Here is a 142,067-nt window from a genome sequence, read left to right as displayed (position 1 = left end):
TATACTTTGGTAATATTGTATGTAAAACAATCATTGCAATAAAAGTGCTAAAATATCAGATTTAAAATTTAACCAATTTAAATGGAAAATGCAGATGGAATCGGAAGCCAGTCATAAAATTGGAATTTCCAGTGAAATGCAGAATGTCACGGATGGATTTTGGATGGATAAATCAAAAAAAGGTGTGTAATATTGCTGTTTGAGCATGAAAATGATCTGCAAAGTTACAAAGCGCAAAGTCACTCCAGCGGGAGTTATTCTCTATATCAGTGTCAGTGTTTCTGAACTCCATGAAACGCCTCCATTGTAGTCTTGAGTTTCTTTAGGGAACAAACACGTCACAATATTCCTCATTTAAATAATTCCTGCACAAGGCATATGTAAAATCAATTTTGGTTGAGTTAGTTAGTAGTGTGTTGAAACTCACGGTTAAGGTATGACATTTCTGAAACACACTTGAAGCGGCTGACCAATCACAACACACTGATCCAGCCGACCAATCAGAGCACATTGTGCTTTTCAGAAGGAGGGGCTTCATAGAGACAGGAACTAAACAGAGCGTTACTGACAGACTGGGAAGAGAGGAGCTGAGACAGTGTAAAACGTTTGAAAAATAATGTTTTGCAACTTTCAAGCATGAAAACCTATGCTAGTCGATCCCAAAAACAAAATCAAGACTTTGTAAAATGGCATATGTCCTATTTAAACATTAAAGAAAGCTTTGATTTTTTTTTGTGTGTGTGGAAAAGCACGTAAATTACACGTGTATAAGATCATGGTACATTTTTGAATGGCTGAAAAACAACTTAAATCTGATCTGACTAAAATTAAAAAGCATAAAAAAAATGGATGGATGGATGGATGGATGGATGGATGGATGGATGGATGGATGGATGGATGGATGGATGGATGGATGGATGGATGGATGGATGGATGGATGGATGGATGGATGGATGGATGGATGGATGGATGGATGGATGGATGGATGGATGGATGGATGGATGGATGGATGGATGGATGGATGGATGGATGAAGAAACCTTTTCAGCTCTCGCTGAACCTCAGAACTCTTGGAGAACCTTTTTTAAATACATTTTGCTACCAAAACATCTACATCAAATCGCATAATTTTGCTGAAATAAAACATGGCTCTAGTTTAAAAGCATTTGATTCTACTGGTGACAGATCATGCTGGCAACATTTGCAAGATGGCATCTAGTGCATCAATGCAATTGGAAAATACATCGATGGTGAAAAGAGAGTTTAAATATTCCACGGAGAGGCGTTCCACAGGGCTCCGGCTCACTCCTGCATTTATATTAATGAGTTTGGAGTGTATTGGCTGCATCCTCTGGCCTCTCGGCAGGGCTCAGATTAAATCGCTGCTCTTAGCAGGTGACCCGCTGCTCCTGTGGCCGAGGTATTCTGGGTTTCATTACGTACAGGTGAAAAGCAGGAGGTTACAAAGACCTGCCGTACCCCAGATCATATTTCACAGCTACTGCTACATAACACTGGGATAAGAGGGTGAATTCAACCCAAAACCAAAAGAAAAAAGACAGAAAACTATTTCAAGACAATTCTTTTTTTTCTTTTTTTGTGATAAATAAATAAGTAAAGATTTTTTGCATTTAATAAGCAGGAAAATATAGTTTTGAAAATATTAAAAGTTATATTTTGCATTCAGATTTCCGGTTAAATATGACCATGACATGTTCTTGAACACGTTCTTGACCCGTTTTGTGAGATTCGTTCAAGGACTTTGATATTGTTTTATCAGCGTTGTAAAGATAATTGAATTTGCATTGCATTGTCTGTGACAGTACAGTTTTTTTAATGCTTTTTTTACATTTACCATATAACAAACACTATAAATGTGTTGCAGTATACCACTTTAAACAGCCAAATGCCATTGATTGTTGTGCTGGAAGGGAAGGTTGAGAGAGTGAGATCAAATAAATCAAGAGATGGTAAACAGGAAGACAACAGGACAGTTGATCTGACCACATTGATCTTCCTGGCCAGATACAAACACACAGAAAATGAGAAGAGATTAACAGAAGGCCTGAGGGGAAAGAAAGGGCTCTGAAAGGCCAGTGCGTGTGTTTGAATTGATCTCAGAAAACACATTGCTAAGTGGATGTCAAAGTAAAGCTCTCAAATGTATGCGCCTCACACACTGATTATGAGGAGGTCAGTATTGAAAAAGGGGCTCTAAAGCGTCCTATCAATCAACCCCATTACAGTAAATGCATAATTGGTCAGTCAGTGATTAGTGGAGATTAGTTTGAGGGAAACTGAGGTAAAAAAGAAGATGAATGACTCTGAAGAACTCAAAAGAACATGTAAAGAGTCTCTCAGTGTCGCCTGTCAATGCACTCAAAATGAAAACAGAAGATATAACAATTAACATGCATTCTCAGTCTCCGTCAAAGTCATGTTTCCAACATATAGGCCAAACAGAAAAGCTTATTGGATCATTTAAAAATTCCAAATATCGGCCAATATATCGGCATTGGCAATATATCGGTTGACCACTAATGCTTCGTTGTCAACTTTTATGGAAAATTGTTATTGTTTCCAAAAATGCCTAACGTGATAATGACAGCAGCATAGAAAAAGGTGATTAAGTAAGTAAGTAAATAAATAAATAAATAAATAAATAAAGTACACAAATTAAAAGTATATGACGTAGAATCAAGTAGAATTTTTATTTAAAAAAAATAAAATAAAATCTTTATATACAAGTATAGATGAAATTAACCTCCAAAAATGATTAAAAAGTTAATTAAACACAATTATAATAATAATAATAATATTATATATATATATATATATAAAATATAATATAATATATTTATATATATATATATATATATATATATATATATATATATATATATATATATATATATATATACAATTTTATTAAATTAAATGATACATTTAAAACAAAAATCTCTAAATTCATTCTAGGAAAAAAAGAAACTCTCCTAACTGAACCTTCGCCTTTATACACACTGACAGACAAATATTTTGTCTATATTACCGATATGTCACAGATGTGGTACATCCTGTAAACACCCATTTAAAAATAATATTCCTTTAAAAGAATCCTTGCATTCCACAATCTGTCTATGAATTTGATGGGAATAATGCTAAAATATGCTTGGCAAAATGGCTTTTGAGTCCTTGAGTGAAACAGGAGGCAGATCAAGCGGATCGAGATCAGACAAGGACGTACAGAAGCGATTAATATGGAGGTCTCGATGTTCTCATCGCTCTCTCTGCCTCCATCAGCGAGATTCATCATTTTTACACTCACAGCCTGTACAAACCTCGTCATCTCCAATCTCACCGAATCATCTGGATAAAACAATACACACAGAGAGTCATCTATCAAACACTTCCGGCTTCTGCATGGAAATGTATTTAATTTTGGACGCATTAAGCCACCAGCCACTTAATATTCTGAATATTTAATGAAGTAACAGCGCTTATGGTGAGTGCAAACCATCAGATTAAATCACAAATGACGTTGATGCACTTCAAAGGTCTGAGATCACTGAGATGTGTCTGCGTGACAAATGCAGAGAGAGGACAACAAGACAGGGGTTGAAGAGTGCATTTACACACAAGCATGGTATAATCCCTCCAAAACACTGTGATCCAACCAGGAGTGACGCAGGAAGGCAACAGGCAATATGTTAATCTGAAGACCTGTTCCAAATCCTAGTATGCTGCCTACCTAGGGAGCATTTTATAGTATTATAGGCACACTACCGAGGCCAAGACAGGTTTCAAAGTGATGCGATTTCATATTTGGACCATAATCTTAAATGCAAAAAAAAAAAAAAAAATCCAAGATGGGGATAAAGCAAGAGAAATGATGATTATACAAATATTTTCAATAAAAAAAAAAAAAACAATAGTTCAATGCAAAAGACTATCCAGTCTTCAGATTTCTGCTTAATATTTTTTGTGCAACCCATGACACTTTTTTTCAGGATTTTTTTGATGAACAGAAAGTTCAACAGAACATTATTTATTTGAAATGGTAATATTCTGTAACATTATGAATGTAACATCCTTGCTGAGTAAAAGTATTACTTTTTTTTTTTATGTAGCAGTAAAACATGCTCATGTGAATTTAATAATTCTTCTTAGCTGTGACCCAGATGTGCTGAAGGAAGAAAACTGGGCATTATGACATCACAGAGAGAAGAACTGCAAAAAGATGAAAACACGGGCATGCTGGAGAGGAGACCGGCCTTATGCAAGACAAGAGCTTCTTCAGGGCATCAAGCAATTAAATTGTGATAACATCCGCGCATCGAGAGATGGTTTTATGAAAGCATCTTAGCACCTACTGTGGAGGCATAAAAGCATTTTATGGTTTGTCTCATAGTTCAGCCTCTCACACACAGTCCCAACCACTTAAGGAGAATGAAGATTAAAGAATGAAATACAATACGAAGACAAAAGAGGTCGGGTGGAGGTGTGAAATATAGGGTAAACAAAACGTGAGACGTTCAGCATTCATTCTCTTGTTCCTCGCCACGAGAATGTGAATCCATTCAATTCTGCTCTTGATCCTTTCCCCTCTCTCGCATACATTAGCCAAAGCCACATCAGTCTCTGGGACACACACTCTTTCTGTGCTTGATAATAGATTGTCTCTGTCACAACGCCAGCAGGCTCAAACTTGCCACTGAATCTAAGGGGGGTCGTCTCAAGGGCATCGGCAGTGTGTGTGTGTGTGTGTGTGTGTGCTAGCGTGAGACTGAGAAGCTGTGAAACAAACATGATTTATAAGAGTTCTCAACGTTCACTGAACAACCTCTGATGGCTAATAATGGGAGTTACTGATCTAAAATAACAAATATGTGCAGACAAGATTTATCATAAAAAGATAAGCTTTTCTCATACGACTCGCAACCAGACAAATCTGTGTATACACATGCAGGAGCTTTCGCAAAACAATAAAATGCAATCTAATTGGCTGGCTTTACACAATTTCTGGGAGTCAGGCTGTTCAATTCTCCAGCGAGAAAGACATATTGTAAATTCTCAATATTTTTCTTAAATAAACAATTTTTTTTTAGCACATCAGTGTTCATAATCCCAATTTAACCTGTTTAACGCCTCTAAAATCAAATTTATAAAAAATAAAAATAAAAAATAAGTCTAATAAAACAACACCAAGAACATTTTTAATGATCAGTTATTGCAATAAATAAATAAATAAATAAATGGTTATATTACAAAAACCTAAAAAAAAAAAATTGTATTAGAATTATTACTACTACTTCTACTCATAATAATAATAATAATAATGATTAATGACAATAATTATTATTATTAGAAGTATTACTACTTATCATAATAATAATAATTAATGACAATAATTAAATCATTAATATTAATAATAATAATAATAATAATAATACAAGTTTGGTCACTTCACATGCGGTCAGAAAAAAACGATTTATACAAGATGACTGTCATCCCAACAAGCATATCTTGATAAAACATATCTTGAAATGCAAATCGCTTATCACTTATTTGAAGTGGAAAGTATCATACTCAATGCTGTCAATCATGATTAGACGGGATTTAGCTAAATTAAACTGTTTAACAAATATCATATAGTATCTGATTAAAATGCATGCTCACAGACTCTCCCCAGGGCGACTCCAAGAGCAGATCACAGGCATGGAAAGAGCCTGATTTTAAATGAACATTCCAGATTAAAAAATTAATAATGCAGTAAGTTCCATCTGAAGTCTTTCGTGTCTGCATTACAGGTTTTCATGTGGTGGCGACGCAGCACAAACAGACAGAGGATTATTCTTTAATCTCATTATTAAAAGATTACATTTATTTCTGTGATCTGCAGCAGAAACAGTTATGAAATAATAAAGCATTTAGAGAGGCGGCTTCAGGAGATTAGCTGTCAAACACATGACCAGGCTACGAGCAAATTTAATGGAAGCCTAATATGAATGCGTTATCTTCTTCTTTTTTTTTTTTTAAACCAGTCCGCCTTGCATCGCACACTTACTAGACTGATGGTGCTTTCAAAAATGCAACAGAATAAGCTGCATTGACCAGATATAATAAATTACAAATTTCTAGTTCTCTCATCAATCTACTTGTAACTGTTTTTACTCTGTGTACCTTGTGGTATTATTGTCTTATAGTCCATTTAGTCCATATTGACTGTTGTCTTTCTGGTCCTCATGACTGTCTGTAAAATGACAATAAAGTCAAAGACTTTAGAAGACGGTGCACTCATATTAGTTATGAATGGGAGAAAGCGCAATGCGCAATATGGCGGAATAAGCCCCACCTTCCAAATAAAAGCACCAATCACTGATTGGTAAGGGCATCGCATCACTCCAGCTGCCTTTAAAGCTCCGGTTGCTGTAACTAAAAACTGTCAGGCTGCATCCGAAATTGCACACTCACTTGAGTAGGTACTCATTATGAAGTAATTACTTCCCAACTGCAAAAAAGTACATTCTATATATAGTATGAATATGTGTAATATGGATAAAATAAAATCTGGATGTACTACATCTGCCATGTTGTCATTATGTGATCTAACAGCGTCAGTTACGTCGCGTCACTGCCATTCGTAAATCCTCTCCCGTGGCCTCATAGGATAGTAAAGTGTCCATCGTATGCACACTTCAGAATCACTTTTGCCTACTCTTTTATGAGTACTGTGATTTCATTCATACTTATTTGATCACATACAGTTATTCGCCTATTATATAGTAGGGAAGGATGCGATTTCGGAAACAGCTTCAGTGTTCTGAGACTCGCTTATGACTGCACATGAGCATTGGCTAGTCTAGCCTGAAAACTATTTGAACATAAGAAACAACATTTATTGCACAGTTCATGTCAGATTTTGTTGCTGATTTGAAACATGTTATTTAATTGTGAGTACAACAAGCAGCTTTTGAGATTTCAGGATTCCACCATTCAGATAGGGCTTGGTCTTGAGTGCCCGAAATAGCTGCCCGGATGCGTTGCAAATATGGCCGCAAAGTGAACAGACTTTCCTTGAAAGGGACTTTGATAAAGTCGCCTTTAACTTTTTGATCTAACAATAACTTAAAGGGGTCATGAACTGAGAAATAACATTTTCCTTGAGCTTTTGACATACAGGATATTCTTAGAGTATGATGACCTTATAAGTTTCAGAACTGAAAATGTCATTGTTAATCCAAATACAGCTTTTATTGTAACCGAGCCCAGCGAACGACTCGTTCAACGCCAACTTCATCATAGAAACTTTGACCCCTCCCACTGGCGTGTTAGTGAGATGACGAGGAGAAAAGAGCGATACAGGATCACTGGACAAAAAATAACATTACCTTCCAAAGGATCCTAATGCTAAGAATGTGGTTATTTATTTTCTCATTTGAGTATTGTTTATTTGCATTCGGTACATTTCACAGTGGATTCTTTGGTAAATCAGTCGCAATTTCGGGTGCAGGCTTTGCAAACAGACTTTTATGATATGGACTCGACAGTAATGCGACAATATGCAAGTAACTGTGTTAATTCTAACGGCTGATCTGTGACCAGTGATTTCTGATATGTAATGATACATGTACAGTCAGATGTTCTTTGTCTATGTGTCAGTAAATCAAACCAGTGACTAAACGGTCAACTTCACATTGTTTCTCTTAGTAAGATGAAAATAATCTGTTATTTAAACTGTGATTAAATTGTATATAGATAGCGATCAATGAGCGCTCCGTTTTAAAATCGCTGGAGCTGTCAATCAAACAGTGCAAGTTTATCAGGACTTTCTTTTATAGTTCTAGATTCTCGGCAAAACTCTTTTTATAACAAAATCCCTTTTATCTATAGTCTTTGGTTATAATCAATTTGCACTGTTAGTTATGATGAAAGCATTCGTTAGTGTGCAGAAATCGAGTTGCTAAGACGAGATCACTGCATTCATGCGCTCAACATGTCTGTGTTTGGCTACAATGCTCATCACTACACCTTTTATGCCACGATCTCAAAATAGTGCTCTAGATCTAAATATAATGCTATAATCAACACTTTCCACGATAAGTTACCCTTGAGAGCTGTAATAGTAAAATGTGCTAAACGTTTTTATGAGAGTTCCACATGTAATACTTAGCCATTTCATATTTAAAGATATCAGCCAATCACAGCAGTGGGCGTTTACACTGAAGTCTCTCAGCAGACACGCCCCTTCAAACAGAGCGATCAAATCAGAGGGCTAAAATCAGGCTAGGAAAATGCCTTTTATTTCTAAATGATGACCATTTTTTATGTAAAAATGATATTAACATTATAAGTGCACCCCAGGAAACATAAACAATCAAACAATGCAGTTCATGACCCCTTTAAGCAAGGAGGTCAGAACCTGAAAGTAGAAATTTCCTTCTTTTTTTTAATCTAAAAAGCCAAAAATGAAAAGAAAAGACAAATGAAACAAGCAACTAGAAATTCTAAACAAAACTCAAATACTCACTATTTTTAATGGTTGGAAAAAAAACAGGGCCATGTAGGAACAATCAACAAGGGAACAGGAAGTTACAGAAACAGGAAATACAATTCCCTAGCTCCAATTCAAAAGTCAACAACTGACAGCAAAAATAAAAGGCAGTTACCCCGAAAAGTCAACAGATTATGTTAAAATGTAAATGTTGCTCATGTAGTTTCTGTGGTTTTGGATTTGTTTGCACCCGTTCTGCACGGCATGAGACACTGTGAGCGGCTGTTTACACAGAAAACACTGTTGCACAGGGAATACACTTTCTTTCTGTGTTTCTACTGATTCACAAATGAGACAAAGACATTTGTCAAGGGCGAAGACTATAATGCAGAAGAGACAGTAGATATTCAAGACATGACAGCCTGAAAAAATGACTTTAAATGTCTGGTAAAGTTCTTGTGATGGGTCCTAAATGAACCAACATAAGAGCTGAAATATGTGTTTCAGACCTTACAATGCATAAATAAAAACTATTATTTTAAATGGATTGGATGTGTCTGAAGAAAAAGTAAGTAAATCTAATTTCTGAACGCTGAGTGAAGTAATTAGCCCTGATCTCTAAGCATCTGAGACCTATAATGAGATCTGATTCTGAGATGAACTCTTCTGCGCTTCATTCACCTGCTGTGAACTTCAGTCAATCTTTCTCTATTTTTAAACATCAAAAAATGCCTTACACTTCCTGGAGAAATATTTCCCTCTGAAATATGAAGCAAATTCATTTTGTTGCACTTCACAGGACGAATTGATGTTGACAAAAACATACTTCTCTGATGCGGAAAATTAAGAGTGATTCAAGATGATATAGCTACAGGTTTCTGGAACAAATTTCATCAGGCAGGATATCGATTTGTTTAAGGAAAACCTCCTCAGGGGGCCTTCAAACTTTAAAGGTTTATTAATGACTTGAAGGTGCTTCTGTAAACCATGACTGAGGTTATTATACTTGGACAAAAGTTATGACAAGAGATTTTGATTTTGCTGTATGTTGTTGGCAGTTGCTTTTACTGTATTTTGTACTGCAATTTGCAAAAGATAATAAATACTAGTCAGAAAGTGCCAACAAAAACATATTTTCACGTGAACGATGTGTTCAAGAGTAGAATGTTTATTAGCCTACTTTGCGACTGGCAAAATTCACCCGAAAATGAAAATTCTGTCAGTAATTACTCACCCTCATGTCGTTCCAAACCTGTAAGACCTTTGTCAATCTTCGGAACACAAGATATTAAGATTTTTGATGAAATCCGAGAGCTTTCTGACCCTACCATGGACAGCAATGTTATTATCACTTTCAAGGCCCAGAAAGGTAGTAAAGACATTGTTAAGATAATCCATGTGATTACAGTGGTTAAACCTTAATGTTATGAAGCAACGAGAATAACAACTTTATTCAACATTCTCTTCTCTTCCATGTCAGTCTCCTACGCTGTTCACTTAGTAAACACAGTGCAGCGCTTTCAGGTTCTACAAATAAGAACGCCGGCTCATTATTGGCTAGTGTTCACATGAACAGCATCGGCCAATAATAAGCTGGCGTTCTGATGTAAAACCTGGAAGCGCTGTTCCATTCAGGATACATTTTATATACAATCAACAACATTTAATATGAGGATGCGCAATGCTTGAGCATTTATGTAAACATATTGCGTGCAGAGTTCGTCCAATCAGTGACACTCACACCACAAATATGCAAATAAGGACGTAAACCGTTTAGGATGTACAGTGCGAAAGTCAGTTTATGAAAACCCAGGATTAATTGTTAACCCCGGGTAAATTACGAGCAGTCTGAAACGTGAAGCAAGATAACCCAGGATTCAGTTTACCCAGGGTTAACCATTTCAAGTGTGAAAAGCCCTATTATAGTTTACATTTTGCAATGATATGAACATAAACAATCAAACAGTTGAGATTAGGCCTGCACTGTAGCCTATATGCAGGGAAATTTGGAAATACTTCCAACTTTATATACAGAGTGCTATGATAATACAGTTCAGTTCCCATTTTGTGACAGACTAAACAATCCAGCAGTTGAAATTTACTAGTTTATATCACTTTACGTGATTAGTCCGATATGTATGTGAGTAAAGTTGTATATTCTTGCAGTGTATATCCATCTTTATAGTTGTGAGATAATATATAGTTTATATTTTGTGATAATATAAATCACAGAGCCGAGATATTCAAAGGAGGTCAAAATAAATGTAAAGAACACTATCTATAAAGCATTTTGTATTACTAATTATGCATAATATGCATGGAAATATGCATAGTACGTTTTGTTAATTTGCTTATGGTCTTAAGCAAAAATATAATCCTAACACATTTAGCTCACTATAAATGCATTTCAGTAGCAAACCTTTAATCAAGTTTGTTTCACTTCAAATATTGCACACAACACAACTGGGTTATCAGTATTATTCATGCTGGGTTGTTTCAACCCATGTTTGGATCACATTTGGACAAACCAAACCGTTGGTTTAACATTTTTAAACCCAATGGTTGGTTTAATTTTTTTACATTTTTAACCCAACGGTTGGGTTTGTCCGTATTTGACCCAAACATGGGTTGAAACAACCCAGCATTTTTTGTTTATTTTCAGCGTGCCATTATCTTTCCTCGCCGGGCTACTTTAAGAGACACCTCATTTGAAATCATACAGGCATGCTAGAATTTTTCACCAAACGCACTGACCCGTCCTGATTCATGCATCTAAAAACTGTTTCCACAGCTACCGTATACAAGCTCTAATAAGGAACCTCATCTTCTCGCTGCTGTTATTTTGTGCATCTATGATCTTAGGGAATCTCTGAGGGTAACTGTCATCAGTAGCCTGCATGCATAGTTAATGAAATCACTGAGCAAGTTTATCAGCATTCAAACCTACACCAGAGACAGAATAAGGATGAGCCACTCTTAAACAATTTTTGCAGAAGCTTTACAGCTTTAAAAAGAAAAATATCCAGCTGATATACATATTGTACTTGTGAAGAAATCACCTGGACTGTACAATACAATGCAATCTGGTACATATACACATACACAACTGGTGGGTTATGACTCAAAAAGGTTTGAGTTAGGAAAGCAAACAAAATAGGCTTACCAACCTAAAAAAGGAAGAGAAAACACTTCTCTTATCATTGATATCGAAGGCCATGCATTCAAGCAGCCTTTGTATTTTGGTGCAAATTCATCGGTCTCTTGACAGCTAGCCAAATGACAACAATGCCAGCATGCTTCATTAAAAACTAAAACTATACAAGGTAAAACAAAATATGACCCAGTCTATTTAGATACAGCTATTTGGTTTGTTACTTGAACTGAAAGTAAAATTGTGGTTCTGAAGCAAAACCAGTTGAAAGCCATTGCTTTACAATGTGATTGAACCATGTAAACACTTGCATTCAAGATTCTTGCTAGTAAACACCTGTCTGAGGCATTTCCAAGATGGCCGTCAGGTCAACTAACTTGCTTCACATAGAACTACAGTTCATTCTTATAAACATACACACACATAAAAACAAGCTGCTCACACTTTGTTTTCCAGACCTCAAGAAATGAACAAACACAGTTTTCCTACCTGTCTTCATGTATTTCCTATTGAAACAGGAATTTACAACACAGCTTAGCAGCTTGTCATGGCAATTCAGTGACAAGTGGATTTAGGAGGAGGGGACATTTGATTGGTTGGGGACTTGGGGTAAGTGTTCGATATGTTTATTCCATTTTCCTGCGAGATTCTTATTGTGTGTGTGTGTGTGTGTGTGTGTGTGTGTGTGTGTGTGTGTGTGTGTGTGTAATCTGGTCAACCCTACATTATGGGGACAAAATGTCCCCTCAAAGATGGCAATATCCGAAATCCTTGTAAACGAAAACAGCTTATAAATGTGTATATATAAATATATATTTTTTGAAAATGTAAAAATGCAGAAAGTTTTCTGTGATGGTATGGTTAGGGGTAAGGTTAGTGTAAGGGGACAGAATATACAGTTTGTACAGTATAAAAGTCACTGTCTAGGGAAAGTCCCAATAAAACATTAAAACACAGTGTGTGTGTGTGTGTGTGTGTGTGTGTGTGTGTGTGTGTGTGTGTGTGTGTGTGTGTGTGTGTGTGTGTGTGTGTGTGTGTGTGTGTGTGTGTGTGTGTGTGTGTGTGTGTGTGTGTGTGTGTGTGTGTGTGTGTGTGTGTGTGTGTGTGTGTGTGTGTGTGTGTGTGTGTGTGTGTGTGTTGTTATCTTTTAGGCATAAAAGGCTATCTTTTAAATATAACAAATATTAAAATAAAAACGGTAAACGTTTTTTTTTTTTTTTTACTTTTTGTTCATTCTGGCATTTACTGGAGCATCTGTTGTTAAGTTTAATAAAATCAGGTGACTGGGGTGATTTGAGAACACTGTAAAATCAGTGTGATTCTCTCGGGATAGTCTGGCCTGTGAATGAAGACTATGAAGACTTTTTTTTAGAACAAGTGTGTATGTGTGTGTAATTGTGTGATAGTTGATATTGGCGCATCGTCACTCTAAAAACTCACACCTGCCTCCCACTGTCTTCTTAAGGAGAAAGAAAACCCTCTGGAGTCCAACACTTCTGTGGGTGAGACCGAGGATAGTGAGAGAGTTTTCTGTCAGCTAACGTGTGTCCTCACTTCAGGTGACTCAGTGACAAAACACGCCATGTCTCTCTTACTCATCTTTTGTTCATTTGATGTCTGATTTACAAATCACTCTCATCTTTCACACATTTTTGGGGTTTGTTTTGTTGTTTACTTCACAGGCTGTTTCTCAAAAGAGTCTTTCCACATTGTAAACAGCGAGGATATTTTTAACCAAAAAAAAAAAGAATTAATTAGTTAACTACAGGATACCTTACCATATAGTAAAATATTACATTTTAAAAGACTGTGTATGTTATTTTACTGTAGAATATAGTAAAAATTGTAAAAAGTTATATATATTTTTAGACACAAGATTAGGAATGACCATACACATAGACCATTTTTATACAATTTTAAATGGCAATATATCATTTAAATATTGTTAAATAATAATTTTATAGGAATTTTATATTATCTTATGTTGAAAGAATTACACGTACAAACCATCAAGTTTCTTTAGATTTACTAAAAAGTTTCTAGTTTTTTGGAATGTTTTATGTAATTTATTTAATATAGAACAGATATTAACATTATATACAGAGTATATACATAGTAAAAAATATTACACTTAAATGTTACACTTACATAAATGTTATTTTTAATATTTTTAATAATATTTTATGGACAAAATTAAGAACTACCTCACAATCTGTAGATAAATATATTTTTATTTAGTTTCATTTTTAATTTCTTAAATTAAGTTTAAAAAATGTTTTATATAAAATTTCAGGCAACCACAGCTGCCAGTGGTTTACTGTAAAAAAGAAAAGAAATTTATTTATTTTATTTTTTTTTTAGCTGTTGTTGTTGCTGTTGTTGTCGTCGTCTACCACTTTGTTATTTCAGAATCGATTATAAAGCTTCCTGTATTTTTTGGTCCCTAATTTAATCTCCAAGGTTACATGTCGCAACACGAGCTGTGAGGCAGTTAGAGGTTAGAGGCAGTGCATGGGGAGTCACACACACACACACACACACACACACACACACACACACACACACACACACACGGCTATAAATCATCCTCTTTGTTGCCTTCACTCTGACATTTTCGTTTGTTTTATGAGGTGAGAAATGGGAAACCATCAAAACGCTTTCGCGCTCACACAGACGTCACACACACCCTGTTCTCAGCAGTAAACTTCCACTCTTCCACCTTCAAAAACGAAGGAGACAGAGAAATACATTTATGGCTGTCCTCGCCCTGGAGACAAGCAGTGTGTTAAATGTGGAAGTGGGTAGAGATGCTGGATGTGTGTGTGAGATGTGGTGTGTGTGTGCTTCAGTGTTCTTCAGAGAGGTTTTTTAAGTTGACCAGAAAGAATAAGGGTATACTTTTACTCAACAGTGATGTTGCGTTTTTCGCGTACAGACGACAACTTGTCAAAACAATCCCCGTTCACACGGATCCGTGAAAACGACTAAACACTGTATTATTCATGCCAGGCCAGTAGTTGGCGATGTCACTTTGTAAAGAAACACTACGCGCCTATAGACTGAACACGCATACGCATGCGCATGACGTCGCCATTTTCACAAATTCACGTTTTGTAGTTTACACAGAGATGATAATGGTATCGTTTTTAAAAACGAGCACTTTGAAACCCGTTTTCTAAAGTTTGCATTTTCAGGCCCCAAAAATGCCGTTGTCATGTAAACGAACAGCTAAAACGCATAAAAAGTTTTACTTTTTGTTGAAAAAGTGTCCTTTTAAGTGACCATAAAAAAAATTCAGTTTAACCTCAAGAAAAAATAAATGGTTTGATTCCCAAGAGACACCATGTGATCAAATAGACTCCATTTATACGTATTTATTTACAACACTTTTATTGTTTGTGAGAAAATGTGAATGGAAAAGTCACCATCACAATGCTAGAATGTTGTGTGGTTGCCAGGGCGTTGCTATGTGGCTGCTAAGGTGGCCTGAATGATTTTAGCATTTTGTTACGGGGTTGTTAAGTTGTTTAGAGTTGTTTGTAATGTATCATGTTGCTAGGTAGCTGCTAAGGTGTTCATAGTGGTAGCATGTTGCTATTCAGGGGGCTTTTTAATTATTACATTATTCCATAAATAATGGGCTATTCCATAAATACGATGTACGATATATACAATAGGCCTAGGATAACAAAAAGCTCCTATTCTACTGTGGCCTGTCTGTTTGACGCACATGCGCTCAGTCACTGAAGTCTGAAGACTTGCTTGTTGTCAGAATATGCACAATGGAAATACTTCGTGGGAATTTAAAGGTAACCGAAAAAGTTTTGCGCTGAGGAAAACACGTCTTAAAGGCATTAAACAGCACACGCATCTGTCAAAGCACGACAGTTCTACCCGCGGTAAACGCTTAGGCTTATAATAAACAGTACACTACTAAATGTAAAGCATTCTCATATTTCAGACAACTTGGATCATGTAGCTTTCCCGGAGCAGCTCACACTATGTCCTTCACTATTTTCTATATGTGTTTTATCCTCAAAAATGTGTTACTACTCACTAGTACTGTAAAGCGACGTGACTGACGGATGGTTTTCGTCCATAGCGCGCAGACACGACTAATCGATAATCAAATTCGCTTTTGATTATTTTTATTATCGATTATAATTAATACAATTTTGGTCGATTAGCTGTTGCAGCCCTAGTTTAAACTATATGGTTGCTAAGGTGTTCAGAATGGTTTTTAGCACGTTACTCTTGCTAAGGTGTTCAGAGTTGTTTTTGTGTGTTGCTACTGAATGTGGTTACTACAGTATTCAGAGTACTTTTTGCACTTGTTTTAACAATGCAACCCCAGGTTGTTTTTAGCATGTTGCTGCTGTTTGGTTGCCCATGTCTTCTTGCCTCTATAGATTTATCCCACCCATAGGTTATGGATTTGTTCAAATCCTTAAAACAAGAATGAGAGAGTAATATTGATGCTAAATAGCCAAACAGGCCTTCTCCTCATGATTTAGTCCAATCCCAAAGGATAAAGCCTTGGCCTACATGATTTCTTGCTGAATATTGTTAGAAAAGTTAAATGCATTGTGAATACCATTTCCTTTTGTCTCTGGAAATTTCTCATGGTCATGGAATCTCAAAGGGCTGTTTGGATGTGTGGGAGAATGCTGGGTAATCAGAACAAGATAGTTCAACAACATCTAGGTTTTGTCATGTTACATCACCATCAGAGCGATGAAAGACAGAAGGAGAGGATGGAGAGAGAGAATAGTGCAAACAGATCAAAGGGAAACACAAAAGTGCCAATTATCCAAGAGGGGTTGCCTGAAATTAATTATTCAAACATCAAACACATTTAAAAAGACGACATGCATTATTCAAAACAAACAAACTAAATGTCATGTGTAGGGATCTGACTTTTCTGAGGGCATGAATTATAGATGGTTTTGTCCATAAGTAACCTTTAGTTCATGTGAAATATTAATGCACATATTCACACGCGCAGCAGGAGATTTAGAGTCTCTCTCAGGGAAGCTTTTTCTCTCGTATTGACATGGACATAAAAACAAACTCGAGAAATGAACCGCAGAAAGAAACCACAGCACCTGTCGATGGTTTGACATCTTGAGACTAGAAGTCTGCAAAAGTGCATGACATAAAATCTGTTCGACGGGTAAAAATTGACACTTGACACACAACTTGAACTGCTTTTGCTCTGTCACTTCAAAGTTGACAGTGTCAATGCTGTGGTGAGTCTATGGTTCGAAACACTAGTGGGCTCATACTGTGCAATACATACTATATACTTCATACTATTTAAAAAAAACTGTTAAAAAGAAAATTAATGTTAATTCATTTTCTTATTATATATACAGTGTATATATATATATATATAATATATGACTGCAGGGCATTGTTGGATAGAGTATCCTTTTATATGCATACAGAGGATTTGCATACTGTGCATCATAAATATCAATGTAATAATTGAATTGAGAATGCCTTTTAAATTCCAATTTAAAAAGAATGGAAGTTAAATTAAAATTAATAAATATTTATTGTAACTAAATTTAACTAATGCAAAGTTTGTCAAGACTTCATTTCCCAGAATGCATTACCTGTGTTGAATTTCAATTCAGTAAATTCCAATTAATTGGAATTCAAATAAAATTCTAGCTCATGAACTGAAGGGGTATAGATTGGTGCAGGAATGATGTCAAAACCCTGAAAGCTAATTCACCACTAGTTCCTTCGAGATTTTCTGATGGAGTTTTAATGGAGTTTTTTAATTTATGAGTAAAATTAGGTCAGTGGCACACACTCACACCCCAAACGCTCTTATCTAGTTGCTTATTAGAAACATACAAAGTTCTGTCATGAGACTCTAGATTGCGCAGGCTGATGGGTCCACCCAAAAATGAAAATTAAGTAATCTTTTACTCACCTATTGTTGTTCCAATACCCTATATCCTTTATTCTTTTTTTGACCACAAAAGGAGAAGTTTTGAAAAATGTCCTGCACGTGCTCCTCCATATAATGGCAGTGAATGGCGACCAGGCTCAAACTGTAGAAAAAGGATACAAAACTATTATGTAATGATACAACGAGACACACACCATATATAGAAAGTGATCGGGAGGCATACTATAAGGTTTTGCGAGAAAGATATAATAATATTATAAATATATAAATAATATTACTCAAAATACTGAGCTCAGACATCACTCTGTGCGTGTTCCTGAAAGTGCTTGTGAGCCGTCAGTATTGTCAACTTATGTTTAATACAGATCTTATTTTATTCATAAATTGGAACCACTGGTGATTTATTCTTCCTGGTTTTGACGTCATGACTGCAGCACTCTATTTTGGTTAAGACTGCTATGCATACTACTGTATGTATAAACTGCATCAACTAGTATGGTAGTATGGCTTACCAATATATATAAATACGGCAGAAATAGTAAGAGTGGTTTGTAGTATGCTTTCACATACTGTATGTTAGAAAGGGGCAAGATGTTAGAGTAAAATATAATTTCTTGAGCACCATACACTTTTTTTAATTTCTAAATGGTTAGATCAGTTTGCGAATGTGTTTGAAAGGTCAAATGTTTGTCTGTGTTTTTACTGTTCTCCATAGCTCCAAAACCCTCTACCAAACTGCAAGAATGCATGATCTTTTTATCAAAACCTGCAAACAATTTTGACTCCTATCTACACATTAAATACAATCTATCTGTAAACACACAGATAATACTAAAGCATTCTGTCTCAGGTAACCGTAGAATTGTTTTGCTCTGTGTAAATCTGATCGCCAACACACATCCACGGGGGAATTGCGGTTAGTCTCTTGTGAGGTGTGGGTGGGCGTTTTGTTGTGCCTTGCAGTTTATGACATGAGTTATGAATGCACGCTGCCGTCTGCATGCATATATATACACATAAATGCTGTTGTGTGTTTGCATGTTTGGCTCATGCTGTTCAGCTTGAATATGAATCAATGACACATTTCTCATCATTTTCCCCCCATAAACAAATCCAACATGAAGTGACTCTTTAATATCAAAGGCTATGGCCGCCTGAGGCCCAAACCGCACTGTGCATTTTCACACACCTCCTTCGGCTGCTTCTCCTGGCTCTCCATCCTCATGAAAAATTCATCTCTCTTTCTTCCGCCCCGCTAGAGAGGCAAAAGGAGCGAGAGAGAGAGCGACTGAGGAGGTGGATAAATGAGCAAGTCACGAATCGCATATTATTCCAGCAACGATCCGAAAGTTTCACCCAGCCCCGCCCACATTTAAATATTTCATAATGGCTGCTCTAAAATACTGCTGGAGAAATAAACCTGTAATTTAGACATATTCAGGAGATGTCCATCAAAACTTAGAGCATTTGACATTTTGACATCACCTGCTGAAGACATACACTGAACAAAATTATAAACGCAACTTTTTTGTTTTTGCCCCCATTTTTCATGAGCTGAACTCAAAGATCTAAGACTTTTTCTATGTACACAAAAGGCCTATTTCTCTCAAATATTGTTCACAAATCTGTCCAAATCTGTGTTAGTGAGCACTTCTCCTTTGCCGAGATAATCCATCCACCTCACAGGTGTGGCATATCAAGATGCTGATTAGACAGCATGATTATTGCACAGGTGTGCCTTAGGCTGGCCACAATAAAAGGCCACTCTAAAATGTGCAGTTTTATCACACAGCACAATGCCACAGATGTCGCAAGTTTTGAGGGAGCGTGCAATTGGCATGCTGACTGCAGGAATGTCCACCAGAGCTGTTGCCCGTGAATTGAATGTTCATTTCTCTACCATAAGCCGTCTCCAAAGGCATTTCAGAGAATTTGGCAGCACATCAAACCGGCCTCAAAACCGCAGACCACATGTAACCACACCAGCCCAGGACCTACACATCCAGCATCTTCACCTCCAAGATCTTCTGAGACCAGCCCAGGGGCGGAGCTAGACTCTCAGTACAGTGGGGGCTGAGCTTAATCATGGGGCCCTCTGCTACCAAGTCATTTTAAAATTAAAACCATAAAAAAAAGGAAATTATCTGATGAATGCATATTTAATAAGGTGTCACTTGTTGAGCCAAGTAAGCTTATACGTTAAATAAAACACAAAGAAAAGCCACATTTTTTGACAAGTTTGTATTGACGAACAAATAAAAAACAGTTTGCCATTCAAGTAAAAATGTTTCAGCACCATGGACAGATTCTGCACATTCAGATGCTCCCAATATAGCCTACTGTAACGGAGCTGCCAACATTGTAAACTCCAAACCCGTGCATGAGATAGCCTATTCAAAGCAACGCAATTTCTTCATACGTTTGCGATATAACGACATTTTAATTTGAATTACAATGGTCATGTTTGTGCTTTTTGATTAGGCCTATTTATTATGTGCAACATTTAAATTAATATTCAGAAACGGGTAAAGTTACTTCAACCGTTTGTTTTTCTGATTAACTTTTATTATCCTGCAAACCAGAATAAAATGGGCCTAGGCTAGGCTACTTGATTATATTATTATTATTATTATTATTATTATTAAATTGGATGGGCTATCTCTGCTATTCTGAATTAACAGGATAGTTAATTTTTTTCTTCTGCAGAACAAATTGTATAAAAACGAATAGCATACGAATAATAATAAAATAAAAAAATCATATAAAGATCAAGAAATTAACAAAATTACTAAAATAAGGATAAATTATGTTTGACAGGGAACGCATCTCAAGGTTGGAGCAGTCATCACCGAACAACAGGCAAATCAAATATTAAGCTAATTAAAGTTAGAAAAGTTCAGTGAGTGATTTTCTTTTTCTTTTGTTCTTTAATCAACATTAATGGTAGCAGTGAGTAAATGCTGTCAGTGCACTGATTCAATAGACATAGGCTTACTGGTTTTTCTTTCTCAACCATTTAAGACAAAACCGACTGTTTACAGGGATATTTGAACTTGAAAAAAGGTTGAATTTCCGTGGTTGAAACAACAATTCTTCTAATGTTTATTCATGTTTATTTGATTCTATAAATTAACTAGAAGGATAATTGTGAGATATAATTGTGTATGTGTCCGTGCACTATATGAGAGGCGGCTCTTTTCGTGCTTTGTGAGTGCGCAGCACAGAAAACAGCGGGCATGCAGACGTGTTCTCTCGCGTCTTGCGCTTAAAGAATGCTATCAAGAAGAACACCGTTCCTGTCCAGTGACGCAAGATCGGCGGCATTTGAGGGGCCCCTAATTGGCACGGGGCCCTGGGGCGGCCGCACCCAAGCACCCACGCTATCTTCGCTACTGGACCAGCCACCCGGACAGCTGCTGCAACAATCGGTTTGCGCAACGCTATCTCACGACCAATTCGTACGAATTCGTACGAATGATAAAAAGTTGGCTAATTCGTACTAATTCGTACGACCTCACTCGTACGAATTTGTACGATTTGTCTAAACCCACGTGATGGGTAGGTTTAGGGGCGGGGTCAGGGGTAGGTCATTCGTATGAATTCATACGAATTGGCCAATTCGTAAAATATGTACGATTTTGCAAAAATCTTACTAATTCGTACGAGTCAGGTCGTATGAATTCGAAAGAATTTCTGCACAAACTGTCAGAAACCGTCTCAGGGAAGCTCATCTGCATGCTCGTCGTCCTCATCGGGGTCTCGACTGCAGTTCGTCGTCGTAACTGACTTGAGTGGGCAAATGCTCACCATGTTGCAAGGATCTCTACACAATTCCTGGAAGCTGAAAACATCCCAGTTCTTGCATGACCAGCATACTCACCGGACATGTCACCCATTGAGCATGTTTGAGATGCTCTGGATCGGCGTATACGACAGCGTGTTCCAGGTCCTGCCAATATCCAGCAACTTCACACAGCCATTGAAGAGGAGTGGATCAACATTCCACAGGCCACAATCAACAACCTGATCAACTCTATGCGAAAGAGGTGTGTTGCACTGCCACTGCGTGAGGCAAATGGTGGTCACACCAGATACTGACTGGTTTTAATTAAAATGTTTTAACTAAAACTAAAACCAGAACAGGGAAATTAATTTCCTGAAAATTACAACGTGTTATTTGTTTAACAATACATTTTAAATACTTTTTTTATATATTTGGCTAATATTTTCAGTTCATTTTGAACAACATTTATCAAATGTATAGCTCTATTTTAAAGAGAAAAAATATAATGGAGAGAATATATTTAATGTCATGTAATTACACTGTGTGTTAATGGTGTAAACAGCTTCTATTTATTTATTTTATTTATTCACTATTTTTTACCATTTATTTATTTTATTTTTGCAGTAGTCATGCCAGACTGTTGTAGTTCTGAAAACTTCTTCTACGGATGGTATAAAGCTGTGTTTACTGGCCCAGAACCGCCTTTTTTGCAGAGTGGTTTAAGATGTGTGGCTCTGACCAATCAATTTTTGAATTATTCAGTCACATGACTCATTGAGACAAAGTCACATGACTTTTTTGATACGCATGCATGTTTCTGTCATGCAGTCCTCGTCTTCTATCGAATAAATAATTACCAAATAAATAAAGTATATGCTTCTAATGTGCATTTTGGACATTTTTATTTACATCTTGATGTTTCCATCCAGCATTTTTTATGTTAAATCTCAAAATTTGCGTGAAAACATGGATGGGAACCAGGCTATTGATTTATGGCGATTAATTACATTCTATAAGTAAAAAAAAAAACTAAAACTAAATAAAGCTTGAATATTTAACAAATAAATATTATACAAGAAAAGGATTAAGGAAAAAAAAAACAGATATATATAATAAATAAATCAAATTAAACCAGAATATGGAGATCAAAATGACATCATGTATTATTTGTGTAACAATATATAAATCATTTATTAAGTAATATTTTCAGTTCATTTGGAATAATATTGCAAGGCATTTTTTTTTTTTTTTTTTTTTTTGGTGTACAGCTTCTTTGGTTAAAATAATATTCTTCTTTTTTGCATTAGTCTTGCTGTTTCCATACAGATTAATGTTAAATCTCAAATTTTGTATTAAAACACATGGATGGAAACCAAGTTGTTGATTTGTACAATGTTATGTAATTATTTGGATTATTATGAATAGATTGACAACCCTAATTCTAACCTAAATTCTTGTCGAAAACATTAATAGATATGTTATTCGTCAAATTTGCCAAAGAGAAGCAGAATTTGGAGTTGAAATGAGACATTTGTCTGCACAGAATGCAAAGCATCCTGAGAGAGAGAGAGAGAGAGAGAGAGAGAGAGAGAGAGAGAGAGAGAGAGATCCATTCCAATTACTGTTTAACACGAGGTCACACTCCAGGAGTGTGTAAATGACAACAGCAATGTAAAGCTATTTCAACACTTATTATCAGCTCTGGACAGCTGTGCGATTTAATTGCATCTCTGTGTGATAAACGTGCTATCAGGGGCTGTTTGATGTTTTTCTTACCTGATGTCTAGAACAATAGAAAGCTGTAATCGCACCTCCAGTGTTGTGAATCCACTGCGTCTGATTTAGACGTGTTACTGCAGCGAGACGGACCGTTAAAGTGAAACTGTCAGTGTTAATCAATCTTGTTGCACGACTTACAGAGGAATTATCGGACATATCTTGTGGTAGGATGTAATGAGAGGGATTTCTCTCTAATTGCTGATCTGACTACAGACGGCATAGATTCAGTATTCTTTTTGATTTGGTAAATGACAGTAAAATGCGCATTAGAGGCAGACAAGGTGTTTTGTATGCAGGCATCTGCTTTGATCATTCCTTTATTTTCACCTTAAGCGAGTGAGTAGAGATGTTGATGTTGGTGACACCACAAGTTGATTCAAAAGGTGCAGGAAAAATTGCTTGAAATGTGAAGTTAGTTCTGAGAAAAGTCTAGCAGCATTTGAGGACAGATCACACTTTGATCTTTGATCATATAATTTGGTGAATTAATGCTTTTAAAGAGTGCCTTAAGTGCCCATATCCTTTTTGCAATCATACACATACACACACACACACACACACACACACACACACACACACACACACACACACACACATATATATATATATATATAAAATAAAATAAAATAAAACGTATACACTACCGTTCAAAGGTTTGGGGTCCGTATTAAAGAAAAGTACTACATAAATTAATACTTTTATTCAGCAAGTATGTATTAAATTGAACAGCAAAGATATTAATGGGGTGGTTGATTATGATTTTACTTTTCTAACTTTAGTTAGTGTGTAATGTTGCTGATTGAGCATAAACAACATCTGCAAAGTTACAACGCTCAAAGTTCAAAGCAAAGGGAGATCTTTGCTTTTAAAGAAATAGTTTGTAAGGACTACAACAAACGGCTGGTAGGGACTACACAAGCTTCCTCCCGGGTTAGTGACATCACAAACCCTACAATTTACATAAACCCCGCCCCCGGGAACACGCAAGAAACAAAGGGGGTTAGACAGTGTTGAGAAGAGGAAGAGTTGTTGTAGTCGAGCACATTTGTGAGTCTGCTCAAGCTGTTGCATCAGTCTTTTCACATTTATTGCAACACAGTACGTAACACAAATGCAATAGCATGTCACTCTATGCATCTTATAACAGTTCCTACACTAGTGCTTTATAGATTATCATGACAGAATATGCTAATCATTGACGTGAAGATAGTTAACTCTACATCCGCTACATCAATTCATCAACTTACCATTCAGAAACGTCCTGTTGCATTCTACGTTGTCACTTATTCTTGAGTCTCTCCATCATTGTTCAACTTTCCGATTTGAACATAAAAGGCAGAACAGTTTCTGACATTTTAGTGCTTGTCTTGAGGTAATGGAGCTGCTAACACACACAAGCTGTTGAAGCTCCGCCCTCTGTACCAGGAGCAGCAGCTCATTTGCATTTAAAGGGACACACAGAACTATGCTTTTTTGCTAACCCTCAAAAAGGGACAAATTGAACATGCTAAAAAAAATTTCTGTGGGGTATTTTTGAGCTAAAACTTCACATACACACTCTGGGGACATCAGAGACTTATTTTACATCTTGTAAAAAGGGGCATTATACCACCCCTTTAATAACCTTTCAAATGCTGTTCCTTTGATCTGTATCACGGTTTCAACAAAAACATTAAGCAGCACAACTGTTTACAACATTGATAATAAGAAATCTTGTGTCTTAATAATAAGAAAAAATTTCTTGATCAGCAATGATTTCTGAAAGATCATTTCAGAATATTTTTCTTTTATTAAAAAAAAAAAAATGCTTTAAACATTTTGTATTTTATTTTACATATTCTTCTCTCATGTTCGAAATAAAGACTTCAATCAATCAATCAATCAAAAAAAAGATCAAGTGACACTGAAGACTGATCTAATGATGCTGAATGCTTTGCATCACAGGAATAAATTACATTTCAAAATATGTTAACATAGAAAAGAGTTATTTTAAATTGCAATAATATTTCACAATATTACTGTTTTTACTGTATTTTTGTTAGCATAAGATACTTCTTCTACCAATCCCAAACTTTTGAATGGCTATAATCAAGAAGAAAAGACAATATATGCAGCACCAACCCAAAACAAGAGTTCAGGTAGCATGAAAGAGCTTTCTGTTGCTAGTAGCCTATACGTTGAGTTTAGATGAATTTTTGTGACGTGCTCCACTAACTTCACAGAAAGGAAACTGGAACGGCAGAAGCTTGTATCCTGTAAGCTTGTATGAAACAGTGACCCCAAAACCAAGGTACGTACCAAACCGTGACTTATATATATATATATATATATTTTTTTTTTTTATTATTATTTTTACCAAAAATCTATTGTCTTTTGCCTTATTGAATAATATTAATAAATAGTTTCGTAATAATGAGTCACTGCAGTTCCATTGTGAAACTTGTCCTCAGTTCACTTCAAGTTATTCTGCCATCCAAAATCTCTGAATGGCTCAGGTCCTGAATGGCTCGCTGAAAGGTCCAAGAAGCAAGTGTGTGTTCATTGCCAAAAGTATCCGGCTGTTGTTTTGCAGGCTGCCCACTCACACTGCTATCTGGCTATTGGTTTGCATTATCCCAAACTACACTGCCTCAGTGACATCAGAGGAAAAGCTAAATCATCTCAGACGAATAGCAAGCTATTTTATTTTTGGCGAAAGATTAAAACATAGATAAAAACTATTTTTGTTTTGAAATAACATTCACAATAGACCATTTGGGAGCAGACAGTTACGTCACTTGCAAGCACGCACATTGCAGTTGTAGAAAAAAGTGGTAACAAGTGTGGGAAAACGGGCATAACCCATAAAATAAGAGAAAATAAATGTTTTGTTGTGCCTTTAGATGAATCAGATTGCAAAAAAAGATGATCTTAATTTTTACAGAATAGCATAGTCCAACAGTTTCAGCATGAAATAATATTTAAACCTATAACATTTTACATAGATAACTATTAAACCTATAACATTTTTGACATTTTTGCAGGTGGAATATTGAGTTTATATCTCGGAATTCAGATTTTTCTTCTCAGTTGTGAGATATAAACTCTTAATCACCACATAATCGTTGATTGCAAACACCCAAATGGTCTCTAAAGATCAAGGATATTCATTAAAAAAGTATAGGGTCATATTATATTATTAAAGTATAGGGTAATTTTGATATCGGCATTAATATAATGCATATAATGCATTTTGGGGATTTTGATGTCGACATTAATAAAAACACAAATATATATATATATATTTTTTTTTTTGTCTTCTCTCTCTCTTTCCCATGTTGCTGAATTCAATACTTGGACACTTTAACGGCACACATACACTCTCGGGTCCATCTGTTTTGTCCGACAGTGCCAGATCTCCCCTCCTCTCTCAATCTTTCTACTTTTATTTTTCTTGCTCTCTGTTCCTCTGTAGAGTACACAGATCATCCTCTGATCTCCCAATATTACTGTGCTCTTCATGCATCCATGACCTCTGACCTCTCTTTATTGTGGCTTGTGCAGGTTTGACCTGTGGAGAAGATCGAGGTCACAACTTCCACCATCATTTTGCCCTTCATTTAGTGTCTGGACGGACGCCCGGAGCCTCTCTCACACATACACATGGTTCACAGCCAGAAAGTGTTTCTGAATCTGTGTTTGTGTGTCTCTGAACACGTCGTGACTGTTTTTGAGCGCATCTGATATGTGATTTCTGGCATCTACAAAGTTAGTCCAGACGTCCCACTGAGATGAGGTAAGCGAGTGACTCATGCATGACATAACATATAAACACAGGTGGCGCTGTGTGTGTGTGTGTGTACACGCCAATGTATTAAAGGTGGTGATGTGTAATTTTGATGACACATCAAACATCAAACGGAATTGCAAAAATGTGTGTTTCCAAACAGGTTTCCGAAACTCTTCCTTCCCCACTCCCGTCTTTTATGCAGAGAACTAGTGTGTTTAAAAATGAAAATAATCTCATTTACTCATGTCGTTCCAAACCCGTAAGACTTTCGCTCCTCTTCGGAACACAAATGAAGATATTTTCAGTTAAATCTGATGCTTCAAAAAGTTCATAAAGAGATTGTAAAACTAATCCATATGAATTGAGCAGTTTAGTTAATTTTATCTGAAGAGAGTCGATCACTTTATATGATGAAAAGATTGAATTTAGGCTTTTATTCACATATAAACATTGATCAACTCACGCATCAGCTGTGGTAAAGGGAAGAAAGAACCAATGAGGTTCATTCTCGTGTTACGCAGCACGTTTGAGCTTCAGCAAGAACCAATGAGGTTCATTCTCGTGTTCTGCAGCACGTTTCAGCTTCAGCAAGAACCAATGAGGTTCATTCTCGTGTTCTGCAGCACGTTTCAGCTTCAGCAAGAACCAATGAGGATCATTCTCGTGTTACGCAGCACGTTTGAGCTTCAGCAAGAACCAATGAGGTTCATTCTCGTGTTACGCAACACGTTTGAGCTTCAGCAAGAACCAATGAGGTTCATTCTCGTGTTACGCAGCACGTTTGAGCTTCAGCAAGAACCAATGAGGTTCATTCTCGTGTTACGCAACACGTTTGAGATTCAGCAAGAACCAATGAGGTTCATTCTCGTGTTCCGCAGCACGTTTGAGCTTCAGCAAGAACCAATGAGGTTCATTCTCGTGTTCTGCAGCACGTTTGAGCTTCAGCAAGAACCAATGAGGTTCATTCTCGTGTTCCGCAGCACGTTTGAGCTTCAGCAAGAACCAATGAGGTTCATTCTCGTGTTCCGCAGCACGTTTCAGCTTCAGCAAGAACCAATGAGGTTCATTCTCGTGTTCCGCAGCACGTTTCAGCTTCAGCAAGAACCAATGAGGTTCATTCTCGTGTTCCGCAGCACGTTTGAGCTTCAGTAAGAGGTTTGTTCTCGAGTGTCAAGCAGGTTCGGTTGAGCTTCTGTTTATGTTCGTTGATCAATGTTTATATGTGAATAAAAAGCCTAAATTCAGTCTGTTCATTGTATAAAGGGATCAAGTCTCTTCAGAAAATATTGACTAAACCGCTCAATTCATATGTATTCGTTTTATGATCTCTTTATGAACATTTTGAAGAGTTAAAGTGGTAGTTGCATAGCTGTCAAAGGAGGGAAAGAAATGGCTCAGATTTCATTAAAATGATCTTCATTTGTGTTCCGAAGATTGAACGAAAGCCTTACGGGTTTGGAACAACATGAGGGACAGAATTCATTTTTTTTAGGTGTACTATCCCTTTAACCATTGGTCTTGCACATCCACTATGATTGTCGTTTTTTAAAACTTTGTATCTGTGTTTGTAGTTCTAATCGCAATGGGTTGTGGGCAATATTAGCCGTTAGTGTGTGCATGGATCTGCACTTCAAACTCTATACAGAATTTATATAATATAATATAATATAATATAATATAATATAATATAATATAATATAATATAATATATAAATATTGAATATTGAATATATTGAACCACAACTCTCCCACAGTATTTCTAATGCCACTAAAGAATCCTGTGGCCGCCGGGATGTGTCCGTCAGAGAGAGCGGCTCTGTCTCTCTATGTGTGTTCTGTAGTCATTAAGATCTCACGCAGAGTTTTGCTATTCAATTTACAGCCCTAGTCTCATAACCCATTGGAAAAAAATCACCTCTCACACTGACTAGCAAGAAGGGAAAGTTACACAAACATCTCCAGGGAACAAATTAGTAGCTTGAGTCAAAGTATATCAACTGTAAGAGTTAAAAAAACAGGAGAGACCTCACAAAACACATGTACAGATTGCGATCAATAACACCAGTACGGCTAAAGGAGGGGGAAAGAGAAAGGGGACATGACGGAAGAGAGAATGAGAGCGTTTTATTTCACGTTGTTCCCGTCGTGTAGCTCATGGGAGACGTTGACAACAGAAATTTTGCAGCAGCAGCAAGTGTTCTCTCATTCTTCGCTCAGTTTATTTTTAAACTCATTACCACTCTCTTGTTTGTCTCCCTCTTTTTTGCCTCTTTCTGCTGCTAATTTACCTACTTTCTCAGATTCAACGCTCCAGTTGTAATAAACAGCATATCCTACACAAGTGCGCGACTTTGTTAATATGGTCACATTGCTTCCTTGATGGCTTCTCTGATCATTATGAGATCTTAAAGTTTTTAATGTTGCGAGCTTGCAATATAGACACTTTCATTGTTATTAACATGGACATTCTAGTTTTGCAGTTATGCATGGCATACTTGCAGTGTAAGCAGATTTATTGATTATCACAAGAGTATTTATAGTTTTTGTTTAGTTTTCTTGCATCACGTTTCACTTACATTTCACTTACACACATTGTTTGTAAAGCAAGTGTTCTAATTTTGTTTGCTCACTTGCAAAGTGGACAGTTTTGTTCATTATAATGGGAAAATTAGTGTTGATGGATTGCATGCTTGTAGTGTAGACAGCTTTAACAATTATGAGAATATTTAAAGACCCCCTGTGGTGAAAATACATTTTTTTATATTGTTTTATGTCTATGTGGTGTTTTTAATATGCTTTAAAGGTAGGGTAGGTAATCATTTTTCAAAAAAAAAAAACATTCCAAATTTGTTTAAACTGTCTTTATATACCAATACATAATTAAAATGTAAGTACTCTGAAAAAGAAAATATAAAAATCGAGTGACTGTAGACCTTTTAATCTGCAATAAACACAGCTCATTATTTCCATTCACTCCACCCCCTCCCTTCTGAGCTCCTTCCAAAGCCACGCCCCCAAAACACATGAACGCGCGACGCCAAACGCTCAGGCTGGAACAAGACGCATTTATTACCTGAGACGAGTGGAGAGGAAGGAGCGCAGTACATACAGTGACATCATGTCAGAATCACATGTAATAAAATACCTAACTTTATCACTATGAATATAAACAAATAAGATTTCTTTTAGTACTCACTATCAAGCTAGCATATCGATAATGGTAAAGTTTCATTCGGTAACGAGCTATATTTATAAGGCAAAACTAAAAACAGGTTGCATTGATACACGTTTTTCCATTACCATCAGTTACACTGTGATGAAGATGAATTTCGTGTAAGATTCATAACATATACGGTGTTTTGCATGTAAGAGTTTCCATGATGAAAACATTGTTGACTCTAATGAAGACTAACGTACACTCCGAGTCCGGAGAAAAGTACCGCATCGTCGGCTCGAGGACAGGTCCGGGGTTGAGGGCGAAGCAGAGGAGGTCGTTCAAGAGTGCGGGCAGGGTCCGAGGAAGTAGTTTTTGCCTTGTTTGCCTTCGCTGACTGCATATGCAGGTGCTTTGAGCTGAATATTTCCGGGAACAGTGACATGTGATGAGTGCACGCAGGGCAGCGCGCGCAGTGGGGCTCGGGGCGGGCACGAGACATGAAGGCATCTGATTGGTTCTTTACATTCGCACCCGAATGGCAGTGATTGGTCAGAGTTTTTACTGTCCTGCAGCTGCTACAGAGGTCTGATTTTTTTCATTCCTTTTTCTAAACACATAATGTATTGACTACTATCAGGATGGAAGGACCATTTCACCCAGTATAAAAAAAAGTGTTTCTGAACAGGATTACCTACCCTACCTTTAAGACAAACCATGTGTAAAGTCATAAGTCAACACCATTGCTGAGAATTTTCTCCTTAAAGGGGACATATCATGCTAAATGCACTTTTTTAGCCCTTAAATGCATTTTGTTGTATATTTGGAGTGTTTAGAAGTACAGAAAAGATGAAATTATTCTCTTCAGGTGCTTCGTTGATATCTTTATATTCTGTTTTGGTCATATTTTTCAACCGGTTCAGATTTTTCTGTTATCTATGACGTTTTTTTAACTATCACGTCACAGTATTTGCAGCGGAACTGCCAAATAAGGACATTGACTTCCGGCCCAACACTTCGAGCAATCCGCCATTATTATTTCTCGCTGCAATTTTGTAGTCCAAGCTAAAGGATGCAGAAGTTACGAGAGGGTAAGTTAAAATGTTCGGTTGTTGGATGTAGTAACCCACACGCTTCATTACACCGTCTAATGTAGATGAACCGCCGCGCTTGTGACAGGAGCATGTTTAACTGAAAGAACGAGCAGAGAGAGAGACCCGGTCGCGCGCGCGCTCACTCTCTCTCTTCAGAGCCAGGCGAAAGTGTAAACAAGACATCACCGTCTCCAAACTAGACGCTGTCTTGCTCTCTCTCCCTCGGACATATTAATCAAAATAAATCGACACGGTGGTAAAAGGTCGGAAGACCTTTTTCATGTGTAAATACAGTACACACCATTGCGATACATCCATATGAAGACGTTGTTCTGCAGGTTCGTCGTCTTCATTTTCATCTCGCTCCGGCTCTGGCTCGAACATGTAAGGCTGGCTGGACAAGTCTTCCGTTGTTGACATTTTGTTAATAACGTGTGTATAAAAGTTTCTGTGCGCTAGATAATCCTATCTCTGCTACCAGACTACAAAAATGGCCGAACGGGGTGGAGTTGAATCGAGTGTCACCACTACAACCTGGAGAGGGGGCGGGGTATGAAGTGTCTCAATATTATTTAAAGAGACCGCACTAAAACGAGTTGCTTTCAGAAGCACATTAGAAAAGGGGTAGAAAAGGGGCCTGTGGAGCTATAATAATGAGGAATTCAGACCCAAGCATTGCAGTTCCGCTTTATATAGACTACAAATGTATGATTTATATGTAAAAAGGAACAATTTAAAAGCATGATATGTCTCCTTTAAACAGAGGTGTCAAAAGTATTCACATTCATTACTCAAGTAGAAGTATAGATACTAGGGTTTAAAAAGACTTCTGTAGAAGTTGAAGTATCAACTCAAGCTTTTTACTCAAGTAAAAGTATAAAAGTTCTGGTTTCAAAACTACTTAAAGTATAAAAGTAAAAGTAATGTAAGTAAAAAATGCCATTAAGGACAAAAGCTTAGGCCGCGCCACAGGGGCCTATAGTGCACTACCCCAGCTCCTCAAAAAAACATTATTTGACTATAATTATATTAAAATGTTGATGTTGAAAATTTTGGGATGATGCACTAGGCTACCTGTTTCAGCCGTATATAACCATAGAAAATTAATTTTCTAAATAAATAAGCTAAATAGGCAGAGGAATCAGGAAATTAATAGGATAATGTATTAAGGTTTTTAGTCTATATTGACCTTAACAATACGTAAATTAATTAATTCTGTAATGTTACAAATAACTAATAAAGACATGGTGGCAGTTTAACAGAGACTTAACTTTACTACGCTCATAGTGCAATGCAATAGTGCAATACTGTCTTGTTCCTTGCTTTTTGAAGAAGCCAAACACACTACATCTTTCATTAAAGGGATATAGTTCACCCAAAAATGAAAATCATTTACTCACCTTTAAACTGTTTCAATCCTGTATGAATTTCTTTCTTCTGATGAACACAAAAGAATATATTTTGAAGAATGTCGATAACCAGACAGTGGATGGACCCCATTGACTTCCATAGTAGGAAAAAAAAAATACTATGGAAGTCAATAGCTACCATCAACTGTCTGGTTATCGACATTCTTCAAAATATATTCTTTTGTGTTCAGCAGAAGAAAGAAACTGGTTTGAAACAACTCGAGAGTGAGTAAATGATGACAGAATTTTCATTTTTAACTAAGTGAACTAATCATTTAACAGAAATTAACTGTTAGCATATGTTTCACATCAATACTGTCCAGTTTGTCCTGTTGGACACGACACACAGCAATACTGTCGTGTCACTTGTGACCATTGCTCTGAGCCATGTTTTCAGTGTCCTAAGAGCACTGAAACTTCTTTCAGTCCAGCTGATGAGACTGGGAAGATTTGATCAACAGGCCTCTCATTTCAACAAGACCAGCCTTCAACAGACCAAGCAATGTTATTTTTTCATGTTTTATGGGGACTTTCCATAGACATAATGATTTTTATACTGTACAAACAAACTGTGTATTCTACCCCCCATAGACTAACCTTACCTATCACAGAAAACTGTCAGCATTTTTACAAAAAAAATCCCCAAAAGGACAAGGATTTCGGATATTGACATCTTTGTGGGGATATTTTGACCCTATAATGTAGAGTTGCACACACACACACACACACACACACACACACACACACACGCACACACACACACACACACTCTCACTCTCTCTCTCGCTCACGCTCACACACACACACACACACACACACACACACACACACACACACACTCACTCTCTCTCTCTCTCTCTCTCTCTCTCTCTCTCACGCTCACGCTCACACACACACACACACACACACACACACACACACACACACACACACACACACACACACACACACACACACACACACACACACACACACGCACACAAACGATTATGTTAGTGTTATGTTAATTACGATTGTCATTATATTGTAAAAACGTCTGTCCCCAAATCAATATTTGACGCGATATTTGATATTGATATTTCTCCCTCGCAGCGCTTACCGCATCTAGGTTTCCTTAGGACTCGGAGGAGTTTTGGCGCTTCGCACAACCAAATGTGACTACAGCCTCTCACAAGTTAGAAAGAAAACACAAAGCCAATCAGTTTAGCGATGTGTGTTCAGGAGGCGGGACTCAGATATTGACCGTTTGTGTAATTGGCCAATTTTTTTTTTTTACGACGACAAGCCGGAATGAAAACAAGCCGAAATGAACTAGGAGTAACGAGGCTATTTTTAAAATGTAAGGAGTAGAAAGTACAGATAATTGCGTGAAAATGTAAGGAGTAGAAGTAAAAAGTCGTCTGAAAAATAATTACTCCAGTAAAGTATAGATACCCAAAATTTCTACTTAAGTAATGTAACGAAGTATTTGTACTTCGTTACTTGACACCTCTGCCTTTAAAGGGGTCATGAACTGACCCCCATTATAAGATCTCATAATGATCAGAGAAGCCATCAAGGAAGCAATGTGACCATATTAACAAAGTCGCGCACTTGAGTTGGGTGGTGGTGGCGCAATGGATAAGACACATGCCTTTGGTGTGAGAGACCCGGGTTCGAATCCACTGTGAGACACCAATGTGTCCCTGAGCAAGACACTTAACCCTAGTTGCTCCAGAGGCGTGCGACCTCTGACATAATTAGCAATTGTAAGTCGCTTTGGATAAAAGCGTCAGCTAAATGTAAACTGCATTGTTTTATTGTTTCATAATGTTTCCTGGGGTGCACTTATAATGTTAGTATGATTTTTACTTCAAAGCTTGTCATAATTTAGAAATAAAAGGCATTTTTCCTAGCCTGATTTTAACCCTCTGATTTGAACGCTCTGTTTGAAGGGGCGTGTCTGCTGAGAGACTTCAATGTAAACGCCCACTGCTGTGATTGGCTAACAGCTTTGCATATGAAATAGCTAGTATTACATGTAGAACTCTCTTGAAAACTTTTAGCATGTTTTTGCTATTACAGTTCTCAATGTTAACTACTTGTGAAAATTGAGAATTATAGCAATGCAATTGGATCTGGCATTATATTAAGATCGTGCCATGAACGGTTGCAGTGATGAGCATGTAGCCAATCACAGACATGTAGGCTATGCACCGATCTCGTGATTTCTGCACACTAACAAATGCTTTCATCATAACTAATAGTGCAAACACAATGTTAATAAGAGATTCGTTGATAATTACAGGAGTTTTGGTGCGGGTCCAGAACTCAGTCAGTGATAGACACGCACTGTTTGATTGACATAAAATAAAAAAATATAGCGTGAACGGAGCGTTCTTTGATCGCTGCTTTCTATATATAATTCAATTCGTTTAAATAACAGATTATATACACCCTACTAAGAGAAACAATGTGTAGTTGACCGTTTAGTCACTGGTTTGATTTACTGACACAAAGACAAAGAAAATCTGACTGTAGCTATACATGCATCATTACATATCAGAAATCACTGGTCACAGATCAGGCATTAGAATGAACAGGGTTACTAACAAGTTGTGAGTCCATATCGTAAAAGCCTGAAAAGCCTGCACCGAGTTTGTGGACTGATTTACCAAAGAATCCAGTGAAATATACTGAATACAAATAAATAATGTTCAACTGAGACATTCACCTTGTTGAAAATAAATAACCACATTCCCAGCATTATGATTCTTTGGAAGGTAATATTATTTTTAGTCCAGTGAGTGACCCTGTGCTCTTCCTCATCTCACTAACGCCAGTGGGCGGGGCCAAAGTTGATTCTCTTCTGCAGAGGCGGAAGAATTTCACTACCTTATTACGTCATAAAGAGACATATTCCAGAATGAGTCGTTCTGATTTTGGACTAACAAGAACGTTTTCAGCTCTGAAACTTTCAGGATATTATTATAATATGATGAGCTAATAATATGATGTCAGTTCATGACCCCTTTAAAACTGCAGAAGAGGACCGAGACCCATCTTTTCAGCATCTCGGTCCGCTTGTTTGGTGCGCAACCAGGGTTCGGATGGCAGCGTTCACACTTTATTCAAATGAACCGCACTAACAGAGCAATCCAACGCATTCTCATCCCAAGTCGTCATATACTGACGCTTTTGACATTTCGTCTACATCGAACGCACATGGCAACCTTTAGCGTCAATATGCGACGCACAGAGCTTTGTTCGGTTATGAGTAGGTTTAGGTCTGGGGTAGGGTTAGGGTTAGACCGCTAGGAGGCGCCTTCTGGCCCATATCTATCTGCGTCTCATATTGACGCTAAAGGGTGCCATGTGCGTGCGATTTTTGACGAAATGTCAAAAGCGTCAGTATATGACGACTTGGGATGAGATCGGGCTGGAGCAATCGCACCAGGGTTCGAACCAAACCTGCCAAGTGTGAACACCCTAAGGGCCCTTTCACACCTACCTTGTTTGGTCCGGATTTTCTGACTTTTCAGTTTGATCCGAATCAAAATCACTGGTGTGAAACCTCCCTCGGACCACTGTCCGGACCAAACAGACGAAATTTGGTCAGACAAAAAGAGGTAGTCTCAGTCCGGATCAAACTGAACAAAGGATTGATTCGTTTCTAGTGTGAAAGCATTTTCTGTATGGTTCAGAATTTCAGACCATTTACAGGAAGTTCCGGTGGTTCCCGCGTAGCTTAAACAACTGCGAAGAAGACAGAAGATAGCAGGAAAAATCAGGATTGCTTGCAGTCTTCTCCTCCTTTCCTGCCGGCGTCGATAAAATGTTCGCACAACAAAGACGTTCATTTGGCGAATTTGAACTAGCCTCGAGTATAGTTGGTGCTGCAGGTAATAATGCCTTAATAATAACAGTATAGTGGCAACGATATGCGTCTGTTCATTAAAAAAAAAAAGGTACTAAAGCTGTCACTGGGACAGTACCCTTCAAAAAGGTTCTAATATGTACCATTTAGGTACTAATATGTACACTTTTGGTGCCAATATGTTCCTTTGAGGGACTAATATGCACTCTTTAGATACAAAGGTGTACCTTTTGAAAAGGTACCGCCACAGTGACAGCTTTTGTACCTTTTTTTCTGAGTGTTCTTGTCAAAGTTACCCTCCGAATTGACAACACGTTGATGTCAGACGCATGTCCGTTTGTCAAGATGCAGCCCACATAGATGATGATAGATGATGACGACAGGATGCAAGTATGTCATGTAACGTTATTTAGTGCGCTTGCATAATTGCAATTTGAAACCAAACCAAAACTAACCAAATGTATAAAATGTATCAAAACATGAACTTTGGTTTGGACTTTCAGGTGTGAAAAAGTCTTCTAATCTGCAAGGCATTCAAAACTTTGTTCATTTTAACAGGAGCCATTTTGTTTCCTTGCAGTACAGACACCATGCCAGACGTTTTTACGGTCTTTCTTTTTCTCAGAAGACATATCTATGGGTTTAGAGCTCATATGTGAAGAGATGTTGAAAGGGGTCGAGACTCAGAGATCCCCTGTGAATTTGAATAAAGGGCGAAACAGACAAATAAGGCTGAAGGAGAGATGTTTATATACACAGAAGACAAGGAATCTGCTGACTCAGTAGACTCGTTATTGACTTCAGTCTAAGCACAAAGTAAAGGGTGAGGGTTTAAACGCACCAAAAAATAAACATAAAACTTGAGTCGTCGGTTTTGTCATGCAGTTCCTCTCTGCGTGCTCCGCGTCCCAGCGTGTGCAGCTCTCTCTTATATCCTGTCCCTCCACCCAATTACTGAAACAAGAGACAGGTGTTATCACTTGAACTTGACCCACTTAAGTCCTCCCGCTCTCTCTCTCCCGTCACAGACTTCGCTAAACCACGCCCCCCCTTGCCACAACAGTATCTTTAGGGAATAGGGATCCATTGATGATTATCCAACAGTTAGTTCAACAGATAAATCCGATCTGATTGCCAAAGTTCCGTCGCAACATGTGTTATTGTGTAAAATACAACCATATTCCTCCCAAACTTTCGCTAGGAACGCTCATAAGATGGAGCATTAATAATAGTACAATTTGTCACTCTCATTGTTCATCATTTCCATTCCTTTATATTTTGTGCATTCGCCTTTAGAGCGAAATATTATGTCCTTTGTCCTCTAAGGATCTTTTATATCGGCTATTTAAAAGGGGACACACACACACACACAAAGAACGCATTTATATAAACCACCTGCAATTTGTCTTAGTCTCTTTCTCTTAGGTTTTATTTTCCCTGTATAAGGTGGCATGCGGTTCTCTTGTTCTCTTTTATTCTCTCTATTCTCTTTTTCCCCTGACAGGCTGGAGAAGCCAATTAAAGACTGCAGGGCACAGCAGAGCAGGCGTTTAGTTCTGCTCTCTCTCTCTCTCCCTCTCTCTCCCTCTCTCTCACACACACACACACACACACACACACTGCAGGATGGAGCGAGTGTGATGGTATGAGATTGTGTGTGTGTGGCAGAGAGAGGAAAGGTCTGTATAATTGCTCTGACATTCATTGCTAAGAAGGTGTTATCTCTCTCCACCTCTTTTGTTGACAATGACTTTTTCATCCTCATTTAATCATTAGGATGTTTATATATAGATGCAAAATGTTCTGAACATTTGCTGTAGAATGATAAATCGAATGGTATAATACACCTAAGGTGGTTTTAAGTGCATTTAAAGGTGAAGTGTATGATTGCAGTACGACTAGCCCCAGTAAAATGGTTTATTGATAACTTCAGACAGAGTATAACCTGTATTATAATGCTTTAAAGACCTCCTATGTGGTGTTTTTAATATGCTTTAAGACAAACCATGTGAAAATTCTTTAGTCAACACCATTGATGAGTATTTTCTTTTTAAACCGGCAGTGGTATTAAAGACGGTCTCAAAAACACAGTGTGAAGCAGCTGTTTCCTGCCGTCACAAACATGTAACCAAATTGACCAAAATTGGGTATGTATAGCAATATAGTGGGTGAATTATGTATATTACGATGTATTGATGAACTCTATGCAATTCTCTGATTTTTAGAAGGCAGCTGTCGGACTCTGAGATGGTGAACGGGAACATGGTTTGTGTAACATTACTAACACATTATTAGCTGTTTGATAACATAGTCAAGCAAAAGGCTAATCATTTGAATTATCATTATGTGTCTGACATTGTAAGAGCGATACATAAAACACATTACCATTCTAATACATCGACTTGTAGACGAGCCTGTATAATTCACTCTTCCTCTTCTTCTGAATCAGTTTCTGGTTCAAACGTACAGTATATGGCTGAATTAAACCAATTCTACTTGCCATAGTGTTTACTACAGTTGAGCGAGTGGATCAGGAAGTCTGAGCTGGTGTGAGTGAGTGGAGGCGGGGCTAATTTACATATGCATGAGTCCACGTATATTAAATGAAGCAAGGGTGTTGTAGAGTTACATTCAAGCTATTTTAAGGCATGAAGATATTTTCACAACATTGAAACTGTTTATAAGGAATAAACTATCATTTATTGTTGCTTTTATTTATAAATCGTTCTGTGTATTGTCTCAGATACATACATATTTTAAATATATAATATTAAAATATTAAATTATTAAAATCTATAATAAAAAATATGAATATTTTAAAAACCATATACCATCAATAATCAAAACATCTCAGTATTTATTGTGTGAAATATAATTTTTTTATATAAATTTGTATTCAAATTATGACTCTCCCACAGTTGTGATGTAGTTTCCACTGCAACATATTTGGCATTAATACAGTTTTCAAAAGTTAGTGTAGCTACAGAAAAAGTTAACAGAATTTGTTAACAGAATTTTTTGTACATCATTTTCAATTAAGCTGTAATTTTGTCAAAATTATGCAAAAAGTGTGACTATTATTTAACCTTTTTAGTATTATTTATATTCATAACATGCTAGCTATAAATGAGCGTTTGCAAGACAAAGGAGTCAGCAATTTTATTCTGAAAATGTTTAAATGTTTCATTTCCACCACATACATAATATGAAATGTGGTGATTTAAGAGAGTTTATATTCTGAAAGTCCGCAGGGACAAAAGTAGCCATGTTTTAAAAAATAAAACCTGTATATAATGCATGAAAATGCCACAAGCGCTGAGTTGTTCCAATATTTTATTCGTGTCTATCGTTCTGTTCACTGGTCTCATTCCAGCTCTCTGCTGGACGCTTCTGGAGACGCTCTGAGCCAGAAACCCTCCAGCCTGACATCCCAGAATACCCTGGGGGAGATTCTGGAACGCATGTTAAAACACTGGAACACACTGTGAAACGGCCATAAGATACACCACAAGAAATGCTGAATTCTTATCAAATAAAAATGATCATAACTAATTATAAATGTATAATGTTGTTTATGTATTGTTTGTTTTATTCGCTCTTTGTATGTTTTGTGATAACATGCAGTATTTTAAAAGTGCAATCTGTGTTAAACGCTTAATTTTTTAAATCAACAACTTTTAAATTCTGGAGTAGCTATGAAAAAAAATAATTAAATATTAACCATTAATATCAAAGCCTAACACATCCAAATATATTCCCACTGAATATTCTCTTGTTATATAACCTGTATAGTGCAAATAATGCTGCACAAAAATAAATTATATCAAGGAATTCCAGAAATAAAAACAGAATTCAGCATAAACCTCATTTATGTTAATTGGTCGAAATGGAGCTTTAGATATTTCGCTTCCCACAGCTCTCCAGGTATCACTCACACACACACACACACACACACACACACACACACACACACACACACACACACACACACACACACACACACACACTTTTAACTGGGTCAGCTTGTGATGTCTACTGGGAGAGTTAAACGAATCCACTGTTGTTTTCTTTTCACTTTAAAGTGAAAATGGGGCGAAATGACTGAGTGTGAGTGTGAGTGTGAGTGTGAGTGTGTGTGTGTGTGTGTGTGTGTGTGTGTGTGTGTGTGTGTGTGTGTGTGTGTGTGTGTGTGTGTGTTTGTGTGTTTCAGGTATTCCCTACATTATGGGGACCAGAAATCTTTAACATTTTTGGTCCCCATGAGGAAAAATCATACTGAATATTTTTTTTTTTTTAAACGTAAAGATGTTTTCTGTAATGGGTAGGTTTAGGGTTAGCGGATATAATATACGGTTTGTACTGTTTAAAATCATTGTCTATGGTAACTCCCCATAAAACATGGAAACCAGAAATGTGCTTGGCTTAACTGCTGTATTGCAGGACTTCAAGAGCAAGAGATGGAATGATATAACAATATATCTGATACATATTGTTATATGAATATATTATATATCAGTATCATATGCATATACATGATTTCATGCAGCACCCATTGGCATGCAAGAGATTGGCGGGTATGAGGCTGCTCGCTGCAGAGCCATGGGTAAAGCGTGAAGTCCAAGAATGTAATTTGGGCGTAATGGGTTGAGCTAGAAGGTCCAAGTACGACCACACCCTATAACTCTACACATAACTCTAACTCTCCACCCATTAAATCCACAGAGGTGGAGCTGGACTAGGTCAAGCTCAACCCATGACATGCAGAGAGGTGGAGCTGGACTAGGTCAAGCTCAACCCATGACGTCCAGAGAGGTGGAGCTGGACTAGGTCAAGCTCAACCCATGACGTGCATAGAGGTGGAGCTGGACTAGGTCAAGCTCAACCCATGACATGCAGAGAGGTGGAGCTGGACTAGGTCAAGCTCAACCCATGACGTCCAGAGAGGTGGAGCTGGACTTGGTCAAGCTCAACCCATGACATGCAGAGAGGTGGAGCTGGACTAGGTCAAGCTCAACCCATGACGTCCAGAGAGGTGGAGCTGGACGTCATTTGGCTAAACCCATGACATGCAGAGAGGTGGAGCTGGACTAGGTCAAGCTCAACCCATGACGTCCAGAGAGGTGGAGCTGGACTAGGTCAAGCTCAACCCATGACGTCCAGAGAGGTGGAGCTGGACTAGGTCAAGCTCAACCCATGACGTCCAGAGAGGTGGACGTCATTTGGCTAAACCCATGACATGCAGAGAGGTGGAGCTGGACTAGGTCAAGCTCAACCCATGACATGCAGAGAGGTGGAGCTGGACTAGGTCAAGCTCAACCCATGACATCCAGAGAGGTGGAGCTGGACGTCATTTGGCTCAGTCTGCAGCCAGTGAGCACCACTTGCTTTTGCATACCTGACTTCCATTTGCACTTATGCTTCCTCATCATTTCATGTGTTCCATTCAGTTATGAGCTGTATGGACACACTGATCTGCACAAACTGGTCAATTTAATAGTCATGCAATTATTTTAATTAAAATATTTAAAACACCTACTTATTTCTCTCTATTTCTCTTGTTCTCTCTCTCTCTCAATCTCTCTCTTTCTCTCTCTCTCTCTCTCTCTCTCTCTCTCTCTCTCTCAGTGTCTGAATGCTCATTAAGGTGAAGAGGCACTTCCTGGGGGACAGGAAGTCAGCAGCAGGTGGCATGAAATAACAGTGAGTTGTCAAGCCATAGTATGATGAGGACACACACACACACACACACACACACACACACACACACACACAGCTGCCACATCGAAGACAGCGTATGTGTCTGTCGGTCTCCCCTGCTCGCTATTTCTCTGTCTAGAAGAAGCCACAGATAAAGAGAGAGAGACTTATGTATAATTCATGCTCCTGGAGACTCATTTGCTATGGAGACAGAAAGGCACATGAACTTGTGAGTGAGTGTGTGGAGGGACGAGCACACGTGTGTGTGTGTGTGTGTGTGTGTGTGTGTGTGTGTGTGTGTGTGTGTGTGTGTGTGTGTGATGAACAGCCCTGCAGCGCTGGTGTCAGAGCTCACAGGAGCATTAGCACATTCTTTAGACACCAACATTTGCTAATGATTATCACTGAAGTTTTCTGAAAATAATACCTGCTTTGGTTATATAAATCAAACATTACAACTGCTTTGAGTCATTTCTCAGCCTCTAGTGGCATCAAACGGAATTCCCAAAACAATGAGTGTTTTCAAACGCGTGCTTCAAGGCTGCGATTAGATTTGTTTTGAATTTGAGATATTTTTTTTGTTTTATTGTAGCAGTTTGAGTTGATAATTTCAGCATACTGTATATTAAAGGGTTAGTTCACCCAAAAGTGAAAATTCTGTCAGTAATTACTCACCCTCATGTTGTTCCAACCCTGTAAGACTTTCGTTCATCTTCGGAACAAAAATTACGATATTTTTGATGAAATCTGAGAGCTGTCTCACTTCTCCATGTAGGCTTCAATGTAATCGATCTCTGCCGGCCCAGAAAAGGAAAGACATCGTTAAAATAGTCCAAGTTACTACAGTGGCTCAACCTTGAGTTTATCAAGCGACAAGAAAGCTCACTCAAAGGTCCACACAATGAATAGTTGAATAAAGTCGTTATTTTAGTTTTCTTTTTGCACACAGAAAGTATTCTCGTCGCTTGATAAACTTATGGTTGAGCCACTGTAGTCACTTGGACTATTTTAACGATGTCTTTACTAACTTTTCTGAGCTGGCAGATATCGATTACCTAGCAGCCTATGGAGGAGTGAGACAGCTCTCAGATTTCATCAAAAATATCTTAATTTGTGTTCTGAAGATGTACGAAAGTCTTACGGGATTGGAACAACATGAGGGTGAATAATTACTGACATAACTTTAATTTTTGGGTGAACTAACCCTTTGAAATTCAGAAAATATTATTATTAATAATGTAATATATATTGCAATATAAATATATATTATTTTGTTATCTTTTTATTTCTGTTTTATCCTTTTTTATCTGTAGAATGTCTGTTTGAATGGGCATTATGCCTCTGTCAGTCAGGCACAGGCAGCGGCTGAATTTATAAAGAGATGTGTGTTCACATTGTTTATGATAAACTGCGTGACTGTCAAAGCAGCTAAAGTTCAAAACACAACCTGACACTCAATGTCATTGTGTCCCCTCAGCATCAGAGGAAAGGAAAGACGTGAAAAGAAATTGGAAGAAAGAGACTTTTTGCTCTCAAAACATCACTTCAAAGCCATTCACATGATGCTGTATTCTGTTTTTTTTGCTCCAGTGTTTCCCTCTTGAGCTTTTTCAGTTTCGCCCCTTCTGTTGACACATAAATGCACACACACACAGAGACATTTTCAACAAATATGGTATGTCCTATGGGATTTCTACTGTTTTTATATAAAGCAAATTATAACAGACAGGGGCAATTCTAGGATTTCAAGATTAGGGGGGCTCAGCCTCCAATGAGGGTATGATTTAAAAAACTAAATTATATATTGCTTGTATACTAGGGTAGGCATGAACAATACTTAGGTTCTACACTCTCCAGTCAATCCCTGCATATTGATTTAATTTCTAATCATTTTAAATAATCAGCTAATATTCATTATAATTGACTCATTGACTTCCATAGTATTTTTTTTCCTACTATCCCTTTAACATAAAAATGACATGAAATTTCCACTATAACCAGTAGATGGCTGCAGAGGACCACACATTTGCCATTTCCACTCTCTTTTATAGTTCTTTTCACATGTTTTGCTTTAGGATTTATTATAAAATGAATATTATGACATATTTTAGCAATTTTATTGTATTGAAGTATGAAGTTAAGCAAGAGTAGTAAAAGCCACAGGGCCCTATTTTAACGATCTGAAACTCAAGTATCAAGCGCGAAACGCAAGTAACTTTGTGGGCGGGTCTTGGGCGCTGTTGCTATTATACCGGCGGGATAAATGACTCTTGCGCCCGACGCAAATCTAAAATGGGTTGGTCTGAAGTAGCTTCATTATTCATAGGTGTGGTTTGGGCGTAACGTGAAATAAACCAATCAAAGCGTCATCTCACATTCCCTTTAAGAGCAGGCGTGCTTGTTGTATAGCGGATTCCTATTATGACGGCGGATTTGCCAGGCGCGCGCCAGGAGCGGTTCACAACCGAGGAGACCGACGTTCTCGTCAGGGCCGTAAAACACAGAGAAGTGACATTGGGGATGGAGAAACCCACCCAAATTAACTTCGGTTAAACAGGCGTATGATAATTTGGGTAAATGTGTAAGCTAGATGTATGCTTTTATAATAAACTATCTATCTATCTATCTATCTATCTATCTATCTATCTATCTAGCCTATCTATCGTAATAATGTATCATTTGCAAAAATGAAAACTGCTACTTCTGTGTAGATGAGAGAATCAAAGTGCGCGTTGTGCACACGCTACATTGATTATGGCCAAGCATGTGCCCTTAAAATAGCATATGAATAACATGCGCAACGCGCCACTGACTTTAAACTAGATTTTTTCGGTCAGTGGCGGAATTGTTTTCTAAACCTGCAAAATAGCATGAAGGAACGTTAGCGCCGGAACACGCCTCCTCTTTGCGCTGAACCGCCCCCGGGAGCGCAAGTGTATTTCTTAGTTAAAGGTATAGTGGAGGATCTTTCCGAATTTTAGATAAGACCCGCCCTCTCCACTTTTTGAATAAGTTTGATTGATTCACCAGAATGATTGACAATTAGGAGGACCAATAGTATAGGTGATCCACCCGGAAGTAAAAAATCCTCCGCTATACCTTTAACCGACGTGCTTCTGTGGAGGGAAAAGTCCGCTGTGCGCGGGTGCAAAATAGAAATGATACATGCGTCAGTGTACAAAGTCAATTGCGCTGGGTGCAAGATAGGGCCCACAAAGTCTTATGCCATTTAAATGAAAGGAACATAAAAAAAAAAAAAAGTGAATGGGAAACCGTCTTGTATTACTCCCACATCATATTATGTAATCTGCATTTATGACCAAGAACTACACAGATGCAGATATAGCAATTTACCAATAAATGCACACAACTTGACCTCTGCTTCTGACGCTGTGCCGCTACGGATTGGAGAACGCGCTGAATAACACAGACTAATATACGGGGATGAGCCGAAGCCTGCCGCCGGTTTCATATTTTAAAGGGGACTGAGGCGATCAGGAATTAGTGTACAATACATATTTTGAAGTTAACAGCAAACTCTTAGGGGTGCTGCGTGGAATATTTAATAATAAGACTAATTTGAGCTCTTTTGTTCTCTAGTCTATCTGTACTCAGCATGCATTGCAGGTGGAGTGTTTACTCGAGACAGTTTTATTGTGACCTTCTGCTTTGTTTTCAACACCGGTTTGCAACGTTTCATTACAAAGATAAACAGAATCACATCCGAGCAGACTAATACACAGTGCAAACAGCTCCTCTGTGAAATTACTCCACACACACCTTTCTCTCTGTCTCTCCACAAAACGATTTATTTCTCACTTGCTGTTTCCAAATTACATGTGTTTTGTACCTCATAGTTTTCTACTCTGTTTTCTATTTCATATTGGAAATTGGAAAACCTTTTTTCCTCAGGTTACTGGTTACATGCAGTTCTACCACACATTGCAATTTGTCTCAGTAAAGACAGATCTGAATGTCACAATGTCTTCCTTCAGGTCCATTAAACTAAGTGTTATCCCAGCTGATTCTTTCTTCCTCTGTCTCTCTGCTGTCATAATTTGACTATTGTAAAATAACTATTCTGGGTTATTGTCTGAAGACTGTATCTGTATAGCTTTTCTTTAGATTCACACAGACAATAATAATAGGTATTCTGTTTACAAATACAGGACACAATAGACTGCAATACCCAGGTTCCGGAAGTAAATCATTTCATTGGGAAATAGATTTTTAACGATAATATAAACCTTTAAAGACAGCCCTACTGTGAGCTACAAGGCTGTAAGTCTATCGCTTTGCACTCTCAAAATACTTAAATATTTGATTATATATGCATATTTTGTAGGGGTGTAACAATATATCGTGTCACAATATATCGCAATACAAAAATGCAAGAATATGTATCGTGGATAATGACAATATGTATTGTGATAAATTCACCCCAAATAAAAATTACTGTGTGAGAAAAAATTCAAGTTTACAGAGTTTTAGTGTCAGTACTACATTAAACTACTATATATAATGTTGAATATAATGTATAATAATGCAATGGGGGAATATTTGTGTGTCCTGAGAATGCCAAATGTCTTCTGTTAACAGTAAAAAGTGGCCTACATTATTTTAAATATATTTAGTCAATGACAGAGTGCAAGCATATTCGTCTAAAAAAAATGAGCCTATTAATTTACACCCACAATGTAATATAAAATTTAGCATTTTAATCAACAGTACATTTTTTGTTTACCTTTTACCATATGTCCTGGAGTATCACAATAATATCGTATCATCAGTTCAGTATCGTGGTGTGTATTGATTCGTGACATGAGGGTATCGTTACACCGCTAATATTTTGCAATAAACTTAAAATATATTGTTTTTATACATATAATCAACATTTTTTATACGAGTAGTTTGACATTTCTTCATCATTTTTAATTCGATTATGCTGTTCGCAATGCTTCATGGGATTGTTCTTCTTTCTCTCACTAGCAGTTAAGTACACAGTCTTGTACCTTTGTATTTTTGTCTGATTTTCTAATTCTTTTTTGCTTCAAATTCAAAGTTTGTAATGCTATAATCATAGTACAATCATCTCACCTCAGCTGGTTGGTTTGATTCATGGCACATAAATGCTTTAACAAAGAAAAAATACTTCTGGAACCAATGCCGCTTAACCATTGCACCCAAAAACTGAAATTTAAGTTAATATAAAGCTATTTTGCTTTATTGTTTATTTTATTTTTTGGCTAGTTATTTTGATAATGTCTGTTCCGCTCTTTTACTTACTGTACAATGAAAGTGGATGGGGACTGACCAAAAAAAGCACCAAAAGTAGTCATATGACTATATTTCAAGTCTTATGAAGCCAGGTTTGACATCAATGACATCAAACGTAATTGGTTTCTTCTGTGTCTTGTAATCGTTCATCAATAATGTCTAACATGATGAACATATGCAAGTACAAAATCATTTTGAGAGCTAAGAGGAGGAGGAACATTATTAGTAAACAACGATGTACATTTTAATTTGTTCATCATTGTATGGCTTCAGAAGACTTAGAATTTATAAGTCATATGGAGTACATTTATGGTGCTTTAAAAAATAAATAAAAATAAAATAAAGCCCCAGTCCCCATCCACTTTCATTGGAATAAGAGCAGCAATGATATTCAGCAAAATAACTTTTTTGTGTTCAAGTCATATAAATCGACATTATGATGAGTAAACAATGACAAAATTATGCATTTTGGGAAAACTATTCCTAAAAAAAAAAAAAAAAAAAAGCCATTTAAAACCACATTTAAAATGCCAAACACACATCTGCAAGTCATCCATCCACAGTATAACATTTTGCCTGTGAAATGAAAGGAGTATTGGGCCACATGCACTCTCTCTGAACGCCCAGGTGGAGGGGTGAATGAATAGATGCTGAACTCAACGAGTGGTTTGGGGTTTCCTGTCTGACTCTTTCTCTTCCGCCCTCTATCTTTACCACAGTTTCAACCCACTCCATCAAGCGGCCCCAGAGCGCCACAGTCCGATGCCTTGAGAATCTCTCCGCCGGCCTGCAGACAGCTCACATGACATAAATGCCACAAGAAGCTAATTGGAGATAAACAAAACCGGGGGAAAGGGCAGAATGTTGTGTGTGAATTACCAAAGGTGTTAATATATTCAGAGCGAGACTTTGAAGAGTTCTGCGTTTGCTCGAGGCACATGAAAACATCAAACTTGTGACCTTTGCAACAGGAAGTGAGCATGTTGGCTGTTCACTGGGGTTTAGGGGCAGTAGAAATCAGAGATGGGAAGTAACAAAGTACAAATTCTTCTTTACTATACTCAAGTAGATTTTTCAGATATTTTTACCTTACTTTACTATTTATTTTTGTGCCGACTTTTTACTTTTACTCCTTACATTTTTAACACGAATATCGGTACTTTCTAATCCTTACATTTTACAAAATTGGCTGTTACTTTAGTTTAAAATAATTTCAGTGGAGTTACCGTTATTATTTTTCGCGTCATCAATACTGAATTCAATCTAATTGGATGGGAATATAGGTTGCACTTGACGCACCACTACAAGACGACTCGACAGATTCGGCGGCATTCATTCGCGGCAAATCATTGCGGCTTGATGGCGGTAACGGTAACGTTAGCGCATAGCAGTATGGACAGCGACATTATTGAAAATTAAGAAAACTGAGATCCCAGAGATTCGGCAGACAAGCAGCAAGACATTCCCAATCATCCTTGGCCATATCTGAGAGAGATGTTTGAGATAGTAGGCATCAAAAATTACTGCCTTAGTCCGCTAGCATTTAGTTAAGTAGCCCAAGTAATGTTAAGGTTAGCGAGCGTTCAGTTTATTGGAAAATAATCTTAATTAATGTCTGTTTAGTAATTCATATATATATATATATATTTTTTTTTTAGAAGCCATGTTTGAGCACACACACACATACAGTACATGTAGATTCCTTTAATTGTTAAGGGGAAGATTAAAAAAGAGAAACTGGATCTGTGAATTCTCACAGAATCACAATTGAATTCATATCTTGCTACTAAGTCAGAATCTTATTAACCTGGAGTCCCAGTCTCTGTCGCAATAATCATATATAGGCCTATTGGCAGACATCCATTTAAAATGTATAGTCAATGGCATATAAAGAACCTTTTTTCCATATGAAGCCTTTTTAGATGCAAAAGCCTCTAAGTGCCATCTGAAATTTTCTTCTAGAATGATCCTTTTTATCAAGCTTGTATGTTTATGTTCAGTTATTTCACTTTAATGGCAATGAAAATTACCTATTAATTGTCATTAAAGTGAAATTACTGAACTTAAATATACAAGCTTGATAAAAATGCAAATTTTAAAAGAAAATTCCAGATGGAACTTAGAGGCTTTTGCATCTGAAGTCTTCATATCCACTTAAGTTTCTCAGCTTGCACTCTAGTAACATTTGTGTGGTCCAGGTATAGCTTTGCATAAAAAATGGTGGTCATTCGCAAGGCTACTTTTACTTATATACTTTAAGTAAATTTTCAAGCCTGTACTTTGTTACTTTTACTTGAGTAAAGAAGTTAAATCAGTACTTCTACTTTTACCAGAGTATTTTTTAACACAAGTATCTGTACTTCTACTTGAGTATGGGAAGTGAGTACTTTTGCCATATCTGGTAGAAATGCATACACTGGGTAAACCCGGCCCGATCCGCCGGCAATTTGATTTCGCCCTGCAGCTCAGGCTGGAAACCTTTACGTTCTTCTATCCTGCTTCCCTTACAAATTTGCGGGGAACAATCACAAACTGGCTTATCCACCTGGCACGCTATTGGTGGGTCTAATCCAATCCAGTTCCTTTTAACCTCTCGATGATGCTCAATGGCTTGTTTAGTTTAGCAAACAAATCGCTCGAGTGGGTGTAATTACCACTCACTTTCATGTTTTTTTTGTTGCACAACCTTCAAAAATCACTCGATGCAATTGCTGCTTCTGCTAACCGCTGATCAATGCTCCAAACCAGCACGTTTGTTGACACGTTTCCTGTCTGGAGTTTTCACTGCGAAGTACGTCACCTGGATCGTCGGTCTGATTGGTTGAAGGACTATCCAATTGCGTACAGTGTCATTTGAACTGATTTGAACTGTCATTGATCACGCCTCTTGTGCAGTCGAAAAATACAGAGCAGACTCCCCAAACTAATCTTAAAAGATTGAGCTTGGTCTGGTGATATCCAGACTAGCATCAACCACATTTATAACAGGTTTTTGTTTATTACATAATCACTTGAAACTTACGTGCTCAGAAAAAGTCAATGATAAACAACAAGGGCCACAGCCACAGACCTAGTTTTAATTGTCTAACCCTTCTAAATGATAGTAATACCGCTTATTATTTAAATAAATGGGTCTTTAAAGGGGTATACACTACCGGTCAACAGTTTTAATAATGGTTCGTATTATTATCAATGCTGCAAACTTGGAAATCTTTTGAAACATTATAAATGTATTTACTGCAAAAGTGGCAGCAAATACATTTATAATGTTACAGAATATTTCTATTTCCTAGTCTTCAACACTGATAATAATAAGAACCATTATTAATAACTGAGCAACAATAATAATTGATAACAACTGAGCAGCAAATCAGCATATTAGAATGACTTCTGAAGGATCATGTGACTCTGAAGACTGATGCTGAAAATTCAGCTTTGATCACAGGAAAAAAATTACATTTTTAAATATAATCAAATAAAAGTCTAAATGACGCTTAAACCATGAGAACATGCAACATTGAGCTCAAAGAGGAAACCAGGCCGACATACAGCGTATGGAGCCGCATCAGAGGCAGAGAGAATAAAAGGTTGTAGCTGGTAGCAAGTGAGGTTGAAGATGAGATGAATGGAAAGAGAAATATACTCTGACATCCCATTTGTGAGAGCCTGTGTGCATGAGAGAGAGATCTCATTCTGTACTTAATGAGGACGGCGGTAATAAGGGAAGGAGAGATAGACCAATGCGGTGTAATTTCAGCCAATTCAGACGGAAAGTATCTCTTTAGCAGACTATCAGGACGCTGCGTTCCTGCCAGAACTCCCACAAACAGCAGTGGTGCAGGTGAACACAACCATCGTCTGTGAGCAATGTGATCACTTACATGCTCACCCATTTCCTTGTTTTACCACTACTGTTGATGATGCTGTACAAACGGTCACGTTAATATTATGACTGACAGCTGAGGTGCTGCTATACATTTAGAGGAGACCGGGGCTAGTTGTCACGTCATGGGAATGTTTCAGTAAAAAAAGAAAAAGAAAATGCAGTGATTTTTGCATGTTGGTTTCAAACATTTTGTTACATTTTTGCTGTTTACGGCCTGATGGTGCGCATATATATTGGCCTATATATATATACATATAAAATCTATGGATAATTTTTCCAATTAAGAGAGCATGTCTTCTGCATGTCCCCAAAGTATATATATATATTTTTTTGTCAAACTGAGTTTACTTCTGGGTACAAATTAATCTCTGAAGTATAGCTCGCCCACACACACACACACACACACACACACACACACACACACACACACACACTACCAGAGGTGTCTGAGTTTGCAGCTGCCACTATGACACACTGATATTAATTATCAGTGTTGATCTGACAGCCGAGAGCAGGGGTTTCCAGCCTTTAGCTGTACAAAAGAACGATACAAGCAAAACCACATTTGATATGACAGCTTGGGGGAAAAATGAAAAGGATGATCATAAGTTGAAGTCTTTCCTGTAACTCAAACAGTAGAGTGTTGGCGCTTTCAACGCCAAGGTCATGGGTTTGATTCCCAGGGAAAGCAAGAACTGCTAAGAATGTAATTTTATACCTTGAAATGCAATGTAAGTACCTTTGGATAAAAGCGTCTGCCAAATGCATAAATGTAAATGTAAATATAAAGAGAAAGAAAACAACACCAATTTGGACACATTTGACTGAATTTTTTTTGCATTCTAAAACCTTTTGATCTGAAGGTTTATTAAATGCTTGAAATTAATTCTGTAGAAATATATAAAGTGTGCCTATAAGAATGTATTTACATAACAAGCTATTTTAATTCAAATCTAAAATATAGGCCTAAGACAATTTTAAATTGATAGATTGATTTAATTAATTAATTAATAAGTTATTAAATAAATAGAACAAAAAAAAAAAACGTTTATGGTCACAACATATAATCCCCATAATTCCGTTTGTTATATTTTGTTGTAAAACGTATTCAGAGAGTGACTGTTATTGTTGTAAAACGTCCAGAAAAAAAAATTAGGCTGTGTTAAAACTTTTGACTGATATTTAATGTATTTTGATGTGTTTGTGTACAGAGAGACTTTGTAATAAAACTCAGGCAAATATAATTCAGCTCAATATTACAATACACAAACACATCTGTCATGTAGGCATAGAGATGTTTATTGAGTGAGCCTGTTATTGGACTTGAGTTTCTATTAGTCTGAATGACAAATGCAAGACCGAGGGAGACATTTATTATTAAATCCCGTGTATGACAGACAATCAATATGTAGGTGTTTGCCAGTGTCCCAGACGCAGGTGACGACTAAATTATTGACTTACATGCAGTTTTTGCTGTGTGATAATCCAGTTACAGCCTCCTGCAGTCTGTCAGGTGAAATGAAATGGCGGCGCTCAGAGGAAGTTTGTGCGTCGCGTGCGTTGAGAACAGGAGACGAGATTAGCAAACCTGCAGCTTTAAAGTTTGTGTTTTTTATCTAGTTAAAGGCTTGAAACAGAAGTTGCGATAGTCTTCTTCTTCTTCTTCTTCTTCTTCTGGAGTTCTATGGCAGATTGACAAAGTTGCGAATTTGCGATAGTCTCATCTTCCCTATTGTGACATAGGCCAATACCCGAGTGAAACGCTTGCCTTCTCGAACAAGAAAAAATGTATGGCGGGACTTGATTTTGTCCATCAGGAATTGATTCGTTGAGATATTGGTCGATATCTTGTGAGTGACAGGTTATTATGGAAGCTTGTTATGGAAGCCTCAGAATAAAACATTTTAAAGATAATTCCGACTTTTTATCTCACAATTGCGAGTTACAATTGCGTGTTATAAAAGTCAGAATTTCGAGATTTAAACTCACAATTGCGAGAAATAAACTCGCAACTCTGACTTTTTTTTTTTTTTTTTGCAATTCTGACTTTATATCTCCCAATTGCATATTATAAAGTCAGAATTGCGAGATATAAAAATGTAATTCTGAGAAAAATTTAAGTTTATATCTCACAATTCGGACTTACAATAGCTACAATATGTATTTTTTGCGCCGCTAGGGGTCGCTAACCTCTTACAATAACAAAGGCATTGGTTGATGACGCATAAGCGGAATTATGGAACTTGTCGTCATGCCGAAGGATCTAATAATGTTTATGGATGAGTGAAAACATTGATGTTTTTAACAATGTAAATTGTAAGCGCTGTTTCACACTATCACACTAAATTTAAGTGTGTTGCAAGTTATAATGTTATGCTATGTGTTAGTTTATCTGTATGAGACTAGCAGTGAGCTAGATCAACATTAGAATAAAATTCTGATCATATTCTAAGATTTCATCATGTTGAGCTATATAACATTGATTAGTTTTATGTACATTTGCTCACCTCAACATTTGCTCGTCTCTGTCAAGTCGAAGTTTGTCACGGACGTGGAGCTCTCGGCATCTCGAAAAGCCACGCTGATATTGATCCTCGTTTTAGTTCTCCTTTTGTCCTAAAGTCTGCTTGCCATAGCGGTGAGCGTACCGCTAGACGTAGACTAAAGCAGTTGTCCACGTCTGTCGCCATGGTTACTATGGCAGTACGAGCGGAAACCAGGGATAACACGGATATTATGTCATTGACAAGTGAACATGGACGAGCCATTATTTAAAATTGGAATTTCTCTGAAATTAAAAATCTTTGGGAACTTTTGGGATATTGTAAGTTCACAACTGCAGCAAATATATCACACCGTGCAAGTGATTTTTGGATATTTTATTACAAAATTCTTACGTATTGTATCTTTAACATGTAATTGCGACTTTATGACGCGATTCTGACTTTATAACACAATTGCAACTTTATATCACGCAATTCTGACTTTATAACACAATTGCGACTTTATATCATGCAATTCTGACTTTAGAACTCGCAATTGCGACTTTATATCATGCAATTCTGAGATAAAAAGTCAGAATTGTGAGATGCAAACTCGCAATTGTGAGAAAAAAAAGTCAGAATTGTGAGATAAAAAAATCGCAATTACCCTTTTTATTTTTTATTCTGTGGCAGAAACAAGTTTCCATAGGTTGTCCCTCCCTTGCGCCAGTAAACACGATTTAAAATAATGATGTACACGGATAAATCATTTATAATAAATACTGCAATATTCCATAAAAAACTGTCAATTTTGATTTCATGGTGACTAAGTTGACATACTGTGACATAGCTTATCGATCTTCACGAAATGTGAAACTTCTTCAGATGAGCTTAAATTCCCAGTCTCTCGCATTTGCATGCATATGAATGGAAAGAAAAGTGTATTTTGACTGTCCCTTCAGGCGTGTGCTAACCAAAACGCTGCGATTCATAGTGGTTTCCCTCCTCAATGTTCAACTATACAGACCACGACCTTTAATAAGCTAATGATGATGACGCACATAAACCTGCAGTCTTCGTGACAACTGTAAACAAACAGTTGCTGAGGTCAGAGGGTTCTGTAGGGACTGAAAGTTTAGCTTTAGCTTAACTGGCTATATGTGTTTTAATGAGCAACGCTAATGACACTGAACAAAGTGAAAAGTTAAAGTGTTCCCTTACTTGTGCTTGAATTTTGCTGCCTCAGTTGTTTTCTTCAAAGAACGTTGACCATTATGTGGCCTGAACTGTTATACACTGAATATAAATCATATATTTAATATGATATGTTATAAACGTATATAGCCTACTGTTATTTGGATTTAAATAGACAAATGCTTAAGAGTCTATGATTGAATCATTATTGCTGTGATTATTATGTTTCTAGCATGTTATATGTTTGACAACAGTTTCTAACCCTAATTGATGGAGTGTGTAGCTTTTCATTTCTTAAACATCCATGTAGGAAGATACATTATGACCATATTCCAGGATGACAATGTCAAGATTCGTCAGGCTCAAACTGTGAAAGAATGGCTGTGAGGAGCTTGAAGAATCATTTTCACACATGAATCGGCTCCTCTGAATTCAGATCTTAAACTCATTGAAAGTGTTTGGGATGTGCTGGAGGAGACTTTACAGAGTGCTGGACTCTTGCATTGACAATACAAGATCTAGACCAAAAATGTATGCACTTCTTGATGGAAATAACATCACAACATGTATTTCCATCAAGAGGCGCATACATTTTTGGTCAAGAATATTTTGGCTTTGTCATATGTAGCCATGATGTGTCTTCCAATCATAGACTCTTAAACAATTGCCTATTTAAAACAGCGACTTTTGTTTTTATTTTTGTTTTTTGGCCATGTTGGTATGTTTTTTGGTATGTCTATAAGAATAGGATTTTTTTTTTCTGATTCTCTTTCCTTTCATAAAAAAAAAAAAAAAAAAATAATTGGCTATTTGGTGTAGCAAATCTACTAAATCAGTCTAAAGACCCATTCACACCAAAATGGACCAGCACAAGAATGTTTGCAAACCTGAGTGGAAGAGAAACACATTCTGGTCATCAATGTGTTTTTTTTCAAAACAGATAATGTGTGAGAGAAAAACTAAATCTAGGTCATGTGGTTGTGCATGGTGAGGACCAGTTCACCTGATGGAGCATTTCTCTCTAAATGCAGCCAGAATCTGAACATATTTAGTGATATAGGCCTAATTTGTTTATTTTCTTATATAAGAAATAACCTGGTGTATTTATTCTGCTTGATTTCTTAACCTGTTTTATTTGTTTGGTCAACAGAATCTGCACGCAAGTGCATCTCGTTTAAAACAAGGTCGAAGGAAACCAGATGCACTGCACTTTCCATTTCCTGCCATTGACCCGTCAATACCACCAGAGTTTCCACCCTGAAACTCGACGTCTACCTCCCTCTCCTTTCTTTCTCGCACGTAATGACACCAGTATCACAGTCAATGGTTTTCACACACTTTTATTTTAAATGGCTAAAGAAACCACAGTATGAAGGTGTCAGAATCAAATCTTAGAAACATTACTAAGAAGGCTGAGAGGCGCTACGCTACATCTGTACAGCATAAAACTCAAACTTCTCACGGTTAGACACAGTGTGTACTAATATATACATGTTTGAATTGCATCAGTTTGGGCATGAACGTATCAAAGTAGTTTTCCATGTCAGTTTGCAACATCTTTTTCAGAGAACCAAAAAGACAAAGAACTAAAGCTAAGAACAAAACAATCTATCAGTGGAGCTGCTACAAACAGAGAGATTAACATCTGATACCGCGATCAAGAGCTCAAAGGGTTTCCACTGTATCTGAAGATTAAAACAGTTTCTGCTATTTACAAAGACATTCTCACGAAAGGAAGAAAAATGCAAAATACAGTCCAATGAACACCACGTTTGTCTTTCCTTTTTGGTGGTCACTTGACTTCTTCTGCACCCCTCTGTAGATCAAAGTAAGACCAGTAAACTGGTACTTGATACTGTAAAGAGAGAAAGAACATGAAACAAACATTATTGTCATTTGAAATATGGATGGAATGGTTTCATCAGAACCCTGTAGATTTTAAAGAGCTGATAAAACAGCAGATTTGGCTCAGATGCACACGAGTGAGATCTCGCCGCACGCTCTCAGAGAACTCAGTGGAATTGCAGATATTGCTCAGAGATTGTGCATTATGACATCATACAGTAATGTGAGAAGCAAAACAATCCTGAGTAAAAGCATCTTTTAATTTATTCTAATTCAAGAGATAAACGTTTTAAAATCTAGCTGGAGACCATCATCTGCACATCACAGATATTGAATTTACTGTGCTCTGTATTGCAATGTGTTATTGTTGATTTGGGTCAAGTGTCCTTTATAGGGGGAATGTTTGGAATTTGCACTATGCAATTGTCTGTGTGCATAATACCCCAATTAACTACTGCATTTGCCAAAATGATGCATTACACACAGAACATTTGTTGAATTTTGTTTCGATTTTGCCATTTGAATTAACACTAATATTGCGACATTGTTTCAATGTCTTTTAAACATAGGTGAATGAATTTCAGACATTATTTCAGACACTGTAAGGGCTGAAGGTCAGTCAAGTGCCGACTGGGACTGTGTGGGATCTGTATCCCACAATACATTGCACTTCAGTGCAGTGTGACAGATGAACTAAGCAACCCAAAAAGCAACACAATGTCGGCCAAGATCCGGCCCACATCCGGTACACATGGATTTCACACGGCCCAGATGCGGATCTGAGCCGACACTATGTTGCTGTCTGGGAAGATACATAACAAGACGTTGAAGAGTGAAGAGATTGGAATAAAATAAATTTGAAAAAAATGCATAATAACCCAATTTATTTGATGAGACGTTAATCATCTAAATAAAGACCTTACAAAATTGTAATTTTTTAATAAAAAAATTAAATAAAATAAATCTGCTTTGAAACAATGTCCATTGTGAATAAAATGAACTTTAGTGGACATCATGATGTCATGTGACACCAATGTACATGTAGCATGCTGAAGATTGCAGGAGCATTACTACACTGTGTTTTTACAAAATAATACACAGTACATACTTTGCAGTATGTAGTACGCTAGTAATCCATTCCGAACAGAGCCAAAGACCTACATATTCTCATGACAATTCACTACTTTTTTTCACCTTTTATAGTTTATTTTAATTTTTTATTTCAGTTATGTTTAGGCTTTATAGATATAACTTACAGTAGGTCATGGTTGTATGTTTTTACATGACTCAACATATACAATTTTGCCATCTTGCATGTATTATTACAACTTCTCATGAGGCCGGATCTCACTTACCCATTGGAGAGATCCTCGAGAGGAGCCTGTGCTGCCGTCCTCCTCTTCCATGTGCTCATGCTCCTCACCCTCACTGTGTGCCGTCTGGCGAATCACCACTCGCTCTGAGGGAAGATATCCTGAATTAGTTTTTCTATTTTGAAATTTACATTTTCAGTTTAAACTTAGATAAAGTTTTTGTAATTTTGTGGTGTGTTTTTGTCATTTCTTTTACAGTAGTTAGTGTTTTGTGTGTGTGTGTGTGTGTGTGTGTGTGTGTGTGTGTGTGTGTGTGTGTGTGTGGGGTTTTTTTTTTCAGGTTTAATTTAAAGGGATAGTTCACCCAATACCCAATAGGAATAGTTTTTTTTAGTACATCAAGTTAAACTAAATGAAAATGAGCAAATTTGCTGTAGAAACTAGCTGAAATAAAATGTAAAATAAAGTTTTTTTATATCTTTATTAACAATTTTTTGTGGTTTTAGTTTTAGTTATAACCATGTTTCACACTCAAATGAGCTTTTTATGATTATACATTTCATTTTTTGATCTATATTATTTATGTGTTTGTGCAGGTCTAACTTAGTTCCAGACAGATCTAATCTCCATTACTGATTTTTTTTTTTTTTTTTTTTTTTTTTTTAAATCAGAAGTAATAAGTAACAGATATACCATACAAACTTCCCGAAATAAGTAATGCTCTTTTTTCATTTTTTATTTATTTACTCACACATATGACTATAAACTTCTCCTTTCCAAATTGATCACATAAGTCTATGCAGAGGATATGACAACAGCAAGCAATGTTACCCACCAATAAATACACTCTTCCCATTATAAATCTGTCTATACTGCAAGTAGCATTGCATATATATAGGGTGTTAAAGTCGTTGCATGCAAACTTTGTCCATGATGACAAAAAACTGTCTACAAAAAAAACTGTCTGTATGCCAAACACAGCACAACTGAGAGAGAGAGAGAGCCGCAGCCAACTCATATACTAATGCAACTATTGAGTACTTGAGTTAAGTGGTTCTGCTTCAGGAACCGGGTTTTACATTGGATCTTGTAGAAAAGTAAACAGAAATGTTCTTACAATCAAATATGTTAATATTAATTAAATTAATAAGAACTGCACAGGCCCAATGATATAAAAATTAATAATATGACATTGGCTGACATGGCATTTTGTAAATGCATAAACATTCAACGTGTGTTCTATCAGCCAAACACATGAAACAAACACTGATGCTAAATATTGAAATAATATTATCCATACAAACAAATGATAGAATTGAGTATGATTATTATTATTATTTTGTTGCTTTCAACATTATTCTCCTTGCTGTTTGGGGGTTGCAACTCACTATTTGAGAACAATGTAACATTTATTTTTATATAAATAAAAAAAAAAATTTTTTTACAAAATAAAAATGTATATTTTTATAGTAGTATACTTATGTCATTTTAGAAGTAATGTTCATAGAAATGTAATTATTATTATTTTTTGTTTTTTTAAGTAATGTTAAGTGTGTGTTTGAATAAGCTCAACAGTTGCTCTTCCTGTGCGGAGGGGCCGCACCGTTACAAACTCTGATAAGCTTTGACACAAAAGATCTGCTCACACAGCAACTTTCTGACATAGGCCACATTACTTTTCATATTACATGCACTTGCATCATACACTGCTCAGTTAGTCAGTAAGAGTGTCTGGATTTTTGCATGACAGCATGCTGTTGTTTAGTCAGCTGAAGAAAATGTCCAATCCTTCCTTTAAATTAATAATATATGGACACTGGTTGTGAGTTCAGTAGTGGACTGAGTATAAGTAGTGTCAAAAAACTCTTAATGAACATTTAATATCTCAGCTTTGCAGGAAAAACAGAAGTACAGTCAATACAGCAGACGATAAAGGAAAAGCAGCGCACATGCCTTCAACATACATACAAACACACCAGTACACTCTTTAAAAAATCTTCAGTGGGTTCTATAAAGAACCCGATGGTTCATGACTCAATCCCTTTATGCCAAAAGGAGAAATGTCTTAAATGATTGCATTACACTTTATTGTTTATTTAAGGGTTATTTCCATTTCTTCTACTGAAGAAATTAAATGTAATCAAAGTAATTATAATTTTTAAAAAATTAAATTCACAAAATGATCCCTAAATATGAAGCACCTGAATGATTCCTTCAAGCTTCTACTGTATATAGAGCCTTTTCTTCCAAGAGTGTAATGAGTCTCAGTATTAAAATGAAGTGTACCTGATTCTTTACAGGAGTTCCTCATCTTGCACAGACTGAGGGTCAAGCAGAGGGTCACCAGGACGATGGCAGCGGCCAGGGACAGGGGCAGGATGTGATCTGATGATGGGGTTGTGTTTGTAGGCTCTGTAGTCTGGGTTATTTGAGGCGAGGGAGGATCTTCAACAGAAGAAATAGACTGAATTAGATCAAATATTGTATGAGTTTAATAATGGTGGTCTTATAGTCTTAACTGTATCAGAATGTGTTGAAAAAATTATATTGTGATGGAAAAATCTTACCAGTCGTTGTATTCTGTAGTTGTCTGACCCTGACAGATAGATCTGTTCCAGTTCCGTTCACCTCAATCAGGAATGGAATGTCTTGAGTCACTTGACAAACATAACGACCTGTATGATTTTTAAGTATGTTTGTGAGGTGGAGAGTTGAACAGTTCTGTGTTTGATGCTCTTGGTGTTCATCCTTTACTCCTGAAAGTTTGCTCTCATTGATGTACCAAGCAACTTTATGTCCGGGTATTTTCTTCCAGCAGCAGGTGATATTAGCAGAATCTCCCTCATTCACAGTGATGTAAGATGGGCTCTGATTCACAGTCAGCTCCTCACTTGAACCTGTGACTGAGAAACAACAGCAAACGAGAAATACATGAATGTTTATGGCTGTTGTTCTTGATGTTGTAGTTTGTATCTTTAGGGACTTCTCCATTACTCAGACTTGAATCTGTTAGCAATAAATCTTTTTAACCTTATAAAACAGGAACCATAAAAATGTGTAACTTCATATCTAAAAATGTAAAAAAAAAAATAATAATAATAAAAAAAAAAATAATATTAAAAAAAAAATGTAAATAGATTATTTTTACAGGATGCAATCCTGTCTGTCATGTAGAATTTTATTTTGCTAAATTGGATTTGAAGACCAGTGGAAACACGTCTTTAATTAGACAAAAAACATTTTTTAAAAGATGATAATGGTGTAAAGCCACTGATAAAAAAAAAGGTGGAAAAGAGAAAAGAACATATACAACATATACAATATTTTTTATTTTAATTAATGTCTTATGATAGTTATGAAACAACTAATTAAAAGTCTCTTACTCGTCCAATGCTTTTTGCGAACATTGACAAATCCTTAAAGACATTTCCAAGGAACTTGCTTATATTTCTTTTTCTGTTGTGTGTTGTAAAGTTATACATTTTGCAAAAGTTTTAGCATAAGTACCATTATGTGCTATATAGATGATAATATATGACACATAATATGTAGGTGATTCATCAATAAACATATAAAACAAACCCATACAACTCATTTCGGTCTAAATGTATCAGCTCATATCTGCCATATTTTCCATATATTGTAATCATTATGATCGCAACATGTAATAATTGCTCATTTTTTTCTGGTTAAATGAATACATGATGTTAGCTAACTTTATGATTTGTATTATCTTAGAACTGTACATTTCTATATGGACATTTCTTTGACACAGTCACATGATAACGGATTACTCTTAATTGTAACCAGGTGTAACTGATTATTTGTAATCTGGATTATGTAATCAGATTCTAAAAATGAAATACTTGTAATTAGATTATATTACATTTTAAAATACTCATAATCAGAATTCTGTTACTTTTTTTTTATCTTTAATTTTTTTTTTTGCAATTGCAATTGCACACACAGACCATTAGTCAAATGACTATAATTACATAGCACATTTTTCATTTCACGTTTTTATGATTTAATTAGCTTTTTTACTTTATGAACCCCCTTCTATTCCTTCCCAAACCCTGGCGTACTGTAATGTTTAATGCGCTTCATTTTGTTGTATTTTTTTATCAATATGGTACAAGATTATACCATTCAAATCAATGTTATAAACACGTGTCAAAAGTAATCTAAAAGTAATCAAAAACTAGTCCGATTATATTACCCAAAATGCGTAATGTAATGGATTATGTTACTAACTACAATTATAATGTAGTTTGTACTCAGTAATGGACTACAATTTAATCTACCCAAAGTAATAAACAAAGTAATCTACCCAGCACTGACTGTAACGTAGAAACATGCACTTTCTGTAAAGCTGCGTTGAAATGACGCTTTGTGAAAAGTTATACTTGATACAAATACATGTGAATTGAACTGTAAATATCCAAACATGGACTGCTTGTTGTTTATAACGCCTGCAAATGTTACTGAGCGACTAAGTAAGTTTTAAAAATGTCTTACTGCAATTTAAATGTATAAACATTCCTCCTTCCTCACGCCTATAAAGCTCTACCTCTTAAAAAGTACATTTTAAAATCAACATAAAAAATATGCAAGTTAATTTGTAAATATCAAAGGCATATAACAAATCAGATAAAAAGTTATTCAAAGGAATACAATTCAGATTATTCTATAGAGCTACAATGTGACATCAATAAATGATAAATAAGTGTTTATTAAATTGTAAGTGTTTATTAAAATAGTGCAATATGCCACAAAATAATGTCTCCAGCTGAATGCAGGAAGGCAGCATTATCTCACAGCTACATTTGATTAACTTTATTTTGCACTAATGTCGAATAGTATCCTTGGAAGTCTGTGCTGGTTTTCCAGTCAGGAAGGTGTTTTGAGCGGCACTTACCTCTGAAACAAAGGCATGACATGAGGAACCCACACAGGAGTCTGGAGGAACACTTCATTTCTGAGCATCTGCTGAGAATGTGAACTTTGCTTTACTCCCACATCACAACCGTTCATACGCATGAGATACTCAAGCTCTCAGATTTTCTCTGAACATCCCCCCCCCCCCCCCCCCAACGACCACGCATCTCATTTTTGACAAACCACAACACTGTTCTCACACTTGTTCTCCCCTGGACACACAACCATATACACAACCCCACAAAAAACACAGAAAGATTCATGCATGAAGTTGAACAAGATATTTTTTTTATATATATATATTTCACATCAGTTTCAATAAAATCTAATGTAAGAATCCAGTCACAGTCATTGCAAACCATTAGAAGTCAGCAAACAAGCTATGATACAGGAAGTGACATCATAGACCTGAACAACACACCCATATCTCCATTTCCTGTCTTTCTCACAGAGCTGAAACAATGCCATCTACCACAGAAACGGTCACATCTTCAACATCAGCCATTAGACTAGTCTTTTCTGAGGTGTCCAGAACAGAAACGGTCTTATTTTCATTGCCATGCATTGCAGATAAACCTTGTTCAACGTCCACAACTACAACAGTCTCTTTTTCTTCATTCTTTTCTTCTTCTGTTGCAGCAGCAGAAGTGACTTCAGGTTTCTCTGAGTTGTCCCTCCCTTTCTCCTGTTCAGAAAGTTCAGTTTGATTTATCTGTGTCTCTCCGGCCTTCAGGTCTTCATCCAGTCCTTCTTCTGATTCTACAGATTTGGAATGAAATATGAATATACATATGAAAATCAGTAAGAGCTCAGCAACATCTAAGGGTATAAACTTACTTTAACCTATTATTTAAATCTGCTTACCACACTAACAGTATGTCATAACAAAGAACAAAAGAAGTGCATTGGTGCTCAACACAAACGGTGTGAGATGTTGTTAGACACTGGCTATATTAAAATGAACCCAGTGACCACAAGTTCATACATTACTGCTGCGGTTTTAAAATCTGAATATTATGTCACGGGTTTAGTGGTCTTAACAAAAGTATATAACAAAATAACACTTGGCTGGCAATGTGGTAGAAAGGTGGGAAAAAAAATTATTGGTGCTACCTGACAAGAGAAAACAGAGAAAGGGCAGTTGTCTTTTCTCTTTTGCCAATAGGAAAACTTTAACACCCATAATGCACTGGGCATGTGGCCATCCAAGGCCACGCCAAAGACTATAGAAAAACCCAAGATGCGTCAGTTGTATTGTTTTAAATGGGAAAAAGTGTAAAGCTCAATATGGCAGAATAAGGCCTCGTTTACACTGCAGGTCTTGATGCCCAATTCTGATTTGTTACCTATATCCGATTTTTTTGACTGTCCGTTTACACGTTCTTTCAACTGTGACCCATATCCGATTGATGTGTTTACACTTGCCATACTATCTGAAACATCGCACATGCTTAAAGGGTTCAATTCTCTTGCACAGATGGGCGGACGCGAAATATGCTTGATGCTAGCTCTGCGATATATGCGAAGTTCGCCAAACATCACCATGACATGTGCCATCATTGCACATATGCTTCAGTTATTGTGTGTGAGAGAGATCTCAGGACTGGTGGGAGCATATTGTATTTAAATATTGGCTTTAATGAGGAGCAGTGGGTCCGAAATTCTGTTGTGTACAACAATATGTTGTGTCAACGTTTTTTCACATTCCTCTCCTACGACGACACAACGTTTCGTCGGGCCATCCGTCCCTTTGCAGATGCATGTCGGGGTTTCTCTCGTCATTAAACCACGGAGACGTTGCCTAATGCCTCAGAAAATCCGATCTGCCTGTTTACACCTGGAAGAGGTGTTAGTGAGGCCAGCAGGGGGTGCTCACCCTGTGGTCTGTGTGGGTCCTAATGCCCCAGTATAGTGACGGGGACACTATACTGTTAAAGAGCACCGTCCTTCGGATGAGACGTTAAACCGAGGCCCTGACTCTCTGTGGTCATTAAAAATCCCAGGATGTCTTTCGAAAGAGTAGGGGTGTAACCCCGGCATCCTGGCCAAATTTGCCCAGTGGCCTCTGTCCATCATGGCCTCCTAATCATCCCCATACTGATTGGCTTCATCACTGTCTCCTCTCCACCAGTAAGCTGGTGTGTGGTGGGCGTTCTGGCGCAATATGGCTGCCGTCGCATCATCCAGGTGGATGCTGCACATTGGTGGTGTTTGAGGAGATCCCCCTTCTATGTAAAGCGCTTTGAGTGCTGAGAAAAGCGCTATATAAATGTAATGAATTATTAATTATTATTACATGACAGTCGCATTGGCACATATCCGATTTATTTCCACATATGAATGAGGCCTGAAACCGATCTCGAAATATCCAAATGCATGCGTTTTTTTTCCTGTTTACACTGTCATAGAACACATCGGATCTGTGTCACATATGAGCAAAAAATCCGAATTGGGTCACATTTCACTGACAGTGTAAACGAGGCCTAAGTCCCACCTTCTAAATAAGAGCCAATCGCAGATTGATAAAGTCATCGTGTCTCTGCAGCTGCCGTTTTATGTCATGATTCGAGAGTTTAGAAACAAAATTTATGAGACAGTTGTTGTCAGATTTCATTGGTGATTTCAAATATGGAATTTAATCGTAAGCTTGGCGAACAGTTTTCGAGAATTTGATGTTTCCCCATTCAAAAAGATAGGAGCTGCATTTGCATGCCCGAGAGGTGTTTCAAAGATGGCCGCTGAGTGAAATGACTTGTCTTTAAAGGACACCTATTATGACCCTTTTCACAAGATGTAAAATAAGTCTCCGATGTCCCCAGAGTATGTACAGTATGTGAAGTTTTAGCTCAAAATACCAAACAGATATTTTTTTTACAGCATGTTTTAATTGTCATTTTTTGGGGCTCAGAAAAACGCGCTGTTTTAGTGTGTACCCCTTTAAATGCAAATTAACTGCTCCTGCCGGCCCAGGGGGCGGAGCCTCACGAGCTCGCGCTTCAGTCAGGACAATCCAGGGGGGTAATCGAGCGCTCGATTTCCGTACCACCCCCGGGAGCCGCCATTGGCTAACAAGCCTTCACCTGCTGTTAGCATTCCATTGACTCCTATTCATTTTGGCGTCACTTTGACAGCGAATAACTTTACATCTGAGGCGTTTAAAGACTCCATTTGTCCATTGTTTATTTCTAAAGAAACACGACAATGTATAAAAGGCTCCATTACCTTGTATCTTACGTTATGGCCCCGTAGAAGCAGTTTTTGTAAAAGTAGGCTAACGATTGCGTCATAACCACGCAACTCTCTGGAAATTACCATAGAGACAGGAGGAGAAGCTCGCAGTCAATCGGGGGACGTGGAGGCATAAAGTCCGATAAAGTCAAAGGAGAAGCCCATAGAGAGTCATGACGTTGCTCCTGCTCCTAGCTCATGGACAGCTCCTACTCACGCTCTCCGTCTCTGCGAGATTCGGAAGGGAATGATTCAGATTTCGCTTGGCACAGCTACTAGAAAACTTAAAACTGTCAGGCAGGCTGCTCACGTCACATCCACGTCGTCAAGCTCAGTTTGAGTCTGCGCAGTACGCTCAGCCATCAGGAAGTGAGGGCTTCTAATTTGCTTCACTTCTCTCCGTTGAAACCTATGGGGTCGCTGTGTCCAGTTTATATACTGTCTATGGGACAATCTCATCTGATAATATCAAAACAGAAACTCTCAGTAGCGTGTTCATTTTGACTCGGAGTCGGACAATAATGCCCACAGCGCCAGAGAATATATACTGTATGGAGATTAAACAGGTATAGTTTAGCTTAATTATGGTTATAACTTATTTTTCATCTGCTTTTATCCACTATTAATACAAGCCTGCTGTAGCAGACCTCGTCCGAATGATGACCAAAATATACTGATGAGTTCAATTAAGTTTATTGTACATCACACAAAAGCGTTAGTTTTACTCCAGAGAATCACTGTAAGAACAGCTAAATAAACACAGTATAAGATGTGAGCATTAAAGTCTTATCCATAAACTCTCTCTCTCCCCCTTTCATTAGCATGGAACATACACAGCGAAGTACACAAAACACTTGTTACAACTAACAGCAAACAAATATATACACACCTTTTCAGTCTGTGCTTAATAAACTGGTACACTGTAAATCCGTAAAACTATTCGATGAGCTGTCATAAAGTGCGTGCTCTCACTTTCATTTCTGCCGTGGTCAGTAAGGTTAGTCCTGTCGCTCCGGAGAGTGTAATCTGGATCACGAACAGTGGGTACAGATCCATCCTCGAGTAAGAACGAGAGTAAATGAAGACTGATATGTTCATTCTGACATTCTGATGTTCAACAACAAAACACCTCAATCGCTTAGGAGACATTCTTGTCTACAGCTGCTCAAGCGTCGAACAATGGTGGACTGTGTCCAGCTCACTCAGGGTGGGTCTATGCTCAAACTGAAGTGTCACTCAACAGTCGTGGGAGGGGCCTGCGCAATTCTACGTCACATTGCGCTGAATCTGAGAACAGCTCATTCTGAGACAGTGCTTATGATTTATTGAGATTGTAAAAAAACCACTGGGTGGATTTTTATCATTCTAGGGTGGTTTTGCTCACACACTGCCAACACACATTTATGTTCAAACACCATGTAAAAGTGAATTTTGCATAATAGGTGCCCTTTAAGGGACTTTGTGTCACGGTACGATTGATGAGGATGTAGGCGCAAGTGCAAAGTAAAAGAGAGTTTATTATAAACAGGTAAACACACAACACAGGAAGGAGGAATGATGTAATGTCCAGATAGCAACAATGATGATCAAAGGATAACGGTAGTAGAGAGTGCTGGATGATTGGTAGTGGCGTTGGTGGAAGATGATCAATGGTGAAAACCAGGAACAGACCGGAACATCCACATAGAGACGACACGGTAATCCAAATGAATATAGTAAATACATAAAACTACAACACCATTAACACAGAAACTGAAACTCAGACAATGAACCAGCAACTGACACAACACAAGACAGAGTATATATACACATGACCTAAATGAGTGGCAGCTGGCACAATGGAAGCAAGGAACAGGTGTAATCAGAGTTAATGAGTCCAGGTGAACACAATCAACACAGAACCAAACACAGAAAATACTGTGACAGTACCCCCCCTCTAAGGAGTGGCTTCCAGACACTCCCAAAGAAAGTTCAGGTGGGTGGAGGAACGGAGGTGGATCTGGGGGAGGGTAGGCGGGCCAGGTCCGTGAAGGGCAGGCAAAGCGGGCAGGGCAGGAAGCCAGGGCGGGGCCGGCAGTGCAGGAGGCCAAGGCGGATCCGCAGGCAGAACCTGAGACCAGGGTGGAGCTGCAACCCATGGTGGTGCCGGCGGCAACAGGAACCTGGGTAGAAGGAGAGAGCAGAAAGAGGCCCTCTGGCCCAGGTTAGACAAGGCAAGGAGTTCAAATTCGGCCATCTTGGGCCAGGCAGGAAATTCAGGGAGCTCGGGATCGGCCATCTTGGGCCAGGCAGAGAGTTCAGAGAGCTCAGGATCGGCCATCTTGGACCGCACACTAGGCAATTCACTGGGCAGCACACTAGGCAGTTCACTGGGCAAGACAGAGAGACTTTGAGAGTCGTGCACGACCATTTTGGCAAGGGAAGAGAGTCTATGGGGCTTGGAAGCGACCATGTCAGCTGACCCACAGGATACTGGAAACTCAGGAGTAACCATCTCGGCCTTCACAGGAAACTCAGGGAACTCAGAAACAGGCCTTATGGTCAGGACAGGAAGTTCAGGAGACTTGGGTTCAGCTAACCTGGTCGAGATCAGAGGCTCAGGGGACTCAAATTCAAACCTTTCTGCCATGATAGGAAGTGCAGGAGACTCAGGTTCGGACCTCTCAGGCGTGACAGGAAATGCAGGAGACTCAGGTTCGGACCTCTCAGGCGTGACAGGAAGTGCAGGAGACTCAGGTTCATGGGTTTGAGAGACCTCTTGTGAAACGAAAGAGCAGAAAGCAGACCACACACACCACAGAGCCATAGCCAACACAGGCAGCACAGAAGTCAAAGGACATACCTCAGGCACTGTAGAGACCACAGAACTGGAAACAAACGGACTTAGAATCCCAGCCGCCCGTACCGACATCATCTGGGTATCCACCAGACTAGACATTAACCTCTGGGTCCTAGTATGCACTGGAGAGGTGGGTGAGGCGGTCATCTTGTGAAATGGCTCGGGTGTAGCAGCCATCCTGTGAAGTGGCTCGGGTGTGACAGCCATCTTGTGAAGTGGCTCGGGTGTAGCAGCCATCCTGTGAAGTGGCTCGGGTGTGACAGCCCTCTTGTGAAGTGGCTCGGGTGTGACAGCCATCTTGTGAAGTGGCTTGGGTGTCGCAGCGGTGGTCCTCTTGTGAACAGACTCATATGTAGCCATCTTAAGGATAGGTACAGGTAAGACAACGGCCCTCTGGGGAATGGATGCAGGTATGGCGACAGCCCTCTGGGAAACAGATGCAGGTATGGCCACTGCTGTCTCAAACACCGGTGCAGGCATGATGACGGCCCTCTTGAGAACTGCCACCGGTTTAGCCGTGGCCATCTTTAAAACAGGAGTTGACGTGATAGGCCTTGTGGAGAAGGGTGTTCTTCTAATTGCCAGTCTAGAACCTCGCCCTGGTCTAGCTGGTGTAATCGGTTCTAGACTGGCCCTCCTAGGACTCGGAGTAGGACTGGCAGCCACCTTAAGAACAGGTGCAGCAGTGGTAGCCATCTTGTGAACCGGCTTGGATCTCCTTTCCACCTCTCTCTCTCGTGGTCGACGCTCGGGAAAGAGCGAAATGATCATGTCCATCGCACTCGCTACATCCATGATGGGCTGGTTCATTCTGTCATGGTACGATTGATGAGGATGTAGGCGCAAGTGCAAAGTAAAAGAGAGTTTATTATAAACAGGTAAACACACAACACAGGAAGGAGGAATGATGTAATGTCCAGATAGCAACAATGAAGATCAAAGGATAACGGTAGTAGAGAGTGCTGGATGATTGGTAGTGGCGTTGGTGGAAGATGATCAATGGTGAAAACCAGGAACAGACCGGAACAGCCACATGGAGACGACACGGTAATCCAAATGAATATAGTAAATACATAAAACTACAACACCATTAACACAGAAACTGAAACTCAGACAATGAACCAGCAACTGACACAACACAAGACAGAGTATATATACACATGACCTAAATGAGTGGCAGCTGGCACAATGGAAGCAAGGAACAGGTGTAATCAGAGTTAATGAGTCCAGGTGAACACAATCAACACAGAACCAAACACAGAAAACACAGAACACAGTATATACTGTGACACTTTGGCCACGCCCAGTCTAGTATGGATATGCTTGACCAGAGTCAAATATTGCCTAGCTTTAGTAGGAAATACTTCCTAACCAACTTTTAATTATAATGGTGTCAACTTGAATTGTTCATGGGTGCAAAAATAAAAGAGTAAGGGCCCTATCTTGCTCCCAGCGCAATTGACTTTGTACACCCACGCATGGCATGTATCATTCCTATTTTGCACCCGACGCACAGCGGACTTTTCCCTCAACAGACGCACGTCGGTAAATTAGGGAATGAACTTGTGCTCCAAGGGGCGGTTCAGCGAAAAGTGGAGGCGTGCTCCCTGGTGCTATTTTGCAGTTCCAGAAAACAATTCCGCCACAGACCAGGAAAAACCTAGTCTAAAGTCAGTGGCGCGTTCAGATGCTATTTTAAGGGCGCATGCTTGGCCATAATGTAGCGTGTGCACAACGGGCATACTAGGGCTGGGTATTGACACAAATTTCACAATTCGATTCGATTTCGATTCACAAGCTTGCGATTCGATTTCGATTACGATTCGATTTGATTCAATATTGATTATTTTGGATATCAGGTACAATACATTGCAAATTTTCTCAAGGAAAACAAATCTCTTAACTATTATTGTAAACTATCTACGTCAGTTGTAGCCTATAGGCTTCATTAGCCTACTGTAATATTGAAGGTAAAAATTTACTGATTTGTATACAAACACTTAAAATACACTTTTATTTATTTTTATAATAATAAAGTTATATGAAATTATATAAAAATTTAAATGGTGGCTGTCATAAAAAAACTTTTCTGATTTATTCAAACATGCATTAAATATTGAAGAACATTAAAAATTATAATGAATATGTAATATGGTGCATATATTTAACAAAATGCTCCTCTCTAGAGTTAATTTTTCTAGCTGACTAACGAGTTTATGGTCACTGGATATGTTTTTTCTGAGGTAAATGTGACGTTACATGACATTGTTTACTAACGTCTTTCCACGGTTGAAACACTGATTGAGCGATTCCATGTGACATGATACTCATGTATCTCTCTCTATCTTTTAACATGTACTCTATCTTTTAACACACTTTTAGATGCTCATTCATGTTTATTTCGCGCTGTAACTGATTATTAAGGCGGAAGAGAAGGTCATGTGCGCTCCGCGCTTCTGCTTCTCTAGAGTTGAGCTGCGCCAGAGCAATCTCACGCCACAGCGCCAAAACGGTAATTATGTTTTTGAATTTCGTAAGAAAATGGACGTAATTTGAAATCTGAGACTTTGTTTCATATAAATAATAACAAAGCACAAAGATTATTGCGATTTATTGGATGGGATGCGCGCATCAATGTTCCATTCATTCATCAACTGAAAACAGGATGACTAACCGATTCTTGGGATTTAAGAATCGATATCATTTCGTAAAAATCGATTAAAAGCGAGAAATCTATATTTTTTACCCAGCCCTAGCGCATACACTTTGCTTGTCTCATCTACACACAGACGCAGCAGTTGCCATTTTTGCAAACCATACATAATTACAAGGAAAAATATTCCACATGAGGGAAATCATTGTGGTGTCCATGAAGATGTGAAAAATAGGCATAAATCTAGCTTACACATTTACCAAAATTATTATACGCCTGTTTAACCGAAGCTAATTTGGGTGGGTTTCTCCCATCCCCATACAATGTCACTTCTCTGTCTTTTGCGGCCCTGACGGGAACGCCGGTCTTCTCGGCTGTGAACCGCTCCTGGCGTGCACCTGGCAAATCCGCCATTATAATAGCAATCCGCCATGGAACAAGCACGCCTGCTCTTAAAGGGAATGTGAGATGATGCTCTGATTGGTTTATTTCACGTTACGCCCAAACCACATGAGTAATGTAGCTACTTCAGAACAACCCATTTTAGATTTGCGTCGGGCGCAAGAGTCATTTATCCCGCCGGTATAATAGCAACAGCTGCTATCGAGATCCGCCCACAAAGTTACTTGCGTTTCGAGTTTGATACTTGCGTTTCAGATCGTTAAAATAGGGCCCTAAATGTTCAGCAGGAATGAGATACTGTATTTTTGGTTTCCAGTGAAGGATCCAGAGTGTTGTACGCAGGGGATAAAGGACACAGTGTTTAAGGTCAAACGGGGGGAAAAATGGAAAGAAACTGCCATTCCATCAGTTAATTTGGAAGAAGAGGAACAGGGAGCACCTTCTGCTCAACCTCCAGAAGTAAAACACCATAGTGTACGGGTAATAAGCTGTTTCCATAGTGTTCTATTTTTACCATAATTCTGTTTAAAGAGTAGAAAAAGTACAATACAATTTTCAGTGATAAACCTACTCTTACAATAACTGTTCTGTTAATAACCCTCTGCCGATCAGACTGTCCGTGGGTGGGGATACAAAAAGTACAATCTGAGGTTTTTACGAAAGCCCTGGAGCTCTCAAGACTCAGCAGAATGATGCATTTTGGAGGACTTTTGCTGATGAATAAACATGAATTTTATTTACATATTTACGTAAATTTTCTGAAACTGAGATGTATTCATCATATGAAAGCTGAATAAATAAGCTTTCCATTGATGATGAAAATCTGGAATCTGAGGGTGCATAAATTCGAAACATTGAGAAAATCTCCTTTAGAGTTGTCTATTTATGTTTGCGATTGTGCTGCATTCACTCACAAAAATAAATGTTTTATATATTTAAGGTAGGAAATTTACAAAATATTTTCATGAAACATGATTTTTACTTAAAGGACAAGTTCGGTATATTACACTTAAAGCCCTGTTTTCAGATCGTTTCTGATGAAATAGAACGGTTAAGATTGAAATTTGGACACATGCTGCTGGCCCGAGAATTTTCGGTTTCTATGGTAGCACCCCCCCACCTCCACAATGGCTGCATATGTGCACTGGAACAATCCTTCCTAAAACGCATTCAACTTTCGTTTACAAAGATGTGAAACTCACCGAGTGGTCAGGGGTGTTCACTGATATGCTCACACAAAAATCGCTGCAAAAGATGCTTTCCAACAGGTTTTATCGTAGTTTTTGTCAAACTCCATTGACTTGTATTGGATGTGCTGTGAGGTACGGTATTACTCCGCCGCCGGGCTGGATTGTCTATTATTCAAGCTCTCAACGGAAGAATGTACGGGTGTGAGGTGTTTGGAAAAATAGGTCCACAGTTTTACAACGAATGGTAAAACACCTGTTGGAAAGCATCTTTTGCAGCGATTTTTGTGTGAGCATATCAGTGAACACCCGTGACCACTCGGTGAGTTTCACGTCTTGGTAAACGAAAGTTTAATGCGTTTTAGGAAGGATTGTTCCAGTGCACCTATGCAGCCATTGTGGAGGTGGGGGGTGCTGCCACAGAAACCGAAAATTCTCGGGCCAGCAGCATGTGTCCAAATTTCAATCTTAACCGTTCTATTTCATCAGAAACTAACTGAAAACAGGGCTTTAAGTGTAAAATACCGAACTTGTCCTTTAATATCCAACCCGATCTCACGGGAAAACGTACAAATTCTACGAGGTGGCTAATTCGTACGAATTCATACGACCTCACTCGTACGAATTCGTACGATTTTTGCAAAATCGTACATATTTTACGAATTGCCCAATTTGTATGAATTCATACGAATGACCTATCCCTGACCCTGCCCCTAAACCTACCCATCACGTGGGTTTAGACAAATCGTACAAATTCGTACGAGTGAGGTCGTACGAGTGAGGTCGTACGAATTCGTACGATTTAGCCATCTTTTTATCATTCGTACGAATTCGTACGAATTGGTCGTGAGATAGTGTTGCAATATCCTAATGATTTTTGCCATAAAAGAAAAATCGATAACTTTGACCCATACAATGTATTGTTGGCTATTACCACAAACATACCCGTGCGACTTGTGACTGGTTTTGTGATCCAGGGTAACACATCGTTATTATAACAATACAAAACAGGTTGAAAATAGCAATTCTGTTTGCTTGCCATAAGCAGAGTCTTGAGTCTTGAGATTGATTTTGCTTATTTTTAATGTTAATTTTTAAGTGTAATCAAATCATTTATTTTTAATCTTTTGTGCATTATTCTTGCATCATCTGGGAATATTTTTATCCTTGAAACTGTAGATAATGCATATTACAATTCTGGGATTTTATCTTATTTTTTTTTATCTAAATCTAAATGTTAAGCATATAGTCTATTTCCAGTTTTCAAATACATATCTGCCTCAAATCAAATGTTTCAATGTTGTGATTCTTCATCTTGTTTGGTTAAAGGCTAAACAAACAACTAATCTACATTGTGAATTTTGTGCTGATATGTTGAACAGTTACCTGGTTTTGACACCGTTGCTTGTTTGACGTCCCTGTTCAGGTAAAAGAACGTCATCAGTAGACAGATGAAGGGCAGACTTCTCAATATGTATATTATCACAGCCTCACGTGAACTACCTGTGAGAAACAAGTGATCTTTTTAACAGAGGATCGTTTGAGGGAATTCTACAAAACTACAACTGCATAAGAAAAGTTAGTAAACCTAAAAAAAAAAAAATAATAAAAAATCTGGAATAAATCCATTTTTTTCCATATTCATATTTTTGTAAACATATACATAATAAAATAATTGTACATTTATAATTTATGTCTAACTTTTTTTTTTTTTTTTTTTTTTATTCGTATAACATCTTACCCTTTATTCTGATAGGATCTAAATGTATAGTTCTCATCTTTTAGATTTATTTCCAAAATCTTTCTTCAGTTATAAAATATTAATAATGATAATTAATTCTGACAATTGAATTTATTATAAATGTAATTTTATTTTTTAATTATTATTATTATTTATTTTCTTTATTAGACAGAGACAACACCGTTTACACCTGTATTTAGCATCGTCCATTTGTGATTCGAGAGACCAAAACGCATCTTAATACCAGGTGTACACAGGACCAGAGAGTGATAAGAGACCATTGAGACGACAGTCACACCCTGACTCGAAACCAGATCAGCCAGGTGATCCATGACTCAACACATCCAGACAACACTTGCTGTACCACAGAAAAAGAATCGTTTTTTTGCACGGTGTAAGTAGCTACTCACTGCCTGCTGGGAGTCTGGGAACCTTATATTGAACTGTATAAACATTTTCTGTAAAAGAGCAGAAGAATTAGATCATTTTTATTATGCAACAGTCCTTAAATCTGATATTGCTTAATTGACGCATCAGGAAGAAATGCATGTCTTCCAAAATGGTGGTCTTTAACTGCAATGGTATTGTAACTTGGTTGAAATTTGTGTGATACAATCTCAGTTGTTGAATGAATTTGAATCATGATTTATTCCAATTAATGGTAATGCATTTCCTGAATTACTTTTTATACATAATTACATTCATTATTTTTATTTGGGATTTTTTAGAATCGATCAGTTGTAAAAGGCAGCAGGTGATTTGAATGATAATGAATACTGTTGTGCTCAAAAGTTTACACCCCCTTGCAGAATCTGTGAAAATGTTAATAATTTTAACAAAATAATATAAATATTTTTAATTTAGTACTGCCCTCCAGAAGCTACAGAAGATACTTGCATGTTGCATGTATGTAAACTTTTTTTGAACAGGGGTAATTATTTTAATTCTATTATTTTGTCTTGTGGACTGTGTGTAAACATCTGTTATGTGAAATAGCTTATTCAGAACAGTACTAAAAAAAAACACAACATGCCATTTTTATGATCCCTCTTATTTTATTTAAATTATATATTTTTTTGCAGATTCTGCAAAGTGTGTGTAAACTTTTAAGCACAACTGTAACTGTGTTATATTGTCTTGTAATAGTATTGGAATTTGTAGGACAAATAATATTGTGACAGAAGAATCTTACCAATCGTTTGGGTTGATTGAGGCGAGGGAGGAACTTCAACAGAAGAAACAGACAGAATTAGATCAAATATTGTATGAGTTTAATAATGGTGGTCTTCTAGTCTTTGAGTTGTATTGGAATGTGTAGAAAAAATTATATTGTGATGGAAAATCTTACCAGTCGTTGTCTTTAGTTGTCTGAAAGATAGATCTGTTCCAGTTCCATTTACCTTATGCAGGATTGGAATGTCTTGAATCACTTGACAAACATAACGACCTGTATGATTTTTAAGTATTTTTGTGAGGTGGAGAGTTGAACAGTTCTGTGTTTGATGCTCTTGGTGTTCATCCTTTACTCCTGAAAGTTTAGTCTCATTGATGTACCAAGCAACTTTAACTCTATGTCCGGGTATTTTCCTCCAGCAGCAGATGATATTAGCAGAATCTCCCTCATTCACAGCGATGTAAGATGGGCTCTGATTCACAGTCAGCTCCTCACTTGAACCTGTGACTAAAACAAGCCATTAACATTTGCATTTTCTCATTTAGCAAACACCTTTATCCAAAGCAGCTGACAAATGAGGAAATATTTATGTGTTCGGACAATCTTTGTCAATATACTGTACATTTGATATGTAGAAAACATTTGCGCTGTAATGAGATGTGTCTGCATCTCCAAATGTCCTTAACCACAAGATAACGAAAATAAGACACAAGTATTTGAATAACTAGTATTTTGAGCAGGTGTTTAGGCTGGATGAGGCTCTTACCTGTGAAGCAAATGCAGAAAAACATGAGACCACAGATGAGAGGGCAGGAAAACTTCATTTCTAAGCATTTGATCACAAATGCAAACTAACAAAAGCGCTGACACACCCGCTCACATTAAAACACACCAACAGTCATAACTTCCTGGACTTGTATCTGTGTGCCAAGATGTGATCTCCCCCCCCCCCCTCTTTCTCTTCTATCTTCTGGATAATCTGCAGTATGTAGAAGATCATTGTTGTAACATTTACCAATGACACTTTTTAATTGTTCTCAATATTCTCAAAATTGACCTAACTTAACCTAAAAACCCAAATTCATTGCTGTGTAACTCAATCTGTGACTAGTTTGACAAAATTAAACAACTAAAAACTAAAATTTTAAACATCAGGATGAAATGCAAATAACATCAACATGTTATAATTTATAATTGTTATATATATATATATATATTTTTTTTTCATTCTGATATTGATGGAATCTCTTAAAACCCATCCTTTCTGAGAGCCTACTCTGCTCGGTCAGATGGTACAGTCTGTTGTGAATGGTCTATTCTGCTCTGATTGGTCAGATGGTACAGTCTGTTGTGATTGGTCTATTCTGCTCTGATTGGTCAGATTCTCCAGTCTGTTGTGATTGGTCTACTCTGCTCTGATTGGTCAGATGGCCCAGTCTGTTGTGATTGGTCTACTCTGCTTTGATTGGTCAGATTCTCCAGTCTGTTGTGATTGGTCTACTCTGCTCTGATTGGTCAGATTCTCCAGTCTGTTGTGATTGGTCCACTCTGCTCTGATTGGTCAGATGGTACAGTCTGTTGTGATTGGTCTATTCTGCTCTGATTGGTCAGATTCTCCAGTCTGTTGTGATTGGTCTACTCTGCTCTGATTGGTCAGATGGCCCAGTCTGTTGTGATTGGTCTACTCTGCTTTGATTGGTCAGATGGCCCAGTCTGTTGTGATTGGTCTACTCTGCTTTGATTGGTCAGATGGCCCAGTCTGTTGTGATTGGTCTACATCTGAGTCCTCATCCTTTGGAAGTGCATGCAAAGTGGATTCACTTCCACAGCACAGAAAACAGTGTCTTTTCGACATCATTCGTCCACAACACGAATCATTTTCATTCACAGACAGCTATATTAGTCACTATATGAAAGGCAAAAAGCAAGAAGCACCTTAATATTGACCTTTTCAATGACTTTCGAACATCTAAATGCATGCTGGGCATTTCATTAAAGACATTCTGTTCTCCTGTCTCTTTGCTAACATTCTCCTGCTGACTTTGCGTGTTAATTAAGTGAGCTGCTGTGGTTGGTTTGAGCCCTCAGTGCTGCTGTCTTCTCTGATGCACCTGTGATGCAGAATGATTGATTTCCGCTGGTTTGACCACTGCTGTACTTCTTAAAAGAAACAGCAGATGCAATGATGTCCTGAATGATACGAGCTAGTCATTAGCCACTGATATAAAGATACTGTGGACCATTAAAGCTGCAGTCAGCATTTAAACAACTTGTTCTACAAATCAAATCTGTACAACAGCTTTACACATTTGTCATGTATTGAATGCATTTCAATATTTTTTCCTCAAACTGACACACCTCTAAATCTTCAAGATCTGTGCTCATAATGAACTTGACAAAATATACGCAAATCATTTTAAAGATGGACTACACCTAAGCTTCATCTATTTGATCTCACAGGGCATCTTCTCACAGAGTATATTGGCAGGAAGTGGTTACAACAACGTCTTGATAAACAGGACATTCATAAACGAGAAAAGGGTCCACAGTGAGTGAACATCAGAGCTGGGTGGGCTTGTGGTTATCTGTTAGATGTCTTTTAAAATGTTTCAAACTAGCTTGTTAAAGCTTTGTGTCATTGTTTTCTCTTGGTTTCTGTTTTGTTTGCTTTTTCTGTTATTAGGTCAGATTAAGTATGTTGAAATTCTCCCATGAAGTTCTGTTGTTTTTACCCCATTTATAAATAAATATAATCTGGTAAAAAATTTAACTCTTGTTCTTGAAGTGCATTTAGGAACCATTTTTCCTCAACTGGTTGGATGGAGAGATAGAATTACATCCTCCCAAAGTACAGCGGGTGAGATGTATGATTTTACACACCTGTACCCTGAGCATTAACATGTGTGAAGGGTCACTTTATTTCCTTCATGTCAAATGTGTTCATGCAGATGGATCATATCACACAGTAAGTCAGGAACAGGAAGTCAAATCAGAGTGACTAAACACTAAAAACAATTTTGAGTGTTTTTTTTTGAGTGTTTTTTTAGTGTAACACTTTTTTTGTGTGTTTTTTTAGTGTTTAGTGTATATATATATACACTCACCTAAAGGATTATTAGGAACACCTGTTCAATTTCTCATTAATGCAATTATCTAATCAACCAATCACATGGCAGTTGCTTCAATGCATTTAGGGGTGTGGTCCTGGTCAAGACAATCTCCTGAACTCCAAACTGAATGTCAGAATGGGAAAGAAAGGTGATTTAAGCAATTTTGAGCGTGGCATGGTTGTTGGTGCCAGACGGGCCGGTCTGAGTATTTCACAATCTACTCAGTTACTGGGATTTTCACGCACAACCATTTCTAGGGTTTACAAAGAATGGTGTGAAAAGGGAAAAACATCCAGTATGCGGCAGTCCTGTGGGCGAAAATGCCTTGTTGATGCTAGAGGTCAGAGGAGAATGGGCCGACTGATTCAAGCTGATAGAAGAGCAACTTTGACTGAAATAACCACTCGTTACAACCGAGGTATGCAGCAAAGCATTTGTGAAGTCACAACACGCACAACCTTGAGGCAGATGGGCTACAACAGCAGAAGACCCCACCGGGTACCACTCATCTCCACTACAAATAGGAAAAAGAGGCTACAATTTGCACGAGCTCACCAAAATTGGACAGTTGAAGACTGGAAAAATGTTGCCTGGTCTGATGAGTCTCGATTTCTGTTGAGACATTCAGATGGTAGAATCAGAATTTGGCGTAAACAGAATGAGAACATGGATCCATCATGCCTTGTTACCACTGTGCAGGTTGGTGGTGGTGGTGTAATGGTGTGGGGGATGTTTTCTTGGCACACTTTCGGCTCCTTAGTGCCAATTGGGCATCGTTTAAATGCCACGGCCTACCTGAGCATTGTTTCTGACCATCTCCATCCCTTTATGACCACCATGTACCCATCCTCTGATGGCTACTTCCAGCAGGATAATGCACCATGTCACAAAGCTCGAATCATTTCAAATTGGTTTCTTGAACATGACAATGAGTTCACTGTACTAAAATGGCCCCCACAGTCACCAGATCTCAACCCAATAGAGCATCTTTGGGATGTGGTGGAACGGGAGCTTCGTGCCCTGGATGTGCATCCCACAAATCTCCATCAACTGCAAGATGCTATCCTATCAATATGGGCCAACATTTCTAAAGAATGCTTTCAGCACCTTGTTGAATCAATGCCACGTAGAATTAAGGCAGTTCTGAAGGCGAAAGGGGGTCAAACACAGTATTAGTATGGTGTTCCTATCCTTTAGGTGAGTGTATATATATATATAAATATAAATAAATGTTATACTATAAATTAATTAATAAATAAAAAACACACAATTCACCATTTCAAATGTGTCACAGTATTTCCTTTAAGTACATTGTAAACCATGTTATATGAATATGAAACAGCACTCTATGTGCAGTATATAAGCATTAAGCTTTTCCTCTCATACTATACGCCTCATTTCATAGTATGATTATTATACCTTTCTATGTTTTTTAAATCCTTGGGCAACAGCATCTTCACATGAAATCATCAATGCAGCACCACACAGCGGTTTAACTTTTGATTTCTGACAGCACCAGATCAGGAGACTCCGAGAAAAGGATGATGATCTCATCTTCAAGTCAAGAACCTTCATAAAGCCATATGCACCTGCTCTTCCACTGTCTCCTAGCAACCAGAGAGAGAGAGAGAGAGAGAGAGAGAGAGAGAGAGAGAGTGATTCTTGAGCCGCTTTACGGGCATTGGGTGTCTGATCATGGCAGTTAAATGGTGGCTAATTGAATTGTGTTTTTTAGCTGAGCACTTTCAAGGGCGACGCCACATTTGCGCTCGCGTCTCACAGCTTGAGCGTTCCCAAAAACATCCTCACAAGCACTTAAGCCAAAACCGTTTAATTCAATTCAGCTCCATTCTGAGAGGCCTTATCGACATGACAAATGATCATGTGTTACTATAATACTCACAGACTTTCATTCAACAGAATGATGTAGCTGAACAGAGTTACAAAGCATTCATAATATTTATGAATATAAAGTGACCAGGTTAAAGAAATAAAACACACATAAAAAAAACAGAACATTCCAGTAAACTGTTTTAGACATTCATGTCCTTAAAGGGGACATATTATGCCCCTTTTTAGAAGATGTAATAGAAGTCTCAGGTGTCCCCAGAATGTGTCTGTAAAGTTTCAGCTCAAAATACCACACAGATCGTTTATTATACCAAATGTAAGTGCATTTTAGAGTGGAAAGAAAAACATGATGTTTTTGTGCATGTGTCTTTAAATGCAAATGAGCTGCTACCACGTACAGCTCGTGACTCGATATTCTGACAAAAACTAAAACATCTTTTTGGTTTTGATTATCATCTTTACCATTGCTGTTCTTCATCATCATTAAAGTTTATTATTTGCATGCGTTTTAAAGCTATATCAGTCTAAACTGTTTTATGGTTTCTGAGCGCACACACCCGAAGCACACACACAGAAAGCTGGCTGTCAGACGGAGCGTCCCGTGAGTATTAAACTAAGTTCTCTTTCATGTCTTATTGCACTTAAACTGTCAAATTCACACAAGGTTAAGTCAAAAACACACAAAGTTCACACAGTCGGTTATGTCTGTGAATCTAAACAGCAAATAAAGAAATCGCATGCATATTAGATCTGTGTATTAAAGCAGCGCAATACAGTACCTACTGCTATATATGCTGTTAATATGAATCAAACAACAAAAGAAAAATAGAAAATCACTCACTGCTCTTGACTCTATGGGCCCTATTTTAACGTTCTAAGCGCATGGTCTAAAGCGCACAGCGCAAGTGCTTTTAGGGTGTGTCCGAATCCACTTTTGCTAGTTTAACCACAGGAAAAATGGTCGGTGTGCCAGCATGAGTAATGGGTGTGTTTTGGGCTTTACGTGCAATAAACCAATCCGAGTCTCATCTCCCATTCCCTTTTAAAAGCCAGCTGCGTTCGCGCCATGGCGGATTCGCTATTTACATGATGGAATTTGCAAGCAGAAAGAGTGAACGCGTCTCCAGAGAGGAAACGGATAGGCTCATATTACTAACCCGCTCTTTAGACCAGGTTTCAGTTGGTCAATGGCTCAGTCTATTTCAGTTGCCTCAAAATAGCAACGCGCCAACAATGCGCCCGAACCCACCTCGTTTTCAGATCATGGGCGCACAAATAGGCGCAAATGCATTTGCCATTTAAAGGTCCCATGACATGCTACTTTTTGTAGGCTTTAATATAGTCCTTAGTGGTCCTTAGTACTGTATCTGAAATCTCTTTCCAAAAATTCAGCCTCGGTGCAGAATTATAGCCACTACAAGCAAGTCCCAGAATGAGCTTCCTTCAGACAGGCCGTTTCGGTGTCTGTAGCTTTAAATACTAATGAGGAGGAGAAAGGCGGCGCAAGGTGGAGGGTGGGTGTGACCTTGACCATCTTGTGCAACGGTACCATGCATGTTTGTTTATGTTGGATATATTGCAATGGCACGAAGACACGCAGTCGTTCAAGCATTTCAGTTTGACCCAGAATCTGATCAAGATGGAGAAGCAACGGATGAAGAAGTTGCAACTCAGCGGCTCCAGCAGGACGTTTCCGAATGGTTAGTTTAAAATATTATGTCTGGATACGGTACTTTATTCGGATGGTTTACAGTTATCATCATGTAGCTAACGCGAACCTACTGTTGCCTTTTCATGAGAGATCTGTAACGTCTGTAATTTATCTTATTACAATTACATCAAGCTCTGCGATTTTGAAATGCGGATATCGCGCGCGCCATATAACCAACAGGAAAACGGTTATCCAAATAACAAAGAAATGTACAACACTCGCGTTACAGTGTGTGTAACTTGATGCTGTCTACCTTTACATTAGCGTAAGTAACTGCATAGCTGCATGGCTAATGTGACAGGGAGACACAGCCTAAGTGTAAGAAGCTAGGTAACCATAAACAGTAAAGCAACACACTTATATATAATTTGTTGACTTACTTGTCCGACGTTCAGCAAGCCCAGCTCTGTATTGACCATTCGATGTTCATTTGTACATCCAATTATTGAGCAATTATTATGCTTCGCTCGCTCAAAAGCCATGATATCTCTCATGGACAAACTAAAATCGCGCGCGCGCGTTCTACTTCCTAGCTCATTTTCTCAACGGGGGCGAGAAATATTCTCTGGGCGGGCAAAGCACTGAAAGCAGAGAAAGGGGAGGTAACATTTCTCCTTATGACGTCATAAGGAGGAGATTCAAGATCAGCCCGGTTGAGCCTCCATTTTCTCAAAGGCAGAGAAAAATAGCAAAAGCTCGATTTACACCGATTAAAATTTTTTGAAACTTGGGGACCATATACAGGCTAGGGGAACTCATATTAATGTTAAAAAACCTCAGAAAGTGGAAATTTCATGTCATGGGACCTTTAAACAATGTGGTGCAGGACGTGAAAATGATAACTGTGTCGGGCTGAAACTAGCAAAAAACACTTGCATATATTCACTCAAAATAAGCTGCATTGCACCGGGTGTATGCTCTAGCGCCGAGATAAACATTACGGACTGTACAGCTCACTGAGGGCGGGTCTATGCTAATAGGGCCTGAGTAATGTCCCATCCTACATTATTTCTCAATGAATATTCCGTTTCATTCAGAAATACCTCACAACACAGAAGATAAAAAGCATTTTGAATGATGTTTCATGTTTAAATTGTGTGAAAAGTTGCTGTAAGGTTGATTGTATGTGTCTCTTCACCCGGTATAATTGTTTCCATCTGCTTATAAATTATTCACAGAACTACAGGGGGAAACGTCTCCCTTGAAGGACATTGTGTGGAAAAATAAATCCAACATAGGAAAAGGAAATGCATTTGTCCTTAATCCCCAATGTAAAAGTCCACAGAGATGTTTGTGTCAACACAAAACTTCAATTTTTTGGACAACATAAGTCTCACTACACTTTTAGTGTACTCAACCCGTACACACTACACTCACTAGATAGGCTACACTACACTACACTGAAAACATGACTGTTTGCCTATGCATGTTGGTTGTTGCCTTGGTGTTGCAATGAGGTTCCTAAAGAGTGTGTACACAGGTCATTTCCGAGTTCCTTTACAGCAAAGGATTGATGTTACCCTCTGAATGAACTTCCTTCCTCTAGAATTTCCACCTGTGATTTGATGTACTCTCTGATATGAACACATTTACATTAATTTTCTCTCTCGCTCAGTGTCTGTGCTATGGGGCAGAAACACTAAAGTAAAATGCTATTAGATATTAAATATCATTAAGCGCGCGCACACACACACACAGATGTTCCCACATGAGGTGATTTAGATCTCACTAAGTACTGCTTTTAGTGTCACAACATTAATCGCTGTACAGCAAACACACACACATTATCCCATGGCGCTTCCTGTAGCCATACTAATACGGCATATTCAGCATCAACTAATATTCATTTCTGAAATCTGCACTCACAGATATTAAAAAATAAATAAATTACAGAAATGGAACAATATAATTAGCAGATTTTCACCTTTCACCTTGTAACCTCACACACACACAAACACAGCTGTTCAAGTCGGCATGAAGCGGAAAGTTGCGATAATCTTTTCTTCCCTATCCGAGTGCTTCTTGAACAAGAATAAAATGTAGGGCGGGACTTGATTTTGTCAGTTGGGAATTGATTGGATGGTTGTGGTTTGCTATTGGTGGATCTCATGTGATTGACAGGTTGCCCCGCCCTCACGCAAGTAAACATGTCATCAGAGAAGAGAAAAGAAGAAAAGAGAAGTGAAGAGAAGAGAAGTCGCTGCAAGAGGGAGGGGAATATTTTAATTCAAGATTACAAGGGAACATGAATTAGCTATAAAAAACAATAATGTGCACAGATAAATCATTTATAATAAATAGCCTACTGCAATATTCCACACACACATACACACACACACACGCGCGCGCGCACGCACGCACACACACACACACACACACACACACACGCACGCACGCACGTACACACACACTCACACACACACACGCACGCACGCACGCACACACACACACACACACACAAAGAATGGTCAATTTTGATCCATTGGGATTGTGCATACATACACACAGACCCACAGGTGCAACGTCTTTTGGGATTTAATCCTTCAGGAGTTTGATTGTATCCATCTCAGGAACTCCCACATTCACATTAACACTGCATTATTTTAACCTAGAGGAGGAGGAGCAAACTGCTCATTTTATTATTATTAGCATAAGAACATTACTATCATCACATGTGAGCGCCTGATAATGTCTTTATTGCTTTGAGATGCTCACTTGTCTTTCCTGCTTTTGTCACTGATTAAATTTCCCTCCCTCCTTCCCGCCAGGGGGTCTGCCTGTGGATAAGACCATAAAACCATATATTGATTCCCCGTAATGTGGAAATTTATATGGAATCGTGAATTTAATGTGAAATATAATCAGTGAAACAAAAGAGGCTTGTTCTATCTTGCAGCTGAAAGGGGATTTTAATGTGTAAATGATTCCCTATTCAGAGCCATATAAGTCAAGGATAGGAGAACAGTGCCTCCTGTTGGCCAATCAGTGATACTGCTTCAGATTTGCATACTATCACACTACTATCTATCTATTTCTGCAGTGTATATTGTATGTATGCCGTGCATAGTATGTTCATTTCCTTTATGCACAGAATGACCAACAACATTTGCTTAAAAATGTGCAATGCACTTGACTTGGCTTTCCAGTTCCAGTGTGATAAATGAACAGGGAAATAATATTAGCTTAGGTTAGAAATGCTAGATACATTATGTATAGCATGTACAATGTCATTCAAGTGTTTCTGTTTTTGAAAAGTCCTGTAGTCTCTTCTGCTCACCAAGGCTGCATTTGTTTGATTAAAAATACATTAAAAACAGTAATATTGTGAAATATTATTACAATTTAAAATAACAGTTTTCTTTCTGAATACATTTTAGAATGTAATTTATTCCTGTGATGTAAAGTTGAATTTTCAGCATCATTCCTCCAGTCTTCAGTGTCACATGATCCTTCAGAAATCATTCTAACATGAGGATTTGCTGCTCAAGAAACATTTCTTATTAATATCAATGTTGAAAACAGTTGAGCTGCTTAATATTGCTTAATGTCATACATTTATTTTAGGATTCTTTGATAAATAGAAAGTTTAAAAGAACAGCATTAATTTGAAATGTCTTTACTGTCACTTTTAATCAATTTAATGCGTCCTATAGCTGAATAAAAGTATTAATTTGGTTTAGAAAATCTTACTGACCCCAAATAGCTACTGTGTACGGCCTACTAAAATAGCACTAGCAGGAATTACTTTTAATAAAATACATTTTAAGTAAAATATTTTACAGTTTTTCATTACATTTAAATAATCAAAATAGAGAACAAAACAGATCTTTACAAATGGAAGATCAACTTTGCAGTTTATACCCGCTCTCAAACACTCACAGCACAAACGGCAATATTTAACTAAAATATTCTTCTGAGAACATCAGGTTACACTTTATTTTAAGGTGTCATTGTTACAGTGTAATTATATATTTATAAGTACTGAGTAATATTAATCAACTACATGTACTTAGAGTTAAGGTAGGATTAGGATTTGGTTGAGGGTTAGTTGCATGTAATTATGCATAATGTACTTTTATTACTATGGTAAGTACATGTAACTTATGTAACAAGGACACTGTAACATAAAGTGAGTGATGTCTTAAACCAATCAGCGAATTGTTTCTCTTTCTTTTGATTGGTTCCTTGAAACAAACTGTCCAAACAAACTGATTGACTGAAATGAATCATATTTCTCAGCACTAACCAAGTGTTCTTCATTGATGTGTAACACACACTGAAAATATTGGGTGAATCTCTTCTGCATCACATGAAGGAGCAGGATATCTAAAATCCCTCCAGCAGAAAGTCTCAGTGTAATGACCGGATGTCTGTCTGTCCTCAGCGATACGCTCACTAACCTCTGTCCTGCTGCGACGCTTACACTGACCATCCTTTCCCTCACTTCCCTGCTGTGTGTGTGTGTGTGTGTGTGTGTGTGTGTGTGTGTGTGTGTGTGTGTGTGTGTGTGTGTGTGTGTGTGTGTGTGTGTGTGTGTGTGTGTGTGTGTGTGTGTGTGAGGTTTATTCTGTGATTTGAGGCAGAACTACAAGAAAACGTCATTGAATGGTTCTTTTGATACAAAAAAATTCAATAAATCAATCAAATGTCCTTCGCCAAGATGTGGGGCATTGCACAGTAGCTGCAAATTTCTGTAAAAAAAAAAAAAAAGTTATTGCTTTGGCAGAGACTGAAAATTGTAATAAGAATAATATAATAATCTTTGAAATATTCAACAACAAAAAAATTGGTCTTTGCCACACTAAAGTCTTCATTACAACCAAGCAGGAATGTTTTACAAATCTATTTCAAATTATTTTCTCATATTTTATATGGATATTAATATTTAATTTCACTGCAGCACCAATATTTTAAATGCTTGATGTGCTTCTTTTCATAAATCCAAACTAACAAGTAACCTTTATTAATCCACTTGTTGGCGATCACACGTTGACCTGATTGGTTACAAGTTTGTGACATCATAAACACCAGCGATTTCAAACCGTGTTTTTGAGACATGCTATAAGGAGAAAATACTCAGCAATGGTGTTGACTTATGAATTTGCACATGGTTTGTCTTAAAGCATATTTAAAAACACCACATAGACAAACAATATTAAACGCTTGATTCTGATTGGCTGTCAATGTTTTTATTGTTCATCAGCTAGAAAAAAAAAATCACTCTGAAAGTGATTCCGACTATCTTTGATTACTTGTGGGATCATTAGATTTTCTTTTTTTTTTTCTTTTTTTTTTTTTTACTTTGGGAGACTGGGAGTAAGCCTATTAGCCTGGTAATACCAAACTCTGCTACTTCGCTTTGCTTCGTAGACAGAGTCTGGAATGGCATAATAGAGAAGTGTTTTCTCTCTCGCGGGGGGGCGCTTGTCTGAAGTTTAAAATCATTGGTTACCCGTAAGCCAATCACATAATGTTTGGTTATGGCGTGTGTTATGCGCATGCTCAGCCGCATCTAACTTCCACTGTAAACACACATATGATGCGAAAACAAAAACCATCGAGCGAAACACCGGAGTGAACATGGCTGTGAACGACTTCTGCAGATTATGTGAAGTAAATCTATGCATCCACGGTACAATCAGCGTCTACGTCACGGCTCTCAGCCCGCCCTCTGTTCGTTGATTGGCCCGGCTGTTTTCAGGCCGGAGGAAAACGGAAAGCTATGACGCTGTCTCAGACTGAGTACAGAAGCGAAATGAAATTGAGCGGAAGTACGAAGTCTGACGTAGTCAGGCTATAAGCCTATAACTACAGCCTGCAAAATATTACTTAGGCCTATTGTACACTCTGAAAAATAAAGGTCAAAATTTTGTTGTTTTTTTGCAGTGATGCCATAAAAGAACCATTCAGTGAACAGTTCTTCTTTTTTTTTACATTTTAATAATCTAAAGAACCTTTTTTCTACTATAAATAAACTTTTCTGCAATGCAAATGTTGCATGGATGTTTAAAACTTCTCCATTGAACCAGATGCCAATGAAGAATCTCTATTTTAAGGGTGTACTCTGTTAAAATAGACATTCCCGTATTTTAGGTGTGTGTATTCAGGGGAGGACAAAGTCTGTTCAAGGGGACAAAGTAAAAGTTTTGTGTGTGTGTGTGTGTGTGTGTGTGTGTGTGTGTGTGTGTGTGTGTGTGTGTGTGTGTGTGTGTGTGTGTGTGTGTGTGTGTGTGTGTGTGTGTGTGTGTGTGTGTTTTGAAGTTAGTCTGAATCAAGCAAACTTTGGGGGGCAAAGACAAACATCATTACAAAGTTGGCTTTGATTAAGCTCTGTGTGTGTGTGTGTGTGTGTGTGTGTGTGTGTGTGTGTGTGTGTGTGTGTGTGTGTGTGTGTGTGTGTGTGTGTGTGTGTGTGTGTGTGTGTGTGTGTGTGTGTGTGTGTGTGTGTGTGTGTGTGTGTGTGTGTGTGTGTGTGTGTGTGTGTGTGTGTGTGTGTGTGTGTTGTGTTTACCCTACTGCAGGGTCAAACACACACATAGATTAATTTATTCAAAAGGCATATTATCAAAATCTCTGCTGAGTTAAAGGTGCCCTTGTAACCGGGTTTACAGGGACGTTCTGCCAGCAATAAATCACTCCAAAAACATCCATAATCTAAAAGACAATTATCAGCAAGATAAATCTGCCGCCGTTGAAAACTTTGGCTTATATTTCATCAGAGGAAATTGGCAGTTCCAACCACGGGGAAACAAACTTGTTTAGCGGTACATATCTGATTTCGTTCATTGGACATTGCTTATTTTCTCTCCCTCCCAATCTTTCACTTTCCACTCTTTTCTTATATTCACTTAATCATTGGTAATGACGCTCCTGGGCAATTTCCTTGAATTTCTCTCGCTCTCACACCTCACTTGAATACTAACATGTTCATTTAAATACTCATCACTTCCAGCTGAAACTTCTCTCTTCCTCTCTCATTTGTTTCACTGATTGACATTCAGATGCAGTATGACAAACTTTCTTTCTTTGATGAAGAGTATCTCTCAAAAGAAAACCCAACTAGGTGCAGAATAAACCATATTAGTGGATAATTTACTCACCACCATCATGTTGTGTAGAGACTTTCTTTCGTGGAGCTCAAAAGGAGTTATTCTGCAGACTGTCCAAGCTGCTCTTTTCCATCCAGTAAAAGTGAAAGCTGACTGACCACGGCTGTAGGGAAAAAAAATCAATGCAAGATTTTTAGTCTGTTCAAAAGTTTGGACACAGTGGTTTAATTTATGAACTTTTAATATTTTTGCTTAATTGCTTTAAATTAGAGCTGCACGATTTGGGATAAATTGAGAATCACGTTTTATTTATTTCAAACAGAGATCACGATTAAACTAAACGAACTAAACAAAATAACATGTAATTTACTAATTGATAATAATTGCTACAGTCTATTTAAAATGTTTAATTTGTCTGAATGAATTATTTAAAAAAAAAACTGTTTGAATGAATGATTCAGTGACTCACTCATAAATACTTCACTTGTTTCATTACTGGATGAATCAGCATTTTTGAACGAATCTCTTGAGTGAATGATTCAATGACAATCCATTTTTTCCATGCCTAAAATGTTCATTTCATGCCTATAGGCCTACATGACATCTGCCTTCTCTGTCTCAGCGGCAACACAAATGCATATTTGAACGTTCAGGTGTGATTTTGTCGAAGGTTTAATACACACGGGCGAATCATTGTCATTTAGGAATGAGATTGCGTGAGTGTTTGAATCGAGATCTTTTAACGATTAATCGTGCAGCTCTACTTGAAATACATTTCATAGTTGTGCATAACTATATTTCCTTACAAAATAATGTTGAAGAATATAATGTTGTATCATTTTGATCCACTTTACATCATAATTGAATCCTGGTTACTATATCTCCATTAGTAAAATGCAGTTTTAGTTCAGTGACAAGGTTCTTTATTGCCATTGATGGTTCCATGAAGAACCTTTAAAGGGGTTCTATTATGCTTCTTCACTTTTTAACTTTAGTTAGTGTGTAATGTTGCTGTTTGAGCATAAAATAGCTTAAATATCTCCAGCTTAAACAGCTAACACAGCAATTAACACCTGTTGTATAATTCATTCTCAGTACTTGAGAGAGAAGCAATAATTAGAGTTTTTTTCAAATACATTTACACATTTTATTAATAGAGCTGTACACACAGTACACAGTAAGTCTTCTGTTTCAGATGTATACCACAATATTATTATTGTTTATTCTATTTATTTATTTATGGGTTTTCCTTAGCCTCATTTAAATGTCTGTTCTCATGTCATATATGTATGTATGTACCAAGAGCTCCTGTAAAAAACACAAAAAAATTCCTTGTGTGTTTGCGCACACTTGGCGAATAAAGCTCATTCTGATTCTGATTCTGATAAAAAAGATCTGCAAGGTTACGAAGCTCAAAGTCCACTCCAAAGGGAGATATTTCATTTAACAGAATTCACTTTCCAAGAACTACAACGAACGACTCATTTGTACTACATACTCATTTAAATAATCCCTGCCCATGGAATACACAAACCAGGCGACGAGTCCTGGTTGAGCTGCTGCTGTCAAAGAGACGCTGTTTTTTCCACCCCTTTTCCCAAACTCATTTGTTTGACCTTCCTAAGGCTGATAAACTTAGAGTGGTTCAAATTAATTTTAAACACTGTTGCTGAACATTATAACACCAACGTTTATCTGTGTGCTGCACATTTTACGGAGAACAGCTTCCAGAAACTAAGAGAGTACAATGCAGGCTACGCACAAAAGCTTCTCCTGAAATTCAGCAGTTCCCACTTTGTCGGGACAGTCTGTTGTTTGTGGATCACAACTTGTAAGTATGTCTTATTTTTTGTAGTTGTGTTTTCTATAACATTTCCAATTATACGTTTTATGTTGTTGCTATGATTTTGGCTCTGGCCTGCTAGCCAACATTAGAGTTGATAATGTTTGTAAGCCCTGTCTAAATACCACACTTGCGGTCTTGGCCACTTGAGAGCACGTGCCCGCGCCAGGAAGTAAGTGTGCAAGACTGTCCCATGTCCTAAAAATGCCAACGCACAGTGTCCTGAACGCACACTAAACCCACACTATCTTGAAATCACGCCCACCTAGGTCGACGTGATCGAGTTAGCTCAGGCTGGGGAGGTAATGCTGTAACGTTATGCTACTGACAGTACCAAGTCTGCGACTGCACAGGGCCTCGCGCTAAAGTGACAGCTGATGATGTAAAGCCAATTAAAAGTTCCTATTTTTGCCCTTCGAAATATTATAATAGTTAAAAGACATGGCTACAAGTGAGACTGTGTATCGTGATTCTGTACTATTCTGCTAGTTGAAAATGTATTATGCAGTAATTAACTTAATATTACTCTGAGAGTGTGTGTGACAGTGATTTATGTGCATACATGTCAGTCACTCTTTTTTTATAGTCTATGGTCCGTCAGCGCGGCATCGCTCGTCAAGTTCGTAGAGAGCTTATTCAGTCCATTTTAAATTCTGATTTTGGCCGCCTCCCAAATGGGTTAAACCATAGATATATTGCCTATGAAGTTCAAGTAAATGCGCTAGAAAATCCGCGCTCATTCATGGATGTGCATTTATTGCATGGACGGAGAAAGCACCGACACCTGCAGGATTTCATCTGACGGTACATAAGCATATTATAATCTATCTGTTCCGTGAGAGCAGAACGAACGAGCCTTTATTGACGTTTTTAAATCTGAAAACTCCAAAAAGCAACGAAATTGTCAGACATCCATTAGTGCATGTTCACAGAGGAAAACAACTGAAATACAGCGCTGGTTGTTCTCTCGAACGATACTCGACGACAACGACGGAATCCTAAGCCGTGGGCGAAGTAATGGGTGTATTAAATTGTATGAAATAATCCCGAAAAAAAGCACAAAACACTGCAGAGATGGCAAGTTCAGCAGCTAACATTTGCTGAGGTGAAGTGACGGCTAGTAACAGCACACAAACGGCTAGCATTGACATCAGCGGCAATCCACCTGTCACTCAAGTGGCCACACCCTTAATTATGCAGAACTTTAAATATGAATCAACTAAACGGATGAGTTATAAAAAAATTCACCCCCCTCACAGTTGTTATGAAGGGCACAATTAGCTGTATAGACCAAAGCCACATAGAGAACCAGGCTGTAAACATGTTTTTTTCTGCTGTAAAGTTGGTAATTTTAACATGGGGGAGATACAGATTTGACTCACTTGTGCAGCCAGCCTCAAGCGGCACGTCAATGAATTGCAGTTTAACTCACTTCCGTGTTGGTTTCAAGAGAGAGACGGGGAGGTTGCCGCTTGGTTGACGATCACACGTTGACCTGATTGGTTACAAGGTAGTTTGTGACATCAGAAAAAAAACAGCGATTTCAAACTGCGTTTTTGAGACTGTCTTTGGTTCACTGCAGTTTTAAGGAGAAAATACTCAGCAATGGTGTTGACTTATGAATTTGCACATGGTTTAATTAAAGCATATTAAAAACACCACATAGACATATAAACAACAATAAAAACTTGATGTCCACCAGAGGGGGACTTTAATTAGAAGCACCACAATTTTAAAATTGTGTCTTCTAGTTACATAGGGACTACTGAACAGACATTTAGAAGTTTATTTTAAAATGCAAAATATTATAAATAAATAAAGCTCTGTAAACACTTGCACTTTTAGCATAGGCCTAAGTGTGTCCCATCGGGTAATCAAACACATATATAAGCTCCTTCAGTATTATCAGCAGCTATCACGTTTCTCAGGAGTTAATTAAATGTGAAATTCAGCTGGCAAACCACATTATCTCACAAGGAATCGTGCAATCGGGAATTTAGCAAGAGGAATTCGTTCCTCCCAAGGATTTCACCTCAGATTCGTGAACTTGAACACGAGATTCGCCGCATCGATCATAAGCTGCCTGATTTGGAAGTGACCTCAGTCTGCAGCTGCATTATTGACACAGGACTCGATATGATTCACTCTCCATTCATCTCTGAAAGTCTCCCCGAAGCTAAACTAAGTTCCTTTTTAATGCTCATTGCTAAAAGCTATCAGGGTATTGGCAACATGCTTGTTGCTAATGCTATCTGTGTTGCTTGGGCATATCTAGTATTATTGAGTATACTGTACTAAGCGACATGCTATGGTAATGAAAGCGTCAACACTAACAACATAGCTTGATGATCCCGTGAATGAGTGTGGAATCATGGGAGTCGTCATCCTCACCTCCACAACAATGGAATTCAGTACGACGGGAGCAGAAATCATGTTCATGAATGAAGAAGCACACTGTACTTCATTGCTTAGCTGCGCACTGCATATGACTCCTTCCCCAACCGGACTACACTAGTTTTAATACTATAGTCCCATGGTTATATAACATGCTTGTATCAGATTTTGTTGCCACTAGTCTGAGCTACTGCTGTAGGGTGTAGGCTTCCCCTGCAAACTACACTTGTTTTAGCAATAGTTCCGCGATTTATACAACATGCTTGTTGTATCAGATTTTGCTGCCGCTAGGGGTGTAAGCTTCCCCCAATAGATCCCATACACTGTTAAATTGGCTACAGCAAAATGCTTGTTGCAATGTGTCCTTGCTTGCTCCAGCTTGGGGTGATGCTTCCCCCATTAGATTGGATCTATAGTGGCACTAACCTATGCATATGCCACTAACATCAGGATGTATTAACCATTCTGTCAGCATCAGTCGTGTTGGGGATAGTGTGTAAAAGACATCCAGAATTTCTCTGTCAGTTTGTGTTTGGGGGATATTGGCATATGATTTTATTTTGGGGGGTTATTGCTGCTCTCCCTGCTCTTATCAATGCTAGGCTGCATAGATGCGCAGGGAGTTCTTGCCCAGAACAGAACCATAGCGCCAAAACTAACTGTATGCTAATTTTCAATCGTATTTGACGATAGTGGTCCTGACAGAAATCAAGCGTAGCGTCAGTTCTGGCAGGTCACGTTAGTCAAGCTCACATCAGCTGACTCTCAGCTGATCCACGTCTACCTATTGGAATACGACGCCTATCACCGTATACATATATAAGCTCCTTCAGTGTTATCAGCAGCTATCGTGTTTCCCAGGAGCTAATTACCCTCCTCCATCCCCAGTGCCGCCTCTCGTCAGTCAGGATTTAGCATACTAATTACCCCTGAATCAGACTAAAATTCTCTAATTATGTTGTACATTAAAATTAATTAATGATACCTGCAATACATTCATGTTGGTTCTGTTCTGTTTACCGTGTGTCCACCAAAGCGTTTTTTCACGCGGCTGGCGTATTTTTTCAATTGTTTTTAATGGGAGCGACGCGTTTTTAAAACGCCATGAGCGTAACGTTTTTTAGGTATTTTATTATCTAAAATCAATATTTTTATTCATAAATATGTCCTCAATGGTGTACAAATACCTCTGCCAATGATCTGACTTATCCTCGTAAACGAAGAATTTATTATCTTTATATACATGGGATGGGTAGGTCCACGGAGGCTTCCATGTAGTTCCGCCATCTTGAAAAACTATAATAGCAGAGAGGGACAAAAAGTACTAAGCCAACGCGTTTCCACAACGCGTTTTCGTTCAGAGCCAGCGTCACGTGACTGAAACCAGCAGAAGCAGAGGAGCAGAGCAGTGAGAGGCGCTTGTCACTGCACCGGCAAGTTTAAAAGGCTGCACTGTACGGTTATTTATAATGGAGGACCATACATATGCTGAGTCACAGGATAAGGAGTCCTCGTCGTCGAAAAAGTCCAAAATAGACCGTAAAAGGAAACGTGAACGGAGATTACAAAAAACAAGTGTTAATGTCGGGATAGCTTTTTCCAGGTGGAAAGAGCTAATGCAGCAGAAAGCTTTCAAAAGAGACGCTGAAGTTGCCTGCTTTCTTCTCGACAGGTAAGTCAATGTTACGGTCTTGAAATAACAAACCTGTTCACCAGAAGGAAAACTCGATGAAGTGCTATTAGAAGACATCCTGTCATAGCTTTTTGGTACATAGCGGCTACCGTAGATGCAACACGCATTTGAAAAAGCGAGGCGCTGGAGAGCACTATTTGTTTGAATGCAAAATACAATTTCACCACTAGATGGGAGAAATTCCTACACAATGTCCCTTTAATCTACCCAAGTCAAACTTTCTAGAAAAGCATATTTAGAATGGAAACGCCACTTTTAAGATTGACCGTATTTTCGTTTTAGGTCAAAATGCCTTTTGAATGAGAGTGCATGGGGCACGACTATGATAGCATCACATTTTTTTAAACACTAAGAAGGCTCGACACAAAATAAAACTGTGCTTGAAGTATCGTCAGGGGCTCTACACATGAACTTGAGCATTGACTACATTGTTTGTGTACACAAAGTTTACTAAAAAGAAAGGTTTTGTACAACTCCCTTTATCAGTTAGTGTTTCCGGTGGCTGGAATTTTGTCATTCAAAAGTAGTTGATCTCCGAATTTTGATGCTATCATAGAAGTGCCCCATGCACTCCCATTCAAAAGGCATTTTGACTTAAAACGAAAATACTGTCAATCTTAAAAGTGGCGTTTCCATTCTAATTATGCTTTTACACGAAAGTTTGACTCGGGTAGATTAACAAAAAGAGCCTAGGTTCAATTTTGGCGAGAGTTACCCTTTAATATAGAATCAACACAGAAACAAAATATGTGTGAAATGAGATACTAGTAACACTTTCACGGATATTCCGTATCATAACAAGCAAAGCGTCTCAACTGAAAAAAAATGCTGCGCTGCCAAAACGCTCTCAAGCGCCCATAGCTAGGCGTTTTCAGCTGTCTAAAAACGCTTTGGTGGACACACAGCCTAAGGGGGGTTATTGCTGCTCTCCCTGCTCTTATCAATGCTAGGCTGCATAGATGCACAGGGAGTTCTTGCCCAGAACAGAACCATACCACCAATGCTAACTGTATGCTAATTGTCAATCGTATTTGATGATAGTGGTCCTGACAGAAGTGGTTCTTCTATGGCCTCACTGTGAAAACATTTATTTTTAACCCTGTGATGCATGATGGTCACTACAGTGGACAGCTATTCAATTCTCACTTTCTTTTAAATGCTCTGGTTTCAATGGTGTAACTGCAGTCACTACAATGGAACTGCGCTCACACTACCAGCGACACAATCCCATTCATTTCAATAGAGAGGCGATTTCCAGTGACACGAGCGACAGTGACTGTTGGCGACAGGATGTAGACATGTCCAGCGATGCGACAATGTTAAGATATGTTTAACTTTATGCAAATGAAGAGTGACTTTGGGAGCGACAACCAATAGGAGTGAAGTCAGAGGAGCACACGTGATCTGTCAAGGCAAGATGGAGAAGTGCTGTCTGACTCCGAGCCTGAATGGGTTCTTGAAACCAGATAGACTGGAGTTTGCGCTTCATTATTTATCATGCAGGGTATTCACTGTAAAAAACAACAACAAAAAAAGTTATATTGTGACCCGCAGTGGGACCCCACCTCTGTTGGAAAGCAGAGAAGTGACCAGAGGACCTCCTGAGGTCAGGTTTGGCTATGGAATCACTGGCCCCAGCTCACCAAAGCAAAAAATGCGAATATACAGTGGGTACGGAAAGTATTCAGACCCCCTTAAATTTTTCACTCTTTGTTATATTGCAGCCATTTGCTAAAATCATTTAAGTTCATTTTTTTTCCTCATTATTGTACACACAGCACCCCATATTGACAGAAAAACACAGAATTGTTGACATTTTTGCACATTTATTAAAAAAGAAAAACTGAAATATCACATGGTCCTAAGTATTCAGACCCTTTGCTTTGACACTCATATATTTAACTCAGGTGCTGTCCATTTCTTCTGATCATCCTTGAGATGGTTATTCATGGATTTCATCAGGTCCCTTTCCACAGGTGTATTAATCAAGCACAATGCAGTCTGCATTCATAATCTAGGTGCTTGATTTTATACACCTGTGGAAAGGGACCTGATGAAACCCATGAATACACCTTCATTTGAGTCCAGCTGTGTTTGATTATACTGATTGGACTTGATTAGGAAAGCCACACACCTGTCTATATAAGACCTTGCAGATCACAGTGCATGTCAGAGCAAATGAGAATCATGAGGTCAAAGGAACTGCCTGAAGAGCTCAGAGACAGAATTGTGGCAAGGCACAGATCTGGCCAAGGTTATAAAAAAAGCTCCAGAGATGCAGTCGGGAGATGGGAGAAAGTTGTAGTAAGTCAACCATCGCTGCAGCCATCCACCAGTCGGGGCTTTATGGCAGAGTGGCCCAACGGAAGCCTCTCCTCAGTGCAAAACACATGAAAGCCCGCTTGGAGTTTGCTAAAAAACACCTGAAGGACTCCAAGATGGTGATAAATAAGATTCTCTGGTCTGATGAGACCAAGATAGAACTTTTTGGCCTTAATTCTAAGCGGTATGTGTGGAGAAAACCAGGCACTGCTCATCACCTGTCCAATACAGTCCCAACAGTGAAGCATGGTGGTGGTGGCAGCATCATGCTGTGGGGGTGTTTTTCAGCTGCAGGGACAGGACGACTGGTTGCAATCGAGGGAAAGATGAATGCGGCCAAGTACAGGGATATCCTGCACGAAAACCTTCTCCAGAGTGCTCTGGACCTCAGACTGGGCCGAAGGTTCACCTTCAAACAAGACAATGACCCTAAGCACACAGCTAAAATAACGAAGGAGTGGCTTCACAACAACTCCGTGACTGTTCTTGAATGGCCCAGCCAGAGCCCTGACTTAAACCCAATTGATCATCTCTGGAGAGACCTGAAAATGGCTGTCCACCAACGTTTACCATCCAGCCTGACAGAACTGGAGAGGATCTGCAAGGAGGAATGGCAGAGGATACCCAACTCCAGGTGTGAAAAACTTGTTGCATCTTTCCCAAAAAGACTCATGGCTGTATTAGATCAAAAGGGTGCTTCTACTAAATACTGAGCAAAGGGTCTGAATACTTAGGACCATGTGATATTTCAGTTTTTCTTTTTTAATAAATGTGCAAAAATGTCAACAATTCTGTGTTTTTCTGTCAATATGGGGTGCTGTGTGTACAATAATGAGGGGAAAAAAATGAACTTAAATGATTTTGGCAAATGGCTGCAATATAACAAAGAGTGAAAAATGTAAGGGGGTCTGAATACTTTCCGTACCGACTGTGTATGCCATGATGCTGCCTGATACGAAAGACCAGCTACATCTGCAGTTCTATAAAGTGTATAGGCTATACAGTTCCAGATTGTTTTGGGGTTTTTTTTGCCATAGGCCTAAACAGTATACAAATATTAATGTGTCATTTATCTGCATTTTTAATTTTCACATATAGTTCTAACGCTCAAACGCATGCAGAAGTTAATTGTGTTTTTTCATGCCTGGAGGACAATAAAAACACGGGGGGAAAAAAATAAATCCTGACTCAGGTTGTCATAATTCATGCATCAGAGGATTAAGAGGATTAAAAATGTATGCGTATTAGGTCAGATTTATGTGTGTGCTTCGTTAATAAATTCAGTGCAAATGTCAGTCATCCGGCGGGAAGTCTTGAGTTCGCAGGTGCTGCAAAAGTATAAAGCCACATACAGCCCTAAATAACCCAGTCAAAATGATCAGATAGAAATGAGGAGACAAGAGACAGTGTGTCTGGGACTGTGTAGGTGTTCTAGGCAGACGAGGAGAGACAGCAGGTAAAAATTATAATGACAGCGAAACACATCTGAATCATCTGCCAAGTCAATCTGAAAATAACACCCATTCTGTCTCCATCTCTGTAACTCCCACACTGAAAAAATACCGTCTTCTTCACAATGATGCGCACGCACATGCAAGTTCCCACTTTTACAATGAAACAGACAGAAGTCCAGACTTTGCCATTACATATTAAACTTCTGATAAAACAATAGATACATTAGGGGGGGGAACAACCTGTTGTTACTCTGCTAAGACAACAGTTTGAACTAAAAAATGACGAAGAGAAGTGAAGTTTGTTCTGAGTAAAGGAAGAGAAAAGCATTCAGAAATTCCCAAACATACAACAAAACATACCAAATCACCAAATCCTTTTCTGCCATTTTCGAAAACAGCCAGTCTGCCTTGATTCTCACACTAGTAAACAGCGCCACCATGTGTCCAAAGACTGCTACAACATCTACACAATAATTCCAAACAATAGCTGCTAAACCTTATTCATAACGATTGTGATCAATGATAAAACATTTTTAAAATCTGCATTCAGTCTCATTACATCTTCAGTTTACTCTCAGGAATTAACAATTTCAGAGAATTTATTGTGAATTTGACTCTTAGCTTTACAAACAAAGTGTCAATGAATATTGAATTGAATTACTAATTATTAATACACAACATAAGCAGTTATGAAAAGAAAAGGAAAATAATCAAATCAGAAAACAGGGAGAGTCAAGATGTTTTGACTTTTTTTATTTTATTCTTTACCCTAAACATACATTTACAAGCTTAACCGGAAAAAAACCTAATACAGAACAAAATGGAAATTGTCTGCTTTGTATTCAGGGTTGTTAACGTTAACTCAATTTATAAAACTAATATATATATATATATATATATATACACAGTAGGGAGAACAAGTATTTGATGCACTGCCGATTTTGCAGGTTTTCCCACTTACAAAGCATGTAGAGGTCTGTAATTTTTATCATAGGTACACTTCAACTGTGAGTGACGGAATCTAAAACAAAAATCCAGAAAATCACATTGTATGATTTTTAAGTAATTAATTATTATTTTATTGCGTGACATAAGCATTTGATACACCAGAAAAGCAGAACTTAATATTTGGTACAGAAACCTTTGTTTGCAATTACAGAGATCATACTTTTCCTGTAGATCTTGACCAGGTTTGCACACACTGCAGCAGGGATTTTGGCCCACTCCTCCATACAGACCTTCTCCAGATCCTTCAGGTTTCGGAGCTGTCGCTGGGCAATACGGACTTTCAGCTCCCTCCAAAGATTTTCTATTGGGTTCAGGTCTGGAGACTGGCTAGGCCACTCCAGGACCTTGATATGCTTCTTACGGAGCCACTCCTTATTTGCCCTGGCTGTGTGTTTCGGGTCGTTGTCATGCTGGAAGACCCAGCCACGACCCATCTTCAATGCTCTTACTGAGGGAAGGAGGTTGTTGGCCAAGATCTCGCGATACATGGCCCCATCCATCCTCCCATCAATACGGTGCAGTCGTCCTGTCCCCTTTGCAGGAAAGCATCCCCAAAGAATGATGTTTCCACCTCCATGCTTCACAGTTGGGATGGTGTTCTTGGGGTTGTACTCATCCTTCTTCTTCCTCCAAACACGGCGAGTGGAGTTCAGACCAAAAACCTCTATTTTTGTCTGATCAGACCACATGACCTTCTCCCATTCCTCTTCTGGATCATCCAGATGGTCATTGGCAAACTTTAGACAGGCCTGGACATGCGCTGGCTTGAGCAGGGGGACCTTGCGTGCGCTGCAGGATTTTAATCCATGATGGCGTAGTATGTTACTAATGGTTTTCTTTGAGACTTTGGTCCCAGCTCTCTTCAGGTCATTGATCAGGTCCTGCCGTGTAGTTCTGGGCTGATCCCTCACCTTCCTCGTGATCATTGATGCCCCACGAGGTGAGATCTTGCATGGTGCCCCAGACCGAGGGAGATTGACCGTCATCTTGAACTTCTTCCATTTTCTAATAATTGTGCCAACAGTTGTTGCCTTCTCACCAAGCTGCTTGCCTATTGTCCTGTAGCCCATCCCAGCCTTGTGCAGGTCTACAATTTTATCCCTGATGTCCTTACACAGCTCTCTGGTCTTGGCCATTGTGGAGAGGTTGGAGTCTGTTTGATTGAGTGTGTGGACAGGTGTCTTTTATACAGGTAACGAGTTCAAACAGGTGCAGTTAATACAGGTAATGAGTGGAGAACAGGGCTTCTTAAAGAAAAACTAACGGCGCTGATCCACTTGTCCGTGCGACACTTCTGTCGCGCCGCTCTCCACTATATTCCTATGGGTGACGTCAAGCGACTTTGACGCGCCCGCAAAGCATTCCGGGAAGGCGGCGCTTCATTTGGAAAAATGCTGCGCGTCAAAAAGCTGGCCGATGCCCATCTTTATGCAAATGAATTCCGTTAAACGCGACGCGACTATCCAATAGAAGTAGAGCATATGGAGACGGAGGGAAGTCTCTCGCAGGTCCTCTGTTCTAATACGCTACATTTCCTGCTCGGTCAAAACCACGCCCATAGTGGTAAACGCCCATCAATGTACCAATGTGGGGAGGCGTCGCGACCAGGGTGGGAATTATGTAATTTTAGGGGCAAGGCCATTTGGCCTCCACCTTTTCTTTTTTTTTAGGGGCACCAAGGCCATATGACAGGGCACAAAGGCCATTGAGTACAATTCGATGGTTTTCCCATTCAGATTGATACCATAACATCCTAATTTGGAATAAGACATGGATTATGACTTTTTTAATAAAAAATAAAAAAATTGAATGAGAGAGAGAGAGAGCGCCATTACATCCAGAAGGTATACACCCTCACACAACAATAGAAACAACATAAATGCCAATAAAAGCATTCAGAAACACCACAAATGCCAATAAAAGCATTCAGAAACAACACAAATGCCAATAAAAGCATTCAAAATATTCATTCAGTCCTCTATATCATGTGAGAATGTGAGTTATTAATTATGATTATCAAAGTTTACATTCAATATAGGCTATAAACAAATTTTGTGTAAACATGTTATAATTTGCCTATATATATACATACATACATATACATATATAACATAAATTGTAAGAATATGACTAATAGTAAAGACTAGTACTAATAAATAAACATTAGGCCTATGCTAAAGTTATTAAATAGCAGTCCCAAACTAGTTTTTGTTAATACAATGTTGGTATGAGCCACTACAGTCATTTAAAAATAACAACAAAAAAAAAAAAATAGTGGCATTTTGGGGTTAATATGGAAAGGACAGTTAACATGGTGAATACACAATATTAACAATAACTGTTAATGAAACATGGAAACGCCTCGGTTACGACTGTAACCTCGGTTCCCTGAAGAGGGAACGAGCGTTGCGTCGAAATGACGCTATGGGAACGCTTTGCGTGATGACGTCTTGAAGCACATGTAAAATCAGTCCAATGGTGTGGCGGAACGTCAGAGGCGGGTGACGTCACGTACCAGGAAGCTATAAAAGCCGGCCCGAAACAGAAAACGAAAGCTTCGTAAAGTCTGAAGTCACGCTGACAGGCATGAAGGAGATATGGCAAGGCGACGCAACGCTCGTTCCCTCTTCAGGGAACCGAGGTTACAGTCGTAACCGAGGCGTTCCCTTTCAAGGGAACTCGCGTTGCGTCGAAATGACGCTATGGGAACGTCTATACCAACGCCTCCATAGCTACAAATGTCTGTCCTGTGTGTAATCATGTGAGCAGCACTAAGAAGACAAAACATGAGACCCTGGAGTAGAGTCTAAATCCAGAGAGTAGAACCTGACGAAGGTGTGCGGTGAGGACCAGCCTGCCGCATCACAGACGTCCTGTAACGATACTCCTGATATAAGGGCCTTAGAGGCCGCCATACTCCTAGTAGAGAGCGACCGGACAGCCAAAGGAGAAGGCTGTCCAGCCGCCTCATAAGCCAGTGAGATAGTCTCAACCACCCACTTGCTCATCCTTTGCTTAGACACTGGACCTCCCTTGTTAGGGGAGCAAAAGTCACTTTTACGCCACAGGGCAGCTCGGTGGACATACGCGTCTAACGCCCGAACAGGGCAAGCAAATTATTCGCCTCCTGGTCCGATTTCGAAAGGGAGGAGGACCTCCAAGTGCCACGAGGGAAACGAGATACCAAAGGGTCTTTCCCCACAGACATTCCACCCAAAGGACTGTGGTAAGCACCTACGGCCGCCACATAAACCTTTAAAGTGGACGGGGTCAGACCTGCAGTGAACCGGTCCTGCAGGAACTCCAGAACTGTACCAATTGGGCAGTTGACTGGATCCAACCGACGGTCACTACACAAAGAGGTGAATACTCTTCAGTTCAGGGCATAAAGTTTCCTCGTGGAGGGAGCTTGGACTGTAGAATGGTCTCAACAACCTCAGTTGAGAGACCTGACTCTATGAGCTGGGCCCCCTCAGAGGCCAAGCCCACAGGTTCCACAGTTCTGGTCGGGGGTGAAAAATCGAGCCCCCTGCTTGGGACAGAAGGTCCCTCCTGACGGGTAGCTCCAGAGGATGCCCGTCGAGGAGGGACACAAGATCGGGAAACCATACTCTGCCCGGCCAGCGCGGGGCTATAAAAAGCAGGCAAACCCGGTCCCTGCGAACTCTTTCCAGAACTCCCGGGAGCAGAGCAACTGGGGGAAAGGCGTACAGACGTAGCCTCGGCCACGTCTGTACCATAGCATCCAGTCCCAGAGGAGCTGGATGCGTGAAGGAGAACCAAAGTGGACAGTGAGACGTCTCTCGAGACGCAAACAGATCCACTTATAATTTCCATATCAGCTCCACCACCTCGGGGGTGGAGCCACCATTCCCCGGGCCTCGGCCCCTGTCTCGACAGAGTGTCTGCTCCTATATTCTGGACCCCGGGGATGTAGGCTGCCTTGAGAGACAGCAACTTCCCCTGGGACCACAAGAGGATATGGCATGCCAGCGCAAACCCCCTTGATATAGGCGACTACCGACGTGTTGTCCGTATGTACTACACATGGTGTCCCCTGAGACCTGTGATAAAGCTCCTCAGAGCCCGGAAGACAGCTAACATCTCTAGGCTATAGAATGCCAGGAACGATGATGGTCTTCCCACAGACCTTGAGATGAGCGACCCTCAGGATCGCTCCCCAACCCGTGAGGGAAGCATCCGTCGTTAGCAGTTTGCGACGACAAGGAGCTCCCAGCACTGGGCCCTGGGACAGGAACCAAGGTTTCTTCCACATAACCAAGGCACGTAGGCATCACCGCGTGACCTTGATTGTGCGAAATGGGTTGCCCCTCGGGGAAAAACCCTCTGGTCCTGAGCCACCACTGCAGGGGCCTCATGTGCAGCAGTCCAAAAGGTATCCCGTTGGAAGCTGCTGCCATGAGACCCAACAGTCTCTGGAACTGTTTGACAGTGAGTAGCTGGCCTAGCTTTACACTTCTCACAGCTGCCAGGATGGAATCGAAGCGTGGCGATGACAGGCGCGCCTGCATCGACACTGAATCCCAAACCACGCCTAAAAAAGTGGTCCTCTAAAATGGAGAAAGCACACTCTTCTTGGCGTTCAGCCGTAACCCCAACTCTTTCATATGGGCGAGAACAACATCTCGATGTTGAACCGCCATCTAATGTGACTGAGCTAAAATCAACCAATCGTCGATGTAGTTCGTGATGCGAATACCCCGGAGGCGCAGAGGCGCCAGAGCTGCATCCATGCATTTGGTGAAAGTGCGGGGTGATAAAGCCAGGCCGAATGGAAGAACTCGATATTGGTATGCTTTGCCCCCGAAAGCAAACCTCAGGAACTTCCAATGACACGGACGGATGGAAATATGCGTCCTTGAGGTCTATCGTGACAAACCAGTCCTCGGACCTGATCTGTGGCACGATTTGTCTCAAGGTTAACATTTTGAACTTGAGCTGCATGGCTGACACGTACAGAACTCGAAGATCTAAAATGGGACGCAATCCCCCGTCCTTTTTTGGAACTATGAAGTACCGGCTGTAAAACCCGGTTTCCCTGTTGGAGGGGGGTACATATTCTATGGCCCCTTTCTCTAACAGAGTGTTTACTTCCTGTTCCATAACCAGAACCTGCTCGGGGCCCACCACTGTGGGCAGGACCCCCATAAACCGCGGTGGGCGTTAATAGAATTGTATCTAATACCCTTTTTCCACGGTCTGCAGGACCCAACGAGAAACATTTGACAGTAGCTTCCACGCTGTCAAAGATTCTACTAGAGGTACCAGTCTCTCGAGACTGGTTTCTGGATTTTGTTGCTGTTGAGTAGTCGGTTCGTCGCCCTGTAACGGCGCACCGGCAGGGAACGACCAAACAGACTGCTCCAGCACCCTCCTCAGAGGGGGCGGGCATCCCGAGGCCACTACGTTTCCGGGTGGACCTTGAGATATGTGCTCGCCGGAGACCGCTGCGCCCTGTAACACCGGAGGCGGCAGGGTTGGCAGAACGGTCCCCTGAGGGCACCGAAGAGAGACGGCACCGTATTTTTCTCCTGCTGTTGAGTAGTCGGTTCGTCGCCCTGTAACGGCGCACCGGCAGGGAACGACCAAACAGACTGCTCTAGCACCCTCCTCAGAGGGGGCGGGCATCCCGAGGCCACTACGTTTCCGGGTGGACCTTGAGATATGTGCTCGCCGGAGACCGCTGCGCCCTGTAACACCAGAGGTGGCAGGGTTGGCAGAACGGTCCCCTGAGGGCACCGAAGAGAGACGGGCACCGTGAAAAGAGGTGTTAACCGCTCTGCTTCGGGGGGACTACCCTCATTTGTCCTGAGCCCTCAGACATCAGGACTTTTTCCCAGCAGCCTTCTTGGCGGTAATAACGGTCCGCAGATCCGTTTTACCCCTCGAAGACTGCTGGGTTTGAGAGCGCCCTCCGTGTCCCCGAGATTTTTGTGGGGGAGCACGAGAGGACACACTCTGTTTTTGAGTGGCACGATGTTCAGCGCTCTTTTTAGAGGAGTGAGGCTGCTCCCGCTCAGCAGCCTCAATGAAAGAACGGCGGGGGAGAAGTTTTTGTAATGCAGCTGCCTGTTTAGCAGCTTCCTGAGATTTAGCTACCGCACTGTTTACTGCATCACCAAATAAACCAACAGTGGAAACCGGAGCATCTAAGAGAACATGCTTTTCTTTCTCTTTTATATCGCTCAAATTGAGCCACAGATGCCTCTCAGTGGCCACCAGGGCTGCCATAGACCGCCCGATTGATTTAGCGGTCTCCTTGGTGGCCCTGAGAGACAGATCTGTGGCTCTGCGTAGTTCAGCCACTGTGTCAGGACCAATTCCCCCGCCCTCCTCTAAATCCCCCAATAATTCTGCCTGATAGGCTTGCATAATAGACATCGTATGCAGACACGCTGCAGCTTGACCAGCGGCTGCATACGATTTATGAACCAGAGATGATGTGAATTTTACTGGCTTAGAGGGAAGTGAAGGAGCTTTCAGGGAAGATACCGTTGCTGGAGAGAGATAGCTCGCAAGCGTCTCCTCCACCTTCGGCATCTCCCCATAACCATATTCTTTATATTTCTGAATGGAAGAATAGTGGGATGTTTGTGGTGCATACACTCTGTATGAAACCGGTTTTCCCCACGATTTCGACACCTCGGTGTGGAGATCGGGGAAAAACGGAAGGCTTCTTCGCTGAGGCTGTGTACGAGATGGCAGGAAGCGTTCGTCGAGCTTACTTTTCGAACGAACGTCCTGCCTATCCTCTGGCCACTCAATAGATAATCTGTGAACTGCTCTCGTGACAACATCGAGCAATTCCTCAAAAGCGTGAGACTGAGGTGGCGAATCCTCAGACTCAGCTTCAATACTAACAACGTCCAACTCCTCAGAGCTGGACAATTGCAGTATTGGTGCCTCCATCGGGGGGGAAGAAACCGCAGCGCGTGCTTCCACACCCTGATGAGAGGCACTGGATCTATCAGAAGGATGTTGAGATAAGGCAGAGCCCGTCTCAACATCCACTGATAAATCCATTTGTGAACCCCAGGTCTGAGATCGACGCCGTGCCTCGGCAGCGGCGGGACCCAAGCCCTGGGGAACGTGATCGGGATTGAACCGAGCCAAGCGGGATCGGAGCGTACGCAATGGAAGCGCCTCGCAATGCACACAGTCACCACCCTCGAGTGCTGACTGGGCATGCTCCTCACCCAAACAAACAACACAAAGAGTGTGAGTATCACCTCCCGTTAAATAACGCGGGCAGGGATGGACACACACTCTAAACTGCTGCTTGCTCGCCATACTGAATATATATATATAATATAGACAGACAACACCAAATAACAAGGACAGATTCAACACAGAGCGCAACTGAAGACTCAGAAAGCTTTCGTTTTCTGTTTCGGGCCGGCTTTTATAGCTTCCTGGTACGTGACGTCACCCGCCTCTGACGTTCCGCCACACCATTGGACTGATTTTACATGTGCTTCAAGACGTCATCACGCAAAGCGTTCCCATAGCGTCATTTCGACGCAACACGAGTTCCCTTGAAAGGGAACTGCTCCTGGTGAATAGAATAGAATGAAAATCATACCTGCATTACTTTTATTTCGTGTGATTTACAACGTAACAGCGTTGCATGCTCATAGTTTCTTTTGCACTTGATCAGTGAGGCGATACAGCGCGCGCGCCGTCGCATTTGCGCGTGCAATTGAAGAGTGTGCGCTACGAGTACAGGATAACGGCTGACAGGACAAGAAAGTCCGTTTTTCTGAGGTAAAAGACTTTATCTCAGCGTACACTTATGTCACTGCCTGGTAGTTCCTATTGTGCTGGGTTTTCTGAAGTAGTCATGATTCGCCTCTCATAACATAACATGCTCTAAACACGCACGCAGAGTGGAAAAGGAGGCGCGGGGAGCAAGGACATTTTAACTATATCGATATGCGATATGGTCTAATTCCATTTCGCATTTCAAAAATATATCGATATATGTTTTATATCGATATATCGCCCAGCCCTACACTGCACCTGCGCGAATCCACGAACTAATTGAAGTTCAGAGACTACTTGGGTGGCTCGCTGTAATTCAAAGCAAGCCCACTATGCCGCACTGGCGCTTTATACATGGAACTTGGACAGGGCCAGGGCACACAGGCCACTGTGGCCGTACGATGATTTTTTTTTCACGGGGCATGAAGGCCAAAGTGTAGGGCAACGACGGCCATGGCCGCGTGGCCGCGGTATAATTCCCACCCTGGTCGCGACACCACGCGACAGTCGTGTCGGACAAGTGGATCAGCACCTTAACAGGTCGGTGAGAGCCGGAATTCTTACTGGTTGGTAGGTGATCAAATACTTATGTCATGCAATAAAATGCAAATTAATTATTTAAAAATCATACAATGTGATTTTCTGGATTTTTGTTTTAGATTCCATCTCTCACAGTTGAAGTATACCTATGATAAAAATTACAGACCTCTACATGCTTTGTAAGTGGGAAAACCTGCAAAATCGGCAGTGCATCAAATACTTGTTCTCCCCATTGTGTGTATATATATATATCCCTACAAGTCTAAAATATAAACACTTATACACCTATTAGACTCACCATGAATCAGGGTAAGACAAATACATGTTTTGGAAGAAGGATTGATGATGTATCGATTCATTATTGAAATTTTGTTATAGTTTTAAACAAAAAAAACTTTACATAATACAACTGAACTTACCCTAAACTTATTTCATTTAGTTGCCAATTTCCATTTAAATTTGAAGCACTAAAATTACTTACTGAAATTAAATAAATCATGAAACTGAACTGCAACTAAAATAAAAATTATTAAAACTAAGTAATATTGAAAAAACAAAACCTAATAAAAATGACAAAAGCACATAATACAATTAATGAAATACTTGAAAATATAAAACTAAAAGCTAATAAAAAAGGTTACACTAGTAAAGGAGTCCATGTTACAGTGTAATTATGCATTTAATTACTGTGTAATAATAATTCATATGTAGGGTTAGGGTTTGGTTTAGGGTTAGTAATTGTGCATAATTAATTATACAGTATAACTACATGTAACCTGTGTAACAAGGACACTGTAAAATAAAGTGTTACCAAAAAAGTATAAATAGCAGCACTAGCATATAAATAATATTATAACTCTGCTTAGTGTCTAACACCATCCACTAAAAAAAAAAAGAAAAAAAAAGTGTGTTTGGATTTAAGTGATTTAATCTTGTACATCGGACCCACATGAATCAATTAAGTTATATAAACGTAATTTGTTCATGTAACTTCGACATCGTGGAATTAAGTAATTTTAAGTGACCCAATTAAGTAGTCTAAAAGTGAACTCCCTGACATGATTCAGGTATTTGATTTCATATATTTATTCATCCAATTAGTGCCACACAACTGAACTATAAGGATCTACTAGCTAGTTAAACTTTTAGCTAGCAATAGCACATATTAGGATCTAAAATGCTAACATGCTCCTTCAGCTAAGCAGTTATGATATTAATTGTGTTAATATCCACTCCACTCTTCTCCACAATGATAACCCAGTGTACACTCTAAAAAAAGATGGTTCTTTAAAGGTTCTTTACACGTGGTAACAGTTCAATTTAGAACCGTATCGTCCTGAAGAACCCTTTATATGCTGAAATGGTTCTTTTAGGATTCTTTATTCCCGCCTTTTTGTTTTTCAAATCTGTCAAAGCCTCCTCATTACTGATTTTCTGGAGCACAGCTGTACAACTACAGTCACACAGACTGTCAACTTACTCTCAACAGGTAAATTATTTATTTCTTAAAATGTCTATAAATTATAGCTTTAAAAATGTTAACAATCATTTCCTAACAATCATGTCTTTACAGCATATAGTTAAATCAATATATAACAGCATATAGTTAAATCAAAACAGAATCAAAAAACAATAATAGAATTATAAACAGTAGACAAAAAGCCAGGTTCCCCTCCCTCTTGCAGCATCTCTTCTCTTCTCTGATGATGTGTTTTCTGCGAGGGCGGGGCAACCTGTCACTCACATGAGATCCACCAATAGCAAACCACAATCATTAAATCATTTCCATGGATAAAATCAAGTCCCGCCCAACATTTATTCTTGTTTGAGAAGCCGTTTCGCTCGGATAGGCTATATAGGCCTACGTCACAACATGGAATAAAAGACTATCGCAACTTCCGTTTCATACGGACTGAAAATAGCAACCTTCAAGGCAAATCTGTAGAGTATCAACAATAGTTTTTACTCAAGCAATTTCTCGGTTTATTATTTAAAGAGTTTATGTCTAGTTTACAAAAAAAGCTATTAAACATTTCAATCGTGGTTGTCCAGGAAAAATGATCGATTTCATGAAACACCTTTTGTGCGGCACGTTCAGCACTATATAGGGAAGGCAAAAACTATTTTCCACACTTTTGAATAGTCCCTAAAACCATGCAGTGACTTAAAATATTTAAAATCATTAACATTTGACCCTTTTTTTTCTTCTTCTTCTTTTTCTTCTGACATGCTCTTCTTAAGCAACGTTATATATTCTGGGATGCTTTTCATGTCCAGTAGCCTATATTGGACACCTGTTGTTGGCATCATTCAGTAAATAAAAAATAGTCATATGTTCATATGTTCAAAATTCATATGTAGTCATAATATATATATATATATATATATATATATATATATATATATATATATATATATATATATATATATATATATATATATATATATGGCTACATCATTCATTTCACAACACAAATTCAGTCTGTTCAGCAGTACTGTGTCTTTAAGTGATTTCTGAAGGTAAGTCGGAAGGCAGAAGGGGTGCACGAGACAGCTGCGCGCGCCCGCTCCCGTATGTGGACACTCCAAAAAATGTGTTAAGAATTACAAAAGGTGGATCTGCTACACTGGACGATAAACGCAACAGCTGTTCATCAGTCGTAAGGTGAGTCTCATCCCGTTATGTCTCGCCTGTATGCAGTGGGCTGTTACCACTGTGATGTTTTACGTTAGAGAGACACCATACAAAGAGGGTTTTGCAAAAACCGGCGAGAAGTGAAGAGGCCCCGCGAGCGTCTCACCGCGAACATATCAAGGCGAACTTTAGCTTTCCTCCTTCCCTCTCTTTACTACATTTTAGGGGGGCTGCTTTATTAATACTCCGATTTAGACGGACGACCCCCGAACTTCCATCTAACAGACCTTCTTTTGACACTAAACGAGTGTAAACACTGCCGGAGACACCGTGGCCGGCAGGCGGAAGACGCTGGTTCCTCTACGGTGTCTCTTAGCTCCGCTCCCCGGTCTCGGGTGCAGGCAGAGCCGCGAGATGCGCGCAGGGACAGCGCCGGTGAGACGGAGCTTTGACGGCAAAACACACAACAAGTTTCTCGTACGGAAGTGTAAAAGAGATACAATGCCTCTATTTGGCGGGGGTTTCATTGTAACATCATAGTGGAGGGAGTTATTTTTTCATAACTTACGAGAGTTTATTGTCTCGGGAGATGAAGCAGTTGAAGGCGGTGGAGGGGCCTCGGCTACTGCGCTGCTCGGGATCGTGGTGTGTAGCATATGCGCCTTTAAAATTAGCAATGAAATTGCCACTGTGGTTCCTCTTAACGATTCTGGTTCATTAACGGTTGCAAACGTGATTCTTTTAGTAGGCTTACTAGGCTACTTTCGATAAATAAGTATTTGAAATAAGAAATGTTATTCCTGTATTCATTCCCCTCAAAGGTAACAGTGTAACAAAGCACCAAGTACATTTTACACAGCATTTTTATGAGGCGTTATAAACGAAATAATTCTCATAATCGGTTTTAACTATAAAATAAAAACAAATTAAATATTAATAGAACATTTTCCTTCACTTATTTTAACTCAAATACCACTGAATAAAACGTTGTAAACGTTGCGATATGAACGACTAGTCAGTAAGCTTTAAGTACAACATCACACACTGACAGCTCTTGGCTCATTTAAACAAAATGTGTCTAACAACAGCTCCTTTTCAGAAAGTGTCACTATTATAAAACTTAATATTAATAATAATAACTATGTAAAAGATTAATATCATTCAGAATTGTGTTTGTCATTTTTCTTTGCTTTAGGCCTATATGTCACTGAAACACCTGTTCTGGCTTGCACAATAATTGCAGTTATTACATCTTTTATGAAAGAATCGTGTAAGAAGTTTATCCACACTTTCTATTTGCTCTTCAATGCACTGAAAGTTCTAGGGCTTTGTTAATGTTCCCATACTTAAAGTTGCCAAAGTCATTGCATGATTTGCAATGTGCTGCACTTTATTTGAACCATTTTGTTTTATTAGTATAATGTTATTTATCTATTTACTTTTTTTTGAATTTGAAAGATAATAAAGATATTGTTTGATAAGTGAGATCTCTGATTATATTGCTTGACAAGTACTTGAAAGTCCTTGAATTTTCATGCTTAAACCCTGGTTTAAGCATTGTAATTCAAAAGGTAAAATCAAAAATGTATTTTAAAATTCCAAGCAAGTTGGATTTTTTTTAAAATAAATACATAAAGCTAATATAAAAAAAATATTAACAGACTGTGTACGTATTTGAGAAGATAATCTGCTGTATTACATGATACCAGTTCCGTCAGTTAACATCCATTAACCTGATCAAATCAAATTATAGTCCATTAGTGATCATGTAAATGTTAATTGAAATGATGGCTAAGGCCCTGCCTGTAGCTTATTTCTAAGTAATTAAAGTGACAATTCTACAACTCTCTCCGGAACCTCATACCATTAATATTTTTGACAAATGAAACCTTATAAGTTTAAAGGTGATATTTTATATAGCACTCTGCTTACATTGTCATGTTATGTTTTAGAAGTAAATAATGTTGTTGAAATTAAGAAATCTGTTTCTCCCATTTTAGAATGTGAAGATCACCGGTGGAGATTCCCCATGCACCTACATCCCTTCCATTCCGACCTTCTAGAATGTTCCTGAAGACGGTTCCTCCGGTGGTGGCTATTCACTCGGAATGGAGGTCCAGTAAGAGCTGCAGCCTGCCTCTCTTTTTCAATGACAGTGCGTCCGACAGCGACCTTGCCTCTGTTAGCGGCACCCCCATCCCACAGAAGATCCAGATGATTATAGAGAGCCTTCACAGCACCCAGTCTTCGGACATGAATGAAAACGGGCAGACCGAAAAGGCTGCTCATTCCAGCCACGAGGCTGGCTACAAGGGTCAATTGCGATGTATGGACACTGCGACGAGATCCCGGCGAGCAGGGGTCGACACTAAGCTACAGTCCGCCATGGTTGATACTGGCGATGAATCAGATAGTGACGATTCTGTGGACAGGGGCATTGAGGAAGCTATTCAAGAGTATTTGAAGGAGAAGGTGGACCACAAACGCAAAGGGGATCTGGTGACAAGTTCGCCCCCAGCGGCCAAACTTCCACGGAGAGAACCAACTGTCCCAGATGCTGCTAAACAACACACACATTCCAGTAGTGCCAAGGTGTTAACTGCTAGCAATCATATCCAGAAAGCCTTGACTGGGACGCTGGCATTAAAGAAGAAAGTCATCAAGAAGAAGCTAAGCAAAGAAAATCCCTTTAAGAAAGCTGAGTCAAGTAAAGTTTTGCCTGTAAAAAGTCTTCCTCTACCCAGAGCTAAGAAAGGATCTTCCTCGTCTTCCGAGATGGACAGAACTCCACCTCGTCTTGTCATTAAAGAGGAAGAGGAATTGCTCGATTCAAGCAGCGATGATGGAATCGAAGAAGAGATTCAGAAATTCCAGCAGGAGAAAAGAGAAAAACAGGAAAGTGACAAAGATGTCCAGAGACCTTCACGACAAAGGGAGGACTCTGATTCGAGCAGTGATGAAGGTATTGAGGAAGCCATCCGTCGCTTCCAGGAAGATAAACACAAGCAGAAGAAAAAGAAGAGTCCTCTCAAACCTCCCCAACTCCTGCCTGTGCAACGTAGCAAACCATCCGTCATTTCTCCCGAACGCATAAGCACTCAGCCACTCAAAGCGCTGTCGAAGAAGAACAACAAGAAGAAGAAACTGACAACCAAGAAGTCTAATCTCCCTACACCATTGGCTGTAAACCACTGTTTGAATAAGTGTACATCCCAGGGCTCTAAAGTTAAAGGGTTTACACCTCCCCCTCCAAACCCAAAACAAACCCACACAGAACATCAGATCCACTCCAGCCTGAAGGTCAACACTGCTGAGCTGATGTGTGCAGAAGCCATTCTAGACATCTCCAAAACTGTCATGCCCGAGGTGTTTGAGTCCAACTTAAGCATTGCTAACACAAATTTGCTGCAGACTCCACCATTCCCCATTGTTGCGCCATCTGAAAATAAAAGTGATGAGAGCTCCGTTGACAGTGAGGATGGAATTGAACAAGAGATACGGAAATTTTTGGAGCATAAAGCGAAAATGAACAAAGAGCTTCCGATAACAGCAGGTGCACCTCCACCAGCTTCAGGAGATTCCACAGCAAGCAAGGAGCCGAAGAAGACGACGAAGGAAACCCAGCCGAATAAAGCAGCCAGGCTCTCCCTGTCAAAAAAACGCAAGTTTAAAGAGGAACAAAGCAAACTTGACAGAGATGGTGACTTGGTATTAAATGTTAAAGAGGAGCCCCCAGGGACACCTCTGATTTATAGTGACTCCACCAGATCTGACCTTTCTACCATTCCCACTGTGACATCACATTCAAGCAGTCTAACCACCATAAAAAATAGCAAACCGAAGCAGAACTCCCCATCTTGCAAGGATTCGGATGTTAGTGAACCCAAAGACAAAGGTTCCACTCACAGTACATCCAGCCCAAAGACTGTGATTGGCTCTGAGAGAAACGACAGCAGTGACAAAAGCAGCTCCCTGGACAGTGATGAGGACTTAGATGCTGCAATTAAGGACTTGCTTAAGACAAAGAAAAAAGTCAAAAAGAAAGTGAGGGATATGAAGTCGAGAAAAAATGCCAGACCTTCAGAGGCATCGTCTTTGGATGTCGTGAAAAAACAGAAACCTTTCACCGACCAGAAGAGTATCCCAACCGCCAAGCTTGTTAAGTCTGGCATCTTGAAAGGTGGCAAAGAAACACTGAACGTTCAGGCTAAAAACGACAAGGGTTCTAAAAGCAAAGCTGTTAAAGGCAAATCAGAAGTCCAGAACATCAAACAATCTAAAAGCCCTGCACAAACCGACAAAGTGACCGGGAATGATGGTGTTCCCAAGGCCACAGATGGGGATATACCTTCTCCCAGTCCACATGCAGAAGATAATGACAGTTCTGTTGACAGCGATGATAGCATTGAGCAAGAGATCAGGAGATTTCTAGCTGAAAGGGCCAAGGTGTCCGCACCTCTCACCGCAAACATCAAACAGGAAGAGGCCGTAAACACTTTGACCTCATCTGCAGAGTTTGATGTTAAAACAGAAATTCAAAAGACTCTTATTGAAACTCCAGTGTCCGCTTCAACGTCAACCTCTGGTAGTAAAAGTGAAACGCAAGAGGAATCCATAGCCACACCCACACCCACAAGACCCATGGATGAACCTGCAGAACTCAACAAGGGACCAGTCCTGACACCAGGCAGCAATTGCATTATGGGTTTCAGGAGGACTGAAAGTCAAACATTAGAGATCTCGACCCCAAGAGATCCAAAGAACGGCGGCTCCCAGACAGGAAAGGACAGTCTGACAAGTCATGGCATCAGACCCAACTTCTTCACAACACCCTCTGTGAGGTCAGAAGCGCCCCCTTCATCAGGTCATCAACACCAAAACTTGTTCCTGTTGAGGCCCGTTAACAGCAGTATGAGCGACGTCAAGGACCCTTCCTCGGCAGACTGTAATGATGTTCCCGTCAGCCGCCACAGTAGATCAGCCACTAGGATACCTTTAAAGGATGTCATTAGCTCTCTTTGTCCCTCACCTCTTTCGAAACCTCAAATTAGTTCCCCTGCAGATAACCCTGCCGTCATCACTGGTGACCTCTCGACCTCAGCACCCCCTGGGGGCAGGACAGAGGGACTTTACTTGCATAACCGCCTCAAAAGGGAAAGACACCTCTCCGATAGACTACACTTATCCCCCGCCACCTCACATCTGTGCCAGCCCTCACCTGTACTGCAGCCCCACCTGGGCAACGAAGTAATCCAGGTGCAACGGGACCAGACTCCTTTCCCGTCACTCTCAGCAAAGACAAAACTGCAGGGCATCCAAGCTGAGTCGACAGAATCCACTGCAAGTTTAGGAGAAAAACAAAGGGAGGGAGAAAGTGTTAGCAAGGAAGAGAAAAAGCAGGAAGATGAGGAAGATAAATGTGTTGATGAGACAGATGTAGAGTCAGATGAGGAAAGGAAAGATCAGAAGACAAAAGACAGCAGGAATCAGCCCACTAATCAGTGAGTACTTGTTCTCTCCAAACACACACACACATATCAGTTGAGGGAACATGGTCGCCAAAAGCCCAGTACCAATCCATGCTTTTGTTCCATCTAAGATATGACTTCATCAAATTGTTGCGGTCTTAAATTAGAAGGATTAATGAGAGTTTTTGGTCATTGGTTTGGGCGGAATTATGGATCCATATCTGATCCACAGGTGTTCTGCAAGATTCCCAACCATACAGCCGAAATTTTCCTTCGGCTTTAAGCGTTAGTTGTGTTTTATTTTCAGCATTTAGCCTGACGGACTGCAGCGTCTCATCCTGCATTTCAACATTTTTGTCTTTTTGTACTGTATTATTTAGGTTCCAAGGGACCTCACGTAGGACTGTTTGAGTGTACCACATAATTTTTTTGTATGTTTGTACATTTATAAATATATTTAAAAGCAGACATGTCATAAAGAGAGATTAAACTTTTTTTTATTGTTTTTGTTGTTGTTTTTTTTCTCTGCAGCATTTCTGAATGAATCCTGCTTTGCAAACTTTGCTTTATACTTATTGTTTTGAAATTGTGACTACGAAAAAGTAATTGCTATGAAAAACCGAAGGTTTATGAAAAGATGAAAATATAACCGGTGAGTTTACATAAGTGAGTTCCACAGGTTAAAAAATTCCCCCATCCATAGAAAAAAAATAAAAATTCCCCAGAAAAACATGGCTAAAAGGTAAATAAAACTGTGCAGATTGCATCTTCCAGTACTAAACTGTAAAAAGGACTGCAGAATGTAGAAGCCAAGAGAATGAAACTGTTTTAGTGTGCATCAATGCATATTCATTTGTTATACATTTTGCAATGGTTCTTAAGAACTACAACATTTTTTGTAAATATTTTGATATGTTTCAGAGTAATTCATCCACAATAGAACGACATAATTTTGACCTCTGAGAGGGAAGTCTGAGTCGCCTCTCAGTAACATTAAATGTTCCCTGAGGATTCTTAATGAGGAACATCTCCTCAGTGCAACAGTGAAGGACTAAAATAGGCCTCGTTTGTGAAACACAGGCAAAATGCATTTCTTACAATGAATTTTACAAACAGTTTACCAAGAAATTTGTTCTGCTTGTGTTTCTTAATGAGCCCCTTTGAGTTTACAGACAATATGTATATAGAATGTGTATGAAAAACAGCCATTTACTTGGTATACAAATTTTACAGAAAAATGGCAGTAGCATTGTATCCTTTGCCCTTTGAATTACTAACTTGCCCTCAACAAATGCATTTTTCCCCTGATGTGCCCTTTTAACTTTTTTTTTATTTAATTTTTTTTATTTAGTTAGGAGTTCTTTATATTCTTTTGTCATAACTAGGTTATTTTTACACCACTGGACTTAAAACATTCAGAGATTTATATCAGACTGAGTACAAATTACAAGGAGGAAACTCTCAATGTTTCAATATTCAGTCATCTTTCTCTTTTTAATTTGCACGTTTGCATATTATCAAATCACAATTGTCAAGTCACACCTCTCTCTCTCTCTCTCTCTCTCTCTCTCTCTCTCTCTCTCTCTGTCTCCGCACCCCCCCCCCCCCCCCTCTCTCTCCGCACCTGTTTCTTAGTTCCAGTTTCTGTTGCTTATTATATGTAGGGGTTTTCCTATGTAAAAAGAATGTTATTTATTTTTGTTTATAGAAGAGAAGAAAGTAAAGACTCATGCTGACTTTGCTGGGCATTGCCAGTTTTCATAAATATTTTGCAAAAAAAGAACTTTTTTGGTCCCCTGCTCTGCACAGAGAAAATAAACTCAAACTGTATCTCTGAAGATGTATAATAAAAATTGACTTTGAGACACAAGGCTGTATTGTTCTTAACTGTGTGTATGTGCAAACATGCATGAACGTGTGAGTTTCCGTACATGTTTATATTATAATCAGTATCTTACATAGCTTCCTCTGCTATATCTTAATATTAAGTTGCTTCCTTTCTCGCAGACGTCCAAGGAAACTAAAGCTAATGCCGGTTTATGTGCGCTCTCTTGGATAATCTGTCAAAAAGACTAGTTTCCTTGCGATTTAAAAATAAACTCTACGTCGTGTAACTGACTGGCGAATATTCAAAATATTTGTTTTATATTTCTGTCCTGCTGAATGTTCATGTTTTTACTCTAGAGTAATTAAACACTCGTCAAGACACAAAGGAATGGGCTGTTAATTTTTACTCACCAAAGAAGATTGGAGGATTTCGTAAGAATGTAATGTAATACAATTGTTTGTTGCATTATTGTGTCCACATGCTGTGTTGGTTGAACTTGATGCATGATATACTGTATCAGACCAATATTATAAATAGATAAAAATGTTTGAATGCTTTTTATGTTTATGTTAAAAATGCTTTCTGCTATCCAATTATGTTTTAAACAGTTTGCATGTTTGTAAATGTTGATGTTTTATTTTTGCTTGAATATGTAATTCTAGATTTGTTGCTTTACATTGTAATGCTAAAGTAAATAAACACGCATCCAGATGTGTTTGCAAAATGCATAAATGAAGATTTGAACTCTAAACCGAATAGTGTTTTTTAAAAAAGAACATGCTTTGTATTTTATAGTATCAGCAAACAAATGTGTTATTTGCAGATGACAGATGCAGAGACTGCCAGTGTATTTGCATGTGTAAATATGTTTGTTTTGTTTGCTCCAGGTCTCTCTCCACCTCTATAGATCCAGGGTTCTTACTAAGCCCATATATCGCTCTGGACACGGAGGAGAGGTGTCTGAAATTCCAAACCAGACGCCGCCTCATTCAAAAGCAGCTAGAGGTACATACAATTACTATATTAAAGATTCATGCATTTACTTGCACACACACTGATGTAACACAGATTTAATACACTCATTACGTGTAAGGGAATATATACAGTATGGACATATGTGATGGTGGAGTTTTTGAAGTGGTTAAGTCTCTGTGTGTGTGGTCCTAGTTACCCCTACGTTATGGGGACAAAATGTCCAAGCAAAGATGGCAATATTGGGCAAAACATGTTTTTATGTGTTTTGCACGTGTGTGTGTGTGTGTGTGTGTGTGTGTTGTAGGACTGCAAAACAGTGAAACGAAGGCTGCAGTTTGTGGTCAGTGTGCCCAGGTAAATACACCACTTAGATAATACAGGACATACTGTTCACTAAATGACATAAAACAACAACTGATGGCTCACACGATAAATAAATACATTGATTAAGCTGTTTTTGTGTAAAGAACTGTGATAATGTGATAGGCATTCCAACAGAAATGATTTAGATGCTTTCTGGTTGTTACGCTTTAGTGGAACTTGTCCATTATGTTTTGTTTTATTGCAGATAAACTGAAGAAGCTGGAAAATATAATGAAAAGAAGGTTCTCGTGTTCAAAAGAATATTGTAATATGAACTATATTTAAAATGTAAGAGCTGCATTTAAATGTTAGAAAAATATATATATTTAAATTTTAATTGTTGCAGCACATTATTTAGTTCTGGATTTATATTTGTTTTTATTTTCTTGTTTTATCTATCGTTCTTAAGTTCCATCATTTAAATTGTCCATTGTAATAAAAAAGACACTGGTTCTTTGAATAAAGTTTTTTTTTTTGTTCATTTCGAATAACGGGGACATTGTGGTACTTGTAGTTCATATGGTGTGTAACCCAAACGGGTTACATATGACCAAAGCATTGTTTGGAATATCACTACCCACAATCCTCTGCGCTTTCCCGCAAGCTCAGTGGGCGGAGCTCGAACGGAAACATGGCAGCGGGCGTCTTAACTAGAGGTGAAATAAAACGTGTTTTATGTAATGTTAGTTTAAGTGCATTTCATTGTGTAAACCATTGTAAAATGAGAATAGTTATTAACACATAATTACTTTGTAATCTTGCTTGTGATTTGTAATGACACAATAAATTACGTGTGAAACTACGTGAACATCGAGTTTCTGAGAAGCCATGCATGCAACATACTTTTGTTTTGTTTTTTAAATCTAACATTTAATGAATTGAGTATGATGATTTTAGTAACGCAGGTTCTCCGGAGACCTCGGTTGGTCACTGCTGTGTTCTCATGTCACGGACAGACATTCAGCTCTGCAGCAGCTGCAGTCAAATCAACGAGAGACACCGGTGATTATGATTATGATTATCATAATGAAACCCAGCGAACTAGAGATATAATTTCTGTGTCTGTGTATAGTATATTACAGGGCTTTTCAAACTGGGAGCCACAAGGGAGTGCAGGGGGTCGATGGAAATGTTTAGAGGAAATACAGTGACTTTAAAAATTTATGAAATAGCTAATTTCACTATCATTTGTTTAATTATTTACATATAAAATACATAGCATTAGCAACCTTTTTAAGTTTTAAGATGGTTGTCCCTTGCATGAGGAGGATGATTATATTTGGGGATTATTCACCACAAAATCTGTCACCACATTTTACATTACTTTATTGTTTAACCTCAAAGACATACATTAATACAGATGAGATGTATCTTGCACATAGAAGCAGCTCGATGTAGAATTATTCCTCTTTAGCTAGCATATGTGGTGTATGAACTTTAATGTAAGTACCTGATATGTGTGCTTTTTTTCTGTAAAGCTGTAAAACAATATTTAAAAGCCCTATACAAAAAAAAACCAATGAGAGTGTGAGATCTATTTATCATAACTAATATGCAGTCTTCCATATGCAGCTGCTACGGAGAAAATCCAGAACTTCCCACTTACTCAACCAGACTATTTCCGCTTGTCTGAGCTCTTCTCCATAAAGGACCTGTTTGAGGCCCGTGTCCATCTCGGACACAAGAAAGGCTGCCGACACAGGTGGGTAATTCACATGCAGTGTTTTTCAGTATGACTTGATATTCTTATAGTTATTATTATAATACATTTATTTATTACTTTTTTGACCTATTACTTGAGGAAACTACATGGAATATTTGTGTTTATATTTATTTTAAATGTTTTTAATTCATTTGTTACACAATTCAAATATCTATCTATATGTGTATACACAACTATACATACGTAAGTGTGGGTGTGTGTGAAATATATATATTTATTATTAATTATATAATATTATTTATTTCTGTGATGCAAAGCTTAATTTTCAGCATCATTACTCCAGTGTCACATGATCCTTCAGAAATTCAGCTTTGCATGACAGAAATAAGTTATATTTTAAAGTATATTAAAATAGAATTGTAATAATATTTCACAATATTATTGTTTTTTTCTGTAGGTGTGTGTATATATACACACACAGTAGTGTTTTTAATGACCCCCTACAAGTTCGATTAAACCATCAAGTATGAGGAAAATGTTTTATATATTTTTTAAATATTTTAAATATGAAGGAACAACAAAACAATAAACTTGGTTAGCAAAAAAGGCAAACTACAGTTACAAGTTTTATTGTACTATGCAAAAAATAAATGCATAGAAAAACAAAAAGCTCAGGAAAAAGCATACATTGACGTACAACATAATCGGTTATTAATATTTTGTTGGTTCTCTCTTGTATTTTGTATGTGTTCTTCATAATGTCTTTATGCTAACAAAATCTTAACACTTTTTATAATTTGCCAATTTTCTTAGACTGGACATCACTTTTGGCCACTACTGTATTAAATATATATAATGTGGCAAAATCTGAACTTTATTTGAGAGCACTAAGCTATGTTTCTCTCTCTAGGCTGATGGAACCGTACGTGTTCGGCTCTCGTCTGGATGTTGACATCATAGATCTGGAGCAGACAGTAGAACACCTCCAGCGGGCGCTGAACTTCACGGCTCACGTGGCGTACCGCGGCGGGATCATCCTGTTCGTGAGCCGCAGGCGGCAGTTCGGGCACCTGGTGGAGTCGACGGCGAGGGAGTGCGGGGAATACGCTCACACGCGCTACTGGAAGGGAGGACTGCTCACCAACGCCCCTATCCAGTACAGCCCCGGGGTGAGACTTCCAGACCTCATCGTCTTCTTCTCCACGCTCAATAACGTTTTCCAGCAGCACGTCGGGATCCGGGACGCAGCCAAAATGAATATTCCCACCGTCGGGATTGTGGACTCTAATTGTAACCCCAGCCTCATCACGTACCCAGTGCCAGGCAACGATGACACCCCTGTTGCGATGGAGACGTACTGCCGGCTATTCAAAATGACAGTGAACAGGGCAAAGGACAAGAGGAGACAGATGGAGCTTCTCAAGGGTATTTCAGCCTCAGGATGAGGGAAAGTCAATGAGCTTCAGCAGCGCTAATCACAGTGTTCGTCCACATATAGAAAGCTCTGTTGAAATATGAGTAACTGCAGTTCAAAGTCAGGTTAAAAATGAACCATCCCAGAACTGAAGACGTCCAACAACTTAATTTGCCAATGTAAAATCCAGTGGCTTCGAGCTGAATATTTATTGGTTTTGTTTTGATTTCCATTGCTCACTTGTTATGAACCCCAATAAAGTTTTGCGAAACCATAGTGCGATGTTTACTTGTCGTGCCATTAAAGATGGTAAATTATTTTTTGACAGCAAACACTTACGATGGGTTTGGTGCACACAGGGATAAAAAAAAGTACCCTATGTGTGTAAAATGAAATACTCTGCTGTATCTTTAATGTTGTGGATCTAATTTTCTGCCAGAGGTCCTGGACATCTTGTTCAGATACATGGCATCATGGATTCGATCAAATACCAACAGATAAAAAATCAAAACCTGACAGAGCCTGTGCTTGAAATCTTATGACAGGCCATGTTTGGATCTTCCAACAGGACAGTGATCCAAAAATAAACATCAATTTAATTGTGTATATATAAAAAATTAGGCCCTTTAAAGCCTAAAATGCAAAATAAGGATAGTAAAAGTCATTTTCAAGCACAAATGTAACATAACATTTGAAGTAAAAAAAAAAGTTGTAATTCTAGGTTATACAGTATAAACAGCTTATGAAAATATTAAATACAATTATAAAATGTGAACATATTTGTTACATATTTTTATTTATCATAATGCACGTTGTTTTATTTTTGTAATGGGTTTTTGTCATCATTTTGTTATAATATTGTTTTGAACTATTTGGTATTTGGTTACTATTAACTGTTTATTTTGTGTGATTTTAAATTTAAATATTTGACGGGTGCGCCAGTGAATTTTATTAAAACCAGACCAAAAATCCTAATAATCAAACTAATTCTTAATAATTCTTAATGTTAATAATAATATAGGGAACCCACAACAATAATAAAAATAAAAATAAACATTTAATTAATAGATAATAACAAATGAGATTTCGATTATATTTTGACAACTCAAATTGGAAATGAAATTTCTATTTCTGAAATGAAAATACACCTGACTTTTCTAACCTTTATCATTACTGCAATGCTCAAAACATATACATACTTGTATTTTAAAATACCGTTAAATAAGACCCCCAACCTTTTGTTTTACCTTTTTGGAGAGGAATTCAAGCATTAATTCATGGCTCTGTGTAAATCCGCCTTGAATGTCCCAGCAGGCTGCCGTACTTCTTACTATAAATACCTTAAGCCACTCCTCTGGACTCACTGGGTCTTTTTTCCTTCTGCAATGAAGGTGAGAACATCTATTCTACATATTGCCTAGCTTACATATATCTTGATTTCACGAAGCAAAATAATTTACGCATTAGATTTTTATTATGTAGACATAGGCATTTTGTGTTATTTATTATATTGTATAAGATCTTTACTGTACATTAGATCTTGTGCATTGAAATACTAAGTAAGGGTGATGAGAGTGGTATCATAAAAAGAAGTATGTTGTAGTATTTATGATACATTAATTAATCATAACATTAAATATGGTCGATTGGAACATATGCTGTGTTTACAGACATAACTCACCTTCCTGCTTAAAACTGGCTTAAACCGCCCACGTGTTGCATGCAAATAACTTAGCCTATAGTATAATACGAAAACGTTGATCTACAGTGCAAAATCCTGGATTCTGCTGTTAAAAGCTTATAATGAAACCGTGCTGTCATGTTTTAGTTCTTTATTTATTTCAATATTATCCTATATTTAGTTATTGTTATTCTTGGACACACAGCAGCGCGTGCTCGTGTCGGTAGGGGGCGTGAGCGCGCAAGACACGTGATTTCAACTCAAAGTGACACTCACTGCTGTCAATCACAATGCCAAGTACTGTAACCACATTGAACCCACTGCAGCGAGGTCTACTCTATAGAAAACAATGCTGCACAGTTATGAATTATGTTTTAACTCCATTACAGACCCTGAATGAAGGCCTTTTTCTTCCTATTTGGAAACCACCATGATTTTCCAGCATCAGGTAAAGATTTACTGTCAAGAATATATTTATAACCATATATGGTTGAATTTCACTTACTAGCTGCTTCTGCCAAAATTAAATCTTAAGGAAATTTCAAAGTGATCATAGAGGGAAAAAAAATAAAATAATATTCTGTTATTTATAAAACACACAGTTGACATAGTTTTTAATTATTCTCATATTTGTTTTAGATTAAAATGTATAAAAGTTTGAGGTCTTAATAGTTTAGTATTAAAGAAATTAATACTTTGATTCAGCAAGGATGCATTAAATTGATCAAAGTGACAGTAAATATTTATATATACTGTATATATAATATAATAATATTGTAATAATATTTTGATGACTGTAATAACATTATTTTTGTTTTTACTGTATTAAATAAATGCAGCCTAGGTGAGCAGAAGAGACTTCTTTCAGAAACCTTAAAAATATTACTGACCTCAAACTTTTGAACAGTAGTGTAAATAAACTGTATATGTAGCATTTTTCATGCTAGTATTTTACATAATATATTAATTAATAACATACAACTGCATTATAAATGCATACAAATAAATACAATGCATATCATTTGCACAATAATTCTTTACAAATCAGATAAAAAAAAAAAAAATGTTTTAGCTGAAGTCTAGTCCATCAATGTGTGTATCTTGTGTTAGTGTGTGTGTAGTTGTGTGTTTGTGTTCTCTGGGTTTTGCCCTATGAGACGTAACTCTGGCTGTGATGCCACTGTTGTGCCAAAAGTGGGCAGAAAGAAACTGGCTTGTGATCGACCCTGCTGTCCTGCATGGTGGACCAGGGGCTTGGAACGAGGCCGGATAACCCAACCCAGACCTCTGTGTGTGTTAGTGCCCATTTTAGTCCCATGTTAAACTCTTTCCAAATACTCCATTGTTCCCTTAAATTGTTTTTGTATTTGAATATTCTAGATTCTAACTGTGCTTCATGAACTCAAGACAGACACGGAATGGATGAAGTGGAGCTGCATTTTATATGGGTTGTGACTTAAAGTGCCCCTATTTTGCTTTTTCGGATATTACAGTTGTGACCAATCACAACAGACTGAACCATCTGACCAATCAGAGCAGAGTAGACCAATCACAACAGACTGAACCATCTGACCAATCAGAGCAGAGTAGACCAATCACAACAGACTGAACCATCTGACCAATCAGAGCAGAGCAGGCTCTCAGAAAAAAAGGGGTTTAGAGAGACTGGGTCATTTAGTTTCAGACATTGTGAGAAAAGAGGCGATGCTGTATATTAGTAGAAAAGTCAAATGTTTTTCTTTTCTTTTTTTACCTTGAATGCATGTAAACCTATCATAGGAGCCTCCAAAACAAAACTAGGAACCTTTAAAATAGCATAATAGGGGCACTTTAACCCAGTACCCTGAACAGAGGTCAAAGGTCGACTGCAGAAAGCTGGACAAGTAAGTCTTCCTCCTCCAGTAAACACACACACACACACACACACACACACAGGTGTTTTTGCTCCTCGAGGCGTTGCAGCACAGCTGGATGTGCCGTGTCTGTGTCATGAGGCAGCATAGAGCAGAAGGGCGCCATCAATTACTTTGTACACATAATTCCACAATGCAAAGAATGAGTGCCAGCCCGTACAAACCAGCATGAGTCCCTGTTTCAAGGGGGATGTTAATCCTGTAAAGTTTAGTTGGTCTTAAAATGCTCTCAAAACAGTTTGAATAATAGACCAGTCTCTATTTTTTTCATTTCCAAACAACTTTGCATGACTGTCATGCTGTTATCTGCAGTATGTTTAGGTTTTAATTAATTCTAATTCAGATAATCAGCTATTTTGAATTTAATTCAAAGTAGAGCAACAACAACAAGAAAGTCTCGGGATACCTTCTGCTGATGAAACCGTATGATTTTGTGTGAAGTGTGCTGTGATTTTTACTTTCTCAGAAATGGATCTTTGCTTCAATCTTTATTTTGCTTTAATAATTTCAGAAACATGACCAGCCAAATTGTTCATCTGCTTCGTGCCACATGTATCCGACTCAACTGAGGTCGTTGATCTCCGCCTGCTCTTTGGGCCCGCTGAACAAGATCACATGACCATCACCCACAACATACTTCATTCTGATTGGTCAACTTTTTTAACGAGCCATAAATTGTACAGTTGTTTTCACTCGTATCAATAATCCAGTGTCAGTTTATTTATTTTGAAAGCTGTCATAACCGAGATAATCCACAGTGAACTGGTCATTATCACAAAATAAATCAGTCTTTTTTCTCCATAATTGATCATGAAAAAAGTTAAAGTTTGGGGTCATTTTTTATTCTGCAAGGATGCATTAAATAGATCAATGTGACGCATCATTTAAAAAAAAATTTTGGGAACTAATAAAACAAGTCTTAACTTTAGACTAAAGTCTTCTGATGTGATAATTCTTCTGCCATAGAAATATTTAATGAAATAAATTTAAATGTTTATTTTGTTTGAGTCTTTGTCAGTCAAGCATGAGAATTTACATGTTTTGGTCCTGTTAGTAACGCATCCCTTTAAAGGTGAGGTTTTGGGAGGCCTCCTTGACTAATATATGCAGATTCCTTGTTTCTTTCTAAAGGTCAGGTAAAAGGATACGTGCATTTGGGTTTTGTCCTCCAAGAGCTGTGCTTTTTGTGCCAGTGCTTCACCCAAAAACAAAAAACAAAACATATTTAATAAAACACACGTACTCACAATTTGAGTTTCAAACATTTACTAATCACTGAATAATAGTTGAACAGAATGATGGAGGTAAAATAAATAAGTATTTAAGAGCCTGAACAAGGCCAGATGCTAATTGTGCTGCTCTCCATACAGAGACACAGAATAAAATAACAAACATGACTTAATAGTACATAAAAATCACTTCATTCAACAACATGAAAAGCCTAGCACACACTAGAAGACATAAGCTTGTCCTTTCGAAATCAACTCTCGCGTAGGTAAAGTATGTGTGTGAATCTGTGCAAGAACCACATTTCAGGATTGTTCCCACAAAGTCAGAGAGGAGATTGATCTTGAAAGTAAAAAGAAGAAAACAGGAGTTTTTAAATGTGCGCTTGGTCACATGATTCTCAATGTAAATACTCAGAGAGATGTACTTCCTGTTGGTTATCCGTGTAATGTGCATGTTGTTTAGTATTAATGAGATGTGAGATGTTTATAAAAGTGGCTACTGTGAGTCAAGTAGAAGTGTTTACAGTATGCACACGCACTTTCAGGTTTATATGCAAATATGTTTTACATACCTGTGCATTCAGTCACTAGACCGTGATTCATCAAACTGTACTTTCTGTTCAACACCATATTGTTTAATGTTAAAGGGATAGTTCACCGTTTGCTCACCCTCACGTTGTTTCAAACCTGTAGGAGTTTCTTTGTTCTGTTAAACACAAAAGAAGATGTTTTAAAGAATGTTGGCAATCAAACAGTTGATGGACCCATCGACCTCCATAGCAGGAAAAAAAAAAAATTACTATGAAAGTCAATGGCTATTGTCAACTGTCTGGTTACCAGCATTATTTAAAATATCCTCTATTGTGTTTAACAGAACAAAGAAACGCATACAGGTTTGAAACAACATGAGGGTGAGGTGAGTAAATGATGACAAAATGTTTATTTTTGGGTGATCTATCCCTTTAATAGTAATCATTTTCCAAATACATAAACCCACATACCCTGAGAAACACAGCAAGTAATCTCACCGTTTAAGCATAGCAAATCCTATCACAAATGCTTCAGACCGCTCAGAAAAGGAATATCCTTCCAGTAAAACTACAACATGAGATAAAGCATCCTCCTAGAATACACACACACACCAACACACCATACGCTCTGTAAAAAGACCTATTTATATAACCTTTACTCATTCCTTTAACTCATACTCATTCCAGTGTTGACGTCTTGGTTGAGTTGCAGGTTTCGGTGTAGAGTCCTGATTTGAAAGGAAGGGTGCTTCCAAACATTGCTAAAGATCCCTCTTGTTCCATGTTTAAAGTCAAAACAGGTGTGGATGTAGTTTACCCTTCAAGAAGCAACTCACAAAAACTGTCTTGCTCAAGGGTATTACAGTTGTAGATCAAGACTGTACTCTTGCAAACTCTTTCCTTGGGTTACTACTTAATGGAATCAACCTTTTATCTTTGTGCTTGCAGCCCCAATCCTTTTAACCAAAAGTTTACAGAGCAGGACTCAAGGTTTCATTTGGGAAGGGGTTTTGCGTGGTCAAAGAAAGTCCTCCAGCTGTCTTTGTTCGTAATTAGACTCCTAACTTCACCTTGGAAATTTTGGCCAAAGGAAAGAGACAGTTCCAATAGTTTTTCTATAGATTTAAAGGGGTTTCAGATGAATCGAGTAAAATGAAACCTAGTAAAATAGAGGGTGGGGATGTAGAGCAAGTCCAATCTCTCAGAAACTCTCCTTTCCTAGGTTCACTTCTACTTGGAATTGACCCTACTAGTATTGTGCTTGCAGCTCAGATCCTTAACTAAAAGTTGACCAAGCAGGATTCAAAGTATAATTTGGGAAGGTGTAGCACAGTAAAATGTCCTCCAATTGTTTTTGTTCCTAACTGGACTGGTCTTACTATAACAAAAAAGGCATTTCTATAGGATTAAAGGATCTTCAATGGATTCCCTTGATGAAAATAGTAGGTGGGGATGTAATGTATGCCCTTTCTTAGCATTCACTATATTATCTCTCAAAGATGATTGATGTTCGACAAATTTTAAGTCCGTAGTAGCTGACATTCTGTTGGCCCTTCAGAGGCTGCTGTGCCGACCCCACTTTTGCTCTCAGGAAGTCTCCAATTCTCCTGCTCTTTGTTGCCTTTCTCTTGATCATCCCAATGTTGGTCTCAAGAGTACTTGGTATTCGAGATCTTCTTCCACAGTAGTGTTTTGAGGTTGTTCAGAACAAGGGAATGATGCACCTCCATCTGCGAGGCAAGCCCGCTGAGAGTCACACAGGTGCGGAGCTGTTTCTCCAGGTCCTCCCTCAGGTCTGATGGCGCTCCGAAGAGTAGGAAGTCTTGCAGTAGCGCGCACACCTTGGCCAAGTTGGGCTGCACCACCTCCACATTGCACTGCCTTGCCAATCGGTCGCACGTCGCAGTACAATCTCGCCCGTAAGTGCAGTCGGCATTTGCCTCGCAAGTTCTCCCTCGCAGGAACCCCTTGACGGCTGCCTCCGATGCTAAGCTCTGAAGGTCCGCCATTTTGAAGTCATAATTTGCATTGTAGCCAACCCTTCTCGGGCTTGCGTCACATATGTAGAAGCTTCCGTAAACGCCATGAAACACCTCCTCCACGAACTCTAGCAGACCGATGGTTATTCGAGCCCTGCGGGGCCACGCGGGAGCGAGCCACTGGTTTAGAGCGACACCCAGCGCCTCAGGAAACACTGGCTGCAGCCAGTCAGGCACCTCCAGCCTGAAGAGGGCACTGTGTGATACGTGTTCGGTCACGTAAAGGTCTCCACAGAAGCCCAGCAGGTGAGGAGCATGTTCTTTATCCTGCAGTGCCACCATCAAAACAAATTCATTGATCTGAAGCAAAGCCCACACGGATTTCGCCTCTGCTAATGAAACTTTGCCATCACCGTTGACATCAGCTAGAGAAATCACACGGGTTACAAGGGTGCCAAGAGACGATTGCTCTCCAACACTGTCCTGTGAAGGAATGAGAGAAAGAGAAAGGGGGAAATTTAGGAGCATAGAAGTATTCATTCTAGAGAGCATTTTATTGGAGAAAATCTTTATATGCATTTATGTATGAGATCATTTAAAAAAAAAAATTTGATTGTTTTTCAGTGGGGAAAAAAAGAAGTAAGTAATTTGCCAATTTTAGGTGTACACTAACAAACAGATTAGCTACTGACTTCGGTACCAGGTCAGTAAGGAAATTACAAAAATTTGACAATACCAGCATTTTGAGCGCTGTTTAACGGATTCTTAAACACCTCTGATTGGCCACTGCGTTCACGCGCTCAACATATATGTCTGTGATTGACTACAATGATCAACGCTTCAAAAACATGTTGTCTTCCCCGAGCGCTTACACAGATACACAAGGGAGCGTTTGAAGCCATGTTTTTGAAGCGTTGTTCATTGATTGTAGCCAATCACAGACATGCGCGTGAAGACAAGCGTGTGAACACAATGGCCAATCAGAGACATATATGTTGAGCGCATGAACGCAATGGCCAATTAGAGGTGTTTAAGAATCCATTCAACAGCGCTCAAAATGCTAGAGGGAAATGCTGGTATTGTCTCATTTTTTTAAATTTCAGTACTGACACTAGCCTCAACATTAACAGACACGGACTAAAAGCCACAAAACTTCATGAGATGTTTAAATTACAGTCTTTATCAAGTACACTTGTATGCGTGTATACTGAAGTGTGCATGGCCATTTACAGCATTTGTGTGGGTTGTGTTTAAGTGTGTGTGTTTGTTGTTCTCCCCTGTGACACTGAAAGTGAGTGTATTGTTCTGGCTGTGACCTTTTCAAGCTCCTTCAGTTATTTTTGGCTTCTCTTCCTTGTTACCCCACTCCCTCCCCTGCTCTCTCTCCATTTTCACCCTTCTACAGGAGAATGAGGAACAGCCGAAAGCTTAGAGAGGCTTAGGCTGTCTTTAGCGCACTTTCTGCTTTGCTCTGCAGGACATGAACATCTCAAATCTCACTCACAATTAGGGCTGGGTGACACAGCGAATATTCTTCATATATTCCTGATCAGTTGAATGGTGATTTTTTGGTGATTAAAATTGACAAAGACGGCATTACAGTCTTTATCAAGTCTTTATCATGTCTACACGTCTGCACCACAACAATTCAAGTAAAAGACGTCAAGTTCTAGAATTTAAGGAAAGGCACTTTAGAACTCTATGAGCATAAAACTGGTTTCTTTGTCGAATGCAGGTCTGGTTTGCTGTGATATTTGCTTTTAATGTGAAAAATTGTGACAATAATGGAGATGTAGTAGATGAAGAGACCTTGAGGAAGGAATGCAGCATCGCTCTGAATTCATCCATGGATGTTCCGCGGGTGGGTTTATCATAGAGGTTGTTGTCATGCAGTAGTGGAGTGTCCGGACCCGTTTCTCCTCTTATGCTCTCTTCAATACCACACTTCACCAATAAGGCTTTCTCCTTCCACACAGCACTGTACACCTGCACCACACACACATATATATATTAACAGCTGTGTGACAGATATATATGCCTATTTAGGACCATCATTTAGTTTTTTACGTTGTGACCAAAAATGATGGAAAGGAAAAATAATTAAAATATGAATAATTTAATAATTTTTATTAAATAAATAATGCATTAATATATATATATATATATATATATATATATATATATATATATAGTAGAAAGGTTACTAAATAAAAAAGGTAAATATGAAGTAAAATGTCTAATAAATATTGTGGGAGGAAAATGTGCTTTTCTTTTTTCTTTTTAATTAAAATGTAACCAGAACATATTTTCAACATATTTCAAGCTATTTTATTTTAAGAATCATCCATTATTATATATATACACATGCCTATTTAGGACCATTATTTATTTCTTTTTCACACTGTGACAAAAAAATGAAAAGAAAAAATACATTATTAATAATTAAATTATTTTTTAATAAATCAACTAAGAAAATCCTTTAAAAAAAATGTATATAATAAAAAAGTAACATTGCAGTATAGGAAAATCACCATTGTGAAAAATGCATATTAAATAAAAAACGCTGAATATTAAGTAAAATGTCTAGATGCATTATCTCAATGAGAATCTGGGAGGAAAATGCTTTTTTGTTATGGAAAATAAATGTGATGCAAAAAAGATAATTTCTTATTTATTTTCTTTAAGAATCATCCATGCGTGTGTTTACCTGGTGTGTTGGTGACGTTGAAAGACAGTGTTGAAAAGACAGCGTTTTCTCCTCGCAGAGAGACTTACACACTGACCCCGAGATGATGCCTCTGCGGTAATGATCACACTAAAACACACACACAGGAAAAGGACAGGCATTGACCACAAATGCTACATACTGTAAATACTATATCTTGCCATCTATTCTCAATTAAACAGCCTTGTTCCAGGACAAACCTGCCAGTTAGAGGACAGACGGATCATGATGTTATGATGGATTGGTGCTTGGGTTGATAATGACCCACAAATGCACAGATCACTCTTAAGGCAGCGTATTACTTCTCCTCATCTGCGCTCTCTCTTCCTTCTCGCTTTCATTTCTGATATCTATCAAAGCGGCTGTCAGCATGCATGTTGCAAAACAAGAGCTGAAAAGGGCTTTCCTTTCTCTGGGCCTCACCAAGAGTCTAAACTATAACCGTGACACACAGATATGTACAGACGTATATTCTAACATCACTTTGAAAGGCGCTGAAAGGACTGGCAAATTCGTATGATACGAGACGGTGAGTAGATGAGAGAATTTTTTGGTGAACTATCTTTTTAAGAAAGAATATGTGAATGAGTTAAATCATAAATTCTATATTCAGCTACAGGATGTAAACTCAATCACACAGCATAATTAGCCAACTGCATAATTATGGACTGCCAACTCTCTCGGTTCCTCCTTTTAATTTTCCAGTTTCAGCTGTTACTGTATGTGCAATGACTTCCTGTCAGTGACAAATACTAGAGGGCAAAACAGCATAAATATACCCCATCTGTGTATGAGATCGCACTGAGGTGTTTGTCAATCATCCTGAACCATCACAAGACTCTCACTCTCTGTCTTAAGTGGCAAATCCTCTCTATTCTACGCTGATTCCACCTAAGTGGCAGGGAATGGCGCTCATGGGAAGAGATGTCCAGTTCAACTTATGCATTATGGAGGATGCAGTGACTTACGATGAGCATGGTACAGACGTGTCCTCTGCAGAGCTCTGAATAAGAGGAATACTGCATGTAAATCACCCAGCTGGCCACCAGAATCCCAAACCACGCCACCAACAGGTACTTGACCTTTACTGCAGGTAAGCGGGACTGAAAGAAACATAAATATACACTCAACAATATTTCACATGACATATATAAGCTCATGTTTACATTACATTTTCAATTCGATCTTATTTCCAATTTCATATGTTTCAAATTTTGTTTCAATGTGCAGTGTAAAAATCATTATTATTATAATATCAATCTTAGCTCAAACTTTGGCGTACTTTGACTATATATCATACAATAATGTATAACCATTTCTTTCTTACCTTACAATAAATATATTAAGTATTACACAGAAAGGTAAAATATTTTTAAAATAAGCTAAATGTAATATTTATTGATGAATCTTAACTCAACTATTGTCATCATTTTATGATATACAGACAAATTATTAAGAATAATTTATTTACACAATAACTAAATTATTATTGTATTATTATTATTATTATAAAAGTATTACACAAAAATGTGCATATAAAAATATGTTAAAAAATATGTAAAAATATAGATGCAAAATGTAATATTAATTTAAATATATCATTTCTTTAAATGCATTTCAAATTAAAATGTCATATTTATCGATGTGCATTATGTCTCAAATGTTTAGCTTTGAACAGTGAAATGAAGACTGGAAGTCCTAATTTTTCTTTTTCATATAAGAAAAAAATATATTAAATTACATGATGTAACTTGATGATGACATTGTGATGAATATGCCAGGGTGGAGTGTTTAATGCAGGATTTGTGCCACATTTAAAAGGTCATTTGAAAAACGTTTTTTGATTTGAGCAGAAAATCAGAATGGGGCGAGTTGGCTTGCGAAGGAACCGTAGCTTTGCTACTTTGTGAGAGAGAAAGCAACAGAGAAAGATTTTAATGGTGATTAGCATGTGTCCTCTTCTCTTGGACAGCTTTCAGGTGTAAAAGGGCACTGAATGCCGGAGGCAGCAACTGTTCTCTGTCCTCGAGTGGGAAAGTGAGTGTGTGTGACTCTGTGAAAACACACATATCTGATTACTGCCTGTTGATACAGACAACTTGTTATTAGACACCTAAATTCACTCTGTGTGTTCTCTGAAAACAAGGCCTGAACAAGCAATCCAAAAAATTCAGTTTTTAAAATTGTATTAATTTTTTTTATTTATTAAAATTTCTATCATGTAAAAATATGCACTGAATTTTTAATTGAAAAATAAACATTATGTAATCATTTACTCACCCACATGTTGTTCAAAACTCATATGAACAACATTGCAATTAAAAAGACATGCAAATACAACTAATGGGGCTTTCGAGCTTCAAAAAGCCGGCAAAAACACCATTCAAGTATCAAAAAAGAGGTCATATGACCACAATCATGAGAAAAATGTCACCCTATCTCTTCCTGACACGTTCATTTGAGTTAACAAAAGTAGAGATGTCGTATGCATGAACGGTTCATTCTTTTGAGTCAAATGTTTTCAATGAATCTATTGATCTCAATACCAGCCTGAGTGATCTGTTCACAAATTGACAAAAACAGACGCCCGCATTGACAAGCTCTTGTGTGAGGGGGGTTATGAGATAGCCACAACTTTGGTTAAAAAGAATACAAATACATTTTTATCTGTCTTCGGTCATAACTTGTGGAAAAAAATAGGGCAGACACTTGACAAGATGACAAACCGCCCTACATTTGCGCACGTTATCAAATTTACTTTGCTAGCATACGCTAGCGTACACATAAAAAAACTAAGCATGCTTTGGAATGCTTTAGAATTAGGGTTAGTTGCATGCAAGTATGCATAATTTATAGTTATTACTACAGTAACTACATGTAACAAGGGCATTGTCAAATAAAGTATTACCAAATTAAATAGTCTGTTCCTTACACATGGCTTCAGAAGACTTGGAATATAGCATACAAGTCATCCGGATCACTTTTATATTTTATTAAGCTTTTGCATCATTCTTGGAAGACTGAAAGCCTCAGTTCCCATCCATTGTAATTGCATGGAATAAAACACCAGTGAAACTCTAGTGCTTTTGTTTAACTTCAGGCTGAATCACTGCTGTTTTCGTTCTCTTGTACGAGAGAAAAGAAAGATGCATTTGTCATCTGTGCCATCTTCAGTGCGAGGAGTTGAGCTACACAGTCTCAAACGGTCACAGTGTGCACTTCCACTGAGTGCACTTATGACACAGTGTGCATTAAGCATCAGTCGTGTGTATGTGTGTGAGATTAGCTAAAGATGGGAAAACAGTATATTAACAGCAACATTTAAAATGACAGATCCTCTTTCTTATGATTTATGTAACCTGTCTTATAACAATACAGACTAAGAATGCAATGCATATAAATCAGGAGATTCAGTGATGGTATCAAATGGTCATACCATGCTATATGATAGAATAGGGGTGACCGGGGCTAGTTGTCACACTGGGTCACAAAGACTGTATTTCAGTTAATTTTAGAAGTACAATTACACAAATGTGTGTTTTCACTAACAGAATTTGTTGATATGTTTACATGTTGCCTTTAGCATATTTACTGTTTCATTAATACTTGTGCAATATATATATATATATATATAAATATATATATGCATATTTATTTTTTACTGTATATACATATAGACACTACTGTTTAGATTTTACTGAAAAGCCTAAAATAGGTTCATTTACTGGCAGGTTCCCCCTATAAGTTGGGCATGGTGTCACAAAATGTCAACATATTTCTGGGCAAAAATGTTTAATAGCTAACAGAAATTGACTTTCAAAATTAAACCTCCCATGAGATATCTTTACTAGAGTAACAATATCCCTGGTTCCCCTTTTCATAGTGTTGAATGACTTCCATTTTTATGTCTCATGGTATTTACACAGTATTCATGGTAATGCAATGCCCACGAAACATATTACCTTGGTGCCATAGGCTACTCAAAAAATATGGTGATATACCATGGTACTTTTGTGTTACTGTGTTATTTCAATTTCTTTAAAAGGTTTCCGTAGGTTAAATTATTCCCAAACATCGTCATTCGAGTGAAGAAAGTTACCTTTAAACCCTTAGATAAGGGACAGAAGAGCACCAGGTGCACCAGCCTGCGTAAACTCCTCGGCATCTTCACAGGAACACTGATGATGCGCAGCACAATTACAGATTCACTTTCTCATCTCGTTTTCTCCTTTACAGACGACACGCCAGCGGTGTTCTCCGGCACAATAAAGAGCAAAAATAAGCATTTGCTCTTATTTTATAGCCCTGTGCTTTCGTTTCAAGATGCAATCGGCCGTGCGATGGAGAAACATCCCATGCTGGTGGTGCTCAACTCAAGGGCACGCGCGCGCACACGCATCCATTTGCACGCGCTGCATCCAGAGACGCGCGAGCTCCAGGCATCATCCTCGCGCGACGAGATACGGAACGGCCAAAGATGCTTTAAAAACTAGCTCTGACATTTGCAAGATATTTCTCCTGAAGAGTGAGAATGAGAATCACTGACGATCTGCTGGAGATTCGGCCTCTCTGTGTGACTCCACAAAGCGCCTTAAAGGGGAAGAGACTCTGATTTACACTACCGACAGAAAACAAACAATACTGTCCCTTTAAATAGGACTGATTACAATATAATATAAACATAAACATAATAAACTAAGATAAACATCTCTTTAAATGTGATATAATACATTTATTTCGATAAAAATGTCTTTAATGTCGTTTTAAAAAATAAATAAAAAGACAATATAGCCTACTATCCCTTACATTTGACCACATACAATAGGATACAATTAAGAGAAATATCCCTTTAAATGTGAAATTTAGAATAGAAAAATATAATAAAACCTTTTTCTATTATTGTTTTTTACCGATTACCGATTGTTTTTTTCGGTTTTAAAATATCTTTAATTTCGCTTTTTTATTTATTAAAAGACAATAAGAATACCCCTTAAATTTGACCAAAGACCAAAATGATATTGCAAGGATATTAAAACCATATTCACAAGGCTAAATAGAAAGACATTTAGAATAAAATATACATAAAATAAATAATCAACATAGAACAGAAAAGAATAGAGAATCCCTTTAATAGAATAGAATAGAATAGAATAGAATAGAATAGAATAGAATAGAATAGAATAGCATGGAATAGAACAGAAAAAGACAAATTTATCATGAAAATCAGCTATGTTTTTTTGCACATTTAGTACATTTGTAGTCTAAAAGTAATTGAAGTGTCAAATGCATTTTGAATAATAATTCTAGAACATTTATGAATAATAGAAAATGAAACACTTAAGTTCAATTAGATTTGAGTTATTATCAGTTAGATATATATTATTTAGAATATCAAGTTATATGAGCGTGCATAAACATTCTTAAAGGTACATGGCCATAGCGGTAAAAAAAAAAGCAACGTTTAAACCATTAAACCAAAAAAAACATTTATTTTGTGGAAGAATTTTGTTGTTGTTGTTGTTGTTGTTGTGCTTTTTGGCAAAGCCAAATGGATAAATATGGCTGTGTTTGTATGAATGGTTCTTTCTCATAACTAAAGAAAGAGAGATTTAATTACCCTATTGCTCATTAAACATTCATAGGCTTAAGAGATATAACCAATTTAGATGAGAAGGATCTCAAGCTGACTGAAGATGTTACTGTAGCTATCCATTAATAGACAAGGTACTTGAAAATAAATTGCAGCACAACAGCAACCTATAATGAAATGAGAAATGACCCTGCACAAGATAATGCTTTTTACAATGAGCTCGGTTGGAGAGCTACATAATATGGCAATTTACCTGTTAAATAAATACCTTACTCACCTGCTGAGTATAAAAACACCATATCCATGTTACTTTTACAACATTTCAAATCCCTCAGTTCTCTCCAAAAAGCCAAACCTATGTTGGTTCTTGTTTTAATTACGAGCTCTGTCGCGTTTTGGTTTGAGGTTTGAGATTTAATTGCTCTGTGTCAACCTTTCTTGCTCATGGTGAAAACTAACCTATGCCACTCCCACAACATACATGTGTCAAAGTAGCCGGAGCAACTTTTCTCCATTTACGGATATGACGAGACACAAACAGGTGAGTGGCTTATGAATGCGTTTTGCGAAAACCATCCCGCTTATCCCCATATAAACACTTATAAAAGGCTTACCATCTGGGAAAGACAAAAACAAGACTGATTGATGATGTACTGACTCATTATTTATATTTTGTTCATTTTGAACGAAAAAAGTTACATACCTTTAAAGTACTGTATGCACGTGTATAAAATGTGCAGGCCACTTTCAGGCTGTTGTTGTTGATTGTGTCCCACTGGTTGTCTTTGTCTTATGTCAAGCCTTCACATTCCCTACAGTTAGGCTTGTACTTGCAGAAGTTTCGTCTTGCATGCAGCACATTGAGAGTGAAACTGCAGTGCAAATATAGCTAAAGGTGAGAGTGCATGCTCACAGTGTTCTTAGTTCTTAGTTCCTATTATGTAAATAGATTACATTTAAAAAAAAAAATTTTGTATTTTATATTTAGTTTCTAAAGAAGTAAAATGCAAAATTATGTGCAATACATTCTTGCAATTCATGTTACGGACAACAGAGTGCGGTAAAGGTTCATTGGAAAATTGTGCTAAAATAAATCAGAAACAATAAGGAATGCACAGAAATAGTCCATATCTATATAATAAAACAAATCATCCTGCTAAATTTCTGGATAACCTCCATTATATAAAATGTCACAGTGTCTCGTCAGTGTGGCAACATCTATGGGGACAAAGTTTAGCTCAAAACTGTCACCGTCGCTGGTGATGACATGATGTGCTCCCTTGACCATTACTCTCTGACGTCATGATAGGTAGCGCAGAAGCTCTGCTGTGATTGGCTGTTTAGCTCAGCTGAGAAAATGTCGATTTTATTTGTCTTTTTGTGACATCAAAAGACAACTCTTTCCATGTATTAATCGATAATAAATATACAGATTGTGGTCACTTTCAAGTGAATCAGAACGTGTTCTTGGAGGCAACAATTTTCATATTGACATAATCATAGACCACATATTTCACACATTGATGCATGTATGTTGAAACTAAAGCAATGGCACTAAAAGGACGAAATAGCCTTTGTCCGGGAATAAACACACACACACTGGCCCAGAGCTGTGACTGTGGTCAGGTCACATTTAAACAGCTAAGTGACTCTGTGTGTGTGACCACATGTAGCACTGAAGATCTGCTGGATCAGATTACACACCCTGATTAATCATTTAATCTTGTTAACTGCAACTCCTTTCATCGGTAATCTGTCTGTTCACTTCTCAACACTTGGCATCATGATTTTTCCTACCTAGAATTCTAAAATGACAAGATACATTTTATGACAAATAGTTTTGCAACAGCACATTGGGCAAATCAAACTTTAGCCTACTGTAGGCTATGGCAGGGTTAATGTACTAAAATATCAATGACACTAACATACCACTGTGACTGGTCTATTGAATAACTCATTTTTATTTTAGTGCACAGGAAGGAGACATTTTTAATATACATCGGATTTTTTCTCTCTTTTTTATTAAAATATCCTTTTTTATTACAGCCTATAAAATAACCACAAAGATTTAGAGGAAAAAGTATGCACAGCATGACACCTTTTCCAGTAGTAATTTACATTCAAATTAGATGTAAATACTTTAGTTCGTTGGGATCCGTGCTCAAGACTTGTCTCAGTAACTGGATCGTCCTGTTAACAGTGCTGAGCATTTTCATAAGACACAGTACATCCTCAACTGTTCCAGAACGTTCCATTGAGGTATTGAATACACACTCCAAATGTTGCCACAATCTAATATGTTGAGTAAACTGTAGTTTGCAACAAACACACATGACATGGAAATGCAAGCAACCAGTACCCGGAAACACACACATGGGAGGGATTCAAACTTACAGCAGGCTTTTTTGTGCATAAGACAGAGCGTGGGGTAGTCCGAATCATTTGAGAGAATCGGTTCGTTTCAGTGAACTGGTTCAATGAAAATGGTTCACTGGTTCGATCAATTCAACCAAATCATTACTCGGTAGCCTAGTGTTCTAGTAGCTATTTGTTTAGAAGCCCAGAATAATGTTTTTCATACTATGTGTCGTGAACATATGTGTCATGTGTCTATGTGTCGTGACACAATAATAACTTAATAATCATTCAATACAGCAATAAAATCATTGCATTATTATTATTAGCCTACATTGTAGTTATATGTCATTTTTGTCAGTGTCATAAAATGTCTTAAAAGTGTTTGTAACAATATTTTTTATGCAAAAAAACTATGTATTATAGCATATCGTTATTAGTGGAGTTAAAAAAAAAAATTCTGTACTAATGCTCTCTAAAAGGTATTGCATTACTTATTACTTTATAAATCCCATCAACCTCGACCAGTTGAACAATACAAGGATAGACACCAAACTGCCCTATCAATTCTTTCAAATAAACAACAGGCCTACAATTGCATAAATTATTCTTGAACTGACCAAAGTGTGTAAAGGGAGAAGGTTACATTAAAAACATAAATTTTAACATTAGGTTTTTATGTTAAATTGTTTTATA

General features: G+C 38.4%; 4 protein-coding genes and 2 long non-coding RNA genes across 14 annotated transcripts; 3 read left to right on the top strand and 3 right to left on the bottom strand.

The window, feature by feature from the left end:
* Positions 1–56,270: 56,270 nt before the first annotated feature.
* LOC309478176 (uncharacterized protein) lies at positions 56,271–77,172 on the bottom strand. Of its 5 annotated transcripts, XM_082141776.1 has the most exons (6): positions 77,033–77,172; positions 76,441–76,773; positions 76,285–76,317; positions 75,503–75,550; positions 74,738–74,854; positions 63,309–63,801 (listed from the first exon to the last, which is right to left on the bottom strand). In XM_082141776.1, exons 1-6 carry the CDS (start codon positions 77,088–77,090, stop codon positions 63,488–63,490), a joined length of 903 nt encoding a protein of 300 aa, XP_081997902.1. In that variant the 5' UTR covers positions 77,091–77,172; the 3' UTR covers positions 63,309–63,487. The 5 variants fall into 5 exon arrangements, with proteins under 5 accessions (XP_081997905.1, XP_081997904.1, XP_081997906.1 ...); XM_082141779.1 differs by lacking the exons at positions 63,309–63,801; positions 74,738–74,854; positions 75,503–75,550; positions 76,285–76,317; positions 76,441–76,773 and adding exons at positions 56,271–56,801; positions 58,147–58,250; positions 60,391–60,549; positions 60,672–61,007 and having other exon boundaries at positions 77,033–77,145; XM_082141778.1 differs by lacking the exons at positions 63,309–63,801; positions 74,738–74,854; positions 75,503–75,550; ... (1 more) ...; positions 76,441–76,773; positions 77,033–77,172 and adding exons at positions 56,271–56,801; positions 58,147–58,250; positions 60,391–60,549; positions 60,672–61,007; positions 63,023–63,157.
* Positions 77,173–80,782: 3,610 nt separating this feature from the next.
* Positions 80,783–113,651, bottom strand: LOC309478238. 2 transcript variants are annotated; one of them, XR_014198893.1, is made up of 3 exons: positions 112,227–113,651; positions 90,042–90,150; positions 80,783–80,983 (listed from the first exon to the last, which is right to left on the bottom strand). It is a non-coding gene; the product is annotated as an uncharacterized lncRNA (long non-coding RNA). The 2 variants fall into 2 exon arrangements; XR_014198894.1 differs by lacking the exon at positions 112,227–113,651 and adding an exon at positions 100,054–100,562.
* Positions 111,530–120,635, top strand: ppp1r26 (protein phosphatase 1, regulatory subunit 26). Its single transcript, XM_082141576.1, has 5 exons — positions 111,530–111,688; positions 113,659–117,159; positions 119,842–119,959; positions 120,234–120,283; positions 120,498–120,635. The coding sequence occupies exons 2-5, from the start codon at positions 113,723–113,725 to the stop codon at positions 120,499–120,501; spliced, it is 3,609 nt and encodes a 1,202-aa protein (XP_081997702.1). The 5' UTR covers positions 111,530–111,688; positions 113,659–113,722; the 3' UTR covers positions 120,502–120,635.
* Positions 120,636–120,813: 178 nt separating this feature from the next.
* On the top strand, positions 120,814–123,645 carry mrps2 (mitochondrial ribosomal protein S2). The gene is made up of 4 exons (XM_082141797.1): positions 120,814–120,948; positions 121,190–121,294; positions 121,865–121,994; positions 122,866–123,645. Exons 1-4 carry the CDS (start codon positions 120,924–120,926, stop codon positions 123,398–123,400), a joined length of 795 nt encoding a protein of 264 aa, XP_081997923.1. The 5' UTR covers positions 120,814–120,923; the 3' UTR covers positions 123,401–123,645.
* A 390-nt stretch (positions 123,646–124,035) lies between these two features.
* LOC309478212 lies at positions 124,036–127,955 on the top strand. 2 transcript variants are annotated; one of them, XR_014198859.1, is made up of 3 exons: positions 124,036–124,760; positions 125,440–126,933; positions 127,475–127,955. It is a non-coding gene; the product is annotated as an uncharacterized lncRNA (long non-coding RNA). The 2 variants fall into 2 exon arrangements; XR_014198860.1 differs by lacking the exon at positions 124,036–124,760 and having other exon boundaries at positions 124,767–126,933.
* Positions 127,956–128,212: 257 nt separating this feature from the next.
* Positions 128,213–138,033, bottom strand: dipk1b (divergent protein kinase domain 1B). 3 transcript variants are annotated; one of them, XM_082141683.1, is made up of 6 exons: positions 137,526–138,031; positions 135,168–135,479; positions 134,395–134,529; positions 133,409–133,516; positions 132,511–132,687; positions 128,213–131,184 (listed from the first exon to the last, which is right to left on the bottom strand). In XM_082141683.1, exons 3-6 carry the CDS (start codon positions 134,449–134,451, stop codon positions 130,372–130,374), a joined length of 1,155 nt encoding a protein of 384 aa, XP_081997809.1. In that variant the 5' UTR covers positions 134,452–134,529; positions 135,168–135,479; positions 137,526–138,031; the 3' UTR covers positions 128,213–130,371. The 3 variants fall into 3 exon arrangements, with proteins under 3 accessions (XP_081997809.1, XP_081997807.1, XP_081997808.1); XM_082141681.1 differs by lacking the exon at positions 135,168–135,479 and having other exon boundaries at positions 137,526–138,033; XM_082141682.1 differs by having other exon boundaries at positions 135,168–138,031.
* Positions 138,034–142,067: the final 4,034 nt, after the last annotated feature.

This window comes from Leuciscus leuciscus (assembly GCF_965113295.1).
Source record: "Leuciscus leuciscus genome assembly, chromosome: 16".
Taxonomy (NCBI): Eukaryota; Metazoa; Chordata; class Actinopteri; order Cypriniformes; family Leuciscidae; genus Leuciscus; species Leuciscus leuciscus.
The sequence above is the reverse complement of the archived record's forward strand: the minus strand, read 5'-3'. Positions and strand labels throughout refer to the sequence as shown.

Bases quoted from the DNA above. Each gene is read 5' to 3' on its own strand.
- LOC309478176 (XM_082141776.1), bottom strand. From the start codon at position 77,090: ATGAAGTTTTCCTGCCCTCTCATCTGTGGTCTCATGTTTTTCTGCATT. The intron at 76,774-77,032 runs GTAAGAGCCTCA...GGCTTGTTTTAG, and splicing joins TTTCTGCATTTGCTTCACAG to TCACAGGTTCAAGTGAGGAG. The intron at 75,551-76,284 runs GTAAGATTCTTC...GCTCTTTTACAG, and splicing joins TCAATCAACCCAAACGATTG to AAAATGTTTATACAGTTCAA.
- ppp1r26 (XM_082141576.1), top strand. From the start codon at position 113,723: ATGTTCCTGAAGACGGTTCCTCCGGTGGTGGCTATTCACTCGGAATGG. The intron at 117,160-119,841 runs GTGAGTACTTGT...TGTTTGCTCCAG, and splicing joins AGGAATCAGCCCACTAATCA to GTCTCTCTCCACCTCTATAG. The intron at 119,960-120,233 runs GTACATACAATT...TGTGTGTTGTAG, and splicing joins TCATTCAAAAGCAGCTAGAG to GACTGCAAAACAGTGAAACG.
- mrps2 (XM_082141797.1), top strand. From the start codon at position 120,924: ATGGCAGCGGGCGTCTTAACTAGAG. The intron at 120,949-121,189 runs GTGAAATAAAAC...TGATGATTTTAG, and splicing joins AGCGGGCGTCTTAACTAGAG to TAACGCAGGTTCTCCGGAGA. The intron at 121,295-121,864 runs GTGATTATGATT...TTCCATATGCAG, and splicing joins CAAATCAACGAGAGACACCG to CTGCTACGGAGAAAATCCAG.
- dipk1b (XM_082141681.1), bottom strand. From the start codon at position 137,591: ATGCCGAGGAGTTTACGCAGGCTGGTGCACCTGGTGCTCTTCTGTCCC. The intron at 132,688-133,408 runs GTAAACACACGC...TGTGTGGTGCAG, and splicing joins CAACGTCACCAACACACCAG to GTGTACAGTGCTGTGTGGAA. The intron at 131,185-132,510 runs GTCTCTTCATCT...ATTCCTTCACAG, and splicing joins TGCTGCATTCCTTCCTCAAG to GACAGTGTTGGAGAGCAATC.